At 38.2% G+C, this 124,386-nt stretch overlaps 5 protein-coding genes and 1 pseudogene across 8 annotated transcripts; 5 read left to right on the top strand and 1 right to left on the bottom strand.

Moving 5' to 3' along the window:
* Positions 1-6,324: 6,324 nt before the first annotated feature.
* LOC127658277 (NF-kappa-B inhibitor cactus-like) lies at positions 6,325-28,110 on the top strand. Its single transcript, XM_052147480.1, has 9 exons — positions 6,325-7,311; positions 8,963-9,128; positions 16,591-16,699; positions 19,986-20,193; positions 21,657-21,745; positions 21,916-21,993; positions 22,318-22,485; positions 25,779-25,845; positions 26,985-28,110. Exons 1-9 carry the CDS (start codon positions 6,753-6,755, stop codon positions 27,506-27,508), a joined length of 1,968 nt encoding a protein of 655 aa, XP_052003440.1. The 5' UTR covers positions 6,325-6,752; the 3' UTR covers positions 27,509-28,110.
* Positions 28,111-28,485: 375 nt separating this feature from the next.
* Positions 28,486-46,884, top strand: LOC127658304 (probable ATP-dependent RNA helicase ddx6). The gene is made up of 14 exons (XM_052147513.1): positions 28,486-28,626; positions 29,466-30,519; positions 31,244-31,307; positions 31,461-31,565; positions 31,699-31,828; positions 31,912-32,058; positions 42,832-42,926; positions 43,032-43,154; positions 43,445-43,573; positions 43,780-43,896; positions 44,018-44,081; positions 44,176-44,277; positions 44,379-44,587; positions 44,745-46,884. Exons 2-13 carry the CDS (start codon positions 30,347-30,349, stop codon positions 44,576-44,578), a joined length of 1,449 nt encoding a protein of 482 aa, XP_052003473.1. The 5' UTR covers positions 28,486-28,626; positions 29,466-30,346; the 3' UTR covers positions 44,579-44,587; positions 44,745-46,884.
* A 2,428-nt stretch (positions 46,885-49,312) lies between these two features.
* Positions 49,313-54,874, top strand: LOC127658030 (mitochondrial import receptor subunit TOM40 homolog). Of its 2 annotated transcripts, none has more exons than XM_052147098.1 (10): positions 49,313-49,374; positions 50,617-50,853; positions 50,987-51,054; positions 51,476-51,568; positions 51,799-51,900; positions 52,223-52,328; positions 52,444-52,566; positions 52,659-52,735; positions 52,876-52,978; positions 53,759-54,874. In XM_052147098.1, exons 2-10 carry the CDS (start codon positions 50,631-50,633, stop codon positions 53,896-53,898), a joined length of 1,035 nt encoding a protein of 344 aa, XP_052003058.1. In that variant the 5' UTR covers positions 49,313-49,374; positions 50,617-50,630; the 3' UTR covers positions 53,899-54,874. The 2 variants fall into 2 exon arrangements, with proteins under 2 accessions (XP_052003058.1, XP_052003057.1); XM_052147097.1 differs by lacking the exon at positions 49,313-49,374 and adding an exon at positions 49,652-49,753.
* A 4,136-nt stretch (positions 54,875-59,010) lies between these two features.
* LOC127658239 (derlin-1) lies at positions 59,011-73,691 on the top strand. 3 transcript variants are annotated; one of them, XM_052147433.1, is made up of 9 exons: positions 64,748-64,880; positions 66,651-66,760; positions 70,868-70,979; positions 71,259-71,323; positions 71,669-71,695; positions 72,802-72,897; positions 72,991-73,043; positions 73,184-73,294; positions 73,543-73,691. In XM_052147433.1, the coding sequence occupies exons 2-9, from the start codon at positions 66,737-66,739 to the stop codon at positions 73,682-73,684; spliced, it is 630 nt and encodes a 209-aa protein (XP_052003393.1). In that variant the 5' UTR covers positions 64,748-64,880; positions 66,651-66,736; the 3' UTR covers positions 73,685-73,691. The 3 variants fall into 3 exon arrangements, with proteins under 3 accessions (XP_052003394.1, XP_052003392.1, XP_052003393.1); XM_052147434.1 differs by lacking the exons at positions 64,748-64,880; positions 66,651-66,760 and adding an exon at positions 59,011-59,067; XM_052147432.1 differs by lacking the exon at positions 66,651-66,760 and having other exon boundaries at positions 64,572-64,880.
* A 1,946-nt stretch (positions 73,692-75,637) lies between these two features.
* Positions 75,638-107,398, bottom strand: LOC127658238 (zinc fingers and homeoboxes protein 2-like). The gene is made up of 4 exons (XM_052147431.1): positions 107,075-107,398; positions 103,131-103,217; positions 76,090-78,651; positions 75,638-75,775 (listed from the first exon to the last, which is right to left on the bottom strand). Exon 3 carries the CDS (start codon positions 78,494-78,496, stop codon positions 76,100-76,102), a length of 2,397 nt encoding a protein of 798 aa, XP_052003391.1. The 5' UTR covers positions 78,497-78,651; positions 103,131-103,217; positions 107,075-107,398; the 3' UTR covers positions 75,638-75,775; positions 76,090-76,099.
* LOC127657651 (protein FAM8A1-like) lies at positions 104,253-118,690 on the top strand (annotated as a pseudogene).
* The last annotated feature ends 5,696 nt before the right edge of the window (positions 118,691-124,386 follow it).

The raw sequence follows: 124,386 nt of genomic DNA, 5'->3' as shown, positions 1-124,386 counted from the left end.
CATACGGGTATAAAGGGAAGCGGGGCAGCGAGTGCCAGTCAGAATTTTTCTGTTGTGCAACAGCAAGCTGAAGTTCACCACTGTTTCACTCACCTCTGTCAGCGAGAACCATTACTGTTGGATCTATGGCATGTTTCCAGCTGACATTCTCTCTCTCTACGCGCTGTGCAGTCTATGCCCCAGGGTGCTTCGACAGCGCTTTTCACTGTTAAAAAAGTGTTCTCCTCCTAAAAGAGTTTTGATTTCTCTAAAAGAGTTTGAGTTTTCCACTCACAAAAGAGCAATACACAGCGGCGTTGAACATCCTTTTCAGGACGCATCTTTCTCAAGATGCCCTTCCACCCCTGTGTTGTTCCTGGATGTGGTCGATTTCTCTCCAAGACCGACGGCCACAGACGCTGCCTCGTGTGCCTGGGCAGCAATCACACTGAGGCGGCGTTCGTGGATGGCTCATGTACTCATTGCGAGAACATGACCATGGCAGCATTGTAGTCGCGGCTCTCCTTCCTCAAGGTGGCTGCACCCCTCTTCGCTCCTTCTTCCCACGGGATTGAGGATGACCCGGCTGGCGATGAAGGTGAAATAGGGATAACGACTGGCTCGGTTGAGCCGGGTAAATCCCCACGAACCACCCGCCCCCCGACACGCTCGCTCGCTTCCGTCCAAGCTCGGGATGAGTGCAGCTCGCCTCACAGCCAGCCTGCATTCTCCCTTGAGCCCCTGGACTTGGATGATGACATCCCCGCTGCATCGGAGAGCATCCAGGCATCTGACACAGAAGACTCTACTGGGCTGCCACCTTCGGGCCAGCATGCCCAGTCCGAGGAGGACGCGCAGATGGCCGACATGCTTGCCCGGGCTGCTGTGAGCGTGGGCTTGGACTGGAACCCTCCGTCCTCCCCACAGCCTTTGTGGCTTGACGACTGGTACTTTGGCTCCTGGCGCCGCTCAGTTCTTCCATTCCTGCAGGAGAGGTTGGAGGGGAGGCTGTCCCCTCCACCTTGAAGGTGTATGTAGCTGCTATCACAGCCCACCACGACGCAGTAGATGGCAAGTCCCTAGGTAAGTACAACTTGATTATCAGGTTCCTGAAAGGCGCCCAGAGACTGAACCCTCCCCGGTCTATCCTATTCCCCTCCTGGGATCTCTCAGTGGTCCTCTCGGTCCTTCAGAGACCCCCTTCGAGCCACTTGATTTAGTTGAGCTCAAGGCCCTCTCCCTGAAGATGGCCCTCTTGATCGTGTTAGCCTCCATCAAGAGGGTTGGGGACCTGCAAGCGTTCTCTGTCAGCGACATCTGCCTGGAGTTCGGTCCGGCACATTCTCACGTTATCCTGAGGCCACGACCGGGCTACGTGCCCAGGGTTCCTTCGACCCCCTTCAGGGACCAGCTCGTGAACCTGCAAGCGCTGCCCTGGCAGGAGGCAGACCCAGCCCTTTCGTTGCTGTGTCCGATACGTGCTTTGCGTATCTATTTGGACGCAGGGCTTTAGATGTTCTGAGCAGCTCTTTGTCTGCTTCAACGGACGGCAGAAAGTGAACGCGATCTCCAAACAGAGGTTAGCTCACTGGGTCGTTGATGCTATTTCCTTAGCTTACACCCAGGCCATGTCCGGTTGAGTCGGTCTCATATTCTTTTCCCCCTGAAAGAATAGGACCGGGAAAGACTGCCTTCCCCGACGCATTTCATAGCATTAAGACAGCCCCAGTCACTTCAAGTCCTATGTGAGAGACATAGTAAGAGAAAAGGCGCGGCTGCTCCCATGCTAGTCCTGTAGCACCTATTAGCGCCTATTACAGAAAGGAAATATAAATTGTAAGGTTCAAAGTTTTCAACAAACACTTGCATGAATAAATTGAAGTGGTAAATTTAATAAGGGCCCAAATCAATGAAACATTTTACAGGAGAGTTTACAGGAGAGTTTTTATTATTTCCCTCAAATTGTTGCCATGAAATTTAAAAAATGTCATACTTTTTACATATAGTAGCCTACTCTACCAGATTTAACAAATGACCAAATATGGTGGCAAATTATATTTTTGATTTCAGTAACTAATTCCAGACAGCAGGTCTGGGCCCTTCTTTAATTAAACAGTTGAATCTTCTGCATGGAAGACTCAAAACATTTTCTTGTTTCTCCAGAAGGATATTATTTGGCATTGACAGCTTAACAATACACATTACACACTTTAACAATACACTGTTAAGGGTCAAAAATTCAAAGACAAAAAACATAGACAAAAATACAGAAAATTTGGCAGAATAAGAAACCGGCAACTGACACCACTGTGAGTAATAGGAGTGCAATATTTTTAATGAGCACAACAGTCTTGCACATTTATTCATTAAAGTTGAGACTTTCTTACAACCTTGTCACCTGAAGAGCTGAAAACATGCAAAACCTGCATTTTGAAAATATGTTTGGAGCTCTCTTTGAATTAACTTTTTTAGTTGTGCTTCTGAATATATGGATTTTTTTTATTTTTGTTATATTTGATTTTTTATTTCATTGGATTTACACATTAAAGTAGCCTTCTTTTTTTCTCCTGAGGCTAATACGTTTTTAATTGTAAGCTACACATAACTGTTAAGAGAACACTTTCAGAAAAAGTCTCAATTAGCCCTGAATTATGTTAGTTACCCCACTATACAACTATGTACACATTTGCTATAAGTTTTATTATTTAGTTTAGTGTCAACATAATGTGATTATACAGCAGCAAACCTGATATTAAATTGTGTTTTAGTTCATATCAACCAGTTAATTTGCAGGTCCTGAGATCTTCTAGTAAATCATCAGTTGACCAATGGGAATTAAAATAGGCTGTGAATTAGCATTTGAATGGTATTGTATGTCACCAACTGACAAGTGCAGTCCTACCATGAACTCTTCAAGTTGTTTTAGGTACTTTAAACCCTTTTTTTCCGTTTGCTGTTCCAAGCACCTATACATCTAAATGATGAAGGAAAGTCCCAAACTAGCCCAGGTAACTCTGGCACCTGGTGTGAGGAGGAAATAAGGGGTGTAGGTAGAAGAAAGAGAGGGAGCTGAATGAGAGTTCAAATTCTGAGATTGAGTTCACACATGATCTAATACAATGTAATAATGCTGGCTTTTTTCCTGTAAGGTTTCTTGACTACAAATATCAAAAAGCAAGAATTTTTAATACAGTGAAACTTAAATAAATGTGCTTCATGTGCTTCAACAGGCTTTATTCAAGTCTTAAATATTACTTAAAGGGATAGCTCACACAAAAATTATAATTTACTCTCCCTCATGGCATCCCAGATGTGTATCACTTACTTTCTTCTGCTGAAGACAAAGATTTTTTTTTAAGAATACAACAGCTCTGTAGGTTCTTACAATGCAAGTACATTGTTGCTGAAACGGTCAAGGTTCAAAAAGCACATACAGGCAGCATAAAATTAATCCAAATTACTCCAGTGGTTAAATCCATTTCTTCAAAAGGGATATGATAGGTGTGGGTGAGAAACAGATACATTTTTAAGTCCTTTTTTTCTATTACTCTCTTTCACATTCTTCTTGTTTTTGGCAATTTTCATTCTTCGTGCATATCGCCAAGTGGGCAGGGAGGCGAATTTATAGTAAAAAAGTATTTGAATATTGATCTGTTTCTCACCCACACCAATTACTGTATATTGCTTCAGAAGACATGGTTTAAACTACTGGTGTTATGGATTACTTTTAAGTTGCTTTTATCTGCTTTTTGGAGCTTCAACGTTCTGGTTAGTTGCCATTCACTTGCGTTCTATAGACCTACAGAGCAGAGATAGTCTTCTAAAACACTTTTTTGTGTTCTGTAGAAGAAAGTATGTCATACACTTCTGGGATGGCTCAGAGGCGGCGGCAGCCGATTTTGCCGGGGCTGAAGCCCCGAATGTATTTTGAAAAGTTGACAGACAAGTATGAAACCGGCAATAGCCTATGTAAACCCCTGAAATCATAAGTTGCCTTATTTCATTGTGTTTTGGCTTTGCACATACTGCATACAGTCTGTAAAAATAGACATAGAATAGAATCTAGCCTATAGAATAAGTTCCTTTGCTGTCGGTAGCCTATGGGCGACTCCGTTTCTTCCTCTCTGTTGAATATGCAGCAGGTGAGGAGGAGCTGGCATCAACTTAGTGGCGAGTTAACAGCAGTTAGCAGGAAAGACAGCAGAAATGAAGCAAATGAGGCTTTTAAAATTTCCGAAAGAAGTCAGTGGGTAAGAATTCACATTTGTTTTTGTCCTTAAAGTCTAAAGATCATCATCTGGCTGGATTTCACCCACAGTAGGCTATCACATGTTGTAGCCTCTAGCCTCTCACGCCAGAGACCGTGGTTTGAGTCCCGTTCGGAGCATAATTTTCTTGTTTATCAGGTGTAGTTTTCTCTAAGGATAACCAATAAGCATTAGCATAAAATGTATGTGTGACTTGTTTTGTGATATTAGTTTGTAGTAAATATACACTTCGAGGGTAGCAAAGATGTGCCAGAATCAGGCATGGAAACTGGTAACAATGAATCAGTCACTTTACTTTAGAGAAAGTTAAAAGTGAAACATTGTTTATCCCAATGATCCTAATGAAAGGATTTTGACAGATGAACATGGTGCCATGGTGTGTCAATGAACTTAAACTAAAGTCATTCATGTATTGCTTTAACTTAGGATCTTATAAATCATTTTGACTATTTATGTCAAAAAATAGAAATTATTTATATAAAACAAAATTGTTTACTTCACTTTACTCACTATAATATAACTCTTTTGTGATGACTTTATGTTAATGTACATGAAAATTCAAGAATCATGATATATATTAGGGCAATCCCACTGATCTGCTCTTCTTCAATGGTATTGGTCTACAATTTGAAATATGTAGCACTTGATGAATTAGTTGTTTGAAGCTGATTTGCAATAAGTTATGTGCTGTATCTGTTCTTTTGCATCACAGATGATTCAGGGAGGATAAGTTAGTCGAGGATAGTACTAGAGTGGAAGATTTAGGAACTGTAGAAACAGGCCCAGCTAGAGCAAAACTCAAAGAAAACCTTCTCACCAGCTTTGCTCTACAGGGAAGTGGTTGCTAGTGTGAAAATAAAATGGTCTAATGGCTAAGCCCCGGATGTCCTTCAATGCTGGAAACGCCTCTGGGATGGCTTGAGGGTGAGTAAATGATGAGAATGTTTTATTTTTGGGTGAACTATCCTTTCAACATTACTGAATCAACCTGACTAATTTAGTGGCACCAACAAAACAATGCTTTAAGGGATAGTTCAAATAGAAATAGCTTCTTAAAATAACAATTGCAGATTGCTATAAAAAGTGTCAATCTGCAATTGTTATTTTAAGGAGCTATTTATATTTGATCTATCCCTTAAAGCAGTGTAGAGATGGGTTGGTGTGCTGAAACCCACCTTGAAACTAGATAATAACTGCTGTTTAATAATGATATCAGATTGATCTGATCAAACTATGGAGGTGCTTTCCAGATAATGTGAAAGTCAGTCATTTCTTGTTGTCATTGAGTATGAATCATAAATCTAACATATGTCACACTGCAATCTGAGAATTTGAGATTTGAGAAACGGAGTATACCGTTCTTTATCAGTTGCATCAGTCGCAATAATGATCCGCTGACCCTCAGTGAATTTGGTGAAATACAGGAAGACAGAAAGAAAAAGACAGAAAGAGGTTGAGTCTGGCAGGTTTCTCGACAACATGCAAAGGGAGATCCCCGCCGGAGATCCAGCCCGCTTCCTACCAGGCACCAGTGCGAACACACACACACACACACACACACACACACACACACACACACACACACACACACACACACACACACACACAATAGAGATTAGAACTGCTGAAAGGAAAGCAAAACTACACACCTGTTTTTCAACAGGCTGTTGCTCGCGTCGACGCCCGACACATTCAGTCGCGATGGAGATTTAACAGAAAGCTGAAAGATGCGTTCAGTGACCAGACGAAGCCTATTGTAGCCTATGTGCAAAAAACCTCCTCGAACAACTAGAACCGAAACCAAATAAACACAGTTATTCAGCGATTCCATATTCCAGTTCAACAGACTGCTAATACGATGGCATTCTAACAACGCAGAAATAAGTAGCCTACAAATAAGTGCCAAAATTCAATTTGGATAATATTTAAAACAAAGTAGACCTATCTCACAAGTGAAAAAACCTGCCCATTTTATCGTTTCAAATGGGTGGTAACTACAAAGGGGAAACCCCTACTTCCTAATTTGAGTAAATGAGAGAGGGAGACTAGTTCAGATTGATAGTACGGGTCACAGAGATAGCAAGCAGCACAGTCCCGTATACTGTCTTGGAAGATAACAATGTAGCTTGCACATGACATATTGTCATTACCCTAAAATGTAATTATTCGTATTATTACCATAATTAGAAAAAGTATTGCATCCGTATTGCAAGCTCGAGGATTCGCTTAGCCTATACATGATAGATTTTCGTAACTTTAGAAATTACTTATTTTATAGTGGGCTCTATGCATGAAAATATCAGCCTGAAGACAACTATCCAAAATTCTTCAGTTAGCGTTGCTAAATTATTTTGAAGTAAGCATGTGTAAGTATTGATATTGTTCCATCCAGGCGACATGAGATGACTGTCAACTTGGGAACCAGGGGTGTTTCGAGATATATCAGATTGAGAAAATGTTGTTAAAAGGATTCGTCTGAAATAAGGCCTATAAACCTGAGGACAAATGACCATGAGCGGCAGTAATCACACTGTGCCGCTGGACCTGACCAACAAAAGAGAGAGTGGGAGCTGCGCACAAGGGACCGCGGGTGACCTATCCCGTTGTAGACATACCCCACAAAGACAGGTGGAATCAGCTCATAGCAGTGAACAAGGATTATCTCCCCCTGACAGTTTCGGACCTTCGTCAATTTCGCAATCGACTCAAAGAAACCACGGGGATGTCAGGGGAAACAGGACGCTTGAGTATCCCGGTCAAACCCGACCTTACACCCCTAACGTGAAGTCCACCGTCGATCTGAAGGACTTTGGAAGAAAATTGACTGACTCTTTTTCTAAGCTTCCGATAAGGAAACGTCCTTACCCGCTTGACCAGGATCACACCGGTCTAAGAAATGTTCAGGCAGGACAGCACAACGAAATCAAAGAAGAAAGATGTGGACCACTGAAAGTGTTTAAGTTTGACGCGGGTCATTTAAGTACAGATGCGAAGATTTTGACCAAAGCTTGTGGCAGTCCGAGCGTTAATTACTCCCGGTTCGCCTCACCATTTACACCGTGTTGTAAGTTTCAAGTTATTTTTCAGTTATCTTTCACATTGTGTTTTAAGAACGAACTGGATTTGTCGCTAAATCACGTAAATTGCAAATTAATTCATCATAGGCTACAATAAAAGAACAGACTGTATTAACTGGTATTAGCTGTATTAAATAACTAATTCATATCAAAAATATTATTGAACATGTCTGAATCAACCTGAATATATCAGGGTTAGATCAGGTAGAAATGACTCCTTAAGGTAACAATTGCAGGTGTCCACTTTTTTTAAAAGTGTATTTTGTGAACTCTTTGGCTATGCGCAACCATCCTCGTTAATTGGTATTCTCAAACTAGCCTACATGTCATTTTGAAAGTAGGCTGGAGAGCGTGCGTCTGCATTATGATTGCGCAGTCATGGTCAGTCCAGCCCGCGAACCACAGCAGAGATTCATTTGCAGAGACTGGCCACTTCTATTAGACTTTGCCCGTCTATTTGACACTGCTAAACCAGACACTTCAGATGCGTCGCTAGACTTCAGAATCAGATGAACCGCTGTACAAATGCATACCAATACGTATAATGAAGATATATATACGTATATCTATAGATTTGATTAACATGATTGATAACCCCCCCCCCCCGTTGAGAACCACTGGTGTAGAAAGACTCACTAAATTGTGCCCAAGACAAGAAATGACCAAAACGGAAATTGCGAGTGGGGTGGCTAATGGGGGAATCATAGCTAATGCTTATCAGAGGCTGAGCTAGGGAGTGGCCAGGGGGGCCAACATGGATCGAAGCCTGGCCACCCCCTTGCCCTGCCGCTGATGCGCATTAGCCGTACAATCCAGGAAAATGTAGTTTTTTTGGCATACTATGAGTTAAACAATCACAATTTATGATTTCAGTATTGTCAGATTTGATTGCTGTTTTATGCACTGTTCTTTGATCGTAATCTTGACAAACCATTTTTGGTCTTTCTCCATTCAAGTATATTGGAGATGGAAATAGCCTCCCGAGAGTGTCCCAAAGATGGCCAACAGTTGACTGACTTGCTAGAAAGACTTTGAGCACAGTCAATGTGAAACAGTTGAGCTAATCAGCAGGATGTCTGGTTCAGTAGCATATACAAAACGTGTCAGTGTCATTATTATTATGACATCAGGCAGAAGCAATGCAGGATTTCTATACAGATTCTAAAGAGGGCCAAAATATATTTTTTAGAAATCCCATTAACATCTTTGAAATGGAGTGCATGCCACTTCACCTACATACAACAACCTACATAATAATTTGTAAATCTAGTGAATTATACTGAATTTGGTCTTCCAGTATCATCATCTTAGTACATTAAGCCACGTTAAGTGTCTTTCACATTTAGCGTTTTAGAATGCTCCAAATTTGATTAATTGTTTCAGTTAAAGGAACGGTTCACTCAAAATTAAAAATTCTGTCATTTACCCACCCTCATGTTGTTCCAAACCCATATGATTTACTTTTTCAATGGAATATAAAAGGAGATGTTAGGCAGAATGTTAGCCTCAGTCACCATTCACTTTCATTGCCTCTGTCTTCCATACCATAAAAGTAAATGTTGACTGAGGCTGATTTATTGGTTGGAGGATGCATGGTGGTTTTTGTTTGTGAATGATAATATTTATTTTCCCCTAAAGTCGTAGGCTATCCATACTTCCAGTGGTCTCAGCAGTATTCCAGTCCACATAAACCGAATGCCATGCCAGTTCCCACTCTCTCGCCTCCTCCTCTTCCACCAGAAAGCACAGATCGGCTGCTGGCAGATATCGCTGCGGCAACACACCAAGATGAAGACGGTGACACGTGAGTGTTTTACACTTGGAAGTCTCAAAGTCATTTCAAAACACATTGTAGTTCAATCATTGCATTGATTATTGTGAAACAGCATATTTTCTACACATCATTTCCCATTTGATTTTCATCAAATAAAGAAGAGTAGATCAGACCATTTAATACCCACACTATCCAGTACATTCTTCTCTGCTATTTCACTTCCTAATTACTGATGAATCTGATAATTTCTCTCAGCTACACAGTGGGAAAGGATTTGTGTAAAGGAGGGAGAGAGAAAGATTCAGCATGTTCTGCTGATCTTTACAAGATTGGGAGAGAAAGAGAGAGAGAGAGAGAGAGAGAGAGAGAGAGAGAGAGAGATTGTCTTTTGGGTATGAGTAAGAGTAAGTGAGAAAAACTGCTTTGCACTCTTTTATCTGCCACTGGTTCTCGGGGATTCTTCGATGAGAAAGGCTGGTCCAAGGGTTGCCAGAGATGAACACATGCTTGTTTCCTCGGGCTTGGCACTAGCACAAACACATTTACTGTATTACTGTAATACCTAAACCTTTCACTCAGTATGAAAATATCACTTCTCTTGTGAGCAAAACTTCTCCAAATATGACACCTGCTGTTGATATCAAGGTTTAGTCAGCAAGGTTTAGTAATGCTTAGTAAGCAAATAATCCAGATTCAGTTCAGGAGAATTGTGGTAATATGTGAATCACTGAAATTTCAATGGATACCTTTACTAGCTAGTCATTTATTTGACATAACTTACTAGGGATAGCTTAACCCACATGAATCTCACAATTATACACAATAAAATGTTTAGTTTTATTGTTATTTTATTTGCTTTGTAATTGATGTGACTTTTTAAACTACATGTTTCTCTGAACTGATATCCATATTTCCTGGCTTCATGTCTACTTTTTGCATGTACTGTATATCTGCCAATATACCGTTTACCAGTATAACTCTCAACTGCATTTACACAAACAACATGTAGACATAACACACACACACACACACACACACACACACACACACACACACACACACACACACACACACACTGCCTCTTCCTTCTCTGTACTCTCTCCTGGCTCTTGCGTCAATGGGCATCTCGTGCTCTCACTTTGTTTTTTTCTCAACGCTTAACAGACCCTCACTTTCGGGAAATCCTGGTGTTAGTGCGAGTCTGTTGTGTGACTGCGGTTTTCTCAGGTGTCTTTCTCTCTATCACGCGCCCTTTCATATTTTTTTCTCTGCTTTGTGAGTTTAAAATGAATGGGGTTCAAAAACCCAAACATCCGCTCCTCACTTCCTCCTTTACCGCTTTTTCTCTGTTGCTTATCAGTCTCTCTCCCCTCGTTTCTGTCTGCTTTATATGATTATATTCCTGTGCCATTTCTACACCCCTATTTGTTATATCCATACTCTTTACTCCTCTTTTTAAGTCTGAAGACCTCTATAGCACTATAGGTCAATTATGCTTTTATATAAATTAATAGGCAATTGCTTTGACTTTTGGAGGATGCAAGCAACATTAGCTTGTTTTCCCATGTTATATGCAGGGGCACATTATTGCACAGGCATATATGGGCTGAAGCCCAGGGGCCTACAACTCCCATGGGGCCCGGCCTACAATTCCCATGGGGCCCAGCGTTTAAACACTTTCAGTGGGAGACGCGGTTGTTGACAAGGTAACAGTGCGCATTTGTTAAAGGCGAGTAGAATCATTGGGTGCAGTGTATTGTGAAGGCTGTCTTCAGCTCGGAAGACAATGCACAGAAAGGGGTGCTTTGACACAGAGATACCTTCACTCTCACCTTGGTTGCAGGGATTTTATAGTATCCGCAATTACTGTAACAATTTCTGCTGGAGTTATGTTTATTTCATGTATCTCTGAGTTTGTTTGCTGCAGTGGCAGCAGCAGGTATGTGCCACAGGGTATGTTAGGGGTTTGTGTTTCTGGGCTGTACAGGATGCCACACAAGTGCCACTGCCCTTCCAAAATCCCTTCATCTCATTCTAATGATGTACAGGTTCCTACGTCAGTCTCAACCCAAGCCTTATCTGGGTTTGTGGTCTAACAACTCTCAGTCACTTCCAGGAACCTAGAGAGTTTCATATGTTGAAAAAAAAGAGAGAGTAAGAGAGACTGTATTCTAACCTGCAGTATACTGTAAGTGACAGCAAAACCAAAGATTACCGAATTAAGAAATACACATGAGAAGTGACAAGGAAAAGTGTTTATGATGGGTCTGTTTATCCAAAGCAAAAAGTCTGAAATGTTGGCTTTCCCTTGTCAGCCACAAATGTTGTGAAAAATACTCAAGGGGCTCTTTGAGTTGCAGACCTTTTTAGGCAACAGATTTACTGAAAATCAAGACAATTGAGAGAATTTCAGAGTAAAGATAATTACTGCTATGTGAACAATTCCCAAGCAAATCTGTTTTTTTCTGTGTGCTATATTACAAATCGTACCACAGCTGCATTACTCAGAGACTCAGATGTGACAGATTTGTCCATATTGTGCATCTCTGCATGTCATTTATTTTTGATGCAAATAGTTTTCAATCCACCAAATATACACAGTTAAATTAAAGGAATATTCTGGGTTCAATACAAGTTAAGCTCAATTGACACCATTTGTGGCATAATATTGATTACCACAAACATTTATTTTGACTTGCCCCTCCTTTTAAAAAAAAAAGGAGCTTAACTTGTATTGATATTCCTTTAACATCTAAAATAACAGAAACATTTGATAAATAAAACATGAGACACAGGGGTTGGAGAGAGAACACAGAAAAAAAACTGGATCGCTACCTCCTGGAAACACAGCCATTTAGTCCTCTGCCAGCTGGATGTCCTCCTCCAGCAACGCCGGGCAGTGGCACTGGACCCACTCGGACATACCTCACAGAAGCTGGGCGAAAAACTGCTCCAGTACAACCAGGTCGACAGCATCCATGGTGCAGCAGGTTCCCTCCGCCAGCAACCATTTCCAGCAAGCATTCTGGAGCTTTTGGGCAAATGCGAACGGGCGGAAATGCTTCCCGAAACTCAAAGACCGGAAGAGCTGATGGCTTCGTTCGGGGCTACATCCGACCCATTGCTGGATGACCTTCTTCAGGTGTTGATAAGGAAGCTGGCGGCAGGAATTTGTAGTGCCGCCAGCTTCGCCTCCCCAGAGAGTAAGGGCCATAGATGGACTGCCCACTGGTCGGGATGTAACTTCCAGACCTCCCCCATCTTTTCAAAGAGGTCCAGGAAGGCCTCCAGGCCATCTTCATTGGGGGCGCGGGTAGGGTGTGCTCTGGGAAGGTTGCAGTGCCAGTCCCCTCTCTGGCGATCAGACTCTGGAGCACCTGCCGATCCTCTGCTTGTTCCTGGAGCAGGACTTGGAATCACTGTTCCTGCTTCAGGCGTACATCTATGAGGGCCTGGTGTTGAGTCTGCTGGATGCTGGCGATGTTTTTGAAGAAGACTCCATAATGGCGTACTCCTCCAAAGCCAAGTTTTCGGCACAACTGTGAAAAGCTTTATGTTCATGGGCAATTGAGGAGTCAGGAGACAGCAAACAGTGAAGTTCAGTCTCTTTATTTCTATACAATGTCACGGCTTATAGACAACTTAACGAAAAGGATCTTTGTATTGCTTTAGGGTTCTCTTGCTCGTGCCTGGTGCTTTCTCCCCGCTCTGGCGTGCCTTTTCAGGTCTCCCTCTGCCACCACTATAATCATAGACAGGTGTTAGGGTAATCATAACCCAGGTGACGATCCTTGCCACTCTCGCTCTCCCGCAGACTGACACATGACCAAGCCCCCCATGCCACATCATGGTTATGACTGCAGTACAGAAAAAGCACAAGATTTCCTGGAGTGCACAGGCATTGAGCTAACGTACAGGAAAGAAGGCTAATAAATACTGAATTAAGCTACTAGTAATCTCTTCTGCTTTTCTTACTCAAAATCAAGGAACAGAGAAATTGTGACTTGGCAGTTCATTTTCAATGGGCAGGTCAAAACCAAACAGAAAGTCATATTTCAGGAAGGCAGATGTCAAACTGACATATTTTGTATGCCCAAACTGTTCACAGACATAAAAAATAGATGTATTTTTTAAATGAAAAAGCCATATTCACAGCTCAGGTGATTATAATAAATCTTGGGTGGTTAGGTTACCTTTAGCTTGGTCAAGACTTGATTTAAGTATTGTAGAAACCCCCACCCCTCCAGTAGCCGGGCCCCTGAAAGCTGTCCCCTTTCTCCCCCTTTATAGGAAGCCCTGCTTATATACAGTTTGTGTCAGTTGATTTTTGGCCTTCCCAAAACGTTGCTACAAAGGAATAACCCACATGGGGCAATCGCAACAGCACTTTTAGTTCTTGCTTTAGTTCTATATTCTTCTAGTTTGCCTAAAAAATTCACTGACATTTTTGTTCTGCTAAGGTGTTTGTTTGGTGAAATTTCTCCTGTTTGAACACATCCCTGAAATTCTTGACCGAGAAAAACTTGGCTAGTTGAAGAGGTGGTTTGGACATTGCATTCTTTACTTACAATTACACATGCCAGCTAAAGAGATCTTAAGGTTAATAAATGGATTCCATTGAAGCCCATCTCTCCAAGGCTTTTGTAAAAACAAGGTAACAACAGGGACAGCTTTCCACCTGATAGGTTGACAACCTTCGATGATGTCACCCTCAACAAACTATTTTTAAAACAACCTTGCACTTACAATAATTGCAGCCTGGGGTGATGTAGTTAGTTTGGTAGAATAATTTTGGCTTGTTACATTGTATAAACTAGCCTTAAGAGTGCTAGTTCTGTCTATTGTTTAACTGTGCAGATAAATTTGATCTTGATTTGATATTTTATCTTGATGACTTCTGCATGCTCACCATACTTCAACATTACTTCTATGGTCCAAAGTCAGTTTTTTATTAATTTTAATAAATCTGCTTTTTGCACTTATTGAGTATTAATCACATTGTTCTAGAATTGTTTTGAATAGTAATGGTCAGTCAGTATGTTATGTATGGAAATTAAGTTTTTGGACAATTGAAATGTAAGGTTTGTAAGGCCTTGTAAGGTTTAGGCCTACATTTTGATAAAAATATAAAAGTGTGTTTCAAGCCAGTGCAGGTTTCTTCTTTGCAGAATTTTCTCAGGGTTTCATGGGAAGTTCTGATAGAGGTGTCTGAAAAGCACAGAAAGCCCCTAATGCAACAGTAAATATAATGATAATTATTATTCAAAACAGAAAGAATGGTGCCATTGTCCCCGAGGGCAGGAAGTGACTTCAAACCAAAGTAGCTGTTACTGGAAGCAGATTTAGAGAAAAAAAACATTACTTAAAACTTTTCAAGAAGAGTCCTCTCTCTCTCTCTCTCTCTCTCTCTCTCTCTCTCTCTCTCTCTTGCACACTGTGTTAAAGTTTTCTTCCTGTTCCAAAACTTTAGCTTCAATGCTCTCACATCACACTGGTTTTCTGTGAGATGATAGGGAGCTAAGCATTTCCCTGTACTCACCAACATCACTTAGAGGTTGCTTTTAGAGCCACTGTGTACAAGATGAGTCAAACAAATAATTGATTCACAAACCTGTAGTCACTCAGTCAGCTAAAGGGTCACACAGTGAACCTTCCTTTCATAAAAAGGAAAAAGGGTGTTGTGGCAGGGCGGAGGGCGGGGCCGGGTCGTGATCCTACGCACCTGGTCCGTATTAGGCTAATCAAGCCTCCGAGGTATAAAGGTCGACTGCAGGGTGTCGTGCGGGAGAGAGAGATCGTTAGCAGACATGTCCGTCATGTGTGTGTTTATGTTGTCTTTTAAGTTTCTCATTAAACTATTATTTACATAGAAAAGCCGGTTCTCGCCTCCTCCTTTCCATTGATTATGTTACACTGGTGCCGAAGCCCGGGAAGGAGGGATACGCCGTAATAGAGTTCTCGCCACTACCGTCCACCCCAACGGAGCAGCCGCGGCCATCTGCCAGGGGGACGAGGAGCCCAGCCGCCTGAAGAGGACGATGGCCGCCGACCGCGAGGGGAGAAGGGGCTCCTAACCGACCACCTGGAGCGAGAGAACCGCTGCCAGGGGCGGGGGAGACCCCTTCTGTTCCCCGAGAACGCGGCGGGGTGTTCCGTCTGCCAGGGGCTGGAGGACTGCCTCGGATCTGCCCGGAGAGGCGCGGCTGTTGTCCGATAGAGGGTGGAGGAGTGGCCGAGGAACAAGCTGCGGCGTATCGGAGAACTGGCGAGTTAGAGTTTTTATTTTTTATTTTTTTCATCTCTCTCTCCTCTCTCTCTCACTGTCGCTCTGCGTTGGCCTGTATCCTCTTTTAAATTTTACAGTTTTTGGGGGGTACTACACTGTTACAGGAAGTACTCCCCATTTTAATTATTTCTGTTTCCCTCCCCTTGTCCCCTCCCTCGTCCAGGTAGATGGGGGATGACCTGCCGGCAGACAGCGTGAAGGCGCCCTCCCCAGGGAAAGGGGTGTACGTCAGGCCGGGGGCTCCCCAGCCTGAGAGAACGAGGGAGGAATGTGGCAGGGCGGAGGGCGGGGCCGGGTCATGATCCTACGCACCCGGTCCCGTATTAGGCTAATCAAGCCTCCGAGGTATAAAGGTCGACTGCAGTGTGTCGTGCGGGAGAGAGAGATCGTTAGGGGACATGTCCGTCATGTGTGTGTTTATGTTGTCTTTTAAGTTTCTCATTAAACTATTATTTACATTGAAAAGCCGGTTCTCGCCTCCTCCTTTCCATTGATTATGTTATAGGTGTTTACCAACCCGTATTCATTCAAGCTAGATTTATTTGGTCTAAGCTTCTCTTCCTCCTGAAATCACAATGCATCCCTATAAAATGTAATGTTACTAGTTTATGAACTGGTGGACAAAAATTATAGGTGGATTTACGTGTACTTAAAAAATATCACAAGTAGAGAGTCCTACAGTTAAGTTAAAGGAAAAGGCCTCATCCCATTGCTGTAGTGAAGGAGAATGGTGCATTAGTCACCTGGCTTATTGAAATATATCGGCAGGCCCTTAAAGACCTGGACATTTTCAATAACCTATGACAAGTAAGGTGTAAAAACACACAAACAAACAAACAGGCAAATGCTGTGAATTGATTTATAGTATACCCAAAAATGAAAAATCTGTTTGTATTGATCCAAACCCTCTATGACATTCTTTCTTCTTTCCTTTGAACACAAAAACAGATGTTAGGCAGAATGTTAGCCTCAGTCACCATTCATTTTCATTGCATCTTTTTCTATACTATTAAAGTGTATGTGACCGAGGCTAACATTGTTCCTGGCTGAGGCAGAATATTCTGACTGATGCACCCTGAAGGATTTATGAATCAGTTGTTATTTTTTATGTGGTTTACAGGAATGTGTATGTTGCTTTGAAGTACGAAAGTGACGGTGAACGATTCATGTGTTTATGCATCTTTGTCTATGTTCATGTATTTGCAGGCCTCTTCACATTGCTGTGGTTAAGGAGAACAGAGAATTGGTTGTCTGGCTTATTGAAATATATCGGCAGGCCCACAAAGACCTAGACATTTTCAATAACCTACAACAGGTAAGGTGTAAACAAACACAACTTAAAACAAACAGGCAAACACTGTAAATTGATTATGAAGCTGCTGGCTTGCCAACTTGCACTCACCACATGGCTGCAGCAACACATACAACCTCTGTCCTCTGCTTTTGTGCTCCCATGTGTCAGTGGCACTGTGAGTGCACAGACCTGTCGGACTGTTCCCTGGCTTTCACATCCTGTTCTTGTCCTCTTCATGTTGTGTTAATACATTCTTCCACCATTCTCACCATTCTCAATTACTGCCATTGCATGTCTTGCTAGACCTCAAATATCACCTCAAATTCATGTTTAGGTTTCACTTGATGTACAGACACACTCTTTCACAAAGAGACTTACATGCATGTAAATTCACAGGCATCAGGCAGTTACCAGAAGCTGCACATATGTCTTAGCTGCGGGCTGAATTTTTTTTCTGTCAGATTTTTGAGGTTAACTTTTGTGTTATATCCTGTCTTCAATTTTAATTTCCACCGAAATGTGAACTGCATATTAGCATAGCTTTGAATCTTGGATTGATAGATTTTATGTGACATTCAATTTGCAGCATTTGTTTGGGTTTCAAGGTATTTCAAGACCAATCTTGATATTAGTAAGCAAAACAAAGAGAATAATGCTAAAAAAAAAAAAACATTTTAGAAGAGCAGTTAGATTCTCAGCTGACTGGCATAGTACTGAAGAATGTGTTACTACTGCTATCATTATTACTACTGTACATCGTTATCTGTATCTTTAGAAATCGTTCGTGCAGGAATGACTTGTATCACCATCCCTGCAGTTCCACTCTCCTCTTTTGTAAAACATATTCTCCTCCCACATGTCTGTCATGACCAGCACTGGCACTGACATTTGAAATGCAGATGAGAAGAATCTTATAGGGTGTATGTGTGCCTGGATGCATGGCAAATTTGTGTTTATGATAGGTTTTGCATGTCAAGCAAGACCGCAACTGATATTTCTGTTTGCATGGCCTTCAAGTGAATTCAGTTTACAGAAGTGTGTATGTTTTATACTAGTATGAGTATGTGCAAACACAATTATAGCGGCATGTGTATGAACTTTAGTTTCCTCGTTCCGAGAAGTCACATGACCCCCTCACACTCTGGATTGTTTCTTAACATACCTTATGTTGAGGTTTACAGGGTATTAAAAGGGACTTTCCCTTTTGCTCTCTCACTCTCTTTCTCTGCACACTTGTAACATATTTATATATTTTATCTTGATTAAGAAAAATGTGTCTGCTTTTGTATTACAACTTAGAGACTAAACGAAATCTTCACAGTAAGACAGTAATACATTTAAATCTACCATTGACATTCATTTAAATAATGTCAGTCATTTATATGCTGGTAACTCTTTACAATTACATAAATTGAACACAAGAGTTAACATGAAACAATGAACAAAACATGTAGAGCGTTTATTGATCTTGTTAAATATTAATTTTTACACATTTAACACATTATTCTTTAAAAGTTAGCATTAATGCATTGTAAACTAACACTACATTCAAACTGATTATAGTTCATTGTTAGCTCATGATACCGAATGCTTTATCTACTATTCACTAATAGAAACTTACTTTTAGGTGTAATAAATACTAATTAATTTTGGCATGGCAGAAATTTATACATTACATAATAGCTTTGCACTGTTTATTTGTCATATCTTTTCTTGTCTTTTGACTTTTGTTGCAGCTCTGTCATCAGTGATAAATCATGCAGGATTTAGTTTCAGTTCACTAGAATGTGTTCATGTTTCATGCATCTCTGTCATGAGTCTTCACCCTCAGTCTTGTCCTTATTCAGCCAACATTCCCCTCTTTTTTCCTTCTTTTCCCCCCTGTGTTTACGCACAGGAATGTGAATGTAAAGACACACGGCAGGGGAAAGGAAAGGGATTTTCCTTCTGATCCATCTCTTCCCTTCATCACTACTCTCTCCCCTCCGCTTGGTAATTTCTGACTCCTCCTATCCCTTTCTCCTCGTTATTTCCTCCCCTCATGCTCTTCCAAGAACTCAAAGTTTCTCTTGAAAGGTTTTATGGTTGTTTAATGGCAAGTTATTCCAGGTTTAGTCCATCATTTCCTCACTTGAGCATTTTCCTTTTTAAATCCTGCTGAAAAAAGCCCCATCTAAAACCAGCATAAACAGGTTTTCTGGTCTTAGCTGGTCTCGCAGCCTGGCCTGGCTGGTCTGTTTCCTTATTCTACAGGGGTTTTGGCAAACTGGCCATCTAGCTAAACCAGTTAAGCCCCATCTTGGCCAGGTTGGGAGACCAGCTAGACTAACTTAATCCAGTTAGAAACCGCAAGCTATCTTAGGCTGGTTTATAATGTTTTTTCTGCAGGGAGGGCTTGCCTAAAGAAGATTTTCACTGTTGTAGCTATACAACTGATGTAAGCACTAAGAAAAACCCATAAAATGTTATGTGTGTGGTAACATGTCTTGTAGCACACACACACATGAGTGAGGGTGTGATGTTCAGTGAGTCAGACAGGATTCAGGGAAATATGAGTGCTATTTTCATAGGAAGGGAGGGCCACGGGCATTGTGACACCAGAGGAATTTCTGCAGCTTCAGTCTTTCTTTATTGTCTAGTAAGATGTGCCTTAATAGAACATCCTCCCTCCCTCCCTCCAGCGTCAAACCATCAACCCTCCTTCCATATGCCAGCCCAGAGCCAACTCTACCTGCTACCAGGACTTAACTGATTCAAATCTTTAGTGGGTATCATTAAAACCACAAACCTCTGCCTATTTCTCTCACTTTCAGTCTTCCTCTCTGGCAACAAATCATACAGTTCACACATTAGATTACTTGCTCATGGCTTATTGTATTCATTTTCTGTACAGTATTAAGTTGAAATATCAGCAACATTAGCTTTAATTTACTTCCTTCATCTGAGTGGTAAATTACATTGGAAGAACTAGAAGAATATTTGTGTTGCTCTTGGAATGCTTACAAAGGAGCGTCAGCCCAGTTTTATCTCATTATCAGTAGATCTGTGGAACAGACCTTTAACCTGTTAGTCAAGTTCCAGGATAGCAGTTATGGTTATAGGAATCCACACCAGGATATGACTCAACCTTCTAATCCAAACTTGTACATCTTTTCAAACATAGATTTTTGTGATAAACTGCAGAAATATTGATATGCAATAGCATGGAAGTTGTTATGGGTGGTGTAAAAATAGATGGCCCATAGCTCTATTGTAAAATCTCTATCTAAACCCCCACCCACTCTCTCTCTCTCTCTCTCTCTCTCAGACACCATTGCACTTGGCTGTAATCACCCATCAGCCTGGTCTGGTGGAAGCTCTGTTGAATGCAGGAGCTGATCCTGACGCTCTCGACCGTAATGGACAGACAGCGTTGCACCTGTGCTGTGAGCACGGAGAGGTCGACTGCCTTTCTGTAATCCTCAAACACTACGCCCACGACTCCTCACACCACCTGGAGATCAGGAACTATGAGGGTGAGTTCTGGATTAGTATATGGCCCTGTTTAGTACCACAAATAATAACAAATAAATATATTACAATAGAAATGTATATTCCATGCCATAATATGTCTGTGCACGTCACCATCTGTCATGATAAGATGCAACCATGAAATAAGGGAAATTACCATATCGGAAATTACAAATTAATTCTTGGACATGTTTCACTGGGGGGCAACAAACAGAAAACATCATGGAACATAAGATGTTCCTGCATGGTTGTATGATTATGTTTGGGAAAGTTTTTACTGATCAGGAAGGAGACAAGTATCACCATCTAGCTTTATTTGTAGATTCTGACACTTGAACAAACAAGCATCTTAGTACTCAGTTAACTGTTTCTGTATTTCTGTTGCACAAGACAATGCCTTTCAGTTATTATATATACTAAACATAACATAGATGTTCTTATCAACTGTTGATGGATGGTCTAATTGTAAATACGATAAAGAAATCATGTATAAACATGATGTCAAAAGCAGAACAAACATATGGGTGAGAACACTCATTTTTATATTATATTACAAATTACATTTTTGACAGAAATTAGTGAGACAGCTAGGACTTGTAATGTAATGGTATATTTTAATTCGGGAAGTCAGGTTAACACAAACTGCGCTATTTAAAAATTGTTAGTGGCCTTTTTTATGCTGCCATTTAAAATATACAAGCCTTCACAGTGATAGGAAATAAATCAATAAAATCAACTCTTGTGCCTAAAGGTGGACTTGTGCTCTGGAGTAGAGCTGATTAGTTCCTTCATTAGGGTCTGAATGTATGTTTGGGAAATTTTGATTTGGAAAAATTAATTTTGACTCATTTGTTACAGTTAACTATAGTTAATCTCCGGTGCCAGTGTCATATGTGTGAGTGTCAATCAAGAAAAACAATATGGGCTAATCCCATTTTTAGAAAGAAATCATAAAATGTTATATAAAAAAGCATACTTTTTTATAGCCTGCTTACAAGTTACATTAAAATGTCTTACTGAAAGTGTTTCTTTGAAAAGACAAATGACTAAATAAACATGCAATTTAGAGGTGCAATATATTTATTGCCTAAATAAATAAAGGTCAATAAATAAGCTTTTATTTTTAGTTATGCTGTTAGTTTTTCCTTTACTGAAAGTGTAAAATGTATTGGTTTGCGTTGTATTTGCAATCCTGTGAAAACACCCCCACCTCCCGTGTCCACTCTTGTCTTGGCAGCAGTTCACAAATGTCTTACAAAAGTGCAGCACATCTCTGTATTTCATTGCAGATGTGAAGAGAGTGTTTACATAGGAGTCTTAAAGGTACAGCAGCAAAAAAATGGCCTGTTTAATTCTAAGCGTTAGAGAGAGGTTGGAAAATGGTCATAGAAACATAGTGGTTGCTTTAGTGGTTCATTTCATTTCACAATTATTATTATTTATTTATTATTTTTGTCTAATTATTAAGGTCTGACTCCCCTCCACCTAGCTGTGCAGAATGGAGATAAAAAGTTGGCCAAAATGTTATTGGACAGCGGGGCTGAGTTCAACGCTGGGGTCAGTGAAATTGTCATCCATTCCCAATCACTCGATTTCCTGTTCATTTGTCAGTTGTGATTTTGTGTTTCCCTCATGCATCTCTCTTCTTTTGCTTTACCCTCTTTATCTCTAGGATTTACTGCAGAAGTATTTGTTGTTTATGAGTCTCTTTTCCTGTTTTACTACAGGATAACAAGAGTGGCCGCAGTCCACTGATACATGCTGTAGAAAACAACTCTAATGACATGGTCAATTTTCTGATCGAGGTGTGTGTGCATTTATTTTATGTCACAATTTTTTCCTCATACTTTACAGCTTATGAGTCAGCTATTCTGCAGAGCTAGTTTTCAGTTGAAGTTCTTGATCACCACTTTTGTTACAATCTTTTTCTTTCATTTTTGACTATGGGCTGAAGTCTTCTGCCTCTTAATCATTGTTACACAATTTAAAATCTTTGATTTGCCTGTGAGTGAATCAGAAGCATTTATTCATGATGTTCATTGTCTCGCTCTCTCCCTCTTTCTCTCTCTCTCTCTCTCTCTCTCTCTCTCTCTCGCTCTTTCTATATATATATATATATGCTTGTTCAGAGTGGGTGTAATGTGAATGCACAGTCGTACAGTGGGAACACAGCCTTGCACAGTGCCTGTGGCAGAGGTCAGATAGAGATTGTCAGGATACTGCTGAAGAATGGAGCTGATAGTAGTGTAAAAAACAACCATAATGATACCGCCATCATGGTGGCAAAAAACAAAAAGGTGAGGAAAATATTGAAGGTTGGGCTTTGGTGATATATTTTATCATTATTAACACTTTAAAGTGATTTATTCTATTTATGCAATGAAAAATTAAACTGACATCAAAATATTTTCACTATAAAGTTCAATAGGGTAAATATTAATGCAGAAGTGGGTAGAGTAGCCAAAAGCTGTACTCAGTTAAAAGTATGATTACTTCAAAAACATAATTACTTAAGTAGAAGTAAAAGTACTAACATAAATAATTACTTGAGTAAGAGTAAGAAAGTATCCAATTAAAAGAGTACTCGAGAAGTGGTGGTTGCATAGTGGGCTAAAGCACATAACTGTTAATCAGAAGGTCGCTGGTTCGATCCCCACAGCCACCACCATTGTGTCCTTGAGCAAGACACTTAACTCCAGGTTGCTCCGGGGGGATTGTCCCTGTAATAAGTGCACTGTAAGTCGCTTTGGATAAAAGTGTCTGCCAAATGCATAAATGTAAATGTAACTTGTTACTTTCACAAATGACATAATAGACATTTACTCCCCTATACTCAGTTACATAATACACACTGAACATGTACTACAGAATTATTATTATTATTAATGGAAATTTCTTTCAACTTTCAGTGAAGGTTTTATATATATATATATTTAAAGTGAATGTTGACCAAGACTGTCAGTCCCTACATTGTGTCTAACATCTTTTGTGTTCCACATAATACAAAGTTTCACATTGGTTTGGAACAACATGAGGGTAGTCATCTGCAGAACACAAATTCCAATTTTTAAAAGATTATTTTAGCTCTGTAGGCCAAATTTTTGATGCTCCAAAAAGCACATAAATGCAGTATAAAAGTAATCCATAAGACTCCAGTGGTTTAATCCATGTCTTCAGAAGTGATATGATAGGTGTGGGTTAGAAACAGATCAATATTTGTAATTTTTTGCTAGACAGCAGGGGGCGATATGCAGAGAAGAATGTGAATCACCAAAAACAAAAGAAGAATGTGAAAGTGATCTGTTTCTCTGTTTCTCATCCACACCTATCACTTCACTTCTGAAGATACTGATTTAACCACTAGAGTCTTATGGATTATTTTTATTCTGACTTGTGTTTGTTTGTTTAGCTTAAAATTTTACCTTGTCACCTATTCTCTTGCATTGTATGGACCTACAGAGCTGGGAAATTCTTCAAAAAATCTTAATTTAAATTCAGCAGATGAAAGAAAGTCATACACATCTGGGGTAGCATGAGGGTGAGTAAATAATGAGAATTAAAATTTTTGAGTGAACTATCCCTTTAAGGGCTCTTGTCAGATCTGGATGAATTTGTCAATAAGAAGAGAGGTTTGGAAACATTTCTAGTAAGTATTACAGTGAAAACATGAAAATGTCCCACAAGGACATGATATATATTGCTGAAATATAAACCAAAGCAAGATCATGCTTTACTAATGCTTTCTTTCACTATTTCATGGCTTTTAAAGTCCTGTGTGGATTCTTATTTCAGTGTAGTTACAGTTTTCAATGTCGTAAGTATTTAGATCGTTAGTTCTGTACTGCCGCTCTCTAAATGCAGAGCATGCAGCCCACGTAGGGCACCAACCCTGATCGTGGAACACTCGCAGTGTCTGAAACTGCCCCTATCCACTATATAGTGCACTATTTTGAGTTTTCGCTATTTTGTAGTAGTGTCTGAATTCTGAGTGAGCCACTCGTTCACTACTTTTGTTCACTCATTCTTACCCACAATGCACTCTAATTACAAGTGTACATTTCAAGTACAACCGATGATGGTTAATTTCCCACAATCCACCACGGGGAAGACGTAGGAGCTGAGAGTTTACTGCTTCCTTCACTCCTGCAATGTTTTATTTCATGCTGAATGTAGTAAATTACTTTTTGACAAATCATTACTTTAAAATAACAATAACATATAGAGAGACAAAACATACAGATACATTTTAAAATGTACTCTGTATTTGATCAAGTGTGTTTACTCTTTATATTAACACAGTATACAGTATATAAAAAATGACAAACAGAATGAAGATTTATTGTATTCATATATTATTTAATAAGAATTACTAATAAGGCCCATGTATTTTAAAATGTCATATGTGTCGTTTCTGCACCAGCCTCAGAGCTCCAACACTCTAGTCCGAATTTACTCATTTCGTTCACTTACTGCTGAGATATAGTGCACTAACTTCCATTCACTATATAGGAAATAGTGAATGAATGAACGATTGCAGACACAGCCTCTCGTCGCCACGATTGCCTTGTGCACATCACATGTGAACGCGTTGAAATGCTGTCTTTTCGCGCTCCAGTTGTCGATCACGCGAATGGCAGTAATTTACATTTAACTTGGATGTTTACATGGATTTACACAGCTAATCTGCCTGAAGTAGCTGCGATAAATGCATAAATACTGCTTATGACATGCATATATTTCTGTACTGATTTACATTTACATTATGCAATTATTACAGGGACAATCCCCCCGGAGCAACCTGGAGTTAAGTGCCTTGCTCAAGGACACAATGATGGTGGCCATGGGGTTAGAACCGGTGACCTTCTGATTAACAGCCCTGTGCTTTAGCCACTACGCCACCACAAAAATGACCATCTCATTACACAGAAAAGCCTGTGTTAGAATAAGAGCCTAAATTTACCTCAGCGTGCTGCCTTAAATTGGAGCTATGACTTTAATCTTGAAATATCAGATTGTCTTGGTATTAAAAGAAGGCATTGCTTGACGAAACTATTATTTTTTTCACTGTGTGGAGCAAAGAAAGTGTTACACTTTGAAGAGTTTGATGCTGCTGCACTGATGACTTGAGAGACAGTCTCATCACTCAAGTGGGAGCGTCTCATCGCGTGCAGCTGTGAACATCCGCTCTCGTAAATGTCCCATTCAATAATCTCTCAATAAATTACACATTAATTCAAATTAAACCCAGTAATGTAACGACAGTAATGCCACACATTGTAAAGAAGTTAAAGTAAAAAAAATTAATTAGAAATTTACTTGAGTGAGAGTAAAAAGTATCCATTAATAAACCTACTCTAAAAGTAAAATTTTCCCCAAAATGTTACTCAAGTAATTGTAATGAAGTAAATGTAACAAGTTACTACCCACCTCTGATAGAATGAACAGAGCATGCAATCATAAAAGTGGTGATTCCCAAAATTCCTTATTCGGTTATATTGAGTATTAATAAATGTATATTAATTATCAGTCAGATGTATCACCATAACTCCTGTAACTCTTCCAAACAAGTGATTATGTGTTATATCTCAAGGTGTCTGACGTGCTGCGTGGGAAGGGCACTCGCAGCTACACTGTGAAAACGCTGTCTAACAGTAATGGTAAGAATCACACAGACACAATTCACTGCTCTCTGAAACTAAATAGTTAAAATTAACTTAAAGTTAATTTTTATCAAAGACCCCATTGAATTCTGTAGATTTTAATTCATGTATATTGAAAAAAATTAAAATTCTCTCATCATTTACTCACCCTCATGCCATCCCAGATGTGTATAACTTTCTTTCTTCTGCAGAACACAAGCAAAGATTTTAAGAAGAATATCTCAGCTCTGTTGGTCCTCACAATGCAAGTGAATGGTGACCAAAGCTTTGAAGCTCCAAAAAGCCCATAAAAGTAAAAGTATCATAAAAGCAATCCACACGACTCCAGGGGTTTAATCCATCTCATGAAGCGATCCAATCGATTTTGGGTGAGAACAGACCAAAATATAACTCCCTTTTCACTGAACATCTTGCCATTACAGTCTCTAGGCATGATCATGATTTCAAACTTGATTAAACTTCCTAGTGCTTGACGCATGCACAAAGTACTAGATGGTGCTTGGAAGTGTAATCAAGCTTAAGATCATGTCAAGTTCTACAATTGAAAAAGGAGTTATATTTTGGTCTGTTCTTACCAAAACCTATAGGATCGCTTCAGAAGATGCAATGGATTACTTTTATGCAACCTTTATGTGCTTTTTGGTCACCATACACTTGCATTGCAATGACTTGAAGAGCTGAGATATTCTTCTAAAACTATTCGTTTTTATTCTGCAATAGAAAGAAAGTCATACACATTTAGGATGGCATGAGTATGAATAAATTATGAGAGAATTCTCATATTTGGGGGAACTATGCCTTTAACTTTGTAGCCATCTATATTTTATTGCACTTAAAAGTTGACAAAACTATCATATAGCAGATATGCCTAATTCAATTGTCTAATTCAATGCTCTCTTGAATGTCCTTCCCTTTAATACCATCTGCAACCAACTAGCAAGTAGATTCATGACTGTGATGTAAAGAAAGCCTATTGGCTATTTAAAAAAAATAAAAAGGATAAGCTTTTCGATACGTCCCGCTCAAACATCCTGTTACAATAACGTCACCAAAGGATAGAAAACTGCTGACCTCAAGCAATTTTATGGGGTCTTTTAAGTTTTCAAATGTTGTTGTTTTTTTCCACTCCTGTTTAGGCTCTCCTGGCAGCTCAAATCATTCTCCACGGTTAACCCCCACTCTTCAGCGCAGCTCCTCACTTTCTCCTGTGGCTCCTGTTTCACACTCACCCCAAATTAATTCAGCAGAGAGCATTTCAGAGCACCAATCACTGATGAGCAGCAATGAAAAAACACTTGTGCAAACATTACCAAGGACATGCAATAATATGGCCGCAGACAACAGGGAAAGCTACGGAATGACACTCCATACTTTCCCCTATCGTCCACCATCAGCCTATGACCAAATTAAGCCTTCTGTCTCTCACATCCAGAGAAGGATGATATTCCCAGGGTCTCCTCTTTACTATGGCCCTGGTATTCAAAGACATCCCTATTACTCAGATTCACAGATCATCTTCTTCCCTGGGATCCCTGTGCCGCTTTCGTATGGCTCTCCCTCAGAGTGTACTGTTAACCAATCAAGGCCGTCCAGTCACAGCAGTGACCAATCAGATATGTCTTCTATGAGTGTAAACAGTGAAGAAAGAGGAGTAAGTTGATAATGGCCAGATGTGTAAGCAGCTGTGACATGGCCAACTTAAGTGGTGTTGTTTGTAGATGAAAACATACTTACAGATTAATAGCATGTATGTGTATCTAAGCATTTTTCAAGTCTGTTCATTTCGAAGTTATGTCAAATCAATGACATAATTGTTTTAGTATGTTTGCTATACCATATAAGTGCCTTGCTATATTATTGAATTAAAAAAGGGATACAATATTTTTCATTTAATTTTATTCATTACTATTTTGGTTTGGACAGTGATTAAACCAATTGAATTTATTTGAATTTGAAAAGCACACTGCATTTCAAACAGCGAGGTCCTCAAATGTCTTTTATTACACACACATCATAGCCAATATAAATCAAGCACAATGGAACTAGAGAGAGAGAGAGAGAGAGAGAGAGAGAGAGAGAGAGAGAGAGAGAGAGAGAGAGAGAGAGAGAGAAAACACCAGTGCTGTGCTATTATCAACCAAAAAGCATGTTGACATGCTTTTGACACTTTGTTTTTTAATGTGCATGGTGAAAATATTGTTTATGTAAAAAAATCCCAACATTTTGACAGCTACTTTTATTCTAATGGACAAAAACTTTAAATGGCAGCTATCTGATGAAGTACTGGGATTGGTGGATTCAAACCATTGTATGCGTCTACATTTAAGTGATTAAAATTATAACCACTGAGGCTTTAATATGAATTTCCAAAATGGTACTTGTTTGTGATGTTGCTCAAAGATTTACGAATGATTGTATGAATTTTGAGTTTACATATAAATATGTTAATATAAATGCAGCAGTATATAATAGCTTAATTTCCTATTAATAAAACGTACATATTTTATACATAAGCGTGGGTTTCATGTCTAAAAGTAGGATGAGTCATATATGGAAGCTGATTTGCGGATGGCACCGTCCTCCAAATTCAAACTCTGTCATTCGATTGGCCGGTTCAGATTCATGCGTTTACGTCCTCCGAGATCGTTTCAGCACACGGCCATGTTAAATCTCTAGACGGAAGAGACAAAAGCCACAGCAACAAAGAATTTCTCAAGAAACGCTCGATGAGTCGAGTTTTTCAAATCCGCGAAGATTCAAACCCTTCAGAATTAGAAGGTAACATGCTCTGGCACGAACTTAGTAGAGTTATCTTGCCAATGCTGCACAGCGGTGGTGCTCTTGCTGTCTTATTAGCATGTAGCTATGCTAACATGTCTCAACAATGTTACCGCTGGCATGTTGAGTTAGCATACTGTTTAATATTACATGTTAAATATAATTCACCGATCTCCCAAAACAAAGTTTACACAGTCCTCTGAACAGTCTGCTAATATTCGATGATCTCATCTTAAGTTTAGCACTACACACGTGTATTATGGTGCTGAAGTTAAGAGATGAAAACTTGGTCTATAAACCACCTTTTTGGTCCTAGCTGGCTAACTCGGTTAGCTCCACGAGCAACTCAAGCACGCACACACATTTCACACGCATTTAGCTTCAGATCTGAAATTCTGAATGCTCAAAGAATTAGTGAAGGGCATCAAAGACGGCGTTCGAAAACAAACTGCTCTTTAATTTGATTTGTATTGAGCGAATACATGACAGGAATCCGAATTATCATATGAAACGCAATTGTTTCAAGCACTTTTACAAGTATGAGAGAATAACTGTTTGCTAAACGTGAGTGCCTGATAGCCAGGTTGAATACCGGAGAAGTGTTGTTTTCGAAGTGTCTCCCCTTTTCTCTTCAAGTATGGTTTCACAATATATTTGATGTATTCTAATATATTTTAATGTGTCTTAAATATAGGCTCTGTGTTTAAAAAAAAAAACCTTATCGGAACGGGTGTTCAAATGTGTTTTCTTAAATTAGGGGACCCTTGTGGCTAGAAATTCGTAGTAGTCAATCCTGATTGCGATAAATGCACTTAGCCTGTTACTTCTGTGTTTGGCAGGTGGTGCTTCCCAGAGTACAGGATTTCCTCCAGGGAAGTGTTCAGAAATTTTGACAGTAAAGTGAGGAAAAACGACAGTCATCGTGAAGCCAAGAGTGGAAAAAAATGGATGGACTCTTAATGTAATTGTGGAGCATAGTGTTCAGCAATTTTGACAGTAAACTGACGAAAACGAGACATTGCGAGGCCAAAAGTGGAAGAATTTATGAATGTAAACGTAATCTTGGATAACTGATCCTGGATCAAGCTGAAATTCATCAGTGCCATTTGAGTTTTTCAGCTGGTTAAAGTAAAGCAAGAAACATTGAGCAAAGTTTTAGAAATTCCCCATGAAGAAGAGAATACCAGGATTTTAGGAGCACGTGTAGAACAATTAGTTAGCCTTGTGCTATTGAATGTGAAGACTGACAGTTTTGGATACCAAAAGGAATATTGAGGGCACAAAAAATTTCTGTAATCAAACATTTGGGGGAGGGGGAAAGAAAGCTAAAAAGAAAAGTTAATACTTTGAAATTTTTCAGGGATTGTGTAGAAGTGATTTTTGAACTGCATTAATAGATTTTTGATCACTTGCATTTTAAATCCTTGTGCAAGACTTGAATTTGTAAGTACCTTTTTGCTAATTATTTTGTACATTGGCTCTAGGCTTATGAAATATTTATTGATATAAATATATTTTTCTCCTATTTTGGGAGCGCTTTCTTATTATAAAACAATTGTTTTACGTTAGATACTCTTCTTTTTAAGAGTTCTGTTCGTACCAGAAACGGAAACTGTTTACAAAAGCGTGCATTGCGCGAAACCGTAATTAAGTTCAACAAATATCTAAAAAGTAGCAGAAAAGATTATTTTGATTGCCACTGTTGAGGAAAACTTTAACAATGGCTACAGCAAGAACAGAGATCCCTGCTTCAGTCATGCCAATGACCAAACATAATGGACAGTCCAAGCTAATGACCCTCCAGTCAGGATCACTTACTTCAACACAATCAGGAAAAGCACTTCTTGCACCCCAGAAAGGAAGCAGTATACCCAAAAGCAGTGGTGGTATCAGGTAAGCTCAAAAGTTACGGTTTTGTCATTAGCTGTGTTTACATAGACACTTTTAAATTTTTTTTATTTGAAGGAAATCAATCTTATCTATGATTCTAAACATACTGTTTACATGAGCGCTAAATAAAGTGATCAGGGTGATGTGCGTATTTATATGTCAAAAGCATCAAATCTGAATTGATCTTGTAACGTGTACACTGCACGATTATACAGCGGTCACACTAGACTTTGTGCATGTGAGATTATTTCAGATAACGCAACGAACGAGGATATGTTGTGCAAGTGCTTTTGGTTTTATTAAACAATACATCACAAAAAAAAAAAACTCTGGGTGTGATGTTTCGATCTTCAGAGTTCACCATTTCATCGTCATCATGACGCCATTACTGAGTCAGTTATGGACATTCGCAAAAATGTCCCAGTTTCAGAAAGCAATCCGAGCAATCATTTACATAGCAAATATTTTCTTCTCAAACAGATTTTAAAAGGTTTACACCACCCCTTACAATCTGAATGAAGTTTACATTGGATTTGGCAATTCATTCTGATTGACGTGGTTACATAAGACTTTTTTTATTCGACCTGTGCTACAAGTTTGGACACAAATGAATTACTAGATGCACCTATTAATCCCTCATATCGATTAAATGTTAATCAAACTGCTTGAGGTGAGTAATTTATGTTTTAAGTCTTTTAAAAGTATTTTATTGGGCAATTGTTTCCAGGTTTGGGGATGACTGGAAGAAATGCCTGCAGCTTCCACCGAAAGATACAAGAGTAAAAACCACAGTAAGTTAGAAAAGTGTCTTACTAGTGCATGATTGTATATCTGTTACTTGAGAGGGTTGTTTGTTGCCTTGTTTGCAGTTTTTGCACACCTTTGACAAAGAAAGCTATGCAAACGTCTAGAAAAGAGAATGTGACTCTCCTCTTTTCTGACAGGATGTGACAGCGACAAAGGGAAATGAATTTGAAGATTACTGCCTTAAGCGAGAACTGCTAATGGGCATCTTTGAGATGGGCTGGGAGAAGCCTTCCCCTATCCAGGTAGCCTACCTTGTGGACACTTCCACTTTTGTTTTTAAATGTTAATAATTGTGTTTATAATTATTCATTTTTACAAACCTCTGTGGTTAATTGATTTTTACTAAATGAGTCTGAGTATTGCCTGTTTCCATAGGAAGAGAGTATTCCCATTGCCTTGTCAGGGAGAGACATTCTTGCACGAGCTAAAAATGGCACAGGGAAAAGCGGAGCCTACCTCATTCCCCTCTTGGAGAGGATTGATCTAAAGAAGGACTACGTTCAAGGTTTAGTTCACAAATAACAAAACATTCAAAGTTTTGCTAATTGACATTTTCTAAAATTCATACTTTCCTCCCACTTTCTTCAGCCATAGTGGTGGTGCCAACTCGTGAGTTGGCTTTGCAGGTGAGCCAGATAAGCATCAACATGAGCAAGCACCTTGGTGGCATCAAAGTTATGGCTACAACAGGTGGCACCAACCTGAGGGATGACATCATGCGTCTTGATGAGATAGGTATTTGGATTTCTTCCCAATAGGCCTGAGAAGGCTTCTTGTGTTTTGAGCATGATGGTTAAATGAATTGTTTTTGCATTCATTTGGCATCCCCCACATTCAGGGGTGTCATGCATCTAATATTTTTAGGGGGCACCAGGGTCAACCAAACCCAACCCATCACTGCCATTTATGCAAAGTTCATATTGCTGCAACAAGCAGAATAAATCACAGAAAATGGTATAAAACACCTGTCTTAATCAGTTGTTTGTATCAGTAATGGTTGCATTGGATTACATTTTTGCATCTTCTAACAGTTTTACATAAGAGGTAGAGCAAAATGTGCCTTAGCTCAATAGAGAGTCAGCTGAAGCCTGTCTCTAAAGAAGATGAACATATAGTCTTCCCCTGAATGAGGTGATTACTGTAAATGTAGTTTTCCATGTTCAGTGTATGTTATAGGTAATAAAACTAACTAAATTAACGTACTAAAAGAAAATTAACCAAATAAAATGGTTTGTATTTTGTGTGTTGTTTTTCTCTTTAAATCATCCATGCAAACTCTGTAGATTTGAAATAAGTGTCATAGCTGGGCTTGGTTGACACATAAAAGCACTCTAAATTAATATGCGTTCTTTTTAACATGCATCTATTGCCATTACATTGTTTTATAAAATTACGCACAACCTGACCAAGAAATGAAAGTGTATTGACAAGGGGGGGCCTTGGCATGTTCCCTAGGTTGAAGTTTAAAATTATCTTCAGTGTATCTGAATCTATTGGTGTTACGAACTCCCCTGTCTAGGGTAGAGGAGGAACAGTTTAAAATTAAATTAAGGAAACTAAATAATGTAATTTTTTAAATATGTTACTTGCTAACGTTGCTGAGCCCCTGTTTTCCCATCCCAGTAGCATAGAACACAAGTTATTTGAATCAAAGATTTATTTTGTAAAACGAAAGCAATAAATTAACCTCAGGAGAGGGCAATGCCAAAATAAACAAAATAGTCTACCTTTGTTAGTTCGACTAACTAATCTATAAACAAAACAAAGATGCAAATAAAAGACAATACTGATCCTAACTCCCTCTCTAAATAATAAACAGGAGAAAAAGATATGCAAAATAACTGGCACGCACCTCCCTACAGCTTCCTAAAATAACTCGAAGATTTAAATAAGATTTATCGACAAGCCCTGCACTCAGGGGTAACAGCGAATGTCCGCCTGCACTCAGATTAACACAGCTCTTTTACAATCCATTTATACCACAGTACAATACCTTACAAAGCATGTAACACAAGAAACAAATCAACGAGCATCTGGGAGAATAGAGAGGGACTCAGCAAGAGAGAGATTGTCGTGCAATGTCTCTCCTGTAACTCCAAACTGGAGAGCTTTTATTCAAAGCACACAGCCACAGGTGCCAATCAAGTTGATTCGGAACAGGTGCCACTACTCATCCTACAGGAGCAGAACAGAGAGACAGACAAACATTTACACACCCAACATATTTCAACACAAGATACGTTCTGGTACGTAACAATTGGCTAAAGCATTTCTAAAAGAGGCCGTTTATAAGACACGTGACATTATGTGAGGATCGGACGTGTGAATGGCGAGCTCCGCGCACTTTGCTAGTTTTAACACTTTTAATGACATAAACCAGTGAGATTCGAAACACACTGTTCCATAATTGTTCTAGGAGGACAATATGTCAAAGAATTCAAAATTCTCGGGTTCTGGGGACATTAAAAGACACTTACGTGCTCCAGCTGATGCGCCCGGGCAGGCTGCGACCCCGGAGTCTATTTAGTCTGAGAAGTACGGGAAATCCGACGAGAGATGCTGAACATGTTAACAATGCTGACGAATGCCGTTGCTGACTTGGAGGATCTTACTGTGATACGCCAATCAATCACTGCTATGGAGGCAAAGTTAACTGTGGTGGTTACAAGAGTGGGGGATGTCGATTATCTGGAGTCGTTGGGGAGTTATCTGCTAATCCGCTAGTAACCAAGGTGGATTTGGAGTGTGTCTGGGAGAAGTTGGAAGACACTGAGAACTGTAGCCAGCAGAATAACATCCATTTCATCAGAATTCCTGATGGCGAAGAGGGACAGGAAATGGTGAAATTCCTAGATGGGCTTCATCTAAATAAGCTCAACATAGCAAGCCATAAGCTGGAAATGCGAGCTTACAGGGTTCCTGCTCGGCGAGCCGCAGAGGGAGGCAGGCCCTGATCAATTCTGGTCATATTTCTGAGATATTACGATAAAGATCTTGTGTTACGTGAGGCGAGGAGTAAAGGAAGGCTTTCTTGGAAAACCACGGCATTTTCTTGTTCCCAGACTTTGCAAATTTGACGAGAGAGAAACGTGATCGATTCAAGGAATGCAAGAAACATTTACATCAACGGAAGGCTGCTTTTGCACTGATAAGGAGGGCCGTAAAACATTCACATGCCCACAGCAAACAGTGTCCTTCATGAAGTCAATGGAGTCATCTTGTGGTACTCACTTTGCAGCTGAGTGGACTGCTCACTGAACATTCACTTGACTGTGTGAGGAAACGGAGCACTTTTTTTTGTGTGCTGGTTCCACTTAGCGGCTGGAGTTTGTTTTGCAGAGTATTTCTTTCAAAGACATTGGAGTGATTCATTAATTTGCTTGCACTGATGTTGCAGCCGAGTGGACCGGCTCAAATTTGCTTCACTGTTTGAAGAATCTGTGTGCCTTTTTGTGCTGGTTCCACAGAGCGGCTGGAGCTTATTTGAGTAACGCACCTTCAGGACAGTTTTATGGATGAGTCTACACGCTCTGTTTATTGGCTGGAGTTTGTTTTATAGATTATCTTTTGCTGTGTAATTCTGTCTCACAAAATGTGTATAGAAAGGCGTGCATGGACTGTTTGGGTTTGGAGGGATGGACGGAAGTTGGCGCTGTCGTATTCTGGGTTAATGTTGTGAATTTTTCTGAAGTAATTTCATATGTACACATGCAATATGACATCATATGGATAGGATAGGCTACACATTTTCACAAATATATAGCCTATACAGTTAAGTGCAGAAGTTTGCATAATCCTTTTGTTTTTATACATTTCCACACCTCTTTCAGAATATATACAAATTGCCTATAAGTGATTATATTTTTTATGTAGTACTGCTCTTCAAAAGCTACATAACACAAAATGTACTCGTATTTACACATCATACTAGTGTTGTCAAAAATACCGGTAACAAGTCGGTACTCAAACAAAAAATTATTTACGATACCAGAATTTCTGAAGGTACCGGGTCTACCCGGTAACCATGTAGAGGTGGGAACTTTCGAACGCTCACACCAAGCAAAATATTGCGGCAAACAAAGATGCTGTTGCTGCAGAGTCTCAACTGAATCATGTCGAAGTGGGGAAAAGCCAGGTAATTTGAGGCTGATGAAAAGCGAAACGTCATAGATCAGCAAAAACCTATTTGTAAACGCTGCTTTCACAATTTTCTGACGAAAGGAGGAAACACATACAACTTAATAAAGCAGCTGAAAGGAAAGACACCCAGATTTATTCAAGCAAATAAAGCAGGCGAGTTTAAAAGCATATTATCATTTGCATTAGGTCTGAAACGTTTAGTCGACATAATCAACATCGTTGAAAATACAAAATGTATGAGAAAAATGTTCGTTGTTGAATAGTCGTTTGATCTCATTTAACGTAACATGAAATCACATTAAACTGTAACGATATTGCGTGAGCAGCAATTCACGCTTGATGGAGGAAGAATTACACAGATCAGTCCAGATGCACTCTAAACTTTCACAGTTTATTTTATGTAGATCCCAAAGTATTAGGGAATGATTAAAAAAAAAAAAAAGTACATTCAGAAGCATGTACCGTTGTGGAATAAGCGGAGGCGGAGCTCTTTAAAGGAAACATCCCGGCGTTACATCTTAAATGTACAGAAGCTCAAAGGGGCCTTGCGTTATTATTTTTCTGTCTCGTTTTCTCGTGATCTCGACATAACTATGGTTGTTTTCTCGTGATCATGACTTGTTTTTTTTTTTTCGAGATCTCGATGTCTCTCTGTCATTGACAACTTCTAGATTAGTGTCAGATACCTTAGAAGAAGACTATCACGTCTACAACTTTGTCGTAGAAAATACAGTGACCCTGAACGTTTGGTCGATTTCATTGCCAGCCAACTTGAGGGACCGGGACGTCTGCATGACTGCGGTCAAGCCAGCCGTGATTTAGATCCGAGTGCGCGCATATTACAGTTATAACGGTACTTTGTGGAATGCACAGAAATACTTTCTTCTCCTGTTGAGTGCAGAAGAAAGCGAGTCTTACTCTATTGATGAAAAAGCGTTTATTAAGTGTTTGTGACGTGTTGGTGTTTATTAATATGTTTGATTTAGCCTATGTGAAAGGTGATTGGTTTAGAAGACTCTTGGATAGGGCAGGTGAATATTTTATAACCAAAGTGAAATGAATTAACATAACTTTACATTTACATATAATACATTTTACTTTTCTGCCAAGGATCTCTCATTGTCCTTCATACCTTGTAATAAACTTTGAATTGTAAATCCTGTAGGTCAATTAAAACTGTATAGAAAATTAAAGGCAAAAACAACTTTTTGTTATGTCGAGATCACGAGAAAATGAGAGAAAAATAATAACTTCGCAAGGCCTCTTTAGCTTCCGTATAAATGCAGTAAAATTGCTTTATTAAAGTTGAAATAATACAGAAGCGGGTCATGTTAATAACTATAAACTATAAACTGGCATTTCTCTGTGTTGTCGGTGCCTCTTCTATGAGTTGCGCGAATGTCCCGATCTAAGGGGGAGAGATTGAAACTTAACCAGCTGAGAGAGACTCTGCCTCGGGGAACTCATCCCTCGCACGCGCACCTAAATGCAGCTAAATTAGAACTTACTCGCGACTTATTTAATCATAATATATGTCAATGTGCATTTCTTATCATGAAGAAAATTGGCAATATGCAGCTTTATTAATAAGAGAGCACTTTGCACATTAGTTTGGAAATTGTTTTTTTATTAATTCTATTGTATGCTTGTTTATTTAGGCTTATTTTAGTACTTTGTAAAAACTTAAATTAAAAGTTGAAGCAAATCTTATATAAGTGTTTAAGCGTACATTGTTCAGTTTTGTTATAATAAAAAATTAATATATTTAAAGTGTTGCTCAATGGCATATTTCTGTTCTTAGTTCTGCTGCTAATATTTTGTAGACTTTGTTATTAAAAGAGTGTTGTTTAGTAACCTGATTTTGCTTTGGTACCGAAAATGGTATCAAGTACCGTGAAATTTCACTGGTATTGGTACCGACTACTGAAATTTTGGTACCGTGACAACACTACATCATACTGTTCAAAAGTTTGTACTAATTGGTTCTTATGTTGCCTTCTTGAGCATCAATAATTGTTTGCACCTTTGTAATAGTTGTGTATTAGTCCCTCAATTGTCAAAATCTGGACCTCTTATAATAGCCACTGTTGGGAAGAACTCAAATTTGCAGAAGATGCAGAGAAACCAAATACATTTTCTGTAGTTCTGAAGAAAACTGGACATTTTCACTGCTCAGGAAAAAGCAGGGATTCATGAACAATTATTACACAAACAGGATCATGCGTGTTACTATTTTGTCATGTAGAATATATATGAGGATGTGTTCTGTCAAAGAGCTTCTTTGGGGCAGTACTAAATAAAAAGAAAATGCAATTTTTATGATCCCTCATTTAAAAAAAATCTCACACACACATTGATTCCTTAAATTTTCTTTACTTGGTCTTAAAAAGGTCTTCAAGTCTTAAATTTGGCTTCATAAAACCTGCAGAAACTCTGTTATACTTAATGATTAAAGATAGGAAAGCTTCTGCCAACCATGAAACAAGCCCGGATCAGTCTGATTCTTATAAAGGAAAAAGATCCAAGCGAGTGTAAGAGTGATCCAGCTAGACGTTAAAATATTGTCAAAAATGTTGGCTAACTGATTCAGTTATGACATCTCTTATACATATAGATCAGGTGGGGTTTATTCGGGGCCATAACTCTTCTGATAACATAAGGTGTTTCATTAATGTCATGTGGGCAGTGGCGAACGATCAGTCTCCGGTCACTGCCATCTCACTTGACGCTGAAAAGGCATTTGATTATGGTAGAGTGGGATTATTTTAAGTTTTTGGAAATGTATGGGTTCAGGAATACTTTTATTTGGTGGATTAAGTTACTTTATAGACACTGATATGTTTAGAAATTAATTGTATTCCAAAATTCAACTACCTGCTACAATCTCTCCCTGTAGATGTCCCCATCTCTTATTTCAAGCAATTTGATAGCATAGTGAAGTCCTTCATTTGGAATGGTAAACGTCCCAGATTACATTTCAGTAAATTTCATAGGCTGATTGGCAAAGGTGGGCTAGGTCTACCCAAGATTTTGGTTTATTATTATGCTTTCGGTCTCAGACATTTGGCTCATTGTTCACTTCTACCTGAGAGAGCCCCTCCCTGGTTTTGTATTGAACAGGAAGTTGTTGCCCCTATTTCACCATTGCAAAGCCTTTCGATCAAACTAACCGGTTAAGGTATACCACGTTATCTTGCATTTGCAAGAGTTTGGACAAAAGTGTCCAGAGTGTTTCATACGGACATTTATTTAAATGTTGCCTCGAACATATGGCTGAACCCAAAATTGTGTATTAATAAGTCCCCTTTCTGCTGGACAGAGTGGATTGTGAGGGAGGTTACTACACTCGGTGACCTATATGAGAGTGGAGTGATGAGATCCTTTGAAAATATGGTTCAACATTTTGGGATCCCCAGGTCTCAATTCTTCAGGTATTTACAGCTGCGCCACCTGCTCTGTACTACTTTTGGGAGTAGCCTACTCCCCCCTAGAGCGGCAAATACTCTGGGAGGGGTGATTACTGCTTTTGGAAACGTTCATGATGCATCAGTGTATTACTCCCTGCTAATTTAGAGTCTGAGGGACGGAGCTTCATTTTCTCTCGAGATTATGGGAGAAAGATTTCAACTTGGTATTGGAGGGGGGAGTGTGGGCTAGGATTTAAAAAAAAAAACAGTCAAGTATCTAGAGATAAGAGTTGATCATTGATAAGACCATTCAAAAAGCGGTTTTAGAATACAATGTATTGTTTACTACCATATTATTGAACATAAGTCAATCATTGGCATACAGTTTACAGCAATCCATTTCACAAGTGAATTTGTCAATCAGTTTGAGATTTATTATGAGGGCTTGTTTAAGGATCCGTCAATGTTACACCTGCGTCAGACTTTTTTTTTTTAAACAAGCCAGGGGTAAACATGGTGCACATATACATTTTACAATAATGCAAAGACATTATATTCATTACATAGTGCAATGGTTTTCAATGCTTTGGATTTGGATGTACAAATAATATTTCAAATCTTTACAAAAAAGTGCAAATAGGGGCTTTATAGACATAAATTTACACTTGTGTATAAAAAAAAACTTAGCAAGAAAAATAAACAATTAATCAGAAAACATTAACTTAAGTTATCAAAACTGTGAAAACCAAATAAAACGTCTTTTATAAAGCAAAGAAAAACTAGTTAAAATAGAGGTACATACAAAAACAACATTTTCTCCAAAATACTACAGCGTGGACACGTTCCCAAAAAAGGTGAGGGGCAGATTAATCTACAGCATTACAGAAGGAGCAAAGTGGATCTATTTCAGGGAGCATGTTTTATAAATAAAGATTGACTGGGTAAAAACAGTGTAACCGTTTAAAGGACACATCCTTAACTTTGTTGGTAATTAAATATTTGTGAGGTAAAGACCGTACGACCTGCGTCAGACATGCTTGTGTCACATCTCGGGTGTGTTGCGTCATAAAAATAAAATGTTTAGGTCACTGTGTCAAGTTAAATATAGTTTAATACTCAATCTTTAAACAGATCTTGAGATCCCTTAGTTCACATTTGTGCTCCAAATGTTTGTGTGTGTGCGTCCGCTGAAGGGTTGTTAATGTTTTGTTCACTGTAATTAACTGTGTGTTGCTCACACTGGAGTAAACAGGTGGTACTACAAGCTTGCATTTCTCAGGAAAGTATTGCGATTAATTGCGTAACTTTTTTAACACGTTATTTTTTGTAAAATTAATCGCACGTTATTAAATCGACAGACCTAAAATATATATATATATATATATATATATATATATATATATATATATATATATATAATATATAGTAACCTTTCCATTAAGGGGCAATATTTGACCCCAGAGTTGTTTTTCATGGGCATGGTTTACATTTTAAGAGGGCATTATTGGGCCATCATCTGGCACAACAGTTCTAATTAATTTTTTTACCTTTGTGTTTTAATAAACTGTCACATACAACATTGCATCATGCGTTATTAGGATTTATAATTAATATTTTAATTGCATTTCAACAACACTAGGGATGTGTAAAATGGCATAATTTCAAAATCGACTAGTTTTATACCCTTTACTAGGGTTATGTCGATGATTGGTCAGCCCTGTATAATTAGGTTGCAGTAATTTCCACAAGACACCAATCGGATGCATTTCTTAAGACACTAAGCACAGCCCTTCAATAGGATAACAGACATTCAAAAAATAAATAAGCTTAATAACTATAACCTTTGTTTGCACAAAACTGTCAGTCTTCAAAATCCGAGCAGAAAAGTCAGATAGGACAATATTGTTGTGATGCTTTGTTTGGTGTTGCGGTGTTTTTCACCCTTAGGTGTATGTTTTATCAATACCTCTTTTTGTTTGTGTGTTTACGTAATGATTCAAATTCATAAAGTTTAATTAAAAGTAAGTAAATGCAATAGAACAATTGAAAACACATAGAATGCCTAAATCAGCATGTGGGTAGTAACATTACGAATAGCTGCTCATAAAATCATCTTGATATATGCGTTTGGGAGTATTAACCAAGTACAAAACAAGAAAGAGAGCACTAATATCACTAAAAAAACAATAGATATCTTGTAATAGTACATTTACAAAGGTGTGAAATAATGTAATGTTGTTTAATGAGGCGCAAATTTAGCCTACCTCTATTTCATAAATTAATTCCATGGGCTAAATTCTATAGTTTGACCTCTAATTTCAACTACAAAGTATTTAAAACTACACTTAAAAAAATCTAAATATAGAAATAAAATATATCTACTTTAGAACAAACCACATTAATTTACAAAAGGTAGCCTAACTCGTTCTTAAATGAGAATCAAAAAGATACAAGGTTCCGCCCAAAAATGCTCCCAGTAATTAATAAAAATATTCTTGATATGTAACAGAAAATTTGCGAAGAAATTATGCAAGAAAAGGGAATGAGGATGTACAATTTTATGAAAGAACTCCTAGACGAGACAGTCGCTGCACTGTTTACAATAACCGTGATTGGACGAATACTGTGAAAATGTAGCCAAGCAAACCATATCTGTTTGTTGTTCATCTTCGGAAACATGCCAAGAAAACACGGAATATTGTCTCTTCATCATGCCTGTTATCGCAATTGCCATCACTGTTTGACACATTACAGTTTTTCCCTAGACATAGAATGTAAACAGCCATCACGATCCGTTCAGCTGTCCGCCGCCTTTCTCGAACAGTTTTTATAATGACTGGAAAGGAGAGGAACTGCTGCTTTCTTCAACCATGAAGAAAAGAGTGTTACGCAGCAAATCCAGTCAAATGCGTTTCGGCACTAAATGAAATGAACGGCGACCGATCAAACAAAAATATTGACAATCTATATATTTAAAAAAAATACAAATAAGAAAAAAGATTGACTGTTCCACTGAGATGGACAGTTAGGATAGGTTAAATGCACATAAGTTGATTTAATTAATTAGCTTAACATCATGCTTTCCCATATTTGCTCGACCTTCCCCTAAGCATGATCCAAGGCAGCCATGGGACGTCGCCTTTAGCGTAAACTTGGGACTCAATTGGACTGACAAATAAAACAAACTAAATTTAGAATGTGAATAAAGATTTCTGCCACATCCACTTTTTTTTATTTTTTTTTATATGTTGTGGAAATTCAAATAATCCATTTAAAATCCTCTTGACTCATATATCGGCACATGCCCCCTTACTTTGAATGGGCATGACGCCTCTGCTCACTTTGTCCATTTAAAATGTGGTGTTTTAAAGTAAGATTCATGGTTTAATGCAATTTTTGCATTGTAGACGGCATCTGTTAAATGCTGTTGATTACCACAGAAGATAATTTCGACTTGTACCTCTGTTTGTAAAAACAAGTGGTAAAATGCATTTACTTAAAAGTAGTTGTGAAGAATACAATGATGGATTGACATGATGGGGTTGATCTTTGAATTGCTTAAGTACATAGTTGAATATTTGACCTGATTTTTTTAACTGGGTAGATGTGGTTGGTTTTATAAACATACTTTGTATACGGTCTTTTGGGAAATTCTTAAAATGTATCTCCTTTGTCCCTGCTCTTTCCAGGTAGTCTACAGAATTGTTGAATGTTGGCAACATATCTGAAGTGCTAATGTCTCAGTTTACATCAAATTGCTATTAATAGTTATGCTATTACATTTCGTAATCTCCTGCAATTCATAATAATGATTCCAGGATGTAACATACAGGGCAAGCCAGTCATGCCAGTTGAAGTTTAAAAAATGTAATTTAACTTATCAACAGAGTAGTAATGAATGCAATCCTCCCCCTACTCTTGTCAAGATTTTATATTCTTCAGTTTTTTTTGTTTCCTCCAGTACATGTAATAATTGCTACCCCAGGCAGAATCCTGGACTTGATAAAGAAAAGGGTGGCCAAAGTTGACAAAGCTCAGATGATTGTGATGGATGAGGTGAGAGAGATTTTGTGTAAAAGTGAACTGATTTCCAACTAAGCATTCTGTCTCAATGAAAAATTGCCTAATGGCTGTTCATGACCATTGACTGCTTCTCTGCAGGCTGATAAATTGCTTTCTCAAGACTTTGTGGTGCTCATTGAGGACATCATAAGCTTCCTGCCCAAAAAACGTCAAATACTTCTCTATTCTGCCACTTTCCCCACAAGTGTGCAGAAATTCATGGTGAGAAATACTTGTCATTTAAAAAAAAAAACATCAAAGATTAGTTTTCGGGTAGACCGTATGTTTGTGGCAGGTTAAGAGCACAGGCCAAGACATTCAGGAAGAACACTGTTGTAGTAGAGAGGAAAGAAGAGAGGATCAGAAACTGAAATACTGAGATACGAATATTAGTCTTTTTTGAAGTAGAACATTGTGGATTGAAATACAGCATGCAGGATATTCTCTCTAAATCCATGATTGTTTTTTGTCTGTTTTTGCAATGTCTTTAATTACTTGTTCACTATTTGCAGACCAAACACCTTCAGAAGCCATATGAAATCAATCTAATGGATGAACTGACACTGAAGGGCATCACACAGTACTATGCCTATGTGACAGAAAGACAAAAAGTGCATTGTCTAAACACACTGTTCTCCAAGGTAAGAGACCTTTCCTTCACATCAGATCTGCCCCAAATTTGATGGACATTCTGTAGATTTTCTATGTTCCAAAGCTGCTTTGGCATACTTCAATTGTGTAGTTGTATTCTCTTGAAGTCTTTTTTATATTTTATTTAACATTTATCCCCACCTTAATGAAATAAAAAAATTTCATCAGAATTTTTGATATCTATACTCTTTCCTAGCTTCAAATCAACCAGTCAATTATCTTCTGTAACTCCACACAAAGGGTTGAACTCCTTGCCAAGAAGATCACACAACTTGGCTATTCCTGCTTTTACATTCATGCCAAGATGATGCAGGTCAGCTTCAGTATGATTTACTGAATACATCAAACCTCTTTGTCAACAGGAAATATGCTATTTATATATGTCAGGTTGTGTAGGCACTTTACTAAATTTTAGATTTTTCTCAATATCACAGGAATACAGAAACCGTGTGTTCCATGACTTCAGAAATGGACTGTGTAGGAACCTGGTCTGCACTGGTATGAGTGGTCTTGTTTGTAGCACTCTTTCTGATTACAAGGGATTTTCCTAATTACTTCTGAAATCTCTTTTGTGTGATCTTCCCTCACATAGATCTTTTCACAAGAGGAATTGACATCCAGGCTGTCAATGTGGTCATTAACTTTGACTTCCCTAAAAATGCAGAGACATACTTGCATCGCATTGGCAGATCAGGTAACTGTCAACATTATTGGATGCTCAAGATTTGACAGATTATTGTAGTAGGGTTTCAAATTACTTTGTTTTATCTTGGTGTTTTCTCACCCTGTACACAGGCAGGTATGGTCATCTGGGTCTGGCTATTAACCTGATCACCTCAGAAGATCGTTTTAACCTAAAAGGCATTGAGGACCAGCTAATGACTGATATCAAGCCCATTCCCAGCAGCATTGACAAGAGCCTGTATGTGGCAGAGTTTCACTCCTTGAACCCAGATGAAGAAGAGACTGCACACAAAGCAGCAGAACTTAATTAACCCAAACAGGTAATGAGGCCAACCCAATGTTGGTTATTAAATTGACAGACTGCTTTAAATAACCTTTAAAGGTTAATACAAATGCAGATCTAAAGCATGCTTGTTTAATTTTATGTACATTACTAAATTGTAGTTGGGAATTTTCTAATGTCTTCATTTGTTTCAGGAGAATAAATGGACTGATGCCTGGCATTCTGCACATTTCTACTGAAGACAGATGCAAAGATGACTCTTTGTTCTATTGTAGTTTTCATTTTCTCACCAAATGCTTCAGGGGTCTGGAACAGCCATGGTAAAAATGTGATGAGCTGCCATACGTTAATAGGGGCCAGTATCATCAATTTTGTTCTATATAAATGCACAGAGGTCATCCCGGGCAGCTTACTCTTTTTCCAGTTGGCGCACAATAAGCCACTATTCTGTGTACTCTGAGCAAGACCATTCACTGTACGTAACTGTTGTTTTAGAGAGAATTTTCCACCCTACTTCAGTTTATCAAGATGCTGCCCGCAATAGTGATTGTAGAAATATTGGCAGAAGATGAGAGGGAGCCCCATAAGATTGAGTATTTTAGTGCAGCCTATCCATCAGCTTATGTGGTCTTTGCATAATGAAGAGTTCCCACTCTGAGCTTTACAGCTGATACAGGGATAAACTGGGAGGTATAACAAATTCATAATGATCTTCTGTTGGTGGTGGGTGAAGGTTGGTGCTCTGTTCTCCTGCAAATGGACATTAAAAGGACTGTGTTCTGTAAAATTTATATCAACAGCATTTGGAGCATATTGTTAATTACCTAAAAAAATAATATTTGTCTCGTCCCCCCTCTTTTTTTTTTTCTTTTTTTTTTTAAATTCAATCGCAGTGCAAGTTAATGTGGCCAATCTGTACATGTTAAAATACTCACTGTTTTAAAAGTATACAAGACTAATGATGTGTGTGTAAACATGATATTAGTGTGATAAAATCCCTTGCTTGCCTTTTCTGTGTGAAGTTATTGCCAATTTACAACATTGTTACCATGATGTTGTAATGTCAACAACCCCTAAAAAGACAAAAAATTACAATTTAAACAAATTCACAGCTCAAATAAAAGTGAATGCAAGTGCTTTTATAAGCTTCACATTTCTGTTTAAACCCTCCAAAAATTGGGCACATTCACTTTCATTGTTTGTGCCTCATTGTAACCTTGATTTGTCTTTGTTTTTTTAAGCAATGGAGGGACGAGTTTATTTTTTTTCATAATCAACATTTTGCTACAAATGATGTCGAATGAGGTTAACTTGTATTGAACCCAGAACATTCTTTTAAGAGTATGCCTGTTTTGTAGGCTACATTTTGACTGTCACGTTGGACCTCACCATGTCATCTTCACTTTCAACTCCCGTTAAATTGTTTGTTCTCTTCCTTGCATCACTCATTTATGGCTGTGTTTCTCGAAGTGCCTTAATCTATTGCTTCCTCTGGTGTGTTGGGAGTGTGAAGGAGTTTGGTGCAAAAAAAGCTTGGTCAGGATTATCAATGGAAGAGCTTGTTACTACTACCTGCTAGATATAGTTTCTTTTGATACCTCAAACCCATATCACTTGTTCTCCATACGACCCACCAGTTTATTGGTAGTGAACGTTTCTTATCTCTGCATTGCTGGGTTGAGCAATAGATTTGCCCCAACCAAGAATTTGTATAAGTGAGGCAAGACTTTAGTTCTTCCTGCATTTTGGAAACTTAAAAAAAAAAAAAAAAACTGGGGACTGTTTGATTGTTCATTTTGCTTTTATTTCCTGTTACTCAGTCAGGTGTGTAACAGTATGTGCAGTCGGGAATCTAATTTAAATCACAATGCTATGTCATGGATTGTATTCAGTCTTTTTCTCTGGCATTGTCTAATGTACAGAAAGTGACCGAGTAATGTCTTTTAACATATCAGCACAAATGTTGTGATGTAATGGCAGCTGTAATAAAGTTGGTAGCTCTCATATTGTAAACGCATGTACCATGTCCCCTGTTGAATGTGTCGAATTGTGCACTTTGCCATGTGTTGTAATGAGTAGAAGCTGTATGTTTTACGGCAAGGATTAATGGGAGAATGGCCAAAGCTTTTTGCTGCAAATGTTGGTGCCAGCCTATTCTGTCTCTTTCTCTTTTAAGCAAAATAAAGTCCATATTCTCCAATTGTGTTCTTATTTTTTCCTCAAGCAACCAGTATTCAAGGCAACTCTTAAACTGTCTTTCCAGTGACCTAATCAGAATTGGTTCAGAATGATAATTTGCTGTAATTTAGTGGTGTAGCCCTGACCCCTGTTGGTCATCGAATGCCATACTTTGTTTGAAACGAATGTTTTACATAAATGCATAATATTATCAAAGGAGGTGTGCTATAGAGTATTATTAAATGTGTTTTTAATCCTGGTCCATCACAGTTTCTTAATAAAATTGGTCTAAGATCAACTGCTGGTTGCACCAAATCATGTTTTCTCTATGTATCCTCAAAATGTATATTGTTTAGCATTTTTTGTAGATTTAACTGGGCATTTATATTGAGTAAAAAAAAAAAAAAAACATTTAATGTAAACAAATTCCCCCTTTAGCAACCTAAAATTGGTTGAGGCACTACTCAATTACCTAGAAAGATCTTATTCAAATATAAAAAGTTTACTATTTAGCGCAAAGAATATTATTAAAGTAGGCCAACCAAGTGTTTGGGTGGCCTGTGGCTCACACAGTACTGAAGCGGTGTTGCCAAATTGAGCAACTGGAAAATAAGTCATTTGAGAAGTGAATAACACTGTTATTGTGATTTTTTGTGACAATTGCAAAGATAAGTGTGTAAAACTGATAATGTTCAGAATAAAGACAAAAGAATAATCATGGTCATATCTTTAGACAGATGTGTAAATGGCTTTTGCTGCAGATACATAAGTGAATGGGCACTTGAGATTATTTGAGAAGATTTGATTCTTTTAGTAGACTATTAAAAAAAAAAAAAAAAAAAAAAAAATCGCATGACATGGTCTTGGAAAATATCTAACAAACGGTCATACAGATGTAGGCAAGTTGCACCAGGTCTACACACCGATAGGTTCATGTTGACTAATTTTGACTGTCAGCATCAAGGTAGGTGGAGCTCTGGTCACATCTACCGATGGCATGGACCAATTGCAGAAGGTGTTTTGCTGTTGAATAGTACTTAACCTTAAAGTTCGCCCCAAGCGAGCTGTTACGAAATAGAAACGAACAAAACACCTTTTTTTTTCCAGATTTTGTTCGTAAATTATGTTCTTCGATTTCAAGGCTTTAAGTTGCCAATAACTTTCAAGACATGGATCTCTTAAGCACCAGAACTTTTTCCAGTGGGCCAGCAGCGAAACGAGCCGAACAGGCTGCGATAAAGGTTAAACGGGCCATACAGGCTGCGATAAACTGACACGGGCCGAAAAAGCTGCGTGCGATAAGCTGAAACGGGCCATACAGGCTGCGATAAGGTGAAACGGGCCGAAAAAGCTGCGATAAGCTGACACGGGCCGAAAAAGCTGCGATAAACTGACACGGGCCGAAAAAGCTGCGATAAACTGACACGGGCCGAAAAAGCTGCGATAAACTGACACGGCCGAAAAAGCTGCGATAAGCTGACACGGGCCATACAGGCTGCGATAAGCTGACACGGGCCATACAGGCTGCGATAAGCTGACACGGGCCATACAGGCTGCGATAAGCTGACACGGGCCATACAGGCTGCGATAAGCTGACACGGGCCATACAGGCTGCGATAAGCTGACACGGGCCATACAGGCTGCGATAAGCTGACACGGGCCATACAGGCTGCGATAAGCTGACACGGGCCATACAGGCTGCGATAAGCTGACACGGGCCATACAGGCTGCGATAAGCTGACACGGGCCATACAGGCTGCGATAAACTGCGTTCGGCGTTATGCCGAATGGGTCACAAATGGCTGAAGAGGCCTGGAAAATTGTTCCACGATATGCCCCTCTTTTGGAGGCTGAAGTGGTTGAAAGAAAGCCGCTTTAAAGAAAAGTCATTGTTAAGTCATGCCTGGAGCCATGTAAAAACATAAAAAATTAAGAAGAGAATTTTATCATCTGATGAAAATTAAATGACTATTAACTGGTTTAAGCTGGTCACCCAGCCTGGTCAGACAAAATGTGCCCCAAACCCCACATGGTTTGAATTATGTACATTTGCCCCAAAATGAAGTCGTAGATGGTAGAATATAAAGATAAAGTTATAGATACATATTTCGTTTTTAGGCCATTTTGAAACATCTCCGGGTCAAATACTGACCTAGGATTTATTTCTTGTCAGATTCTTATGAACTGAACAGGTGAAAACTTTTATTTGAAATAGCCATTATTTATCAAAAATATTTTTATTAAATAATACCCACTGTGTATTTTTGAACGAATTGCCTAATTGGTTTGTTTGTTTGCATAAATGCCTGTAATTATGCAAAACTTGATTTTATCTTTTACACTTTTCTTTTTTCTATTTGTATAGAAAACGCTTTTCGTTTCAAAACTCGAATGAATGACACCAGTCGTACCCTTGAAACGTAACTTTGGGATGTGGAGAATTCTGTCATAGACCCTCGTATTTCCTGCGCCGATGACATCAGAAGGACGCCATCCTTAGTAGCCAATCAGCACTCCGTTGTTGTTGGTTTTATCCAATCCTGTAATGATATAGCCGGAATGGGCGGACCAAGACGTGAACTACGTAGATTGTCCCTTACATCCTACCGGTGCCTCTCTGCCGTTAACTGGGCTGCATTGCTAAAAGTGAGTATATCACGAGAAGTGAAAATAGCGACATTAAATGCATTCATGCAATTCCTAAAAAGCAGCGTCATATATTGATAATTATGGTTGTCTGGAATGTACAGAATATTGCTTAATTTTTTTTGCATCTCACTTAGATATGTGCCCCTCTCTTATGACAGTCACCACCATGTTTGCTAGTTAGCTAGCCTCAACCTTAGCTTACCTGCTACTTGGCTAGTGAGGCGTGAATGAAGCTCCACATGCTAGTGAACAGCCCCTTTCTCCAAGTTGTTGCAATGTACAGACAGTGCTGTTTCCATGACGAGAGAGCCGCTGCTGGAATACTTATCAGCTGTTTGATCCTGGCTCGATAATGGTTCTAATATGGGTTTGAAAGGTGGCAGGTTGTTGGGAGCAATAATGTTGTATTTTACTTTACAAAGCGAAGTAGAGTTTACTCAGTAATTCGCCAGGTTATTTTTGGTGCCAGCGCAACCATTATTGGCAGGGTTGTGTGGTCTCTTCTTTCATGCTGCAATCTGATGTTATTTTTGCATATACGATCACATGTTGCCAAGTTTGGTTAAAAGTCAGTGAACCTGATTTGTAAATGAACATTTACATAACTGTGGATTTGCCGTCTTCCACTTTCAGTGTTCTTCCAAATGTAGGATTGTGACCTTTTGACCTATGCCCTTGTTACTTGACTATTGTGAATAAGTACCCTCAGAAATTTCGAAAAAGTTTGCAGCACTTAACATTAAGGATTTTGCTGCTGGACCAAATTACAACATTTACACTGGCCCAATCACAAAAAAAGGCTAATAAATTACATTTTAATATTTAATGCGACCGAAAATATTTGTATTTACTGTATCTTGGAACTTTGCATTTTCTTTTCAATAAAGCCTAATTTTACTATAAATAATTAATTTGTGACAGTGGCTAAAACATATGGACCTATAATCTATCCCCAAGAAAACTATACAATTATTCTGCAATTTTTACATCCTCATCTGCTAGGCATGCAAGGCCTCATTTGCCAAAAAGCTAGGTAATGTTATTTTGGTGACATTAAAAATCAATACAACAATGTTCACTATATTACACAAAATCGAAATTTTGCCATAAAAACATGTGCATGATCATTGAACATGAGATGTAGTGATAAATTCAACACCTGCCCAATAAGGCAAGTGACCTTTCAATCTATTTGACTTGTTAATCAATTATTTTTTCCTCAATTTGTTTTTACTTCAGATTTTTCATTCAGCATGGGCAGTGTGTTGGCTGCCAGCTCCCCAAACCCACCCCCAGCTTCAGGGGGTGGCAGTGCCGCAGGGGGGCCAGGTCTAGTGACGGTACCTCCTGGTTTCACCATGCCCCCAGTTTCTCCAGTCCCACCCTCCTCAGGCACACAGGGACAGTCTGCGGCAGACACAGAGGCCTCTCTCCCTAACCCTGGCACATTTGAGGAGTGTCATCGCAAATGCAAAGGTTAGTGAAAGACTCATTTTTGAAAAGGTTATATTTTCAGACATACTCCCTTGTGTATATTTTACTGTGCCATTATCTGTATTCTGATCAAAGGCAGGTTGTATGCTTATAGTTTTTTCCATTTGCGTTTCAGAGGTATTCCCTATACAGATGGAGGGGGTACGCTTGGTTGTCAACAAGGGCTTGAGTAATCACTTCCAGGTTAGTCTTTGGAGCATTATTAGCCGTTGTTCCACCGTCGGCCCAAACGATTTTGCACGCAGTTTGGAGAGGTTTCAGTAGCATTTCTACTTGAGCACAATTTGCCATTGTACGTTTACAAGTCTTCCTGGCCCAGAATTCTCAGCACGGTTAGCCAACCATACTCTGGCAGAGAACCATGCAGGTGCTCAGTGCATTCTAATCCAGAGTTTGCCACACCACAGTGGAAAAAGAAACCGTAACTGTGAACCATTCTGTCCGATTATATAAAAGTGCCTAATGTCTACCTCAACTGGGTGGGATTTGCAAACAGATATTTAATACTTAATGAAATTGAATCAAAGCAAAGTTTTCACCTTTTCTTTAGAGGTTAAAGATAAAAGGGCACAAATATATGTGAGCTTTTCATTTGTTTCCTTAGGTTAGTCACACAGTTACTTTAAGCACACAGGGGGACTCTGGTTACAGATTTGGAGCCACATATGTGGGCAGCAAGCAAACGGGTCCTGCAGAGGTGAGGCTCTTCAGTCACTTTTTGAATGGCAGGCCAACTTAAATGATATTCATGTTTTGGTTGGTCAGTTTCTTATACCAATATTGTTTCAGAAGTAAAACATGGCAAAAAGGTAGCTTAGCTAAAAACAGTCACTAAGCTGTATGTTTCTGTATTTTTCTTTGAAGGTGCAAAGTACAAAGCAAATGAGACGTTTAATGCCTGTTAATGGTTTTTTGTCTCTCCATTAGTCTTTCCCAGTCATGGTTGGTGACATGGACAATACAGGCAGTCTCAATGCACAGGTCATCCATCAGCTTACCAGCCATGTACGCTCTAAAATGGCCATGCAGGTATGAAAGTCATGTTCTCTGATTTAAATAATAAATTAAAGGGAATATAAAAACAGGAAAAATGTATTTGATCATACATATGACAACATTTTTTATGTGGTATAGACCTAATGCACAGTTAAACTGATTGCTGAATTAGAATGGGAGTTTGTTGGTTTGACTGAAATTACAAGTGGAAATATTCCAGAAATTTGGTGAGAGACGTGTATGCCTTTTTGAGCCATAAGAAGTGAATTCCTTTCATTCAAATTCAAGTCTAAAAAAAAAAAAAAAAAAAAAAACCCACACCGAGCTATTGTATAAATTGAATGGTGTGTTACAGACGCAGCAACACAAGTTTGTAAACTGGCAGTGTGATGCAGAGTACCGTGGAGATGACTTTACAGCTGCTGTTACCATTGGCAACCCAGATGTTCTTGTTGGATCTGGTAATGTACCTTCCAATTGCCATTTTGGCCTGTATGTAGTACATTTATGGTGTCTTATTATTACTTCCTTTTTGGCATACAACTTTTATGACTGTAATCATGTGTTGTCTCTTAGGTATCCTTGTGGCACACTTCCTCCAGTCCTTGTCTCCTGCTTTGGTATTGGGGGGTGAGCTAGTCTATCACAGGAGACCAGGAGAGCAGGGCACAGTCACATCATTAGTGGGTAGATACACAGGTAAGTATTTACAGACCATAAGTCTGTGGTTAGAATCATAATTTGATTACATGGAGATCTGGTGTAATGATTTGATACCTTTTCAACCTCAGGTAGCAATTACATTGCAACATTGACTGTTGGAGGAGCTGGTGCACATGCGTCTTACTACCACAAAGCCAATGACCAGGTACTTAATACCTATCAGACTTGAAAATATTATACAATACTTTGGTTGTGGAAGGATTGAGAGAATAATATTGACAAAGTCAATTCGATCAGTCACCATAATCTTTTGAACTCACTTTTGAATCTGAATGTCTGATACAGCTGCAGGTCGGGGTCGAGTTGGAGGCCAGCACACGGATGCAGGACACAAGTGTGTTGTTTGGTTATCAGTTGGATCTACCTAAAGCAAACTTGCTGTTTAAAGGTATTCTACAACTTCTAAGGATTTTCTTGGATTGTTAGCATTTAAAGGAATAGTTCACCCAACAAATTAAAATTCTCTCATCATTTATTCACCCTCATGCCATCCCAGATGTGTATGCATTTTTCATCTGCTGAACACAAAGATTTTTAGAAGAATTTCTCAGCTTTGTAGGTCTATACAATGCAAATTAATGGGTGCCAATATTTTGAAGCTCCAAAATCCACATAAGGGCAACATAAAATAACTCCAGACGACTTGATCCATATTTTCAAAGACTTCATCCATATTTTCAGAAGCAATATGTTAGGTGTGGGTTTTTTTTTTTTACAATAAATTCTCTTGCCTGCTCAAATCATTCTTCTGTTTTTGGTGATTTACAGTCTTAATGCATGCCCCCTACTGTGCAGCAAGGAAAGTTTATGAAAAAAAATGACTTAAATATTGTTTTTCTCACCCACACCTATCATATTGTGTCTGAAGACATGGATTACTTTCATGCTCCCTTTATGTGGATTTTGGAGCTTCAAAATTTCCACTTCTATTGTGAGGCCCTACAGAGCTGAAATATTCTTCTAAAAATCATAATTTGTGTTCTGCAGAAGAAAAAGTCATAAACATCTGGGATGGAGTGAGGGTGAAGAAGTCATGACGGCATTTTCTTTTTTGGGTGAACTATCCCGTTAACACAGCTGCATTAGTTATCACTATTTGAGATTAATTCAACGTGCTTCACTGTACCAGTTTTGTTGCACAGCTCAGCTTCCTAATTCTCTTCATCAGGTTCTCTAGATAGCAACTGGGTGGTGGGAGCAACACTGGAAAAGAAGCTGCTACCCCTTCCTTTGTCATTAGCTTTAGGCGCCTTCCTTAACCACCGCAAGAACAAGTTTCAGTGTGGCTTTGGTGTCACCATCGGATAGAGCAGCAGTGGTACAATTCTAAACAGATACAAACTCCACCATGCTTGGACTGGTGCAAAGAGACATGGGGACATGGACCAACACTGATATGGACTCAGACTCCCAATATTACGGTGTTTAACCTTCAATAGGATTGAACAGGACAAGCTTTTAGGACTGCATAAGCAAAGTCCAACAAAGCTCTCAATCTAAATGTTCATAGTTATCTGGCTACCTGACAGATCAGCCAGAGAACTAAACAGCCAGATAAGGTTTGTTTTTAAATGCACATCATATGAATGAAATATGTAAGCTTTGTTAACATTAAGGGTATTTTGGAAAGGGCAGAATCATAACATGATGCATTCAAATTTGTTTAGAAAATGTGGGGATGGCTTTGATCTTTTTTCCTTTTTTGAAAATTTACTGAGGATTCTTCTCTAAGAATAAGTGAAACATGTTAAGTATTTGTTGTGTGTGTGTGTGTGTGTGTGTGTATGCCAGTTCCAGGTTTATAAATGTTTTGGGGCTGTATCAGTGTGCTCAATTTTTTTACTAGAGGTTTATCATGTAAAAAAAGACAGAGTCTTCAATAATGCACCCCGCTAAAAGCGTTTCATGTCAAACCGATGAAACTACAATGCATGGAAAGCTCTGGCTTTCAGCAATTGGTTGTTAGTTGGAGTTGATGCCTGTGTCCCTTTGTCTCATTTTTACTAGTCATGCAGAACTGTCTGAGAGTTTTGACAAAGAGGTCCTTGTCCTGTATTTGTCTGTGAAGGTCTTAGGGCCAAATTTGGATGCTGGTTTTATAATGACCAGAAGAATCAATAAGAGTGTCTCTACAAATTTTATGTCTCAACATAAAATCAAATGTCACTGAATTTTCCATGTGGAAGAATGTTCAAAGTTTGTATGATTTTAATTTGTTGTACATTAGCATTCAAAAGGTTGGTGCAGATACTGTAATAAACCTGTACAATTTAATTTGGCTTTATTGCCCATTTGAGTTGTTCATGTCATGTACGGATTACGAGCTTAATTTCTTTGTGTGCGAATATGACAACACGTACGAGTGAATGACGCATGTATGCAATTCCCAGCGGAATCAGTCCCTACAGTTCTAATTCATTATTATAGGTTTATGACATGGTTTGGATAATAACATTTGTAATTTTTTAATTAAACAAAATTACAAATTGTAGCTTTATTACCAAGATATAAATGACAGATTCTGCAGAGTTAGGTTTACAATGCATGCAAACCATGTGGAAATAAAGCAAACTACACTCACAGCACCTCCCCAGATGACCAGAGATAATTTGCTGCATTCTCATAGACATTATTTTTGCAAACAGTTTTCAGACATTTGAGGGAATTTATTTTTTTTTAAACTCTACATATACTTGTTCCACGAGGCTCATGCTGCACACCCCTAAGCAAAACGATCAGTGCATGAAATACCTGCATTTGGACAATGAGCTAGCAAACTGGATTCAGCCTTGTCGCACTTTGCGAGTGGAGGGTGCTAGTTTCACCCAGGCCACAGTTTAATATATTTGCCGACTTCCCAGATCCATGGTTTTGCTATTTCCCGATATTGTTAATCATCGTCTGATCGGGATCTTTGTAAGACAACGTCGATATCCGATTATATCATCCTATCGCCCAGCCCCATCTCATATGCAAACAAATTTTGTGCTATGTGACTAAAGTTAATATAATTGGCAACTGGCTGGTAAAGGTTTACATTTCACTCACCAGTAATTGTGTAGTTTAGTCGTGAAGTGTTCAGCAGCGAGATCCTTTCACAACATGTAGAGAATAAATGTCGTTCAGTGTAATGTGTGTCCAAGACGAGATCCACGAAAAAAAAAAAAAAACATTTTACAAAAAACATTTCATTCTAATCATGCATCGCACAGTTGAGGGAAAGCCATTCGAGACCTCTCGTTAACATGCGCTCATTTAAAGGCGCTGTTTACAGAAATTCCTTTTTAGTACATGTTCAACAAATCAATGTAAATATTGTAAATAGTACAAATCATGCAATTTAACAATAATTATGTTACAAAAATAATATCTTATTTATTGAATTTGTTGAATATTTAAAAAGCCAAAATTGCGACCAAATTAACAAAGAGCAATAAAATATAATTAGTAAAAATTCTATTTTTGTTAGAAAATTTGTTAGATGGTACCTTGTATAATTAACAGAATTAACTGGGAGAGAATTTCTTGTATACAGTACAAGTCAGAAGTTTACATACACCTTAGCCAAATACATTTAAATGCAGCTTTTCACAATTCCTGATAATTCATTGTAGACATTCCCTGTCTTAGGTCAGTTAGGATCACTACTTTATTTTAAGAATGTGAAATGGAAGAATAATAGTAGAGAAATGATTTATTTCAGGTTTTAGTTCTTTCATCACATTCCCAGTGGGCCAGAAGTTTACATACACTTTGTTAGTATTTGCTAGCATTTCCTTTTAATTGTTTAACTTGGGTCAAACATTTTGGGTAGCCTTTCACAAGCTTCTCACGATAAGTTGCTGGAATTTTGGCTTATTCCTCCAGACAGAACTGGTGTAACCGAGTCAGGATTGTAGGCCCCCTTGCTCACATGATTTTTCAGTTTTGCCCACAAATTTTCTGTCGGATTGAGGTCAGGGCTTTGTGATAGCCACTCCAATACCTTGACTTTGTTGTCCCTGAGCCATTTTGCCATAACTTTGGAGGTGTGCTTGGGGTCATTGTCCATTTGGAAGACTCATTTGCGACAGAGCTTTATCTTCCTGGCTGATGTCTTGAGATTTTGCTTCAATATATACACATTATATTCCTTCCTCATGATGCCATCTATTTTGTGAAGTGCACCAGTCCCTCCTGCAGCAAAGCACCCCCACTACATGATTCTGCCACCCCCATTCACTGTTTGGATGGTGTTCTTTGGCTTGCAAGCCTCTATGAGACCAAATGCGTCTCCTTCCTGAGCGGTATGATGGCTGTGTGGTCCCATGGAGTTTATAATTGCATACTATTGTTTGTACAGATGAACGTGGTACCTTCAGGCATTTAGAAATTGCTCCCGAGGATGAACCAAACTTGTGGAGGTTCACATTTCTTTGAAAGTCTGATTTCATTCTTGGCCGATTTATTTTTTGTTATTAACAATTGTTATTGATACCATACAGCAAACAAAAAAAGGACACAACAGAAAATGCAAAAATCACCCCCCAGTCAAAAGCCAACTGAAAGACACACAAGTAGCCAATAAAACCACAGAAACACTGGTTAGGACCCAGCTTTTTATATATTTATCCCCTATATTCAGAACCGCCCCATCACCAAAAATACAAAGTCTGGGTTAAAATGAAAATTGAGGCTACTACATCGCACATAAAGCTCTGAATCCTCAACCAAAATTATTGGATCTTAACACATCCCCATTGAACATGGGTTGTGCTGAAAAGCTGTTACTGGGCAGTACGCTGTCAGAGTCAAATCTTCAGATTTAGACCAATTGACTCTGTATCCTGAGAATTTAGAAAAGGAATTAATAATTCTGTGGAGACAAGGCAATGGAGTTGGAGACGAATAATAAAATATCATCTGCGTAAAACAAAAGCTTATGCACCATACCTCCCGCCGCCACCACCCCTGGAAAATCATCTTCCTTTCTTATTGCAGCTGCTAATGGTTCCAGGCCAAGACAGAACAATAAGTGGGAAAGACGGCAACCCTGCCAGGTGGAGCCAGTTCTGTAGCATAAGATATAAAAAATTCTGTGGAAAACATGCTGGCCCTAGAGATTTGCCTGTAGGCAAGGTCTTAATTACCTTGCCAAACTCCTCCAAGATTATCTCAGAATCAATCTCAGCTCAGTCGTCAGTTTAGGGAGTTCTAATAATTCCACAATTTCTAACATCTAATGTGGAACTATAGAGATCAAAAAAGAATTCTTTAAAATAATTATTAATATCAATGGCCAAGATAAATATTTCACCATCAGCAGATTTCACTGAGGGAACTGTAGAAAAAGACTCTCTCTGCTTTATACAGTGCATTCAGAAAGTATTCACAGTGCTTCACTTTTTCCACATTTTGTTATGTTACAGCCTTATTCCAAAATGAATTAAATTATGTTCCTCAAAATTCTACAAACAATACCCCATAATGACAATGTGAAAGAAGTTTATTTGAAATCTTTGCAAATGCATTTATTAAAAATAAAAAACAAAAATAACATGTACTTAAGTATTCACAGCCTTTGCTCAATACTTTGTAGACGCACATTTGGCACCAATTACAGCCTCAAGTCTTTTTGTGTATGATGCTACAAAGTTGGCACACCTATTTTTGGGCAGTTTCTCCCATTCTTCTTTGCAGGACCTCTCAAACTCCATCAGGTTGGATGGGGAGTGTCGGTGCACAGCCATTTTCAGATCTCTCCAGAGATGTTCTATCAGGTTCAATTCTGGGCTTGGCTGGGCCACTCAAGGGCATTCAGAGAGTTGTCCCGTAGCCACGCCTTTGTTATCTTGGCTGTGTGCTTAGGGTCATTGTCCTGAATGATGAACCTTCGCCCCAGTCTGAGGTCCAGAGCCCTCTGGAGTAGGTTTTCATCAAAAATGTCTCTGTACTTTGCAGCATTCATCTTTCCCTCAACCCTGACTAGTCTCCCAGTTCCTGCTGCTGAAAAACATCCCCACAGCATGATGCTGCCACCCCCATGCTTCACTGTAGGGATGGTATTGGCCAGGTGAAGATGTTTCCTCCAGACATGATGCTTAACAATCAAGCCAATAAGATTAATCTTTGTTTCATCAGACCAGAAGATTTTGTTTCTCATGGTCCGAGAGTCCTTCGGGTGCCTTTTGGAAAACTCCAGGCAGGCTGTCATGTGCTTTTTACTGAGGAGTGGCTTCCGTCTGGCCAATTCCCTCTCTGATAACATTCTGGAGACATCGTTTTAATGTCTCCAGAGCCAGAGGATTTTTAATTCTTTGACATGTTGTCTTACTAGAACAGTTATGGATCAGGGTGAATCAAATCTCTCCAGTTTATACAATTAAAAGCTCGCCGTTCACATGTCTGAACTTCGCATGGCATCACGTGACTCTCCCCTCTTGGCTGATTTCGTTTGATTTTCCCTTGATTTCAAGAAAAGAGGCACCGAGTTTGAAGGTAGGCTTTAAAATACATCCACAGATAAATCTCCAGTTAGCCTATCAAAAGCTTTAAAGGCTTGACATAATTTTCTGGACTTTTCCAAGCTGCTTAAAGGCACCGTAAACTTCTGACCCACTGGAATTGTGATAACAGTCATTTAAAAGTGAAACAATCTGTCTGTTAACTATTGTTAGAAAAATTACTCATGTACACAGTGTACTAAACAACTTGTCAAAACTATAGTTTGCTATTATGAAATCTGTGGAGGGGTTAAAAAATGTGTTTTAATGACTTTAACCTAAATGTAAACTTCTGACTTCAACTGTATGTAAGCAAAAGGGACATTATATCTTAAAACTCATATTGATATTGAATCTAATCAAATTGAGAGCTTGTGAATCAGAATTGAATTGGGAAATCTGTATCAATACCCAGCCCTAATTTAATTTTACACAGAAAAGTTTAGTAAGTGATTTCATCACACTAAAATCATGTTAACACACATATTGTTCACATCTTGGGGTTATACTTAATTAAAACAGTGAGTATTATAAGGTTTACACATTGGCCCCATTTACTTCTATTGAAAGTGCCTCACTGTAACCCAGATTTATCTTTTCTACTCTCTTTTATGATAAAGGTGGGACAATTTGAAATACAATTTTGTTGTAAATCAAAAACAGTATGCCACAAATTGCTGTGGATTGAGCTTAACTTGTATTGAACCTGGAATATTCCTTCAGATTAAGACCTTATGAAATCACTTGACAAATGTATATGTGTGGAAATGTATTTCCTATTAAACAGGAAGTTTGGGCAGGACACATCACAGACCTTCTATCAATGGGAGCCTACAAGGATAGCAAAACAATGCATAAATCAGCTGTAAACTGGTGAGGAGACCAGAGGCTGTTTTTTTAATGGATGTCTATTGAGGATACGCTTCAGTGGGCTGAATTAACTGCTTTTGTGAGGAAACAGCGCATCACTTAAAGAACTGACTGCCAATTATTACAAATGTTTACACTAAACAATGCTTTGAGTATGCTTGCAATATTATGATAAAAGGGAATGTTGAGGTTGGGGAACAGAGAGAACAGAGTTGTTGCTCAAATTTTGATCAGCTCTGATTCAATCATGTAAATTGCATGATTTTAAATGGGACCCCCCCAAGACCCCTGTAATTCACACAGTGCCCATACTTATATTGCTTCTGACAACATAGCCACTGGAGTCATATGGATTACTTTTCTGCTGCCTTTATGTGCTTTTGGAGCTTCAAAAGTTAGTTACCCATTCACTTGCATTGTATGGACCTACATAGCTGAAATGTTCTTCTATAAATCTTCGTTTGTGTTCAGCAGAAGTCATACACATATTGGATGGCATGAAGGAGAGTAAATCAAGAGTGAATTTTCATTTTTGGGTGAAAGTCATGGATATGCTTAGTGTCTAAACAAACATAGACTGCTCACCTTGTGCTTCGACTAATCCATGAGCAACGTCTGACAGCGTGTCAATACATCCGCCAGAATCTGTTTGGTATGCCTTCAGAGTGGACATGGTGGACTGCACTGAAATTAAAGATATCTTCTGGAAGTTTTTTTACAGCTCGAAAAGTAAATAGACAGAAATAAGCGCAATTTCAACCAACAAACACTTTCATCATTCGCGCTCAATATAATTTGTTTAACAGTAGTTTAGTTATAAAACAGATAACGGCGTGTCAATCTCGTAAGGTACCTAGCATTGATATGTTTAAGAACTTTATTTATCACATTTAAATATCACATGCAATATATTTACCCATATAATCAAATAAAATCCATACACCTGTTGTGACAACCTGCCTGGCTGGAGCCTACCCCACCTTAAGTGCACGCGCACAGGAACCATGTGTTTCCTCTAGATGGCAGTAAAAACTCGGAAAACTAGATGCTCAGATATAATAAAAGATAGGTTTGGTGAATTAAGACAGGCACACTGTAAGTGTAATAACTGGGCAGGGTAATTTTAACCTACCTGCATGGATTCTAACTCCCTCGTTCTTCTGGATGGATGCTCAAATAGTTATAAAAATAGGTTTGGTGGAATCAGGTGGATTAATAAATGCAACACTATATGTTCCATAAAGCATTTGTTTGTACTAAAATAGATACGTCTTATTATTCAGGGGGGTAATAACTGAGCAGAGTCATTTTAAACCACCTTCCTTGATTCTACCTCTCTCATTATTCTGGCTGGAGGCTCAAATAATTATAAAAATTGGTTTGGTGGATTAATAAATGCAACACTGTATGTCACATAAAGTACTTGATCGTACTGAAATAGTCTTGGGCCTAACTTTAAATTTTCACTTCAAACATAAAGTAATATATTTTGGTCCACAAATCTACATACATAAATCTACATTGTGTCCACAAAACTTTTAATATCCAGCATGACAGAATTTTACATATCACTATTTTACAATGACACACAATTTGATCAATTAACCTTCTGCACCTCCCTCATTTTTCTGCCTGAACGCTCAGATATAATAAAATATAGGTTTGGTGAATAAAACAAGCAATACAAGTCAAATGAAGAATCTGACACTTTTGACATAAATAACTTCATTATTAAGGGGGAAATAAATGGGCAGGGTAATTTTAATCTACCTGCCTGGATTCTAACTCCCTCATTCTTTTGGATGGACCCATCTTTCCCTACATTTTAAGGAAGGGTAAAGCAATATTTTTTATGCATAATTGTTTATCTGGACATAAAGTTAGCTATGAACTGACTATGACTGATAAATATCTGTAAGGCAGTTAATTACATGTTTTCATTACTTTGCTATGGTAAAAGAGGAGTGTATTTTCAAAACGTTCCTAACTCATCTAATTCTTAAAACTCTTTCTATAAGGTGTAAATGTATTCCAAAAAATAGTGCTGTGTTGTGTGATCCCGTTAAACATGAATGGCCCTTTTGGAGAGCAAGGATATACATCTAATTGGATACATTGCTACATGGTCTTCTTCTTCCTCTTCCTCTCTTTGTTCATTCGTGTTCTATTTTTGGTTTACAATGAAAAATAAAGTGCCTTTTATGTATTTGAGACAATGATGAATTGTGATTGTGTGATTTTGGTAGATGTTTGGCTGAGTTTGCACTGGTGCGACATGTTTTCTATACAGAAAACATTTATGTATTAGCATATTTAGTGATATGATTTTAGATTTGAGTGTATTTAACATGCTAAATGTTCTAGACAACGCTTCTTTGAGAGACACTACTATGTTCTCTTTGACCTCTTATGAACCTCCCCTAAACAAAGTCACAGATTGTGTTATCTCTCTTGCAGTCTATGAAGATAAACTGCAAAGGCTCACACACACATTAAAAGTTTAAGACAATGTAAAGGATTGTGGCAACTAGCTACCATAACCTGGCAAAACAATAAATAGAATGAACCCATTTTGGAACTATTTAAGCACCAGACAGAATGAGGAAGTTAGAATCCAGGCAGGTGGGAAAATATGACTCTGCCCAGATGTTAGCCCACAGAATAATAAGACTGTCTATATCAAAATAATCAAATGCAGCATGGGACATGAAGTGCTGCTTCTATTAATATATATTTAGAATCCAGGCAGGTGGGTAAGAATTACCCCTTCTTGTTATTACCCCCCTTAATAATAAGACATTCTATGTTAAAAGAGTTAAATGCTCTATACGATACATTGTTGAATTTATTAATTCACCAAACCTATTTTTATGACTATCTGGGCATCCAGCTAGAAGATTGAGGGAGGCAGAAAATATGCATGTGGGTAAAAATTACTCTGCCCAGTTATTAAACCCCTTAATAATAAGACTGCCTATTTCAGTACAAACAATTATGACTATTTGAGCATCCAGCCAGAAGAATGAGGGAGGTAGAATTCAGAGACGTAGGTTACAATTACCCTGCCCAGTTATTACCCCCTAAATAATGAGTATATTTATGTCAAAAGAGTCAAATTCTTCATGTAGCTTGTGTTAATCCACCAAACCTATTTTGTATGACTATCTGAGCATCCAGGCAGAATAATGAGGGAGTTAGAATTCAGATAGATGCTGAAAATGATTCCACCCATAATAAACAGATATTGGTCTAGTAAATGACAATGTTTTTTTTTTTTTTCTGCAAATGTTGCAAAATAGGCAATTACAGCACATTTCCTGTGACTGCATTTATCATTACTAGGTAAATGTATTAAAATTAGGGCTGTCAAACGATTATATTTAATCGTGATTTATCGCATAGTTTTTTGTAGTTAATCACGATTAATTGCAATATCTTTAGAAACGAGTGGACAAAATATGCTTCATCCATATGTATTTTTCAGTCATCCACACAAAACCTATACCACCAACAACAACAAAAAATGAACACAACACAACTCAATTCAAATTATGTTCAAAATATGGTAGTTGTAGGTGTATTATGACAGGATTTATTTGCTTCTTTTTATGGAGTTTCGACAGACATGCATAAAAGTCTGCACTATCATTTACAATTGACAACTCTGAGCAAAATACATCAAAAAGTTGTGCGTCATCAACGTGTTAAACATGAGTTGTGTAGAAACACCAATATAACTGTGGCCAAACGCACATTTGGCAAAGACGTTTGAAATCATGATGAGGTTTGAAAGTCACTGAGTGTCATTTCAGAGACAATGTTGCCATCTAAAGATGATTTGCCCACTCAACTGAACAGGGTGAAGCCTTTGAACGAATTTCCGAATTTGTACTGCCATCTAGAGGAAACACATGGTTCCTGTGCGCGTGCATGCGAAGGGGGTGTAGGTTCCAGACAGGCCGTCGGAATTCGTTACAACTGTTTCAAAACAGTTTGGATAACACCAGAGATTATTTAACAGAGATGAGCAATTTACATTAAAATGAATGGAAGAAACTGAAACGCCCAACGGCAGCCAACGGATTTAGAAAGGAAGTCCCGCCTTACAGGTAAAACAGCCAATCACCGATACAGATATTGCATGTCAATCAACTCTTCTTCGCGCGTGCGCATTAGCTTTACAAACCGAGATTCTTTTGTGTGTGTAATCTTAGGTAAAGAAGCACAATTTATGATATCAGTGTTTTTGTCAGATTTTACTGCTGAAATATGTCCTCTGATCATAATGTTGAACAATCATTTATGAGATTTTTTTCTTTCCCCATTCAAACAGATCGTCTGCACTGGCATGACTGGAAATAGCCTCCCGAGAGTATTCTAAACATGGCCGATAGTGGACTGACTTTCATGACACTTCAAAATAAAAGATGTTCAAGGCGTTCAGAAAGTATTATTAAAACAGAAGCATATAATTGTGCCAAGGATTTGTAGATGGAAAATATATTGTTTAAATACTTTTTTATATACGAATAGAAAACGTATATATTTTTTTCCTTCTTTCTTAAATATCCCCCGTATTTATTTTCATGACTGTTAATTTGTTAGTCAAATTAAACAGAAAATCGCAACCGGGACGAGGCCAAGTCATGTAAACCGAACCAAAATAGAAGACTGAAACAACATTTCTGCGTTGTGATCATAGATTAGTTTACTGAACCATCTATTTTTCTCAAACCCGCAACTGCGGAGAAAAGACAATCTCAGGGTCTCAAATCATATGGCAAGATGCCAGATATCGGGGACTGGTTTAAAAACATCCCTTTTGTCACTCGTTACTGGTTTGCTGGCGCTATCGCTGTTCCGTTAATAGGAAAGCTGGGATTGATCAATCCTATGTATCTTGTTTTATGGCCGGAGGCATTCTTTCATAAATTCCAGGTACGTTTAAGTGACATTTTAAACATGGGTGGCTTAAACAGTAGCGATGACTAAGGCCTTGTAGGCCTCATAATTGAATAACGTTAGGCTACTCTGATTCGACACATGCTGCGTTCAATATAGATGTACTGTGTGATCAAGCTTGTAATGTTTTGTTGTATATTAGAGAGTAGAAAAATATTTAACGTTAGACATTAAAATTTGTGGCATCAAGAAATGAATAGTTCATTAAATATTTTATGGTTACACAGAGTATTAGCTTGAGAGATGTAAGAATATGAAACCGTGTCTAAATCGTATCATATCGCGTACATTTCCATTAATAATATCCTAATTAGGCTACTACGTTCATATTTACGTAACTCCACAATAAGGCTGTAATGATGGAGAAATATCATAATATTACTATAGAAGAAACCCGCCGTCGTTTCAACCAAAAGTTGCACACCCACACAAAACATTATAGTGAATGCGTCCCATCCTGGTCCGTCTGTGTTCAACCAATGACAGTTGAGGACGTGTTTAAGGTTACTTCCGGTACTGTGGGCTTTCCGTGGGCTGTCAAGATCACTACCGCCGCTCCCTATGCGCATATTACGCAGTCCGCGTAGGGCACCAGAAACTCAACCGGCGCACGTAATACGTTATTCAAGGACCCGGTAGCAGTCGCGGAACACAGACTATCGCCTCGCGCTCACACTTTCGCCTCGCGCCCCTCACAACTCGCATTCCACCAACAACCCCCCACCAGTCCACCTGGAATTCTGCGTAGGCATCAATTTGGCCAGCGGCGGCCCTGGACAAGATACATATTTACTTCCAAATGCACTGCTTCTAACTGTGATGGCATTTATTTATACGTCGTTTCTCATGCCTTTCTATGTTTCACATTGCAGTGTTCTGCGTTTTTATTATGGCATTTTGCCTAAATAATAAGATAAGCGTTTGAAATATCTGCCAAAAAAAAGAAGCTAATGGAAAAAAATGTAACTGCTCATAATAAATATGATGTTTATTGTTTCCTGTGTCAGCCATTTCCACCAGATGGCGCAAAACCTTTTGTTTGTGGGCTAAAAAGTGCAAATGGAGTGATGAATGTTAGTATAACCACCACAGGGCTTCTCTCAAAAATGTTATTTTATTTTCATCTTTATAAGTACTTAACCAGATTGTAAGGTGGCTAAATAGCATGGGAATGTTATCCTTCAAAAACGTTGTATTCCCATTTTTTTTTAAATGCTGTCATATAAGTCCAGAATGGTTTATAATGGCATTTATACACCATTCCTAAATAAGAAAATACACAAAAGTCATATTAGTGATAAAGGAGCTGGAAACCTACATGACACCCTTCAGTATTGATGAGGCTGTTGTGCCATTTAGCCTGTGAAGTCTCCCCCATCCCTATGAGTGAACTTTGGCATTTCTTGGCTGATATATTTTGGCATCATCATGTTTTTAGAATCTGTTCCCTGTGACACATTTTTATTGATTGTTTTGTATGTGATGACACCAGGCTTGCACTGGGTATTTGACCTCTTTGGAAGTCTGTTGATTTGATCACTTGCATGTAAAAGTGCAATTGTCCCCTACCTGGCACACATTGCTTATAATCAACCTAATATGACTCACCTTTGCAGCTGCAATTATACTTGTGATTAAGGTACTTCAAAGTTAAGCACCCTTTAATGTGGTGTTCTGTGACATCATCCACACCCTGTGTGGCAGATACATCTAAGTGTAATTACTATTATTTTTTTGGTCCTACAGCCACAAGGAATGGACAGACTCTGGAAGCCTGCCTCTCTACTGCAGTCTGCTGGCTCACGAGTAACAACAGAGCCCTCAGCCTCATCATGACCTCTGTCCTGATAGTACAGGTTTATAGTGTAGATAAAGTAAATAAACAGTAACTGCAGCTATTTAGTGAGAACAAAATAGAGGTTGACAGATAGTGGATTTTGCAGAAACCGATAACAAAGGTGGTGGAAAAAGCTGATAATCACCGATTTATAGAATGTAAACAATATATACAATTTTAGTCTTATGCTATGACGGGAAAAGACATAGAGTGTACAAATGCATAAATGTACAAGAGTCCAAAATTAATAAAATAAGAGATGTTCAACCAAAATCCCAACAGTAACCTGAACAAAATCAAAGAGTTTGTGAATAATGCAGGTCTTTTAAATATAAACAAGCCCAAAACTTACAAGGCTCTTATCTTAGCTCTGTTACAATTACAATGACAAAGTATGCATTGAAGTAAGGATAAAAATATGGATAAATATTGTCAATGGTGAAAGATTTAGAGACAGCAAATCCCCACGTGATTGTTTTTATTTGACCTTTAGAGGTCACTGTTATACTATAAAATCAAGCCATTCTAGCTGTAGAATCCACAGAGGAATAACAAAAAAACTACCTGGAATTATTGGCATAGATTTGGCCAATCTTGGCAACTATCGGGACTGATTGGTCTACCTCTAGAAAAAACATTACTCTGGATAGTACAGATAAACTAAATTTGCAATATTTTTTCCTCAAAGAGAGTAAATACTTTGCTTTACCCAGTCAATGGTAATACCAGTGAAACACAAATTGTTTTGTCACAGCAAACTGGTGTTCAGGCCACGACACATTTGTCTTGTGAAGAAACCATTTAGCTGTTGAGAAGCAGCCAAATAAACCTAACCTTCCTCTCCCCATTCTCTCACTGGCATACCAGTCCTGCTGTGATTTTAACCCACATTTCTCTGTGCTGTAGTCCACAGAGGTCACCTCTCCACACATGTGAGCTGCCTTGATTTATGCTGCAGTGGGTGAGGGGGCCTCTGTACTGGATGGCTAACACAGAGCCTGTTCAGACGCCACCATCAAAGCATTGCTGCTCAATGGATTCACATGCCCCAGACCAAAAACCCTGCTAGTTCAGAGTATTTGTGTGTTCCAGAGAGAGAAGAGAAATAAGTGGAAGGCAAGGTGGGATGTACCGAGAAAGGGAGGAGGACAAGGCAGGTTAGAGTCAGTTGCAGACTATAGAGAGGCAGAAGGTGTGCACATGTATTATGAGAGCAAATTAAACACTGGAGTGTAAAATGTGTGCAGACGGGGGGTGTTTACTGACCCATTTATTTCAAGCTTGGGAGTTTCTCAACAAATGTGGATGACAGACCAGATGAGTGTGATGTCTAGGGTAAAGTTGCTTCATTCCAGCATTTCTGCTCTGCCACATTGATAATGTTGGTCTATTTGCCAGTGGTGACAGTCGGGAGCACTTTGTGTTCATATGTGTGCTGTCAAATATAACTTGCAAGTTATTTAATTTAATCTTTGAAATTAATCAGTGCTGTTATGAAAGACTAAGTGTATATATTTCTTAGACATTTCCTTGTCTTTATGGAAAATTATTATTATTAACGCTAATTAACGAGTCTTTTGATTGCAGTTTTGAAACCAAGAAATATGGCTGTTTGAAATTGTCATTTTAGAAATGGTGTACCCCTCCTATGAGGTGCTTGAACACAATATATATATATATATATATATATATATATATACACATAAACAGTGCATCCGGAAAGTCTTCACAGTGCTTCACTTTTTCCACATTTTGTTTTGTTACAGCCTTATTCCAAAATGGATTAAATTAATAATTTTCCTCAGACTTCTACAAACAATACCCCATAATGACAATGTGAAAGAAGTTTGTTTGAAATCTTTGCAAATTTATTAAACAAAAAAAAATTTTTAAAAAAAAAAATCACATGTACATAAGTATTCACAGCCTTTGCCATGACACTCAAAATTTAGCTCAGGTGCATCCAAGCACATGAATACACTGTGTATATATATATATATACAGTGGGTACGGAAAGTATTCAGACCCCCTTATATTTTTCACTCTTTGTTATATTGCAGCCATTTGCTAAAATCATTTAAGTTAATTTTTTTCCCCATTATTGTACACACAGCACCCCATATTGACAGAAAAACACAGAATTGTTGACATTTTTGCACATTTATTAAAAAAGAAAAACTGAAATATCACATGGTCCTAAGTATTCAGACCCTTTGTTCAGTATTTAGTAGAAGCACCCTTTTGATCTAATACAGCCATGAGTCTTTTTGGGAAAGATGCAACAAGTTTTTCACATATGGATTTGGGTATCCTCTGCCATTCCTCCTTGCAGATCCTCTCCAGTTCTGTCAGGTTGGGTGGTAAACGTTGGTGGACAGCCATTTTCAGGTCTCTCCAGAGATGCTCAATTGGGTTTAAGTCAGGGCTCTGGCTGGGCCATTCAAGAACAGTCACGGAGTTGTTGTGAAGCCACACCTTCGTTATTTTAGCGGTGTGCTTAGGGTCATTGTCTTGTTGGAAGGTGAACCTTCGGCCTGGTCTGAGGTCCAGAGCACTCTGGAGAAGGTTTTCGTCCAGGATATCCCTGTACTTGGCCGCATTCAGCTTTCCCTCGATTGCAACCAGTCGTCCTGTCCCTGCAGCTGAAAAACACCCCCACAGCATGATGCTGCCACCACCATGCTTCACTGTTGAGACTGTATTGGACAGGTGATGAGCAATGCCTGGTTTTCACCACACATACTGCTTAGAATTAAGGCCAAAAAGTTCTATCTTGGTCTCATCAGACCAGAGAATCTTATTTATCACCATCTTGGAGTCCTTCAGGTGTTTTTTAGCAAACTCCATGCGGGCTTTCATGTGTCTTGCACTGAGGAGAGGCTTAAAGCCCTGACTGGTGGATGGCTGCAGTGATGGTTGACGTACTACAACTTTCTCCCATCTCCCGACTGCATCTCTGGAGCTCAGCCACAGTGATCTTTGGGTTCTTCTTTACCTCTCTCACCAAGGCTCTTCTCCCCCAATAGCTCAGTTTGGCCAGACGGCCAGCTCTAGGAAGGGTTCTGGTTGTCCCAAACGTCTTCCATTTAAGGATTATGGAGGCCACTGTGCTCTTATGAACCTTAAGGGCAGCAGAAATTTTTTTGTAACCTTGGCCAGATCTGTGCCTTGCCACAATTCTGTCTCTGAGCTCTTCAGGCAGTTCCTTTGACCTCATGATTCTCATTTGCTCTGACATGCACTGTGAGCTGTAAGGTCTTATATAGACAGGTGTGTGGCTTTCCTAATCAAGTCCAATCAGTATAATCAAACACAGCTGGACTCAATTGAAGGTGTAGAACCATCTCAAGGATGATCAGAAGAAATGGACAGCACCTGAGTTAAATATATGAGCGTCACAGCAAAGGGTCTGAATACTTAGGACCATGTGATATTTCAGTTTTTCTTTTTAATAAATGTGCAAAAATGTCAACAATTCTGTGTTTTTCTGTCAATATGGGGTGCTGTGTGTACAATAATGAGGAAAAAAATGAACTTAAATGATTTTAGCAAATGGCTGCAATATAACAAAGACTGAAAAATGTAAGGGGTCTGAATACTTCCACTGTACATATACATATATCTGTATATATATATATATATATATATATATATATATATATATATATATATACATATAATTACATTATAGCACTATAATACAGTAAAATATAGACCTAATTTAACTGTTTAAAAGGGGATTTGTTTCATGACCTTGTGTTTTTGCGTAAATGTTACACTATTTGGGCATATAAAATGTCCTGGAAAATTGTGCCTTGAAAAGAGTGGGAACCCTTTTGCTGTGGTCTCCCATTTACCACTATACTAGTTTGCCCCACTATTGTTTACTTCCATGTTCCAAACCCAGAAATGTGAAAAGGGTCCATTGGTTCTCTATTCCACTACTTCAAATTCCATTGTGTGTCAAGCTAATTTTAACCAAGATCATCAAAAACTACTCTGATACACAGTCTCTGCTATTCTCTTTTGTATTTAGAAAGCCTAGATCCGGAATCACTTGCTTATCAGGATCTCCAACTGTGCCCTGCATCAAGTCATTGATCATTTTTCTATGCTCTCTTTACAGATATGGAGACCGATATCAGCAACGTTGTATTTTCCTGTTGGCCCAGGGACAGGATTTCTCTACTTGGTTAATTTGTATTTCCTCTACCAGTATTCCACTAGGCTTGAAACAGGTAGGTTACATGTCAAATCTTCTGTAGTGTTTTTATTAAATATGTTTAATGAAGAATGACATCTGCCTGAATCTGACACAGCTTATATTTGCTGATATCTTGTTGTCCGTTTCCTCAAACTGAATAGGAAATTAAAAAAGATGTGGATGTGTTAAAATTTTGGATGTGTTAAAATTTTCTCATTTTATTGTTTTAAAACCGAAACAGTGACTTAATGAGTATATGAAATGATGAGAAATCACATCACATGCTAATCATCATCTATTTTTCCTTTTATAGGAGCTTTTGATGGAAGACCAGCAGACTATATTTTCATGCTTCTGTTTAACTGGATTTGCATTGTTGTATCCTTTCTGCCCCAAAATAAGATTACAATAATAATAATAATACTATATTATTTTAAAAGATTAACTGTGTAATTAACAGTGCATTGCAAACAAGTGATTATTAAATGTCATCCAATTATTTGCATCTGTGCATCACATACCTATACACATTAGCTATGGATGAGTTCAGTTAACGAATTCAGCATTTTGGTAAATTGCATTCAATATAATGGAAATAACATCCACTAAGAATGAGTTTTTAACTTTCACTCAGCAAGCAAAAGCATGTTAATTTCCAATAAAACCTTTCTTGCAGTGAAATGTATACAGTATGTGCATCCTTCCTTGACATTTATAATTCAGATAACAGGCCTAATGATGGATATGCAGGTTAGACAGATTTTTATTTTTCCTTCCTTTATCCAAAGGTGAAATCATACTATAACAAATTCATATTTTTTAAGTGTTAGAATTGCCCCATTGATTTATGAATCATACTCTGTGTTTCAAACTCAATGTTATATGGCATGAAAATAGCCATAGAAGCTGGCACAGCATTACAAATAAACACACAAGTAATAATAATGTTTCTTATACCAAAAGAAGACATGGAGATTTTGAGTAATCTGAATTATTAAGGAAAATGTAGAAATCATCTTTCGGATGTTAAATTGCCTCAGCAGCAAACAGTTAAAGGAAGTTGCATTCATGTGTATAACAGTGATGTCTAACCATCTTTAAAGACCTTTATGTGGATTTATACAATTTACAATAGGATGTCACTCTTACTTTCATTAAGTGTTCATTGAATGGTCTCCCAGCAATGTTTTTTTCTATCACTCGACTCAACATTGTCTGACACCTTGTGATACTTTATCAAAAGACCTAACATTTTATGATTTATGAGCCGTTTAAGATCTCCATTACATTCACAGGGAGTTTATAAAGCCTTTTAGGTAGGCTATTAGTTGTTTTATTATTAGATCTTTGTTTTATGTATTAGATCTTTACTGTAAAGGGTTTAAACTATGTTTTCCATGCTTGTTCAATGAACCATAAACAATTTATGAACATGCACCTGTGGAACGGTCATTAAGACACTAACAACTTACAGACGGTAGGCAATTAAGGTCACAGTTATAAAAACTGATGACACTAAAGAGACCTTTCTACTGACTCTGAAAAACACCAAAAGAAAGATGCTCAAGGTCCTTGCTCATCTGCATGAACATGCCTTAGGCATGCTACATGGAGGCATGAGCAACTGCAGATGTGGCCAGGTCAATAAACTGCAATGTCCATACTGCGAGATACCTAAGACAGCGCTACAGGGAGACAGAAAGGACAGCTGATCGTCCCTGTAGTGGTAGACCACATGTAACAATACCTGCACAGGATCGGTATATCCGAATATCACACCTTTTTTGCTGAGTTTATATGTATTTTAATGTATTATTCATGTCGTTGATTGTGATGGCTTGTTTGTCTTTTTGCAGCTCCTAATGATCCCTTTGATCATGTCTGTTCTTTACATCTGGGCTCAGCTAAATCGAGACATGATTGTATCTTTCTGGTTTGGTACCAGATTCAAGGTGCTCAATACATACTATTAATGTAGCATATTTTTATATGATATAGTGAGATGTTTTTAATTCTCCATACTGAAACCTGTTAATGTTTCACAGGCTTGTTATCTCCCTTGGGTCATTTTGGGATTCAACTATATAATCGGTGGCTCGTAAGAAAATGTTTACCCCTCCACACAGCTTCATGATCAAATATCAATGTCATTTTAGGTTTCAGCTATTGCTAAACAATGAGTCCTCATCATAGCCACATAACAATTAGTTAAACTAACCTTTTCTATTCCTTTCTCAGTGTTGTCAATGAGCTGATTGGGAACCTAGTTGGCCACCTGTACTATTTTCTGAAGTTCAAATACCCTATGGACCTGGGTGGCAGGTCCTTCCTCTCCACCCCTCAGTTCCTGTGAGTTTATAGTCTAGCTTCAACTTCCTTTCATCAATTGACCAATGCTGATGTGTATGAAGTGTTGTTTCTGAATAGATGAATGGGACAGGAAAGCAGATATATTTTATGGAATTCAAACCATCAGAGCTCAAACCATGTTACTCATCAACTAAAAGCATTTAAATTCCTAAAACGTAAACCATTGTCCTTCCATCTTGAGGTCTGAACCGTTTATGCTTCATTTTCATATAATTTCATTCCTTCAGGTACCAGATGTTCCCCAATCGACAAGGTGGGGTGTCTGGATTTGGTGTTCCCCCAAGCAGGAGACCTGTGCCCCAGGAGCAGGCAGGTGGTGGTGTTGGACGCCATAACTGGGGTCAAGGCTTTCGGCTGGGGGATGACTGAAGCCTTTACCTTAATGCATCCATGGATAATTACTGAAATTTCTAACATCAATGCTGCAGAATATGGATTTTATATAATTTTAGTTTGTTGCTTTTATTTTGACCTACAAGGAAAAGAGAAATGTGATGAAGCTCTGTCCCAGCGTTACTTATTTTCATTTTACACTCGATGTCTTGTTGCACAGAGTTTCACCATATACAAAGGTTCTGCTAAAATACCTTCTGTAGCAGAGTTGGTTTAATGGTAAGACATTCAGGGGACTTTGTTTTTTCCAGAATATGACAATATTCAGTGTATGCAGGCTACATATTATTTGTGCAGTCAAAAACTTAAATGTTGAATTTTTTTCTATGGACTGTTAAATAGAATGTTTATTAGCTTATTTGTTTCAGAATGGTCATGACTTCGATCACCAGTTTATATAAATCAACTCATTTAATTCTAAAATTCATTAGGTTTACTTTATTTACATTTTGTGAATTGCCAATTAGAATCTGCAGATGAAAGTGCTGTGCACATTTCAGTCTGTTAATTTTTTACATGTTATGTTTAGATGCAAGCCTTGTGGAAAGCGTATCAATCCATCAAATTACTGAAAAACTGCCATGCATTTTTTACACATTATTGATTAAACAAGTTAACAATTACCTTGTGATGTATGCAAAAACACATGCACACTAAATCTGAGTGTTCCCAATCAAAGAGTTAACTGAACAATGAGCAAAAAGTAAACATTAGCTGTTTGTACACTGGTAGTTATATTTGTACACTTCAGTATTATGACATACTGAAGTGGTTAAAGGTGATTGTATGTTCCTCAAAATTAATTTGATAATGTGCAAAAAAAAAAGCATCATAATACAGATACCATTATATTTGCAACTGGTATAACATCTAAGTTATATCTTGCCAAAATCCATTTCAAATAAAGCAGTTAATACTGTTACAAATCGCAATATTCACTAAATGTTCCGTTTTTGAAGTTTAATTTTACTCAGTTCTCCTCAATTACTGATACTACAAAAAATTAAGAGCTATGCTGCTTGCCAAGTTTATTCATTGCAGTGTCTTGAGACACACTCAGGATACAAGCACCTTTAAAATGTATTCATATCTTGCAGTACCCCAATTTCTGTTCAATCTCATTAGCGAACTCCTAAAGAGAACATGCTCTGTTGGTTGAATTTTTACTTTGGCAATGCTGCTGCTTTTGGTAAACAATGGACCCCAAACAAGCTTTTAATCAGATGTGTTTTACTGAATTACAGCAGACTGGTTCTTATAAAGAGAAAGCAGGATTCTTGAATGCAGTACAGTATTCCAGATACATGTCTGAACATGACATTAAAGCAGCTGCAAGAAAAAGAAATATACTGAAGCGAGCCAAAAGCAGTTCACAGCTGAGTAGTGGAAATGGGGAAACTATGCCTTGGATACCTGGCAATGCCAAGATGAAAAATTATTTTGCAGTTACTGTAATATTTCCAAAAATGAGCCTATAACAAATAAACATAAGCCATGCATGACTGTATTGTATTGATTTCAGTTTTGATTATGTCCACCGTGTGGCTCTGCCTCCTTGGCGATAAAGTACAGTATGAGAATGCAGGCTGTTTATGGTCCAAAGAAAAGTCCATAATATCACCTAGTTTTTAGGAATGAGATGTTTTTTTGTTAAAGCACCCTTGTATGTGTCCACTTGAAATATTAAGTGCCATCATGGACCACATTATGTTCTCTTGGATTTAACTATGCCAGCTTCACCAATAGGTGGGTTGGTTTTGTGTCCTCTCACAAAAATGATTGAACATTCCATTATAAGGTTTATGGGAAATGTCTTGGGACTCATAAATGTAACAAAAGTCTCATCAAAATTTTGTACAAATCTGTAGAAGTACAGAAAAAAATATTTACAAAGGCCCTTTAAAAAAAAAAAAAAAAGAATAACATAGCAGTCAAACTTTGGCACTCCATGGTCACTCTCCGGACAGTGTTTCAGACTCTCCCAGATATGAGATCATTGGTTCCATACATGATGATATTCCTTAATCAGCAGGCCCATTTATTTCAGTCAAAGCAGCCTGTTTTCTTCTGCAACAGAACAAGCAACAAATTATATTTGACTTGCATACAGATGGATAAGGATTTGAAAAGAAACTTAAATTGCCACACTTGCACCCTCCCAAAACACAAAAAATGTGGGCTCTGCCCTCTCTCACTGCTAAGTTGTTTTTCTAAAGGCTAAATAACAGACTGCCGATATCCTGGTTGTCTAAAGAGCCAAAGCTCTTACATTATCATGAGAGGCAGCCATTACTTCAGGAAAGCAACTTTCACTCCTCTCCAGTCACAATATCAACCAGCTAGTTTACATTATGTAATAATATACCAGAAAAAGACAATACCTTAACCGCTTCATCCTGTCAATCTGTGCTCAGCCGAAAGCACTTCAAGGTCTCGTGATACTTTCTGTGCATCGTAGGCTTTTCCATCAGTGTCAGCTGCCAAGGAAACCCACCTCTTGCCATCTATACTTGTCTGTCCATGTTGGTCCTTGCTCTTGCTGATGTCAGGCACCAGTTTACTGGTGAACAATTCAACTATGTCCTGGTTGGTTAGTTTTGACTGCTCTGCAAGCTTCTCAAAACCTTCACCTTTTTGTACCATTGTCTCTTGAAAGTGCCTCTGCAGAACACTTTGTGCTTGCTCTGAGATCAATGGGCTGTTCTGCCCATTTGTTTTTTTGTTGCTAAGATTCTGAAATTGCTCTATCCAATCTAAAGTTCCATTCTTAAGAGCAGACCTGTTGTCCTTAAACCAGCGAACAATTTCTGTACGAGCTAGCCCTGTATGGATTTCTAGTTGGTTGTACTCCTCTGGTGAGGGCCACTGTGTTTGTGCAAACATATCCTTAAGAAGGCCAAGAGACTTGCTGTCAATGGCCTCTGGACATCCAAAGGGTGTGAAAATGGGAAGAGGGGAGTCCCTGACATGGCTGTCCTGCTCATGGACTCCATTCAGGGTCCCTCTTTGAAGATGATGCTCCAGTCGTTTTGATCCCATAGAGTTCAGCAAGGCTTGTTCCAGGTTGTCTCTTAGTGCACGACGCTCCGTAAACCAGCAGTCTATTTCATTTTTGGAGAGCCTGGTATCAGCCATAAGGTGCTGTATCTCAGCATGGGTTGGAAAGCTAGTCCTTTGGAAACTGTCTTCTAATTTTTTCATTTGCTCAGAGGATTTGCCTTTTACTCTCTCGAGAAGTGGAAACTGCGTGGCAACAGGTTTATGAGGTTGGCTGTCCTTCAAAGAGAGGTCCGTTTTAATCTGTTGCAATGCCCTTAGGTTTCCATGCCGTTGATCACTGAACCATTTTTTGATCTCTCCCCAGGAGAGGCCTGTCATCTCGATGAGACGGTACACTTCTTCATCATCAGGAAACTGGCACCGAGCATAGCTGGCAGTCAGTTCTCTGATCTGATCGGGGGGGTTTTCACAATCTGAAGAATGGCTTGGTGTTGGAGAGATAGATTTGGGAGTATTCTGAACAGACTGGATTATTGATGGCCTCTTCACATCCGGGGCAACCAGTGGTGCTGTGTGGGGCCTCTTGACACCCTGTGCTATTTGATTTGCAACTGTTTGTGCAAGAGGAGCACTAGTAGCAGAGGAGCCATTGGCAACTGGTGCCAATACTAGGCTGGATTGTCCAAGGACATGGCAAGGGACAGTCTGGATAAGCGACTGTGAAGCTTTAGTTGTCTGAGTTAACTGAGCAGGTAAAACAGTGAACGCTTGTTGAACAGGTTGAATTGTTCCATTGAACATTTTTTTTCGTGCTTCCTCAACTTCTTCTGGAGACCAGCTGATACCTTGTTTAAGCCTTTGAGTAGTGAACCACACTTTAATTTGTTCTTCTGGGTGTTTAGAGGCTGCAGTGAGCCAAGAGAGCTCTGCTTGGGTAGGATAGGGAAACTTGTTAAAGGAAGTGATAAGGGTCAGGTTGCCATCAAGTGAGGGGTTGTATTTTGAAGTGTTCAAGGGGACCGCTATTTTTGGTACCAAGTTGTAGTTAGGTGGGCGTTGCAGGGATGGCATTATATGAGAAAGGCCATCTTTAAGAGTTGCATCTGGAATTATCACTGTACCATTCACATTCACTGCAGTAATTTGCTTTTTAGGTAGCTCTGGAGTGAGTATATCTAATTGATCTCCTGGCAACCGAATGCTGTCTGCTTTTGGCTTGCCCACTGTCGAGGATCTGCTCAAAGGAAAAGCAGTGAAGTCCTCACCCGAATGAGTGCTGGCTGCATCATAAATTACAGTGCAGTTTGAACCTTCGATTGTCTGTTCTAGAATGGTCTGACTGTTGAGTTTGATCCTCTTAAACTTGAAGTTACTCTCCCCAGGATGACACATCTCATTGTGTTCGGTCAAAGAATCAAACTTTTTTGTGTTGAAATTGCAAACCGCACACAAGTATAGTGGATTGAGTATAACATTTGGGTGGTTGGAATCGACATGCTCTTTGAACTCATTAAGGTTTTGTGTAGAAAAAGGACAGTATTTGCACTCATAGCATCCCTGGAGTTTCCTTTGTGGTACAGTTTTTACCTCTGGTTTCTCCACCTCTGTGGCCTCTAACATGGAGTTCATAGAACTCTTTCTATCTGTCCAGTCCTCACTGGACACATGTGAAGATCCATTCTCCTCTGTACTGTCTACACAGGAATCCATTTCATTGGCATCATCTGCCACCACCAAGTCATCTGGTCTGATCATGCAGGGTGTTGTTGACTTTCTCCGACTAGCCATGGTCAGGGAGTAAGGCTGTGCAGTGCAGGGGGAATCTGTTGATGGGCAATTGGCAGGTCTTGGTCTGGTGAAGGATCAGTAACGGATGATTCTGCTGACTCTGAATGTCAGCTCCAATTGAAGACTTCATGAGAATTCATCCCAGACCACACAGTCTAATCAAAAGAGAAAAGATGCAAATAAAGTGTGACTGACTGACACAGTTTGTGTCTATAAACTCTTTTACACCATCGGGCCAAATGGTTACGAGCAGAGTAACGGTTCTAATTTCATTTTCACTCGAGCATGGTTCGGTACACTGAAAAGCCACTCCCAAACTAGAATTTGCAGCATGGTTAGCCAACTATAAACTGCAGAGAACCACTCTGGAGGAAGGGCTTTACTGACAAGGCAACTCTTGACTGGTCACTTGCCAAGACAGCCCATTCTAAACCAGAGTAACATTGTCAACGAGTCCGGATCGATACAACTCAGCAGTTATGCAACAAACTGTTCAGCCCAATGGAAAAGTGCCTTATATTTGTTGTTTCAGTATGATTAGCTGGATGTCTATCAGCACAAAGGCAATATTAATATTGGTTATCCCAACAACGTCAGGCACCACACAGCATGATTTAACGTAAAAATCACCACAAGGATTTAAGTTACAGGACTATAGTGATGTCTACTGCATAAAACCATTTAGATGCTCTTGTGCTGTGTATTAAAAGCATTTTTACATACTTTATTATTAGAGGCATCAGCATTATGGAGGACAGTCTGGATAGGAGGGGCAGAAACATCCTGTGCTAGGACATCAAAGCACATCTAGTCCAGCATTAGACTTCAAGCCTGTGCTGCCCTCAGCAGATCTTAGTACATTGGAGACTGATTAAATATGGATGGACCCTGAGCATCTCATACTACAGCCTGAACTTACGGCACCATTTTTCGGAATTGAAAAAATAACTTTTCAAAAAGATTTCCAGAACACTACCCCATCTACCATTGTACTTCTAGTCATCTCAGCTTATTAGGTAGCTGACAAATACACACTTAGTTAAAATGTTTTTTCCTGTATTAGCAGTTACAGGAACATAGATGGTTAATTCAGCATGATTCATCAAGATATCACTCAACTGCCAAAATTCAGTTAAGTATATGAGAAACAAGAAAGAAAAACACAAGCAAGTACACTTTTAAACATTCATTTTTTGTTTGCCAAGGACTTACACCCATTAAAGAACTCTGCTGCTCTGTTTCGTGGAAATCTGGCTGAGTGAAGCTATCCCAGACAGCATGTTACATCTGCCAGGCTTTCAGCTGTTCAGAGTGGATCCCAATGCAGAGTTAATTGGGGAAAATGAGATGCAGTGAAACATGCTTTTACATCTACGAATGTTGGTGTACAGATGTAACAGCGTTAAAGAAGATGTGCTGTCCTAATTTAGAGATGCTCTTCATCAACTGTAAGCCTTTCTACTCCCCGCAGGAGTTGTCCTCATTTATTCTGGTGAGCGTTTATTTTCCGCCATAAGCATGCGTGAAAACAGCATTGCAACAACTGGCTGATCACATCACAGACATGGAGCAACAACACCCATACAAACACCACATCGCATGCCCCACCAGAGAAAGAAATATATTGGACCACTGCTGTAAACCACTGTAAAGGATGTATATCGCTCTGTCCCACGTGTAGCTTTAGGACTCTTTGATCACTGTTTGGTTCATCTTCTCCTGACCTACAAGCAGAAACTAAAATCAGCCAAGCCTGTAGTAAGGACTGTAAAGATATGGACCAATGAAGCAGTACTGGAACTTCAAGCCTGCTTTGACTGCACTGATTGGAGTGATTTTGAGGCTGCAACCACAGACCTGGATGAGCTCACAGATACCGTGACATCATATATCAGTTTCTGTGAGGATATGTGCATCACTTCAAGGACATTTTTATCATTCAATAACGATAAACCATGGTTTACAGGTTTCACGCCAAAAGAGGATGCTTACAGAATCAGAGTGTCTAAAAGAAGCTTCTCTGAAAAGCTGAAAAAACAGTCAACGATCTTAAAAAAAAGGCTAAAAATCATCACCATGTACAACACATCTCCCCCCTCAGAGTCAACTAATGGCTGGTGAACTGAATGTGTTTTACATTTACATTTATTCATTTGGCGCTTTTATCCAAAACGACTTACAAAAGAGGAAAATATAAGCAAATCATCTTAAGGAGACAGTGGTACGAAAAGTGCCATACTTCAAAGTTTCATTAGCATCAGAATAGTATTCAAATAATTTTTATCTCTCTATAAAATAGTTTAACCACATTTAGTATAACCACATTTTAGTATAACTTATCCTCGAACAAACCATCCACAGTGGAAAACCCCAAAGCGAGCAGAGTCGATGTAATGTGCCAGTGCCAGTTCTAACCAGGGACTAACAACGGTTCAAGGAAAAAAAAACAGAAACTACATATTTTGCAGAATGGAACCGAAAATGTAAAAAGTGATTTTGAATTGTTTCCAGAGTTAAAACAAATTTTTAAATCGCTGATAACTGGTTAATTACGTTCCGATTTTTTCATGAAACCAAAAGGATTACAATAAATTTTTGAAACTATACCACTTCATGTTGCCCAATTTTTGCACAATGTAACCGAAATCAGGAACATAGTGATTTTCAATTGATCAGGCTAAAAAAAAAATATTTCTAAATGCTGTAAAATTGACATTACATTTTTGGAACTACACCACTTCATGTTGGAAAATTAAACAAGCTTTCCTGAAGGAAACTGCTGCATCACACATTTCTTTGTGGATGCTGCATTCTGTGAATGAAGACCTTTTTAACAACTAAGTATAATTACTAGGGATGTCAATTTTTGGACATTTTCATAATCAATCATAGTGGAAATTAATGATCAATTAATCTTTAACAAATACCACAAAACTAACTCAGAGAACTCCAAATAGTATGTGCATTTAGCCTACTGTTTAAATCTAATTTAAACAATTGCACTTAAGAAATGCAAGTGTTGGGAGTCATGTGACGCCATGCGAGGATCGGATGTTTGAACGGTGAACTCTGCACACTTTTAATAACATAAACCAGGAATATTTGATACACTCTGTTCCATAACTGTTCAAGGAGGACAATATGTGAAAGAATAAAAAAAAAATCTCTGGCTCTGGACACATTAAAAAACACTGATGTGCTGAAGCTCCTGAGCAGCCACAAGACTGGGAGTAAATTTAGTCGGAGAGGTGTGGGAAATGCGGCGAGAGATTCTGAAAATGTCGGTAATGTTGATGAAGGCTGTTGCTGACTTGAAGATCTTGCTATAGTATGTCGATCGATCACTGCCATGGAGGCGAAGTTCACTGATGTGGTTACAAGAGTGGGGGATGTCAGGAAACGGATTGATTACCTGGAGTCATCGGAGAGGGAATTATCTGCTATTTCACTAGCATCTAAGGTGGATTTAGAGCATGTCTGGGAGAAGTTGGAGGACATGGAGAACCGTAGCCAATGGAATAACGTCCAAATCGTCAGAATTCCTGAGAGTGAAGAGGGACAAGGTATGATGAAATTCCTGGACGGGCTCTTTCCGAATCTGCTCGACATAGCAGGCCATAAGCTGGAAATCAAGAGAGCTCACAGGGTTCCTGCTCAACGATCCGCGGAGGAGACAGGCCAAATTTCTGAGATCATCCGATAAAGATCTGGTGTTATGCAAAGCGAGGAATAAAGGCTTTCTTGGAAGAACCACAGCATGTACTTGTTCCCAGACTTTGTAAATTAGACAAGCGAAACGTGATCGATTCAAGGAATGCAAGAAATTTTACATCAAAGGAAATTCACTTTTGCACTGATATTCCTGGACCAATTCTGAAAAGATGCTAAGGATGTCGGTAAATAATTTACATGCCCACAGCAAGAGATGTCCTTCATAAAGTCAATGGAGTGAGTGGGTCATCTTATTGTACTCCTGTTGCAGCCGAGTTGACCACCACACTGAACATTCGCTTGACTGATTGAGAAATCTGCGTGCCTCTTTTCTTCTTTGTGCAGGTTCCGCCTAGAGGCTGGAGTTTATTTTGTAGATTTTCACACCTTCAGGATAATTTTATGGATGAATCTACATGCAATGTGTTTATTCTGCCTATTGGCTGAAGTTTGTTTTCTAGATTATCTATTGCAAAATCTCACAAAATTTTAAGAGGCACCAGACTTGAGCAATCCAATGGCAAACCTGTCGCAGGGGTTCTCATATGCATGCATGGACGGTTTATGTTTGGAGTGATGGACGCCAGTTGGCGCTGTCGTGTGCGTGGTTGATGCGCACGTTTTTTTTTTCTGTTTGTTTTGTTCTGGGGGATGTCCAAGTTTTTTTGGGTTGCACTAATGTTGGAATTTGGTCTTTATAATCTTGTTTTTGACACACTATACATTTTTTCTTATATGTCAAAATGTAAAATGTTAATATGAGTGGATTGTCTCTCCACGTGGAATGTGAATGGGTTGGGACACCCCATAAAAAGAAGGTTATTTCTCTTAAGCATAAGAAATATGATATAGTATTTCTTCAAGAAACACACCTTTCATCGCAGGAAGCTGAAAAATTTGGGAAAATGTGGGACAAAATCTTATTTTGGCTAATATTTATGCACCTAACGTTGATGATCAGGGCTTTTTTATAGATCTTGAAGGGATGTTGCAAGCCGCTGGCACCCCTCGTGATATACAGTGCATCCGGAAAGTATTCACAGCAGTTAACTTTTTCCACATTTTGTTATGTTACAGCCTTGATTGATTAAATTCATTATTTTCCTCAAAATTCTACAAACAATAAACCATAATTACAACGTGAAAGAAGTTTGTTTGTTTGAAACCTTTGCAAAATTATTTTATTCTTTTTTGCAGGACCTCTCAAGCTCCATCAGGTTGGATGGGGAGCATCGGTGCACAGACATTTTCAGATCTCTCCAGAGATGTTCAATCGGGTTCAAGTCTGGGTTCTGGCTGGGCCACTCAAGGACATTCACAGAGTTGTACCATAGCCACTCCTGTGTGCTTAGGGTCGTTGTCCTGATGGAAGTTGAACCTTCACCCCAATCTGAGGTCCAAAGCGCTCTGCAGCAGGTTTTCATCAAGGATATCTCTGTACATTGCTGCATTCATCTTTCCCTCAATCCTGACTAGTCTCACAGTTCCTGTCACTGAAAAACATTCCCACAGCATGATGTTGCCACCACCATGCTTCACTGTAGGGATGTATTGGCCAGGTGATGAGCGGTGCCTGGTTTTCTCCAGACATGATGCTTGCCATTCAGGCCAAAGAGTTCAATCTTTGTTGCATCAGACCAGAGAATTTTGTTTCTCATGGTCAGAGTCCTTCAGGTGCCTTTTGGCAAACTCCAGGCAGGCTGTCATGTGCCTTTTACTGAGGAGTGGCTTCCGTCTGGCCACTCTACTATACAGGTCTGACTGGTGGAGTGCTACAGGTCTAAATCTGAAGCTTTGGCTCTGACAGCGTACTGCCCAGTAACAGCTTTTCAGCAGAGTGCCTTCCAGTGGCCCTAATAGGGCATTAAGTATTTGGGTATTTTATTCCCAGCAAATATGTGTGATTTAGTTCATTTTGACCCTGGGCATTTTCAACCTGTCCTCTCCTTGTCTGTAGTCCCCACATGCTTCAAAACGTCCACCACTGTGCCTGTACCAAAGCAATCCAAAATCACTTGTTTAAATGACTGGCATCCTGTTGCTCTGACCCCCATCATCAGCAAATCCTTTGAGAGGCTAATCAGAGATTACATCTGCTGTGTGCTGCCCACCTCACTGGACCCATTGCAGTTTGCCTACCGCAACAACCGCTCCACTGATGATGCCATTGCATCTACTCTAAACAGTGCTCTCTCACACCTCGAAAAAAAAGAACACATATGGAGAGAATGCTGTTTGTAGACTACAGCTCAACATTCATTCAACACCATAGTGCCCTCAAAGCTTGATGTGAAACTCCAGGCTCTGGGCTTAAACAGCTCGCTGTGCAGCTGGATCCTGGACTTCCTGTCAGGCAGACGTCAGGTGGTTAGAATGGGCAGCAACATCTCATCACTGACCCTCAACAATGGAGCCCCACAGGGCTGTGTTCTCAGCCCACCGCAAAGGGTGGTGCGAACTGCCAGACACATCATCGGAGGGGAGCTTCCCTCTCTCCAGGACATATATACCAGGTGGTATATGAAAAAAGCTTGGAGGATCAGAGACTCCAGCCATCTGAGCCATGGGCTGCTCTCACTGCTATCATCAGGCAGGCGGTATCACAGCATCTAGACCCGCACCAGCTGACTACATGACAGCTTCTTCCCCCGAGCAATCAGACTTTTTAACACTTGATCTCTCACGATCAATATACATCAGCACTGCACTTTATAAATCTCATCTCCAACTGGACCGTCATAAATTATATTATCTTCACAATACATCTACTGTATTTTTTTGTATACACTTTAAATACTTTTTTTATTATTATGTTTTTATTGTATGTGTATTCTATATGGTGTGTATTGTTTACCATACATTGTGTATTATTATTGTTTAATTATGTGTACATTTGATATGTAAATTGTGTTGTGTAAATATGTTGTTTATTGTAAATTGGTATATGTCTCGTCACTGTCATGACTGCTATGTTGCTTGGAACTGCACACAAGACTTTCAGCCACTGTTGCACTTGTGCATATGGTCGTGTGACAATAAAGTAATTTGATTTCATTGATTTAATAAAAAGGGTTTTGAGCAATGTGGGCTACATTATATTTATCTATGATTGGGAAGGCTAATGTTATTAAAATGAATTTTATTCCAAAATTAATCTACCTGCTACAATCTCTCCCTATAGATGTCCTCAACTCTTATTTCAGGCAACTTGATAGCATAGCAAAGTCCTTCATTTGGAATGGTAAACATCCCGTATTAGGTTTCAGTAAGTTGCATACGACGATTGAAAAAAAGGTGGGCTAGGCCACCTTTTTTATGTATTCGGTCTCAGACATTTGGCTCATTGGTCGCTTCCACTTGAGGGAGCCCCTCCCTGGTATTGTATTGAACAGGAACTTCTTGCCCCCATTTCACCATAGCAAAGCCTTTCTATCAAAGTTACACTCGCATTTGCACGTGGTATGGACAAAAGTGTTCAGAGTGTTTAATTCAGACATTTATTTAAATGTTGCTTCGAGCATATGGCTGAACCCAAAATTATGTATTAATAAGTCCCCTTTCTGCTGGACATAGTGGACTGTGAGGGAGGTTAATGCGCACGGTGACCTATATGAGATTGGAGTGTTGAGATACTTTGAAAATTTGGTTCAACATTTTGGGATCCCCAGGTCTCTTTGGGTATTTACAGCTGCGCCACCTGCTTTGTATTATTTTTGGGAGTAGCATACACCCCCCTAAAGCGGCATATACTCTGGAAGTGGTGACTACCACTTTTGGAAAAGGTCATGAGGCATCAGTGTATTACTCCCTGCTAATTCAGAGACTGGGGGATGGAGATTCAACTTCTCTCAAAAGATTATGGGAGAAAGATTTAAACTTTGTATTGGAGGGGGGAGTGTGGGCAAGGATTCTAAAAAACGTCAAGTCTACATCTAGAGATGCAAGGGCACACCTTATACAAATAAAGATTTTACATTGATTCTATCGGACCCCCTGTAGATTGTATAATCTTGGTCTTTAAGACACACCCACCAGCTGGCGATACCATTCAGAAGATGGGGACACAAACCCATGTTTTTTGTGGTGTTAAGATCCAAGATTTTTGGATGAGGGTTCAGAGTTTTGTGTGTGACACTCAAATTTCATTTAGCCCCAGACCCTGTATTTTAGGTGATGGGGCGGTCATTAATGTAGGGGATGAATTCATAAAAAATTGGGGCCAAGCCAAAGTATTCACACACAAAAAAACAACTGGCTAGGACCCAATGTTTTTATGAAGGGGGAGGGGGAATAATGGGGGTTAAAAGTTGATTGTGTGCATATATTTAAAAAAATGTAATGATCAGTTTCTCTGGATCTACTATTTATAGGTATGTGTTTGACTAAAATGAAATTTTTTGTTTTATTCTAAAAAGTACTGAGACTATTTCTCCCAAATAAAAATATTGTAATTTGTAGTATTTATTTGCAGAAAATGACAAATGGTCAAAACAACAAATAATCTGCAGTTTTCAGACCTCGAATAATGCAAAGAAAACAAGTTCATATTAATTTTTAAACAAAACAATAGTAATATTTTAACTTATAAAGTTAAGAAATCAATATTTGGTGGAATAACCCTGATTTTCATATCACAGCTTTCATGCATCTTGGTATGCTCTCTACCAGTCTTTCACATTGCAATTGGGTGACTTTATGCCACTTCTGGTGCAAAAACTCAAGCAGCTCGGCTTCCTCTTGCTCACATTCCAGAGGTTTTCAATGGGGTTCAGGTCTGGAGATTGGGCAGGCCATAACAGGGTCTTGATCCGGTGGTCCTCCATCCACACCTTGATCGACCTGGCTGTGTGGCATGGAGCATTGTCCTGCTGGAAAACCAATCCCTAGAGTTTGAGAACAATGTCAGAGCAGAAGGAAGCAAGTTTTCTTCCAGGATAACCTTGTACGTTGCTTGATTCAAGCATCCTTCACAAAGATGAATCTGCCCGATTCCAGCCTTGCTGAAGCACACCCAGATCATCACCAATCATCCACCTGGTCATTTAAATGGTTAGACTGAGACCTCGAGAGTCCTTCAAGCCACAGTATCTCGCACCCACTGTAATATTTGGTGGAGGTTCGGTGATGATCTGGGGGTGCTTCAGCAAGGCTGGAATCGGGCAGATTTGTGAAGGATACTTGATAAAAAAAACATTTTTAAAGTCACCCAACAGCAATGTGAAAGACTGGTAGAGAGCATGCAAAGACACCTGAAAGCTGTGATTGAAAATCAATTCCATCAAATATTGATTTCTGAACTCTTCCCAAGTCAAAACATTAGTATTGTGTTGTTTAAAAATGAACTTGTTTTCAAGGTTTGAAAACACTGCATCTTTTTTGTTATTTTGACCAGTTGTTATTTTCTGCAAATAAATGCCTCTAAATGACAATATTTTTTTATTTGGAATTTGGGAGAAATGTTGTCAGTACTTTATAGAAGAAAACTAAAAATTGTAATTTTACTCAAACACATACCTATAAAAAGTAAATCCAGAGAAACTGATGATTTTGCAGTGGTCCAGAGCATTGCAGTTTTTCCAGAGCATCATGTATGCATGCGTGCGTGTATATATATATATATATATATATATATATATATATATATATATATATATATATATATATATAGAGAGAGAGAGAGAGAGAGAGAGAGAGAGAGAGAGAGAGAGAGAGAGAGAGAGAGAGAGAGAGAGAGAGAGAGAGAGAGAGAGAGAGAGAGAGAGAGAGAGAGAGAGAGAGAGAGAGAGAGAGAGAGAGTGTAACGGTTCTCGGTTAAAAAAAAAAAAAAACACAACTGTTCGCCACCCATGGTTCGAAAAGCATCGGTTCACCTCAAGTTTAATGACCCATCTTGAGCACAAGTTTTGGTAAAGAAAACAAAGCCACAAGCCTCCGCTAATCACCTTAATTGATCTGTAGATGGATACGCTCCACCCGTTTCACGTGGGTCATCTTGACGACATCACTGTTCTGCACGCATTGTGTGTAGTTGAAAATGTCAAGTGTAGAAAGTAAGCCGCTGATAAAAGAATCCCCCTACGTTTCTCCATTCTGGAAACATTTTCTTTTTGCAGTCAAATACAACAGCGATGGTCAAAAGACGTTTACAAAACAGGCACTGTAGACATCTCTCGATACAGGTGCCATATACTGGCAATACATGCCAATAAAGTTTATTTAAAACACGCACGCAAGTTCTTCCTGTTTCCTCGTGCAGCTGTAATCTATTGCGAGCATCAAATTTACGCTTTGATTAATGCCACTATATTAACACACTGATACATAATTAATCATTTACGCCAACATCACCCAGGGAAAGAGCCACAGGTGGGCTGAAACGGCACACAATTCCATCCAGTGCCAATTCGGACAGACGAAACAATAACTAAAGGTGTTCATGTGGGATTTCCACATATGATTAAAATACTCAAACAGCATTATCAAAACACCCCTTCTCGTATGCATTTTAATAGCATGGTCATTCCTTTTATAATGATGTACAGCTTCTGAATATTGAATATATGTTGAGATGAATTTGAAGTGCACTTTGTTGACCCATGTAGCGTATCAGATCAGGTATCACGTTAAAATGTTGATTAAGTAATTGGAGAAAATGTTGTTGTTGTTTTTTTAAGGACCCTGACTAAAAAAAGTTGTACTATAGTAATATGGTAATAACCATGACAGCAGTCACTATGGTTTTCGGAACAGAAATCGAGGTTTTGATACAATTACAAATGGTTTTATAACTATAATACTGTCGTTTCTACACAGTAACCATGATTTTACTATATGTTGTAACCATGTTTATTATTGTGGTTACTATGATCGTACTTTTTATATTATTATTTTACACATTATTGTACACAGTAACCTACATAACATACCAGTGCTGGTGAAATGTCAGCTGAATCTGCTTTCCCAGAGATCACTGACGTAATTGTAGGTTGAAACTGAAAAATAGGAGACCAGCAGATCAAAAGCACTTTATATCGTCTTGTAATTTAACACACTATCGCAGTGTATTCATAAAATACATTGAGCCCACTTCATCTGTACTTTCTTCATCTGTCATGCGGACAAGACATGACATGCAGCACAATCGCCCTCTAGTGGAGGATGACTGTAAAGACAGCCTAATCAAAGTCGGATGGCATTAATACTGAATGCATTTGTCCTGAAATTAATTGACGATCGATAAGCTTAAATCAAATTTTTAACGATGATTAATCGATTAATAATTAACATCCCTAATAATTACAACATATCCTGTACATGCAAGGCTAATCCAGGTACAAGGAAAACATTAGATATAAAAAGTGAATTTCTCAGTTGTTTCCAAGTCTTCACTGAACTATTGTTAGATATGATGCTTTGATTAATGCCACTATATTTGATGCTGCCTGGTTTTGACTCACAAGCAGATCTGTAATTAAAATTATACTTAACTGTTAATTAACTGTATGCTTGTTATGATTTCTATGCAAATAAATCCACCACACAGGGGATTTTTTGGGGTTTGTTTTTCCAGACCAGGTTGCTCGTTTCTCTTGCGCGATCTGGCAACATGGCAATTGGTATTTCACCAACCCCTTAGCACAGAGTAGTCATTTTAAAAGAACATTATTAAAGGGTTCGTTCACCCAAAAATTATAATTATCCCATAATTTACTCACCTTCAAGCCATCCTAGGTGTATATGACTTTCTTCATTCAGCCAAACACAATCCAGAGTTATATAAAAAAAATATCCTGTCTCTTCCAAGCTTTATATTGGGAGTATAGGGTACCTTAGATTTTGAAGCCCAAAGAAGCACATCCATCCATCAAAAAAGTAATCCATACGGCTCCAAAGGGTTAATAAAAGGCCTTCTGAAGTGAAGCGTTTTTGTAAGACAAATATCCATATTTATAACTTTATAAACTATAATCACTGGCTTCCGGTAACAGACGTCCATGCGTTCACTGGCTTCCTCGATCCTTCCGCTTTCCTCACTTCTCACCGGAGCTTACGCTACGCCAACGTCATACGGTGCAACTCAACTCTCTTGTGAATGAGAAGAGGGCCGTTACCGGAAGCCAGTGATAATGGTTTATATGGATAGTCTTCTTACAAAAACGCATCGCTTCACTTCAGAAGGCCTTTATTAACCGCCTGGAGCCACATGGATTACTTTTTGATGGATTGACACACTTTTTTGGGCTTCAAAATCTATGGTACCATTCATTCCGATTATAAAGCTTGGAAGAGCCAGGATGTTTTTTAATATAACTCAGATTGTGTTTGGCTGAAAGAAGAAAGTCATAAACACCTAGGATGGCTTGAGGGTGAGTAAATGATGAGATAATTTTCATTTTTGGGTGAACTAACCCTTTAACCATTCTTTTATTTTGTTCTAACCAGTAACCATTTGGATAGAAAGCTGTGGAACTTCTGAACCGGAATGAAAATAAAAAATACAGATTTTGCTCAGAACAATCTGAAATTAAAACATTTATTTTTTAGTCCCTGGCTCTAACAAGCATGTGAACAAACATGCAAATAAAACATATGGTACAGAGTGATGCCAAAGGAACACTTTGACAGGAGCACAACAGATATAGATACACCCGTCTGCTTGTGCATGAATTGACATGCTTTTTTTTCAGGGGAGGATGTTGCCACGGAGCTGCTGTGAAGGGGCGGAGACAGAGCTCTGTTAATACTTTGCAGAACAGAAGGGGGTGGGGGGTTTGCTGAATTTGGGATCGAGGCAGAATTAATTTAAATCTCATCATCAAACAGGGCTGTAGTGGCCTGCGTCACTGCACAGAGTCTACGTTGAGTGCCATTTCATTTTTCACAATACAGACAAAAACGGTTGAACTGTATTGGTATAGCGCTTTGCCTGAGACATTGGTAGCCCTGAAACCAATATTATAGACTTTTGTAATGTGGTAACTATTGAGAATTAGGATAAAAGTGAACCATAACAGGAATGATGTCTGACACTCATCAATATATTAATCAAATAGTATGGGATCGGAATCTGGATCACAGCAGGTTTTAGCAACTGAATGATGTTGTTACATTTAGAGAGAAAAGGTAGCTTCTGTCTAAATGAGGTTGAATGTGTGATTATAGCTCGATTCAGATGGCAATAATTTTACATGGGGATGTGAGGTAATTCCAGCATTTACAGGGGTAGTCAATGATTTTATTGCCATCTGAATCCAAAATGTCTTGCGTTTTTCTCCGGCCTCCTGCGAGAAAATTCAAATTTGTTTTTTGACAAACACCAAGGTTGTGTGGTAAATTAATTACCGTTCGAATCCACATCTCTCAGTTAATAATCCAAAAGCTGTTTTGGAAATCCTTTTTAATCACTGCCAAGTGCTGTACATTTGCGACGCACATGGTAACAGCTTTGGTGGTAATGGACAGTTGTGAAAGTTGGAGGATTGTGTAACTAATTTTTGAAATACAAAATTCACTTTTACTATCTTTACTGTCCTTGATATGTGGGTTTCTATATCTCCTTGTGTGCGCTTAAGAGAGAGCATGCAAACAGCGCAACTGAAGTGATGCAGGTGACGAAATATACACTGTAAATGTCCACAGCGCTTTGCAGCACGGTTCCAACATGCTTTAAAAAAATATATATTTTCACTTTATCATAATTCCAAACAAACTGAGGATACAGTTCGTGGATTGATGAATTTTCCATATAACAAGCGCAACTGCAATCATGTGATTGACAAAAAGTTTCGCTTGTCCCTTGTTATTTAATTGTCATCCAAATGCATGAGTTTTATCACAGAGGAGCAATGAAAATGTACTTCTACAGACATCACCCTGAGAAAAAATTGCCATCAGAATAGGGCTTATGTGACAATGAAGTAGTTTTACAGCTAGAGAGACAGAACTCTGATCAAATTAGTCCTTTGGATAGGTGTCCAGGTTTTCAGTAAAATGGAGTACCTGGGACAGGCATCTAAAAACCTGGACTCATGTGTTGCCATAGAAACGGCCTAGCAGCAGGTGGGAGAGATTTTCTCCACCAAGAACCATTTGTGGAATATTCCGTAATCCTATATTTGGCTAAACCCGCTCTTTCTGGGTGAAACCCACACCGAGAGATGGATGTGAATATTCTTAATTCTTCCTAATATTACTTGCTGATCTAATGACAACAGCTTCCTGCTCTATACATGTTAATGCTGCGGATATATTTTGTCAGTAAAAGTGAGTAAATTAATTATATGTGCATGAGCAGATCTTTATTTGCATCTGCAAGGGAATATTCTAGTCACTATAACACAAGGAAAACCTTGCTTAGTAACATGTTTTGGCTGTGTAACCAGAGACAGAGGGATGACATGGCTGCTAAAGCCATCTGTGATGGCCACATCCAGTGTCTTCAAAAGAAACAAAATCCCTGCTGCTAGTCACAAACTTCTATGGCTGCTTTCCCAGAGAGTTATGGAATGCCCATGTAAGGGGTCACATTAAAAATCAAGAGATCATTGGCATCACCGAGCACTGTTTCTATGAACCTCGGATGAAATACTTTAATAAAAATGCTAAGCTGGTAATTCCGGTTGGTTGAGAGGATTTGGTGTCAACACCAAGTTCATTGGCAAATGTTTTCATTAAACATAGGCCAAAATCCGAAAGGTTTTAATTCCATAGACCATTAGACAGTAATCAATGCTGTCATCCATCTGTGAGATTGAGTCACAGCATACAAGAGGTCTGAATCATTCAGATCCCACAAAGGTCTTATGCTCTACAATAATCCACACAAACATTAACTGAACCATTTTAGGGATGAGAAGAAAACTGGGATGCAGAACACTGATTAGGAGGTAACTACATTTTATTTTTGTTTATACTTTCCAAGAAGACCTAATATTTTCCAATATGATAATGACCAAAAAAGAAACAAATTAATCAAAATTGTCTTGTCACGCAATGATAACTGCATGAGCTCATTTGTGAGCTCATTAAAACAATAGCCTGTCTGTCTGTATTCACTTGCAAGTCCTTTGTATATTTATCATCTAGTCTTCAGACAAGTGTTGGTAGCTTTTAAAATTGTATTATAAGTAGGTCTGCGCAATTAAACCATATCGATATAGGGGGGAAAAAAGTATTTGATATCGATGATAAACTTGAGTAATTTTCTATATTTTCCTTATGTTCTACATCTAGATGATGGGATCAGGGGCGTGTCGCTCAAAATGCGAGCAGCTTGATGGGATACAGGCAAAATACAGGCAACATGTTTGCGCGCGTGTGATATATATATATATATAAGGGCTGTCAATCGATATTTTTTGTTTAATCGAATTACATGGTGTCCCGATTCATTAATCGCGATTAATCGCATATACAAATATTTGCTGAGAAAGCCCCTCATATAACAATAATTCAATATATAATGATGAAATAATTATACATAGTTATCTTTAAATATATATATATATATATATATATTTAAAGATAACTATGTATAATTATATTATATATATATATATATATATATAAAATAAAAAAATATTCAGATAATTAAAATGCATTACATTCTTGTAGTAGAAGAGTTGATCATTGATAAGACCATTCAAAAAGCGGCTTTAGAATACAATGTATTTACTAGCATATTATTGATCATAAGTCAGTCATTGGCATACAGTTCACAGCAATCCATTTCACAAGTGAATTTGTCAATCAGTTGGAGATTTATTATGAGGGCTTGTTTAAGGACCCGTCAAATTATTATTTTTTTTAAACAAGCCAGGGGTAAACATAGTACACAATACTACAGATATATTTTACAATAATGCCAATACATTATATTCATTACATAGTGCAATGGTTTTCAATGCTTTGGAGTTGTTGGAGGTACAAGAGTATTTAAATAATATTTCAAGTCTTTACAAAAAAGTGCAAATAGGGGCTTTATAGACAAATTTACACTTACGTATAAAAAACTTGGCAAGAAATATAAACAGATTAATCAGAAAATATTAACTTACGTTATCAAAACCAAATAAAACATCTTTATAAAGAAAAGAAAAACTAGTTAAAATAGAGGTACGTACAAACAAACTTTTCTCCAAAATACTACAGTGTGGACACATTGCCCAAAAAGGTGAGGGCAGATTAATCTACAGCATTACAGAAGGAGCAAAGTGGATCTATTTCAGGGAGCATGTTTTATAAATAAAGATTGACTGGGTAAAAACGGTGTAACCGTTTAAAGGACACATCCTTAACCTTGTTGGTAATTAAATATTTGTGAAGTAAAGCCCGTACGACCTGCATCAGACATGCTTGTGTCGCTTCTCGGGTGTGTTGCGTCATAAAAATAAAATGTTTAAGTCACTGTGTCAAGTTAAATATAGTTTAATACTCAATCTTTAAACACATCTTGAGATCCCTTAGTTCGCATTTGCGTTTTGAACGCAAGAACGTAATGCATGTTTGTGTGTGCGCGTCCGCTGAAGAGTTGTTAATGTTTAGTTCACTGTAATAAACTGTGTGTTGCTCACACAGCTGAAATTTCACTTACTGCCCTCTGGAGTAAACAGGTGGTACTACAAGCTTGAATTTCTCAAGAAAGCATTACATGTAATTTTAACGTATTTTTTTGTAAAATTAATCGAACGTTAAAATCGACAGCCCTAATATATTATATTATATATATATATATATATATATATATATATATATATATATATATATATATATATACACACACACACACACATACATACATACATACACATACACATACACACTGTATTCATAAAGTATTCATCAATCTACACTCCATACCCCATAATGACAAAGCAAAAACCAGTTAACTCTGCAAATTTATTAAAAAGAAAAAGATGAAATATCAAACAGACAGAAGTATTCAGACTCTTAAATCAGTACTTAGTTGAAGCACCTTTGGAAGAGATTACAGACTCAAGTCTTTTTGGGTATGACGCGACAAGCTTTACATACCTGGATTTGGGGATTTTCTGCCATTCTTCTCCGCAGAGCCTCTCAAACTCTGTCATCCCTCTTAAACTCCCAATCTGTTGGATGGGAACAGTCAGTGGACAGCCATTTTCAGATCTCTCCACAAACGTCTGACTGAGTTGAAGACAGGGATTTGGTTGGGCCATTCTAGGACATTCACAGAGTTGTCCCTAAGCCACTCTTGAGTTGTCTTGGCTGTGTGCTTGGGGTCATTGTACTGTTGGAACTTGAACCTTCAGCCCAATCTGAGGCCCTAAATGCTCGGAATCAGGATTTTATTAAGGATATCTGTATTTTGCTGCGTTTAGCTTTACTTCAACCCTGACCAGTCTCCGCCGCTGAAAAACACCCACACAGCATGATGCTACCACCACCATGCTTCACCATAGGGATGGTATTGCACAGGTGATGAGCGGTGCCTTGTTTTATCCAGACATGATGCTTGGATCTGAGGCCAAACTGTTCAATCTTCATTTCATCAGACCCAAAAAATCTTGTTTCTCACAGTCGGAGAGTCCTTTAGGTACTTTTTTGCAAATTCCAAGCATGCTTTCAAGTGACTTGCACTGATGAGAGGCTTCAGTCTGGACACTTTGCCATAAAGCCCAGACTGGTGGAGTGTGGCAGGGAGTTTGTCCTTCTGTAAGTTTCTCCCATATCCACACATATCTCTGGAGCTCATCCAGAGTGACCATCGGGTTCTTGGTCACCTCTCTTACCAAGGCTCTTCTCCCAGATTGCTCAATTTGGCTGGACGGCCAGCTCTAGGAAGAGCCCTGGTTGTTCCAATTTCTTCCATTTAAGAATTATGGCCACTGCGCTCTTGGGATCCTTCAATGCAGCTGAAATGATTTTGCAGCCTTCCCCAGATATGTGCCTCAACACAATCCTGTCTCTGAACACTGCAGGCAGTTTCTTTGACCTCATGGCTTGGTTTTGCTCTGATATGCATTTTCAGCTGTGAGACCTTATATAGACAGGTGTGTGCCTTTCCAAATCATGTCCAATCAATTGAATTTGCCACAGGTGGATTCCAATTTTTTTTTAGACAAAATCTCAAGAATGATCCAGATAAATGGGATGCACCTGAGCTAAATTAAATTAAAGTGTCATCACAAAGGGTCTGAACACTTTATTTAAAAAAGCATATAGCTTTTTAAATTAAAAGCATTTAGCTTTAGGCTGCAACATAATAAAATGTGGAAAAAATGAAGGGGTCTGAATACTTAATGAATGCACTGTGTGTGTGTAGTGTGTGTGTGTGTGTGTGTGTGTGTGTGTGTGTGTATATATATATATATATATATATATATATATATATATATATATATATATATATATAAATAAAGGGATGCACTGTTCCGATACCTGGATCGGTATTGGTTCCGATACTGAAGCTTTTAGACAGGTCGGTTATCGGTCCGACCCAAATCAGATACTGTGTGTTTGTCATGTTTGTTATGGTCAAGCTCAAAGAATGACATAAAATAACCATAAAAACACAATTAATGTAGTTAATATGACTTGTGCACTCGCGGCTATTTTTAGCCTTCACGCAGTGCGCAATATTTGAGAGCTACTCACAAACATCTCAGTTGAATGGGTTCCAAAAAATAACTGTGTGAATGAAAAGTGAGCTGATAATCTTACAACTAAATTGACCAAAAAAAGATCTGAATCCTTTAAAGTCCAGATACAAGTTAAACAAATTTTGCCTATTCCTTCAATTTAGTTGTATGATATCAGCTCACTTTTCATTCACAGTTATTTTTTGGAACCCATTCAACTTGAATATTATTATCATTTGTAAACAAATGATAAAATATATTATAATAGTAAGATATCTCAATCATGCACCTTTAACTTTTAAACCTTTTATTTGGACATTCTGAAGTCTACAGGAAGTTGTGTAAGTGTGTCTGTTTGTAAGCAAGTTCACAGTAGTTTAATTTGCATCTTATTCAAATTCTGGTAAAATGCACCTCCACTGCCATTCTAAATGCATATTATAAGTGAACCGAACTTTTGAGCATTTACATCAGAGATGTTGTTCGTGAGTAGCGCTCAAATATTGCACACTATTGAAGGGTAAAAAATAGCCGCGAGTGTGTGTGTAAACAGAGCAGCGCCATTCACTGACGTGCTGGAGCTGCGTGTGCATTTTTATATATTTACTTATTAAATACAGCCTTGTTATTCACAGAGCTATTGCATGTCTTCAATTGGCTTTGAATAAAATACACAAGTCATATTAACTACATTAATTGTGTTTTTATGGTTCTTTTATGTCATTTTTGAGCTTGACAGTAATGAACATGACTAACACACAGAATTGGATTTGGATCGTGCTCGTCGGACCGATACCCGATCTGTCTAAAAGCTTCAGTATCGGACCAGATACCGATCCAGTTATCGGATCGGTGCATCCCTATGCCTTACTATACCATTAAAAAAATAATGGTGTTAAAACAACATATTTAATTTATTGCATGATTTTAAATGAGACCCCCAAGAATGCACAAATTTGCTTTCCAGTGGGTGTCCAGTTTCATTTAGATCCCCTGTTATTGACAAGTGGATCTGCCTGAAAAAGACAAGAGGAAAGTTGGCATTTACTTTAGCTCAGGCATGGAAGAGCTTTGATGTAAAAGTCTAATGTTGTATCAAAATGGACTGTCTTGACGGATTATGGTTTATAAGTGCAAGCAGGGCCACCCATAAGGTGGGGGAAAGGGGACAGTTTTCAGGGGCCCAGCTCAAGTGAGATAGATCAACACCCCCAATAATGCTATGATGTCCGTAGATTGCCTTCCGGAGATCGCCCGTGTGCTACCTGCGGCAAATACTGACGCTCATATAACAGCACACGCATCTAAGTTTTCAGGGTACCAGTCAGGAGTCTCGGCAGGCCTGGGTGCAAGCACACTCAAGCCAATCATTCAAACAACTTTAAGTCTGGAATCCTCTATGGATATTAACATTGTATGAATTTAGATTTGACACATAATTTTTAGTTATTCAGATTCACAAGTTAAAGGCACTAGAAGCATTATGTTGAGACAGAGTTCCCACACTTTGTCACAATTCATTTCCATGATATATCCACATAATTTCCATGATTTTCTAGTTGTTCGTACGATTAGGTAAGGATTAAAAAAAACATTTTTTAAAACACACACACACACACACACACACACACACACTTTATCAAAATTGCACTCTCGTAGAGCAACTTCTAGCCAATTAAATATTTTAAAGCAGAGCATAAGTATGCATTGCTTAAGTGTTTTTAACTAGGACCATACTGAAATCGGTTTTATTAACAATTACTTTTCAACATACTGCATTTTTCAACATATTTAATTTTTTTTTTAACAAACTTTTATTCAGTACAACAGTACTCTTGTGTTATATTGCTTAATTATAATTATATATTAATAATTATGTATTATTATCATCATCAATACATTTAGAGTGAATATTACATTTTACTATACAGTTGAAATATTTCTAATATTCAAGATTCTAGCTTTTATTTTGATGCATGTTTTTGATGGAAGCTTCACTTGATAAACAGTTCACTACATTGCCCCATGTGATCGGTACTGCAGAAACAATGATATTAGAGGTCTGGACCCGATCATATTTCTTGTGGATTCAATTTCTAAGTTGAAGGCAGTAGCGGACAGTACGCCCATGAGTTGTGGATGGGAGCAGGCAGTAAGTTAGTTTTATTAATTAATGAATGCAAAAAAACTATGATAAAATATTTTATTTTACATTTATTTTTGATGGCAATAAACAGAAAATGTAACAAAAATGTGCATACAGCACATGTATCAAATTATTAAATATTTTGAGCAGGCTATGCAGGTAGTCTACAGCACTTTAGAAGAATGGTACAGCAAAGCGTGGACACACAGGGTTATCAAAAACATTTGAAACTTGGACAAGAAAATGGTCAACTTAGAGTTATGAAATCAACCTCAGGCAAATCAGATGGGCATCAAGTCAGGCGTCATCTGATAACAGCAATAACAGAAAATAAAACATTCTTTGGTAACACTTTTGAATGGCGTTTACCCAATGTGTAGGCCTGCCGCGATTATTAAATAAACACCTGATCACAGTTATTTGATCAAACCACAGTTATTTGATATAAACACGATTATTGGGCATTCTTATTCTAATCACATTTTAAGCAAATATAATGTATAAATACCATGCACGGCACGGTGTGTTTGTTTGTCATTTAGTTCACTCTGAGTCCAAGTGTTCTTGAGGCCCTGAGCTTTCTTTTTGAATATATTTTATAAATTTCCAAGAGTGCATTTAAATTGTGATTAATCTCGGAGCTGGCTGTTTTTAAAAAGTTTTTGGAGGAAAGGTTCTACTCTGACTTTGTTTTTTATTGGAGCCTTCATTTTTAAAAGTGCACAAAGTGTTAACTGTCCATTCTCTGCTGGTACACTTGAACAGAGAGAAGTGCTGCCATTAAATGTTCAAAATTAAGTCTAAATAAACTAGAAAACAGCACGTTATTTGTCATTTGAGGCCCAGAGTCAGAGTATACTAAGCCATGGATATCAACCAGCTCTTGTCCAGAGCGCTTGAACCGCTTCTTAGGCGCTCTGATGTGCACACTGTCAACTGAGATTTGCACCAAAATCCCACGAAAATATAAACAAACAAATATAAACTTTGTGAACGCAAAGCGCTCCAGCTTCTGGGGTTGTCCAGTATACCGGTACTAACGGAATATTGCGATACCAAATCAATTTCAAACAGTACGCCATCATCTTGTTGTTCATTTGGTACCATATTAAAGTATGCTGCCATTAGCCAAATGTAATGCAATTAGGGCTGAAACGATTAGTCGACATTATCCTGATCTAAGAGGGAGAGATTGAAACTGCATCTGGCTGAAGCACACTGTTGCGGGTACCCTCGTCCCTCGAGTGCGCACGCTTAATGCAGCTACATTATAACGTGATGACTTGCGACTTATTGAAGCATAATATATGTGTCAATGTGCATTTCTTATAGTAAAGAAAAATGGCAATATGCAGCTTTATTATAAAGAGAGTGTTTTTGTTTTTTTTGAGTTAAAGATGGATTGAAATGAACAGAAAGGTGAAAGAGGGTGGTCTTATACACTGCAACAAATTATGTTTTTGATTTGTTTTGGCTTGTTTTCCCATATACATATCTAAAACTCCTTTCAAACAATGTACATTTTCTTTAGCAGCTATACTGCAGAAGAAAAAAAAAATTCTGAGAATGTTGACTATATTATTTTAAAATATCTTAAAATCCTTTTAAAAATAATGCATTCACCCGAGAAGCAGCATAAAAGGAATTTAGACTTGGTTTTAGAGAATAGATATTGAATATAAGTATATTTTGTCTTTACTGCACTCGCAGATGTATAACCAAGTGAAAAAAATACATTTATATACAAAATATACTTAAATTTCAGATACATTCTCAATAGACAAAAACACTTGATAACAATAGGATTTTTTGCTGAGAATTCCTTTACTGAATTAAACTTAATATAAAGTATTTTTTCCCCCCTTTAATTCAGTGAATGCCATTTAGAGGTATTTTTAAAAGATTATTTTGTCCTCTTTATTGTTAGCAAGCATGTTTAATACAACCTTTTAAGTCGGGGCACAAGCTGAATTAAGGTCTAATGAATAATCTTTGCAATAGTCGCAGAATAGTCTAAAAATAATTCTAATAATCGATTTTCAAAATAATAGTTAGTTGCAGCCCTAAATGTAATGTGAGTTTTGAGATGAAAGCCCATTTAAAATTAATAATAACAAAAGTCTTGATATGGCCAAGTGTGATCATCAAACAGCAGAAGGATATAATTTAATGAAATGATACAATCACATGCATGCCACAGAACGAATGAGGCTCCGTCCTGCTCTGTCATTTCCTTCGCAGACACACACAAGCAGGCGCACACAAAAACGCAACACACACTACTAATGCTATATTTTCATGCAGCGTGTCCAATAGTATCCATCTGCAGAGCAGTGTGTTCAGTGTTTAATCGGCTGTGAACTCTCAAATGAGTTTTCACCATTGCAGCTCAGAGATTTAATTTTACACGTCACAGGAAGCCTTCACAAAAAAGAACTTCAAAAGTACTTTCAAAATAAAAGTCCCACTGAAATAAGAGCTCTATTCAACTAGATGCATGAATTTGAAGATGTTACGCCAAGATATTACTACTGTATAAACGTGTAATTTTCAAAGTAGCCCCAATAATACTCATAATAACATTAATATGATATTAAATGGTTATTTTATTAATATTATTATCTTTAGGCAATATCACAAAAGCAAATGCACTGAATATCAGCATGATGTGATTCAGCCATGGCAGCCTTTTGCCTCATGTAATCAGATTGTTTCCATTTAATGTTGTCATTAATAATGTAAAGCTCTCTTCTGCATATTTTTTTTATTTATTTTTTACCAAAGACAATATAATAATATTATTGTTGAAATATTATTATTGGCTCTATATTGAACATTATTATATTTTAATTTGATTAAAGCTGTACAGTATGTATTTCATTAAACACAATTTGGTCATATTATTTAATTAAAACATTTAACATGGAATCCCGAAAATGTAAAAAAAGAAAACGCATAATTTGTATCTTAAAGGCTTTATTTAGTTTTTTTTTTAAAGTAATTTTTGTGTAATTTCATAAAAAATCTGAGTATCGAGTTAGTATCAATACTGAGGTACCAGGGCTGGTATCATACCGAAGCCAAAATATTGGTATCGGAGCAACCCTACCGGCTTCACTTTAAACAATAATATTATGGTAAATGCTGAAAAGAGCGGAGACGCGCACACTATTTCTGCAGACTGATGTAATGGGAAAATAAAATCTCAAAAGGTTTTGCTTCATAACAAATAAGGTCTCGTGGGTTTAATAAGAGCATTACAATAACGTGTGATAGTGAAGAAATTAGGACAGAAATACTTTACTATTGCACAATATAATACTGTATATTATAACAGATCAAAATTACATAAGATTTTTTACAAAATACATAATACAAAATGTGAGTTAAAAAAACAACAGTGCAAATGTCAAATTGACCAAAATTAAAGTTGACATATTTTAAGTAATTAGAAATAATTTGCTATTTAAAACATAATTTTTCATGTCATAAGATGTAATTGTAAAGTTTTTAAAGCCTTAGAAGGAAATCATATATCCCTATTTAATGTAGTAAAATATGTAAAAATTACATATTTAGGTGTATGAAGCACACATGCAGAAAAAAAGGACACCTTAGATATGACATTTTATATGACAATTAATCGTGAAAGCCCTGAAAGAGACAATTAATCGCCATAAATCGCAATTATTTGTTAAGACAATTAATCATCGGCCAAGTTTCATAATAGTGACAGCCCTATCAATGTAGAAAACGCATACAGGTTGAGGTAACGGAAGTGGTCGGGAAGAAAATCACTGCGGGCAGAGACCCTGTGAACAGAGTAAAATTCGGCGGGATCGTTCGGGTGTGGGATAGAAACTTGTGGGAGCAGGAAGGAAAAAAAAAGTACAGTGTAGACCTCTAACTAGTAGCATTACATCTTTTTTTATTTTAGTATCAATTTGGAATCGAATACCAGTACTTTTGGCATCACTATCCATGAGTTTTTAACATTTAATTCATTACCATTACTTTGCCAGGCCTGGAAAATGAACATCCACATTTTAAAATTCCCTGATCTTTACCACGACTGTTGAAACCCTGTTGAGAAAGCTGGACATGCCCTCTTCCATTCCACTGAATGGTTCACATAAATATTTTTAAATCAGAGGCCCACCTGTCAGAGATGGCCTCCTTCCTCTCCAGAGTAATATTTGTGGTGATGTCCAGGTCCTGTGTGGCAACTTCTCTTTAGCTGCTTCACCTAAGAAAATAAGAATTGTTACTATCTTGGAAGTTCATCTAAATGTCCTTAAATCATTTCTAATGAGGGCTGAGATACACACTTCTCTTAATTAGGAGCAGACTGAGTGATGTTCCTCAAAACAGACAATGTTGACATCACTTAAGACTTGAGGTTCAAAAAGAAACTGCTAACAAGCAGCAACAAACTGACCCATACTGAACGTTACAGGTCAGTAGCCTGATAAGACTGGTTATAAGTTTCAACTCCATCTCTTTAGGCCTAAATCATTCTGTCATCTCCTTGATGGAACAACAACAAAATGTACCTTCTACAGCCTTCAAAATTAAGTTTGGGCTGCTTGAATTCAAAAATCCATCTGCATGCAAATAAAATCAATGTTAGCACTCCAAGCTTCTTTATAATTTTTTATTTGTTATCCTGCTCATCAATACCATGGTCTGTGCAGTAATGCAGCCTCTAACGCCTCCAAAAAGCTGGGTCACGGCTGCTAAAGTAGGGCAGAATATTGGCAACAAAGAGACTGCTCAACAGAGAGTGACTGCAAAAATTTGGAAACATTCCTCTAAGAAAACAAACACTCAACTGATGTTTTTCTTTTCTGGATTTCTTTAAGGTGGCTAAAGTCAGATGAAATCTGGTAATAGATTAATTGATCCAAAACTACAACACTCAGATCCCAGCTGCTTTCACTGCCACTTAAACTTATTCAGAACCTCAGCCAAGTCCATCATGCCAAAGGATATAATTTGAGTTTGATCATAAGATGTATGATAATATGAATATGATCCTGCATAGTTATGCACCATGACTTGTTGCACTCACATCATGCAGCAGTTTAGTTAGAAAAGAGAGACTAGGACAGTATACCACCTTGAACTGAAATCGAGTGGCACACACCAGTTGGCACACTCCCTGTTCCAGGACATAAACACAGAAGGAAATTAATAGCTTTAGTAGTGATGACTAATAAATAACCTGGCTCCGGTGAGAGGCCAGAATCCATCACAAAGAGGCTCTGCTTTCAGTGGAGTCATGACCACCACCGACAGAGAAAACACAGCATGCATGGGAGCCCAGCCCACGGCTGTGACATCAGCAACTGTCGGCTTAGTCACCGACAGCACGAGCTATGAGGCAGAGGCAGCAGCAACCACCTCCTCAAAGACGTCAGCTTCTCATAAACGCAGGCAGCCATTTTGAATCCAGCCAGTCACCTGGCATTAACCACATTTTGTGCCAGAGCTAGACAAGCAGAGTTGAGGACTTGAGTTTTACTTGTGTCAATTTTGTGTCATTACTTCGTAACAGTTAGCCCAATCGCGGATCTATGAATAAACCTTTGTAATGGGAGTTTTTGTACTACGAACCACAATTCAAAGGTGCACGCTACGGGTTGCAAAGTAGCCTGTATTTTGCCAGGTTTAGCAAGAATGACTAGTTGTTTGACAATGGCACGAACCCAGTATAAACGTCACTATAATTGTATCCGAATGCCCTCCAAAGAGCACAATGGAATAAAACTCCAAATAAATAAAAAAATTTTAAAAAAAGCTAATTCCTTATGGTATGTACAGCCTTTCTAAATCTCAGTAAAGCCCATTTAATAAACATTATAATGAATTGTGGTTCTGCTTGACCATTAGGCAAATAAACTTATTTAGGATTGGGGGAAATAAACCTGAGCAATTTTAGTGCTTGAGACTGGCACAACCAATTCAATTCTCTCTCCTTTGGCTATACACTGTAACCAAACAAATATAAAAAAATCAGGTTACATTGTGTGCACATGATACGATGGGAGCATGTGGGTAAGATCTTACACAAAGTAACTGTATTTTACTCTGAGCAGGCTAATATGAGATTCTAGAGGAGGAGAAATATGATCAGCTAAATATAATTATTTAAAGGGATAGTTTAATCAAAAATGAAATGTCATCATTTGCTCACCCTAATGTTGTGCCAAACCTGTACAACTTTGAGATGTTAGGCAGAATTACAACCCCAGTCAACATTCACTTTAGTTGTATGGAAGAAAACATCTAATTTTGCATTCCATGCAAGCAAGAAAGTCATATGAGTTTTCCACATGAGGGTGAATAAATGATTACAGAACTTTCATTTTCAGGTAAACTATACCTTTAAGGAATTATGTAATGCAAAATATAGTTTGATCTCATGATCTCTTTTTAGGAGGCCCATATAAGTTGCTGCATGAACTAAAAATAGTGATGCCCTTGTCCCTTAGATTCAACTTTATTCAAACTATGAAAAACAAAAGAAAACCCTGTGCTTGTGCAAAATCACTAAAGGTTTTCCAATCACCCATCAATGCTCGATGAAATATTCTGACACTGATTTGCCAGTAACATCAGACTACCTGGGAAAAACAAGGACAGCAATGTTGGACAAAATCATAGCCTACTTTGTGACAGCATTTGGTGATTGAATAATGACGGAGAATAACACCTTAAAGGAATGTTCTGGCTTCAATTCAAGTTAAGCTCAACCGACAGCATTTGTGACAATTTAATAACCAAAAAAAAATAACTAACACATCCCTTGTTGATTTCAAAAATAAAAACAAATCATTGATACAGTGAAGCACTTACAATGGAAGTCAATGGGGCCAATCCATAAACATTCAAATTAACACTGTACACTTTAACGCGACTTAAGCGTGATCAAATCTATTACTAACCTTATTTGTGCAACGTAACATCCAATATTACGACTTTGGTGTCAGAAGACTCAAAACCAGAAAACCCATTAAATCACACTAAAATAATATAAACACCTCAAATGTTTGTCTTGTGGCTAAACTTTTGAAATTTAACCTGTATTTGAAGGTTTATGGACTGGCCCCATTCACTTCCATTGAATGTCCATTAACCTACATTTTTGCTTGTCCTTAACAGTCTAAATAATATTTGTGCCACAAATGAACCTGGCACATTCCTTTAAAAAGCAGACTGACACACATCTGAAGTGCACGCCGTTAGCTTGACAACACCGGAGGTGTCTTGACAAAATTACCTCTCCTCTAGGAATGAAAGAGATGTTGGTGGTTCACAATACTATAACCGCATATGGGGGGAAAAATCGATAAATCGTGTAACTTTAAGAAATTCATTTTTTATATTGCACGATATGGAGTAAAGTCCTAAAGCCATAATATCAGTTTATAATAGTGCGGATGCGGCAATTTAGGAAACTATCACAGATGTGAACACTGCTGCAATGTGGCAGCCGGTTGAAGCGTGTGCCATGCAGTATGCTCGTGGAAGGCGTCACCGCTGCCTACATCACACGACACCAACCCGAAATCAAAGTAGTTGCGTGCTATGCTCACTTCATGCAAGTACATGAAATAATCATTCATAGTTAGGAATACGAGCGTTATGTACACAGGAAAATATGGATTAACTGAAACAAAACAGAGTCCAATAACAAAAATCACTTGGAGCGACGTAACGCCATGTCGACATTGGTAGCCATATTTAGCTGTTTTTTTTCCGACATCAGAGAAGTAGACATGTTCTCGCGCCCATTCCCCCTTAACTTTAGCGATTCTATTAAACTTTCCGGGAGCCACACCAAATCACTGCATTGCAAACATTAAACCCGAGGTTTTCGTGTCAGGTCATTGCGGTAATTCAGGTGCTCACTTTCTATAAAATGGCTTGGACAAACAAACTTCAGTCGTTCAGCAGAAAAACAAAAAAGGCTGATTTACATCAGAAGCACTTTATATCATGTTTCAGTCGGCTTACTGAGTGTATTCAAACGAGCCTGTAACTTTGAGGGTTGTTTGCTGGTTTTCCAATCAATAACATTTTTAATGCAGACATTCTTACCTGCCTACAATCAACCGGAAAGCCAATTATGCGAGGTTATTGGCAGCAAGGCTCCAAAATCGCGTACTTTTCCACGTGTGCTGCCAAAAGTAGCGTACGATTGTACAGATTCTAACCGAATCCTAAAGACAACAGCCGAAAAAAAATTGGCGATCACAGGGGGATCTACGCCGAAACCCACATGATCAACTACGTCAGCAGACGCATTTGCATACGATACAAGACGCCGTTCCATCTTGATTTGGAATTGAACTCCTATAAGTAAAACGTTTGGAAATTGCCGACGGCGAGCTGTGGCTTCGCTTGCGAGAGCAGTAGCTCACTTCGCCCCGTGCTTCCTTCTTTGAAATGGTAAAACCACTGTTGTTTTGACGTCCCCTGCGTTGGTTCGGATCATAGGTCATTGAATATTAAGCACTATGTGGAAGACCAGTGGCTGAATCGCCTCCTCCCCTCCCACCCTCTCATCGTCTCCTCCCACATTTTGCATGTAGCCCTACTACTGTTGTGCATCAAAACAAACAGTTCAACTCTTAATATGAAACACATTATAACTGTAAGTGGAAAGGGGTCAAAGATTCATGCAAAAACATGATGTTGTTTTTGACATCTACTTTTTGTTCCTAGACGTTTTCTTACTAAACACAGTTTGTGACTGTTAGCTATAGGGATACAAGTCAGGTACTCGTACACAAAAAAGGTACTATATAAAAGAGTAATATACACTGTTTCTTGGCACAAGTTTCTGTTATTTCTTTTGAATATGCCAGACACATGACTGTCCCTTTGAGACCTGCGCGTGCAGCAGTGGGCTCTGATGATTACTGCTGCAGAATTTAATGAATTATTCATTAATCAGGACCGATCCGCCAGTGTTGGATATATTTACATACAAATCAGCAGCTAATGAATTATTAATGACCATTCTCTTGATCTTTGTTTTTTGTCGTTCATTTTAACTTATCTGTACATGTTTAATTCTTCATTTAAGGTAGCGCACCTGTACATATGGTTGTCTATGTATTTATCGCCATCTACAGGATATGTAATGTAATGCTTGATTTGATAAGGATGATTTGTTGGTTCTTCCTGCCAACATAATAACAAGCTGTCTGTAGGTTTAAGTCAAATTTGTCATGGAGAGCGCACCGCTCAGATGTGGTATTTGTTGAAATGTATGTCACATTGTAGGTTTGTATGAAGCATTTGTTCACCCAATAATGACAATTCTGTCATCATTTCCTCAGCCTTATGCCACCTCAGATGTGTGCGACTTTCTTTCTTCTGCAGAACACAAATTAAGATTAAAAAAAAAAAAAAATGTGAAGAATATATCAGCTCTGTAGCTCCATACGATGCAAGTGAATGGTGGTAAGAACTTTGAAGCTCCAGAAAGCACACAAAGGCAGCATTGCTCCAGTGGTTTAATGTCAGGAATATTATTGTGTTGTAGTTTATATAGTAAAAAATGTGTTATATTTTGGTCTGTTCTCATCCAAAATCAACAAGATCTCTTCAGAAGATATCCTGAATTGCATTGTAAGTACCTACAGACCTGACATAATCTTATAAAAATCTTTGTTAGTGTTCTGCAGAAGAAAGACATACACATCTGGGATGGAACGAGGGTGAATAATGATCAGATCACTTTTGGTGGGTTATTTATTCCTTTAATTCGTGACTTGTTTTATTAACATAATTAGTTTTTAATGACACCACAAAGGGTTGTCTGCTAATATGATAAAACACAAGTAGCATGTACTCTTTGTGATTGTAGTCAAAGTGACACAGATAATCATGACATAAGATCATATCAGTCATACATTTTAATTCTACTTATAAAATCAGTAAAATGTGCTCAGTACAGGTATCCACATAATGTCATTATAAATTGATTCTCTGTGAGCATTTTCATTCATTGTGGGAAAACATACACATAAGTGAACTTGGCCTTCACAAATGTGTATTAATTTGGTGGGCTAGGCAAAGTACTGTCTCCATGGAGACAAACTGATTGAGAGCAGAATTTGCCCTGAACAAATCATAATAGAAAGTGGACTTTTGTCAGACAGTAAGTGGCTGTTCTATGTGAATAATTTATAATTTGTTGTAAATCTAAACATAAAGAGAATTTTACATCCTAAATTAATTTAAGATCCTGATTATATGTCAATACCACTCAAGATTAAAATAGTCAATTTACTTTAGCATCTGTCTGTGTGAATTACGTCTATTACCAGATCATTGATTGTACTAGTGGGTTTCTATAGTCAATTCTTAATTCACTGTGTCTAGATCTTTGTCAGTTCAGAAGTAATCTTGACATATTATACTTAGGATTGCTAAAAGAGAAAATATGAGCAATGAGCATGCCTCCCCCTCCATACAACCTATATTATCCTCTGCAACATCCTAATGAAATGCAAGGAAAAGTTGGGCAGTCATTTGCATCATACCCCCATTGTTGATCGGGTCAATATGGGGATTCCTGAAGGTGCTCCCCCGAAGTAAACCTTGGGCTTTGAGAATGATAACTGATTGTCAGATGCAGCCATAAGAAGAGGTCAGCTGTGCTCTTTTTAATTTTACCTCAATCACTTGGATATATCATCACAGCATGTTAAAATCTTCCATTTACTGTGTTAAAACTTGTTTATTTCAAACCTGTTTCATGTGCTCTTGTTATGTAATTTTCCTTAAAAGAAAGGCAATAATAAAACAGCTGAAAGATCACTACAACTGTACGCAAAGAAACTGTGCTTGCATTCATAATGTTTGGATTAAACAAATGTAGAAAAGTTATACTGTAGAATATTATTGTGATGGTAATGCACAGTGCATCAGCCTCAGTGGCGAATTCTCAGGGCAAGCAAAGCCTTCTTTATTTCAACAAATATTTTTCATCCTTTCATTCTCAATCACCTTTTTGCATTATATGCATTTTTTATCGCTTTCCACTCTTAATTAATCTACAAATAACTAGAGAAAAACTAAACATTTATCCAGTCAGAATGTATTCCTTGATGCTTACAAGCAAAGCGTGATGACTGGTTCACAAATCGCATGCCCAAGGCCAAGCTCGTAGCCAAAGCAGCGTGTGAGTTTGAGCTCCACCCCCTCAGGCCTTCAAAATTTCCACAGAATCCCTCAACAGTGCAAATGAATGAGCAACTGAAGTCAGATTGTCAGATTCATCAGCCAATCAGATTTATTTATTTGTTCATGGGTGTGTTATCTTTAGGATGTCACAGTCGAGGCCTTCTAGCTGGACTTGAGTGAGGCAATTATGCTTAAGTGATGTATACAATTTGAAAGCGAAGAGCGCGAGATATTGCTGACAAGTGGACTGACATCACTGATGCTATCGCAAGTGAGAAAGAGATCCTTATTTAATAACAGGAGATGTTCTGCATGACCCCTGCTAATGGTGCGGTCAGACCAGAGGCGTCTGAGCGTCAAATCGACCGGAAGTCATTAATTTTCTATCGACCGGAAGTCATTCCACACCGCCCAAGAAGCGGCGCTTTTGGATTTCCAGCCATACTGCTCGTTCTGTGTGTGATTTCCTGCAAGACAGGAATGTCAGTGTTCTGCCATGGCAAGCGAAGAGCCTGGATCTCAATCCCATATAGCATGTCTGGAATCTGTTGGATCGGAGGGTGAGTGCTAGGGCCATTCCCCCAGATGTCCAGGAACTTGCAAGTGCCTTGGTGAAAGAGTGGGGTAACATCTCACAGCAAGAACTGGCAAATCTGGTGCAGTCCATGAGGAGGAGATTCACTGCAGTACTTAATGCAGCTGGCCACCCCCATACAAATATTTACACATGTTAAGTTTGCTGAAAATAAAAGTAGTTAAAAGTGAGAGAAGTTTATATAGCACTCCCAGAAGTGTGTCACAAACCTGAGACAAACTTCTTGACAATGTTTTTTCTGCATGCGCTAAACCGGCAGTATTTTATTACTAAAACACTCACAGTGGCTACAATTTCTCCGGAAGTGACGATTTCATCCTTTTGAACGCCCTTAGCTGGAAAAGCAGCTTTATTTGCACATTGTTTTTGTGACAATATGTTTTTTTGCTTGAATGGAAACATAACTTCAGCAGACAGGATGTGACAAGAACATTGGATTCGGACATGCCTTGGATACCTCCGGCAAATCTTTTTAGCAAGTCAGTCCACTGTCGGCCATCTTTGGAACGCTTTCATGAGGCTATTTCCATTCATGCCAGTGCAGCTCCATTCTACTTCAATGGAGAAAGACCAAAATCAAAAAAATGGTTGTCAAGATTACGATCTAAGAGCATATTTCAAATCATCAATAAAATATGACAATACTGGTATCATAAATTGTGATTCTTTACCTAATATTACTCTAAAAAAAAAAAAAAATTCCCGGCTTGTATAGCTAATGCGCATGCGTGTTCTAGAGTTGATTGGCTCTTTTAGGTGGGATTTCCTTTCTACATCCGTTGACATTTGGGCATTCAGAGCTCCTTGGTTGAGCGTTCCAATTTCTCCCATTCATTTTAATAGAAGTGGTCCACCTCTGCTTAATAATCTCTGGTATACAGACTTTGGAGGCAGCATTTTCCTGGTTTCAGATGTAACCACGTTTTTCAGATTTCCTCTTTCTTTGTTTACATGATTACATTGTGACTAATATTTTCATGAATTCACCGTCATACCACTGTACCTAAAAAGTCAAATGTATTAAAGAGTTACCATCATGTATTTACATTATTTTGAATAATTTGAAAACACTGATGACCAAAAATGCGTACATTTTGTAATAATTTACTAAAAACAAATGTAAATTGCAATGTATGTAATTTCCCTGAACTCAGGGCCGTTCAAATATGAATAGATTTTTCTTGATGAAGTGCAAATATGTTACCAACAACTGCCAAATTGTAAAAGATTTTCTTTGTACATCAATATGAATGACTATTTCTTTTGAACTTCATGCCCTACATATAGCCTCGGCAAACAAATGGTGCTACCTTTCCTGTCACTTCAAATCGGGGAAGAGCTGAATTACGCAATGTAATTGTGCATATTTTGCGCACTACTATTACTTTTATTATGCATTACAAAGTAATGCCGGAAGTTGATTAAATCGTTACCAATTTCGGCAAACATTTAAGCGTCAGGCGGAGTTGGACCAAAACGCGTTTGTACAGTAGGACTGGGAACGGCGAAAACATGAACATCCAGAATCACAAAAGCCCTGTTCCCAGGGCAAGCAAGACACATCCACCGCTGTCACCACCACGGAGTACTGCGAAATATTACAGGAGTGGATGTGGCAGTACTACTACAGTTATATTAACTGGCAGAGCTGGCTAGCTGTGTCAGGGGTTATCTTCCCACCGTGTTTCCCATCACAAGGAGCAAACGCCCGGAGCGACAGATATGTCTAATGGAGACCTTCGCTACTGGTTTAGCAATGCGGTTGCCTCTCCTATACCACCTCTTTCTGCTGCGGCTGCAGGTCAATCTGGGGACGCAAAGAACAGTTCACGAGCTCCAGCCACAGCACCTGCGCAGCTGCAACAGCGAAATGGGAATGCCCAACAGCCAGGTATCCAAGAAACAGTGTATTAGCTTTATTTGTTTTTAAGGCTGCCATCTACAATATTATATCGTTACCCAGCTGTGAATCTAACAGATGAACATGGACCGCATGAACAAGCTTTTTCAAACCAAAAGTACTTCTCCCTACATTTTTCCTAAATAAAAAAGTTCTGCGTTCCATTCAACTCGGAAAGTCGACTTCCAACTTTCTACTTGGGAAAGAGCAATGGAACGCCACTTGGAAAAGTCGTGTGGAAATTTTAAACTCTGATTTTGCCGAGATGCAGGTGCATGACGTCACACAATCATGCCGGGACTCAGGACTGCGTTATAATTTACGTTTGACATTCGTTGGAAATTCAGGTCCATACATTAAACTCCAAGTCTGTTTGACCTAAAGATGTCAAACAACTGTAAATTACTCCGAATATTATTCCCTCTGTTGCACAAGGCTTATTTTTGGGAGTTTTTCTTTGGTAGATTTTAGAATCTTATTAATCTTTTTAACTCAAACACTTCTTACATGAATACATTTACACAGCACAATGTTTTTATAGTAAAGCATTGTGCTGTGTATACTTTGGTTTGCATATATATATATATATATATATATATATATATATATATATATATATATATATATATATATATTGGAATAATGTACTGATTTAGCTGTTTCAGAAGGAAATTGGTATTTTAATTCACCAAAGTGGCATTCAACTGATCACAAAGTATAATCAGGACATTACTGATGTAAAAACAACGCACCAAAAAAGTGATTTTTCTTATCAAATCTAGACAGGCCCCATCCAGGGTCATCACTCCAACACCTTATCCTTCAGTAGTCATGCTATATTGCTAATTTGATACTAGAACATCACTTGCCATTATATCAAACACAGTTGAACGCTATTTTGTTCGTTAAATGAAGCTTAACATTGTATATGTTTTTGAGTTGCCACAGTATGTGATAGACTGGCATGTCTTAAGGTCAATATTAGGTCAGAAATGGCAAAAAAAGAAATAGCTTTCTCTAAAAACTCATCAGCCAATCATTGTTGTGAGGAATGAAGGCTATAATGCTTGAATTTGCCAAAAAACTGAAGATTTCATACAAAGGTGTACACTACTGTCTTCAAAGACAAAGGACAACTGGCTCTAACAAGGACCGAAAGAGATGTGTAAAGAGATCAGAGTTTCTAGTTTGTGAAATAGATGCCTCACATGTCCTCAGTTGACAGCTTCATTGAATTCTACCCACTCAACACCAGTTTCATGTACAACAGTAAGGAGAAGACTCAGGGGTGCAGGCCTTATGGGAAGAAAAAGCCACTTTTGAAACCGAAAAACAAAAAGAAAAGGTTAGAGTGGGAAAAGAAACCCAGATATTGGACAACAGATAATTGGAAAAGAGTGTTATGGATATTAACCCCATTGAGCTTTGTGGGATCAGTTAGACTGTAAGGTGTGTGAGAAGTTCCCGCCACAGCCACATCTATGGCAAGTGCTACAGGAAGTGTGGGGTGAAATCCCAAACTGACAGCTAGAATGTCAAGGATCTGCAAAGCTGTCATTGCTGCATGTGGAGGGTTTTTTAATGAGAACTCTTTGAAGTAGTTTAAGAAGTTCACATTTTTTCAAATTGTAATAGTAATATTTCAAGTTGTTAATGTCCTGACTATACATTGTGATCAGTTGAATGCCACTTTGGTGAATAAACGTACCAATTTCTTTCTATAAGAGCAAAATATTTACATAGTTCCAAACTTTTGGCCACCAGTGTATTAAATATATATACTCCCAAAAATAAGCTTTTTGCACCAGAAGGAATACTATTCTGAGTAATTTATAGTTGGGTTGACATTGTTAGTTCAAATGATCTTGGAGTTTAATGGATTTAAATGAACCAAATATTTAATTTAAAAACTACCAAAGAAAAACTCCCAAAAATAAGATTTGTGAAACAGAAGGAATAATATTCTGAGTAATTTACAGTTGGATTGACATTGTTAGTTCAAATGATCTTGGAGTTTAATGGATTTAAAAGGACCAAATATTCAATTTAAAAACAGGGATTAAGTATTCTATATAAAAACTACCAAATAAAATCTCCCAAAAATAAGCTTTGTGCAACAGAGGGAATAATATTCTGAGTAATTGGCAGTTGATTTGACATCTTTAGGTCAAGTGGTCTTGAAGTTTAATGTGTATGAACCCGAATATCCAAAAAATTTCAAATGTAAAACTAACTTTATTGCTGTACACCCAGGATGAAATACAAAATAAGTGATAAACATTCACTTTTATTAAATTATATCGATAAATGATTAAAAGTTCCTACATTATATTAAAGTTTGTTTAACAAACGTTAGCAGAGTAGCAGGTGTTCAAAACATGGTAAATTATACTCTCTTTTGAAAACTGTACACCTGTAGCACAAATGTTAGATTTGCAGATTGTTTCTGAAATGGGTTGCAAGGAAACGTCTTTGGTGATATTTAAACACCTGCTAAGATAATGGGAGCATTACAATTTTGTTTCTTTAATTGTCATCTTCTGAGCATCTGGCAATGGAATGCATTTATGTTTGGAGATTGTAAATGTCAAGTATATTATATATATAATTATAATCACTCACATGAGATGAAGACTCCAGTCATATCCATAACACTATAAAAGCTGTTTCATTTTACATGGAGGAGGGCATGTAGGATAACAAGACCGGCCGAATACTATTCGCTGGTGTGTTCACATCATGTTGAATTACCGTAATTACGAGATTCCAACTTGTAAAAAGCATTCATGTCTTTGTATGACTTGTAATTACAAGAATTCTATGAAAGCTCTGACTTAACAGCTGTGACGTCATGTAAATAGAACCAATATGGCAGCGGCAGTTGAAGGTACTGAGCACATATTTCTATTTGAAATGTCATTGATGCCTGGAGCTTTTTTTTTGTTGTTCTAAAACATTTTTTAATGAAAATATTGCTGTTATCAACAACAAAGCCATTTTGGTGTTATAAGTGCTGCCATAGAAACCAACAACTGACAACTTAACAGTAATTCCGACATGACATGAATGCACCATTAATTAATTAACTGCTCTGTTATTGTACAATATCACTCATTGATTTAATGAATCATGGCTGACTGTGAATAGTGAATTTCTTCGAAGGCATTGGTAACTGAAAACTATTGCATTTGCACATTGCTGCATGCATGCCCCTAGTTGTCAGTGTGGGTCCAAGAGGACACATTGACAAAGCATAAACAAACATTACTGAGTGCACCTAGCTGCTCTACGTAATTTTGTGCTCTGTATTGACATCTGTGGTTGAAACTTAAAATTGCAAGCAATTTGCTGAAGAACATTTTATGCGAGTTGTGTTTCAGCACTGCTGTTCTGTGCAGATTAATCTCGTGATTTGAGCTTACCTGGACACCTGTGATCATAACTGGGAGATAGTTAGAGCTGGAGTAATAATGTTCTATTTTTATGTTGATATGATATTATTTTATTTAACCCTCATGCACTGTTTGGTCAGTTTTGACCAAAATCTATTTAGTTTCTTCAATAACATTTCTTCTGGTTTCTTTTATCTGACGGGTAGGAGACTTGGTGACTTTTCATCAATTTGATATCTGAATACACAAATAAATTGGAGTTGATTCGAAAATCTGTGTTTTTTTTTTTATTCTTCCATTTCTTACTATAAAAAAATCTTAAAAATGATATTATATAAAATGCAGACAAAACACATAGACATGAAGGTATGAGATATCAAGAGTTACACACACACACGCACACACACACACACACACAACTGAACTAGTCAGACTATAAAACAGAATTATTTTAATTTGTCCAAAAAATTAAAAATAAATAGATCAGCCAAAATGGAGAACACGCACACAACAAAATTAATTGGTGAGACCATAACAGATCTACAATGCTGCACACACATGTACACACACACATTCATCTTGTCACAACCAGGGATAAAATAGGTTGTTACTTGTTATTCTACTAATTTCAGGTATGCAAAACTGACAAAAATAACCTCTATATAGGTCATATAGGTAAATAATTTATTAAATAAAATAAAAAAGGTCTAAATACCCTTCTTAATTTAGCAGTAAAGTTATAATAGATAGATGGTTACACACTAAAATGAATATGTACATTATTGTGCTATGAAATTGGTACATTTTAAACAACTTGAGATGATTATACAGTTCATGGGGAACTACCTTGTAGTAACTTGTACCTATAGTGGCTTTTAAACAAACTTGTAAAGAGACAGATTAAATGCTAAATTGACAGTAAGCGATAGCTTGTGGATTTCTGTGACTGGGGCTATAGAAATGAGAAGCAGTGGCACACACACACTCTTGGGGAACCTGGAAACTACAGCAATGCAATAAAATACTCAAAAGTTATGAATATTAGTAAACATGTTACAGGAACTTCACCGGACAATGTAGATATGTTGTGATCGGTTAACAGCAGACAAGTATTGTTTGATTTGTACGAGCATGACAAGCAATATAAGCTTCAACAGCCCTGCCAGACAACATATCCAAGCATTATAGCAAGTAAAGAACTTTGCCAAACAGTTAACCGATTAACATCCATCCAGACTGCAGCGGTGTTGTGCTGAACTGTGTGACAGTGACCAACTGACCTGAACAGCGTAGTTTACCCTGCCAGAATATGTGACAGCCAGTACACATTTTCTGTGTTTATGGACATTACGTAATGACATAAGGATGAACAACAAACCTGCGATTGCTTGCCAAATCTGACCCGACAGCTCAAAATACAAATCATTGTAGGCTTACTGTAGTGAATCAGGGTAAGGACGTTGTTTTGAACACTTTTTTTTTTTATGTTCTCAATCAATAATGGCATTTTGTTCATTTTTAACCAAAAAAATCTTCTGTAGTGCAGCTTTAATTTTATTTAATTGTTTGCAGTGTTGCATTTAAATGAACTGAGCAGGAACCAGTTGTAGTAGCTAATTTTATTATATGCAAATTTTGTAGTTTAAACAACATGCTTATTATTTATTTTTACCCCATATGATCTGCATCATGTTGATATTTTGGAAGAGCAGTTCATGTCTACAATATATTTTCTCTTGGTCGGGAATATGCCATCCCCTCTCCTCTGCAACGGTTCTGGGCAGAAATGGTGGATGTCTTTCTTCTTTTCTTCATTAAAGCATCAATTATCCTCAGTATTGTCCACTTGAGTGGAATGAAGTGAGTTTGGAATTGTATTTTTTACATTTCCACTTATATTACCCTTGTATATACAATAAATAAATAAAATATTAACTGAGAGAATTTAACCGCTATCTATTTCAAATCCTTTTTTAGCGACATCTCAAAGTTTGCCATTGTAGAGGAGATAGATGAGGACACATCCATGGAGGAATTACAGAAGATGATGCTTGTAGCTCTAGTGTATGGATATTAGTTTGTGTATATGAGGTTAGTTCAAACACACAAAAGAACTCGTATGCTGAAATTAAAAAGCTCAAAGAGATCAGACCTGTATCACTACTTTTGATTGTTTAACAGATCATATGTGTTTGGAGAGCTGGTGGGGCAACACCAGGAAAGTTCATCATTGGCTTACGAGTTGTCACATGTGACAGCTCTGTCCTGGTGCAAACCCAATCGAGTTCTTGTGGTACCAGTGACTAATATCACCCTTTCTGTGTTAGTGTTGCCTTTAATTTAGATCTCTGTAACTTTTAAAAAAAGATTTTCAGTACATTTGCTTTGTAATGCTTTAATACTTATTGTTTTATAGAGAATAATACTGGAAGAAATTATGATCATTCCTTTTTTGCGGGTCAACGGTGAGAGCTTTAAACAAGAACTTCTCCATTGCTTTCTTCTTTCCGGCATTCATCACATTTCTTTTCTTTCAGCACAATAGGACTGTTTATGACATTGTGGCTGGAACCATTGTGGTCAAACGAGGTGGGAGAGAGAAGAGAAGTGTCATTGAAATGATATATTGAACTGAACTAAAGCTGTTTGGCATCTAGGAGATCTTTCGCTTCAACAGCAGAAAATGTACTTCCAGTATTTCTCACCCATCTCTTCTGGACGGTCTTATAAGCATGAATTGCTTTCTTAGAAGTATTTTTGAATGAATCTGTTGACATCTTTGAATAGTTTTTCTTGTGCCAAATTAAGATAATTTATAAATGAGCTGCCTCGCAGTATTTGAACTTCCTCTGGTACATATATTTTTCTCTAATTTATTTTGTGTGTATTGATTGGAGCATATATATACTTAGGACATTTTATGTTTGACAAATGACATTTCGGAAAGAATTAACATTTCTCCTAGTGCTAATAAGTCTGGTCGTTGATCCTAATCTAATCACACGAGGGAACTAACAGTTCCAAAGTGGCTAAAGAGTTATTAAATAACTGTGAAATGCTGCCGCAAAAGAATGACATTGTAATTAAACTTAATGCGCTGCTAGCATCATTAAATAGAATTGCACAAATGATTATGCCCCCCCCTCATGTTCTATTGGTTTTGTAAACCGTTCCACCCCAAGCCTACACCATTGGTCGAGCCAATGTGGGCTGGACAGGCTGCTCGAACAAACAGCAATATTTTGTTAGTACCACAATGTTACTTTAAGTTGAAATCAACCTTTAAAAGACTTATAATTGACTCTGTAAAATGTCGCACCTGTTAAGCGTGTTCCTCATCAAATCTCATGAGTCTCCAATAGATGGAGTGAGAGACCAGCTGGCTTGCCATGCGCACTGCCTGTGGATGATGAACAAGTCAATTTGGAATCACTCATTGGGCATCATTCATGAAACATGCAGGGGGGAAAAATGACCATAAATTGATGGTCCATTTAATGCAATTGGGCAATTAAAGCATACATAATTTACACACAAATCTGTTCTGCTTATTTAGGAACGAAATGGTTAATGGAGCCCTATTTGTCATGAATGCTTGTGTGCATTGCTGAAATCACAAAATAAGACAAAAGCCTAGTGAACTATATAATACTGCAGAAGATCGATACCTGTAATAAAGAAGAGCGATTGGTGAAAAGATACAAGAGGCAAAATACGGATGTCAGAGTGATGAGGTCAGTGAACCATAGAAGTTACTGCAAGTCTGAGTTCTAAATTAAATTGACCTATAGGTATAACATAGACCTCAGTTTTAAGTGATATATGTGGGTCAGGAAACGTTTTGTCCTACCTATAAAAACCTGTGGTTAATTACAGTGCTTTTAAAAATAGGAATATATGCCACATTGTTTAATATTATTTGACCTGGCCTTGCACATTCGCCATTTCCTTGGGACATCTTTGTCAGGTGATAGGCTTTATTTGGAAGTGATAATGAAAGGTTGATTGTGGGTGTTTGAAGCTCTACTGTTATATTGTGTAAAGCTAACAGGCACAGATGGCTGTCTCTGTCAAACAGACCCTAATTTAACTTTTTTCATTCTATCTCCCTCTCTCCCTGACCCTATACTGACTTGTAAAAACCACTCACTATCAGACTGCTTCCACTGATGTTTCGTTGCAGTTATCAATGCGCAATGGCCAGCCATGCTCGGCCTGACTTTATTCCACAAGTCAAATTGAGCATGCAATGTCTACTATATGACGTTAGTTTGAGCCATAGCTTTGTGTGGGGCCACCAGTCCTCCAACTGCTATTATGATGATGCTGGCTGGTTATATTATTAAATGCATTCTTCCAAGAATGTCAAGCCCTTAATGTGTGACATCACCAGATGTCTAGTCTGATCTGTTATATCTGATCAAAAAGTTAATTCTAGAATTGGATGTCTTGTACAATACAAGCTTATGCAGGCATTCATCATTGCAAGTATAAGTACGTTTGTTTGTAAGCATATGTGGTACATACTGTAAATGTGTTGAATACCTGTGAGTGAGAGTTGTCTGGGTGGCCTGAAGTCTGAGAGAAAAAGGACCAAATCAGCCTCAAGGCATGTTGTCAAGGGCTTCTACTGAACAAGGTAATTGGCTGACTGGACAGCACTCTCTTATTAATTGGGGATAGTTCTTACTTTCTGTAGTAATGATGTCATCAGCAGCCAATCAAAAGCCATGGTGACTGTGATTGGTTGGAGCTGATTGGCTATTCAGTTGAAAATAAGATGTTGTTGGGTATCTTATCATCCAAGACTGATGTTCACTCTTAGGCTTTTCGAAATGAGTCTGCTCTGCTAAATCAATGATCAAAATAGATCCCATGGTAGTCAGGTTTTGCCACACTTTTACCCTGTCTTTAACATCTTGAGGCTACATCATAGAGAATCATATTGTTGAATTAATGCTGTAGCTGTAGTGCTGTCAAGAAATGAAGAATTCCTCTTTGTGTGAGGCTAAAACAAGCAGCCTACTTGTATTATGATAAAGCATGTTCTGGGTTCAATACAGGTTAAGCTCCGTTAACAGCTTTTTTTTTTTTTTTTTGGCATAATTTCCACAAAAATGTTTTTGACTGGTCCCTCATCTATTTAAAAAAAAAAAAAAAGAAAAGAAGCAGCAAAAATCACGTTAACATGTGAAATGTTTACATCTGGTAGCTATACTTTTAAAACAGTGTGTATTTTATTGTTTATGGACTTGCCCCATTTACTGCAACAGCAAGTGCTGTTAATTGAGTTTAAATTGTGTTGAACTCAGAACATTCCTTTAATACTATTTAAGGTCATTGTTAGTTGTTGTAACTGTCATCAAATAGTCTATCATTTCAAAAATAATTGGTGTGTTTGCAATACTTTTTTTTTTTTATCCTGTGGGAAGAGAAATTCAAAGGTAGCAGCAAAACAGTTAACTGCAGGGCAAGAAATGTACTTATAGGACCCTACAACATGGGAAGGATGGCAAAAGGAGAAAATCATACAATATAGTTTTCTTTAGTAAATATATAGTATTTTTTAGGCCCAGTCATGCTCAGAATTTAGAGCACACTGTTATCACATTTCAAAAGTGCTGACTATCCTTATCAATGACCCAGTGTCTGTCTGTAAGCCGATTAATGTTTAACACCTCCCAAGTTTACACACTGACAGCCTTATAACTATGCCTGTGTGACTTGTGGATATATGGCAGATGTTTTCATTAGTAATCCAGTTACAACTCAATGGAGACTTCAGTGTCCTTTATAACAGAATGTGTTGACATGAGAATGGATGGCGGTGCAATCTCAGAGGGGACTGATTTCACACTAAAAGCAAGATGCAGTTGTTAGGGGTATAACAGTTATGACCCGGACCAGATATGGAGAAAGAAAACCAGGAGTCGAGAAATTCAATTAAAGAATCAAAATTTACTGAAGAATAGTTTGCAGTGAAATTGGTAGAGCCAGCGACAAAGTCTCACGAGGAGATCGAAAGCCAACTCGTACCTTACACAAAATCTTACATCAATTATACCATTTGCAAGGACGTACATTCCATTATTTTACTCCTGATTGGCTAAAAGAACATAAAGTCACAACATATAGATAGTTAAATGGCCTATCAACATTAATCAGCGCACTTGTCGTCCGCGCCGAGATTTACGTCTGAAGTGACCTCGCAGATGGTCGCGGGCGTCTTCGAGTTGGCCTGGTGTGCATCCCTGGTTCAAAACCTAGGTAGAAGGTCAAACGCACACACAAAACACTGACGAACGACAGTCCTTCTCTGGGCACAAGACAGCTAGAGCACACATTATCAGGCCATTTAAACCAAAACAGAGAGATAAAATATTCACTCCTCGGGCAGAGGAGAGGGTTGAAATAACATACATTTCTTCCCTAAAGAAATAATAATAGAAAATCACACTTCTACTATTCAGGTATTATTACATAGGACTTTAAACCATATAATTAGTCATGGAAAGGTAACAATCAAACACAGAATACATCTGGAACACATGTTTAACGCATTCCCCCTGACCCCCTCCCCTGAGAGGCTGGAGAGCGTCACAAATAAGCTTATCCCCCAAAAGACCTTCAGCCGACGTGCAGGACAGAGAGACTCTGGAATGTTCCTAAAAGAGACTAATTAACATTCAACACACATATGATTCAAAGTATATTTCAATTATGCATAAGAAAATAGAATTATGTGATCATGCATATAGTTAATTCATCACTTTATTAAAGAAGTTAAGCAACAGAATACAGATAGATATTGATATAAAAGGATATATATATGTATCTGAAGAGCCAAGGGATTTTGACCCTCACCCTTCACAGTAAAGCATTTCTATTTTCCATGTCTGAATCCTGGACTCGCTGTCTGTTATGTGATGATTTAATTTAGACCTGTAATTAATTATTAATGACCTGGTTTTCAAAACAAGCTCTGAGTGGGGGCTGCATTCATTGGCAGCTGCCAGTGAATCAAAGGATTCACAGCTTGCCAGAGCTACAGTTTTATTTACATTTACATTTATGCATTTGGCAGACGCTTTTATCCAAATCGACTTACAGAGCCCTTATTACAGGGACAATCCCCCTGGAGCAACCTGGAGTTAAGTGCCTTGATCAAGGACACAATAGTGGTGGCTGTGGGGCTCATACCAGCGTCCTTCTGATTACCAGATTACCAGTTATGTGCTTAGACCACTACACCACCACCACACCTAGTTTTATGAAAGATAGGTGACAAGATTATAGGAGACAAGAGATACAGTGATTGGTTAAAATGCACAGTTGAATGTATGTATTCAAAGAGTGCTTTTCAGTGGCAAGTTGTGCACTTAATTTTGGAAATAGTGACTACTAAATAATTTTCTCATTCTCACAGCTTCATTATTTTGTGAGCACATTTGATTGAATGATGAAGTGTGAGACATTCTTGTCCCTTAGTTATTCAGCTAGTAGTGAAAATTGTCAAGCTGTACAAGCTCTCCTTTTTGGCTTCAAGCAGAGGAAAAGTGTCTGCCTGGCAACATTATCATTGTTTACTAAACAATTCAAACCTCAACAAATTCACATCAGGGCCTCTTTTCGAATTTCATTTCTCATCTTTCCTATTGTCTGGAATAACTGAGAGAAATTCTCTCACTATGAGGTTATAAATGTTGCAATTACAGCCTAGAGAGGTCAGATTATGTGTACACTATGGCATTTTTATGAAGCAAAACAGAAACAGTGGAATATTTTAATCATCTCTGTGTCTTCATTCACTTCAAAAAAATAAAAAGCAAACACTTTTCAGCTGTGAAGTTAAAACTTACAGGTTACCCCAACCTCTCTGTATATTTCATTTGAATAATTACTGCTGCCTCAAACAGCTATACTTCATATACCTCCGTTGCCAATGCTTTTGTAGGAACAGAGCAAAAAACCTAGATGCTGATTGATTGCAAACATACACTCACCTAAAGGATTATTAGGAACACCTGTTCAATTTCTCATTAATGCAATTATCTAATCAACCAATCACATGGCAGTTGCTTCAATGCATTTAGGGGTGTGGTCCTGGTCAAGACAATCTCCTGAACTCCAAACTGAATGTCAGAATGGGAAAGAAAGGTGATTTAAGCAATTTTGAGCATGGCATGGTTGTTGGTGCCAGACGGGCCGGTCTGAGTATTTCACAATCTGCTCAGTTACTGGGATTTTCACGCACAACAATTTCTAGGGTTTATAAAGAATGGTGTGAAAAGGGAAAAACATCCAGTATGCGGCAGTCCTGTGGGCG

This window comes from Xyrauchen texanus, chromosome 17, assembly GCF_025860055.1.
Source record: "Xyrauchen texanus isolate HMW12.3.18 chromosome 17, RBS_HiC_50CHRs, whole genome shotgun sequence".
Lineage (NCBI taxonomy): Eukaryota > Metazoa > Chordata > Actinopteri > Cypriniformes > Catostomidae > Xyrauchen > Xyrauchen texanus.
Note: the sequence above shows the minus strand (reverse complement) of the source record. Positions and strands in the feature narration are given on the sequence as shown.

What these genes read in the sequence shown, in the direction of transcription:
- LOC127658238 (XM_052147431.1), bottom strand. Translation starts at nt 78,496, where the DNA reads ATGGCTAGTCGGAGAAAGTCAACAACACCCTGCATGATCAGACCAGAT.
- LOC127658030 (XM_052147097.1), top strand. An exon ending in GTGTCATCGCAAATGCAAAG is followed by an intron (nt 50,854 to 50,986) that starts GTTAGTGAAAGA and finishes TTTGCGTTTCAG; the next exon opens with AGGTATTCCCTATACAGATG. An exon ending in ATTAGTGGGTAGATACACAG is followed by an intron (nt 52,567 to 52,658) that starts GTAAGTATTTAC and finishes TTTCAACCTCAG; the next exon opens with GTAGCAATTACATTGCAACA.
- LOC127658304 (XM_052147513.1), top strand. Translation starts at nt 30,347, where the DNA reads ATGGCTACAGCAAGAACAGAGATCCCTGCTTCAGTCATGCCAATGACC. An exon ending in CATGCGTCTTGATGAGATAG is followed by an intron (nt 32,059 to 42,831) that starts GTATTTGGATTT and finishes TGTTTCCTCCAG; the next exon opens with TACATGTAATAATTGCTACC. An exon ending in TTCATGCCAAGATGATGCAG is followed by an intron (nt 43,897 to 44,017) that starts GTCAGCTTCAGT and finishes TCAATATCACAG; the next exon opens with GAATACAGAAACCGTGTGTT.
- LOC127658239 (XM_052147432.1), top strand. Translation starts at nt 64,728, where the DNA reads ATGCCAGATATCGGGGACTGGTTTAAAAACATCCCTTTTGTCACTCGT. An exon ending in TTCCACTAGGCTTGAAACAG is followed by an intron (nt 70,980 to 71,258) that starts GTAGGTTACATG and finishes TTCCTTTTATAG; the next exon opens with GAGCTTTTGATGGAAGACCA. An exon ending in GGTTTGGTACCAGATTCAAG is followed by an intron (nt 72,898 to 72,990) that starts GTGCTCAATACA and finishes AATGTTTCACAG; the next exon opens with GCTTGTTATCTCCCTTGGGT.
- LOC127658277 (XM_052147480.1), top strand. Translation starts at nt 6,753, where the DNA reads ATGACCATGAGCGGCAGTAATCACACTGTGCCGCTGGACCTGACCAAC. An exon ending in CTCACCATTTACACCGTGTT is followed by an intron (nt 7,312 to 8,962) that starts GTAAGTTTCAAG and finishes TTTCCCCTAAAG; the next exon opens with TCGTAGGCTATCCATACTTC. An exon ending in GGGCTGAGTTCAACGCTGGG is followed by an intron (nt 21,746 to 21,915) that starts GTCAGTGAAATT and finishes GTTTTACTACAG; the next exon opens with GATAACAAGAGTGGCCGCAG.